Below are 130,718 nucleotides of genomic sequence, written 5' to 3'. Positions count from 1 at the left end.
AGAAGACTAAGGTGTTAACTGAAATTTCAACAAAGAAAACAGACTTGTGGCATCTTAAAGGCAAGCACTTTATGCCTTAAGCCTTCATATTGTTAAGTCCCAGGCAGCTGGGCAAAATCAAGGCAGTGAAGCCAACATAGCTTTTAGTAAATATGCTGGGGGGGAAATGAATACAGAATCTTGGAATGTGTGATAGGAATTTCCCAGCCTTATTTATAATGAGTTTCATTAAGGTGGAGTCTCTTTGAATACCTCCAAAAGCTTCTTTCCAGACTTCACTCCACCTGAGCAAACTTGCAGTTTATGAGATAAACTGTCATGTGATTTGCCCACTCTCTCTCCATTTTCTGTGGCTGTTTCCTTCCTTGCCCAGCCTCCACACAATCTCTTACACATATATGGCAGTCAGAGCCTTTGACTTACAAATCTGTGGACACGTGTAATATTACAACAACTCATGCTTAATTCTTGGTAATTATATGACTTTTTTGTGCAACAGTGGTTTGTCACTTTTTTCTGGGATTTTTACAGTTCCTCAGTCCAGCATCCAGCCTTGGAATTGTTTGATGATCACCCATTCAAGTACTTATCAGATCCCACCCTGCTTAGCTGTTTTCAAGATCAGCCAACAGTTATTAGGGGTTGCCACCTGCTGTGATATACACACACAGTCGCATATTTATAGATGAAGCACAGTTACTTGATGTAAAATGTGGAGAGCTCAGGCAGATAAAATGACTTTTTTCTACGCCTTTAACGGCTGTGTGGCAAGTACAAATTTATCAGATGCAGCTTCTGTCACACAAATACAGGGATGGATAAAATCCTTTATAGGTCAGATTTGTACTTGTCATTGACCAAGGCTAGAGGAAAAATAGGCAACCTTATCTGGTAGTGTGCTCCAACAGAATATTTTAATTGCCTTTATTGTAATATAGAATAGTCATTTGACTAAGATCTCAGATAACTTGAAAGATATCCTGTATGTTTCAGCCAAGTAAAGCAATCTGGAACAAAACAGTCCTGCTTCTTGTTGGGTGATGAATTTATCATTCATGTATACTTTTTCCATCATTCCAGTACTGCTGATTCTTGCCTCCAACTATAGAAGAAACATTCAAATCTTCCCTTCCTTTGCATGGAAATCCACTGAATATTAAGCAAATTGCTGTGCAGTGGAAAAGATAAATTATGAGAGGAAATGCCAGGCTATTTCCAAAGGGATCTGATTAAAGAACTGGCCCATCAAGAAACTCCATATAGATCAGTGGGACCACAAGCATTTTCCAGCTGAAGACTGAATAGACAATTGTGAAGGGACTAACAAGACTGATTTGCCTCAAGGTAGGAGAGACCCAAGTTTCTTTCATGCCTATTCCGAAGGAGTACAATGTGATAATTGCTAATTCAAGGGATTGTGCTGGCAAATAGTCAATAAGCACCCCAGTTAATTTCAGGGCAGCCTTGAAATTGTGCTATTGGCAAGTTACTAAGCCAGTGATACAGAGATAAATTCAGTCCACCAACATCTTATGTAGTTCCTAGATCTCTGCAAAATGGATGAAATCAAGTTTCAGTCTTCCTTCCTCCCCCCACTTTTTTGCTGGGGGGAGTTAGGGGAATTAGAGGCAAAATACATGGTTTAAATTTGCTGGTTCTGAAGCATTCCTTTGACACCTTTGAGCGCTTGAAATTTTTCCCCAAATGGATGATTCCTCCCCTGTTTTGGGAGTAAAGTTTTCAGCATGCTGCACAAATTTTGGTTTGACTCATGAACTGATGGAAGGTACGCACTCCTGAGCTAGGCTAGTGAAAGTTAATCAGCCTTGGATAATATCTCACCAAACTGTTGATGCTCTTGAACTATAAAATTTATAGCAAGTGACAAAACGTAGCCCATCTTGGATAATTTTGAAAAAGCTAGGCTGGATTGGGCCTGTTTAGTATTTGGATGGGAAACCACCAGGAAATCCCAGAGGTGTAAGCTAATGGAAACTTAAATCCAGAAAAAAGCTATGGAAAATCATTTTTGTACTGTTGGCAAGTCTGATTTCTGATACTACAGCTTTTATCAGGCAACTGCTCTGCTTTACGCATGGATTTTTGTTTGGGTGGATACACACACACATGGATCAGTAATCTGCTGTGGCAATTTTCCCCTTCCCCCATTATTTTTCTCTGTGCAGAACTGCCATTCTTTTGATCAGCTGTATGTCTGCCTTTTGCCTGCAAGCCCCTTAAAAGACACTGGTTACAAAAAGCCATGCTACTTTCAAAATCTACAGGAAGGAGCAGCTTTTATCCCACAAAACTAATGGGGCTTCCTCCCCTGATAAAAAGCAGGATTTATTGCTAAACAAAGAAATCCCTGAACAGATTTGGGTCCAGCCTTCCAGATCCTGTCATCCAGCTAAAATAGCTATAGACATAATTATGAGGCTCTGTTTCCTAGACACTTTGGGACAGATTATATGGTCGTAGGCCGTGAGCATTCTGTGGTGAAGGAATGATCAAGAGACGAACATTATATTCTAGCAAATATTCTAGGACTAAGTTCTGGAATTGAAAATTAAGCTCTTACTGACATCCAGGCCAGAATTCTCTAACGTGTTTTGGTTCTGTTTCAGGAGGAAGACAGAAAGCATATGTTCATTTTTAATTGCAGTTTTTCTGCCATTCTTAAATTAGTTGGGGGGAATGCCAAACTCTGTTCTAATAACCCTAATCTATGTATTAATCATATATCGGTAATACAGCATTTTTTTAAAACAATAATTTCTCTTTCCCTTTTCTGGCAACTTGTTACAGCTCTCCCAAGGGCTCAATGGGCAAAATCAGAAATTAATTTCTAAAGATGACAAATGACACCTTACGCAAAATCTGTGTGAAAAGATAACAGTGTGATAAACTAAAAACAGGTTGCATTATGCCTGTAGGTCAATTCTATTTACACTTACTTAAAAATCACTACTGTTGGGGTTGTCAAAATATTTACTTGGTTTGGGATTACAGCCTATGAGGTTCCATCAAAATGAACTGTATATTGACTGTTTTTAAAAAGAAAAATATTACTGCCAATTTCATCCACCTTAGTTGAAGGTTACCGTAAGGATCCATTTCCTTTTATATCACAAGCATATGAATGCCAAGCCAAGTTTCCTAATACTTTTTTCCTCTGATGATCTGTACTGTGGATGCAACCCCCTCAGCTGTGTGTAGCCCTATTCAAGCAGTACTCCTGTTTAGAAAACCTCAGAATTAGCAGAACATTTCAGGTACCCTTACACCATCCTGGCAAGTAGGGCTGAATGTGGTTTCTTGCAGACAGCTGTATAGAACACTACCAAAAATAGTGAACACACTTGGCTGAGCACCATAACTTCATGATGTTTATAAATGAAGTGAATGTAGAGTTTCATAATTCTACCTCTGAGGGATTACCCATTTTTTTTTCTTGCAATATGATCTTTCTTTTGCGATGTAAGGTTATGAAGTAGAGCCTGGCTGTAATCGTACAACATAGATTCTGTCTGCAAATAGTGCTTAGTGGCGAGATCAAACTTGCTTCAACAACTGTTCCCCTCTTGTTCTTTCCCTGCACGCAGCCTGCCATTTTCTGCAGATGCTATACAGAGAGTTTAATCAATAGCAAGCGCAGGTTTTGTTGCCTATAACAGGCTGAAAGGCAGATCTCAAAACCCATATGCAGTACCCTTCACCTTCCATTCAGGTAGCTGTGAATGTGCCATATGCATACATGCAAATGGACCAGTCACCCAAGGTTAGAATCAGATTTGTTTTTTAGTCCCATCCAAAACATTAATCATGCCTAGGTGAATCATGCCTAACATAAGACAGTTGAATTCAATAGCCTTCTAATTATGCCTCCAGATTTCCAGGCACAATTGCTGAAAATCAGTGGTGTGGTTTCTCCAACCATTTTAAGGTAAGAAACACAGAAAAAATATGGTTTTTCTAAATCAGTCTTAATGTAGTTTTAAGGGGGAGAGGAACACTTTCCCAAATTATTAGGACAGAGACTAATAAAACACTTTCAGAAAATCCTGGTCCTATTTATGAAAGTTGTAAGGTTGGAAGGGTCATCAGTTATCAACGTACTGCAGCCCTTAACTCCCCAATAAATATTGTGGACCCTTGACTCTAAAGGTTGCTCACCCCTGGACTATGCCATGACTACACCATACTTGCTTAAATCAAGTAATTAACATATCCTGGGAACCCAGAAGAGGCTGCCTGTCTGCCTTATGAGCCAGCCCTGCCACCATCCAATGAGCTTCTGTTGGCAGGTTGGTGAGAATGTTATTCTGCAGCAACAGGCATGAAAGGATCACTTGGGTACTCAAGATGAAAGAGAATCAGCCATGGGGTGGGGGGGATGAGAATGGTTCTCAGCTTGCCTTCTAGTCTTTACAGTCTCACAAAACATCAGCAATTCTACAAGAATGCAGGGAGGGGGATGCTAGGCTTCTCCTTGGGGCAGATAGGCAACTGGTTAGAAACACTTCTAAAAAACTCAGCAAGTTCATTCCCATTTGGAAAAGAGAGCTGCAAGTTCTTTCCATCTAAGTACATTGTGTAAACTGTCCACCCTCCCCTCCCCACCCCGTGACGGAACAGAATCTAACTCTCCGGATAGTTTAAATATCAAGACCATATACGATTGCAGTTACTGTTTATTTGGGTGATTTAATTTATTCTTGTTCCACATCTTCAACATGCTGTTTATCACGTAACTTCTGCTAAGCGCTTTCTTCTGATGCTGTGAGGCAGGCTAAAACGAAATATGCAGTTTCATCAATGTTCAGTCTTGTTTTACTGCTAGAGGAGCTTTTTCTGATTTGTCAAGCCATTTGACAAACAGCTGGCATGGCAATATATTCTTACAGGTGGCATTCATAACACACCTTTTCAGTTGCATCATTAGTTTATCCTGGTTTCCTGCCCCTCCTTAAACCAAGTATTAAACTTGAAAATAAAAGCAAATTATTTAACTAGTATTGTAATATTTGATAGTAAAAGCTCAGCTGAACTAATAGTACCATGCTTATTATACATTATAGAGTTTAACTGAGTTAAATAAACCATAATTTATTATTTACACATCACATTAAACTATAAAACATGATTTACACATCACAAAGGCTCAACTCACACAACGTAATATATTGAAACAAGTCACAACATGGCTTGGAATGTCCTGTGCCATAAATATTTTAACTCTGTCCACTGTTTGACCCTATGTTATGAAATTTTATATAAAATATTAATTAATATGCATTTCTGTGCCCATTTTTTCTCCATTTGTAACAGAGCAGAACTCAACTTTTTGGGAAGGGAGAAATCTCCTTGCTTGCCCCATGAATTTACTAAGCCTCCATGTTACAACTTATTCATAGCGTATTTTGTTCATTTCCAGTACTTGAAAAACAAGACCGAATGCAGAATTCCACACCCAGTTTAGCTGTAGGGTTGCTGGAAGTGATTAAGGCATTTTTATGTTTTTTAAAAAAGCTTTTAATGTTATTTCCTCAAATTGTGCCAGTTTCCTGCCCTTCCAACCCCCTGGCTGTATTTTAAATCATTATTATAAATAAGGATTACCCCCAACAACTTAGAGGTCATTTTCAATTCCCTTGTAGTTTATATACTTCCCAGCTGCTGGAACTTCTTGCCCTTTTACCACTAGGAACAACATTTATCACAGCAGAGCACAATTTACTGGCTTGGATGAGTGGGTAACTTTTCATCTGCATGCTACATGAAACTCGCATGCAGTCAGTCACGTTACTTTAGTTCTCTAGCTTCACAGACAAAAATGTTCAGAACTGCTGACATTTTTTCTTTCACATCTGGATTTATTGATCACTCATCCCTTCGTAACCTCGAAGCTAGACAATGAGAGTGCACACAAAGCTCCTCCTGATGAATGTTTGGAGTAGCAGGTTTGTTTCTTGACTATGGATGGATAATTGGGAATACAACCAGCGCTTTGGGTTTGAAACTGATTTTCCCACATAGTACTGTGCTTTCCACTTACTGTAAGTTATAGAGCACAGGCTTTGTATGTAGAATTGGTCATCTGTACTGCTCATCTGAAATTTTAAGGCAACACTGAAGAACAGGATGAGCACTGAGATACACCTAGCTAGTTCACTGTATGACCTAAGGCAGCTTCTTACCTTGGAAGAAAAGGGCACATAATGGTTTAGGGGAGAGACCATAGTATATTATTACGGCATTTGTAAAACGTTCAGATATGAAAAACTACAGGTTCACGCTGGACTTTTCAGCCATGATATACACAAGTTTTTTTTTCAATAATAGTTTTGTTAATTCTAATTGGTTTTAGGTTTTTGATATTTTACCTGGCTGAAATTATTGAAAGGCTGGTTCAGAATAGTTGTAGGAAACAGTTGGTGTAGTCTAGAAGAAAATTGGGAGGCATCTGATAGAAAGATGAGTGGGAAAAAGTTTGGCAAGAGTATCCTGGTTAACACTGTCCTGGTTCCATACTTGGGAACTGTTTTGCTATCCCTGCGCATGGTTACATCTTTCAATTTAGTAAATTGAATATCAATTAACATAGAAACAGAATGTTTTGCAGAGTACAGGAAAGTAAACAAAAAAGACATCTGTTCCAAAACAGTAAACCCCTGAAGTTGGAAAATATATTCTGAAACCAGGGAACCAGAACAATCAGCAACAGGCATCTGTACAATTGTTAAAACCCAGTTATCATATTGACTAGCTGCCCAACCCCTCCAATCTGCTGTCCTCCACAATGGTTGGGCTACAGCACCCCTCACCTGAGCAACAGCAGATGGAAAGAGAAAGGGCTTTTGAGCTATGATCTTAGGGCCGTTCATTTCTCAATGAGCCACTCCAAAAACTAGTTGATATCCCTGCCTGTTTCAGGATGGAAGGTGAGTTCATGGCTTCTGTGCTTAAGGGAAGAAAAGTTCTATGAGACAAGCTGTCACCACATAATTTAATGATACACAGAAGGAATAGGTAATTAAGTACCTTATTAATGCTATTATCCATTACCGCGGATCTGTATGTTGCCCACAAATCTTATAATTATTCTCAGAAAGCAGTTCCCCCTAATTTGAACTATGATTATCTTAAGCTCCTGAGCAACCAGATTTTCTTTTCATAAAAATTCCCCATGGCAGAATAACTTTTAATTAACCCTTGCTTGCATTCATATCAACTTTTAATTACCTGAACGTTTTTAGCAGGGCTTTAGGTCACTCAGATCAATGAGACTAGACTGTATATGATTCTTAAAAGAGCATATATTCACATAAACATAATTTCTGCAGTTTTGCTCTATGAATAATCATGGTGCAGGTTTTTGATAGCAAAAGCAAAAGAAACAAACACAAAAGAACCTTCAATAAAAATTGAATGGCAACCATAATTTGTCTTTCTAAAAATATATATTCAGATTCGACCAGTAGTTAGGTGAAAATGAAAGGCAAAATCTACTAATCTTGATTCAATTGGGTCAAATTTTATGACTCTTTTTAGCAAAAGCTTATAAAAAAATCCAAGGGGAGCCTCTGCATTGTCACCAGCCTTGCTATCTGCCAGATTTCATTTTCATTGCCCCTTTCCTCAACATGTAACGTGAATTCAGATGGAGAAAGGTATAAAATGGTATGTAAGTTGATTTGCAGAACTGAAAGCTCTCTCTAGTTTAATCTTTCTGCATCCTCTAATACAAATCCAAGGAATATTATAAAGTTTTGCTGCTGACTAAGAACAAGTGCGCTTCCAAACATCAGAACTGCAAAACAGACATTTAGTGTGCTCAGAAGCCCAACTGTGTTCATACGATGCAATGGGCATCCACCGAGGGGAAGGGATGTCATCTGCATCATAACATCACAGAAGAAATGATGTGAATTGTATCATTTCTATCATCATGGCTTCTTATGGACACCTATGCACAAGATACTAACGATTAATTATGGTGAAAGCACTCAGCCACCGGATGTGACTCAGACAACCTATGAAATAATCCCCCACTTTTAAGGTATTACTGCAACAATATTTGTGTTAGTCAATATTTGTTGGTTTTTTCCTGTTAAATTGCAAATAACACAAAAATTCTTGGAGTGACCTTATTTCCACACAGGGCCACAGGTAAAGAAAACTTACAAGAAGCCATGATTGTATGCTGTGGTTAAATTACATCCCATTGATTTCCCAAATGCGCACTAGCAGGGAAGTGAAAAACAAGAAGCAGCAGAGATGTATGTCTGAAATAGTTCCATTCGCAGCTGCTCCAGCTTCCTACCTGTGTGTAGAGCCAGAAAGCAAAATTAACCTCAGATTAACCCTCCCATTTAAGTCCAGACAAAATGAGAATTAATGTAAATAAGATCAGTGTGAGTAAACCTTACCTTTTACAAACCTTGGTTCCAACTGCAATTAAATTACTCCATGGTAACCATTATTTGGCCTATAGGCCAAGTTCAGATGATGTGGGCATAATAAGTTGATTTAGGGTGTCATGTGAATATGGTCATCTTGATGCTGTTTTATCTCATCCACTTGGTAGTACAATGTAGTAAGTTTGTGGAAGTGTAGTAAAGATGATGCGACATGGAGAAAAAGAAGCTGGTAGATAAGAGGACTAACATTGAGCCATTAAAAGCCTGGCTCATGGTAGCTCAGAAAGCTCTCTTCCTTCTGTACAAATTTGTGAACTAGGTAGCCTTGTACAAGATATTCACAGAGCAGTCAGTCTTAGCGGATTAAACATAATTTTTCCTAGTGTGCGCGCACAGAATTCAGCCTTAAACATACTGTGGTCTGAGCCTCCCACTTGTAACGTAAGGATAATGCTTTATGCAATTATTTTTTTTCCTTAGAATAATAGAGTTAAAATGGACGAAACATTAGATTATGTATGAACACTGCAAGAATATTAAGTATTATTCATATCCACTATCAATGATATTATGAGATTAGGAGTGGATTGTGCTTTTTTAAAAAAGTTATTATAGTGGCTCCTGGCCATGCCTCAAAGGCCAGAATGTTTTCTGTTTCTCATAACTAAACATTAATTAATGATCCAGCTAGTATATGCTATGATGATAAATTGTTGCAGTATTTTTTCCATTGTGTTAATCAGGATCGCAACTCCATATGCCACTCCCCACCTGAATCTCAATGACCGCCATTTGCAGGCTCTCAGAATCCAGGTCATTAAAATGTATTTTCTGTTTGCAGTTAGAATGGGCCCATAATATCCTAGAAAAATAAATTAAAAATAAATCAAGCTGTTCAAAAATATCCCCCCAAAACTGACATAGGAACAAAAAGTGAATAGTGCACACTTATCACTGTGCAGTGTCAAGCCTCAAATTTTAAAAGCTTGCCAAGGTAGTGTCTGCCACGTTGTAAGGTTCATTTCAGAGATTTCCAAAGGCAGAAGGTGCAACTCTAATTGTTTAACCAGAAACTCTACTTCTGTCCAGTTACTCTAGGACTGAAACAGATTCACACAGATATTTTTCCACAGCTCTGGGGCTATGATTCTGCTTGCATATGTATAACTCATTACATGTTTCTGAGGAATGTTAACATCTAAAAGGCACCAGTGACAGCTGTTTTTGTACAGATTGGCAACATAATGTGTGAACCAACTCCACTGAGAAACACGCATAACAGACAATATGAAAATTCTGCATGTGACTTAAATTTGTGATGGTCCGTTGATAAACCAACCACCTCTTGATGCTGCAGTCTTTGAGCAATAGATATGACCATTCACTAGGTGAATGGGACCTAAAGCGTAAATCAGCAGGTTCACATATTAAGAAAACTATGAACTGCTTTATTAATTATATCAAATAAATATTAATATTTTAAAAGAAAACTCATGGACCACAGGCTGATCCATTAAAAAATCTCTGGGATTTGTTTATTTGAAGTGAAAAATTAACAAGCTTCACCAACAGTTTTCTTAATCTACTCTCTCCCTAGTGACAATGTCCCTATCTACGTATATCACTGGAAAAGGTCAATCAAATGCAGGTATGCTTGGTTATTTCTCAGTCTTTCTGTGGATCATTTGAATAAACTTCATCAATCACCAGAGATACAGACACCATAGTTTGAGCATCTCTTACTTAAATTGTCCCAGATACATCATGGATGCACTAGTACAATTTAGTGGGAACAAACCAGCCCTATTGAATACCATTATGTAAGAGCTAGTGAAATTATGTTATTAAAGATGAAAACTGCATGCATACCTATGTGTGTGTGTATGCATACACACATATACATCAGCTGAAATTGCTTCAGTTTTTATACTAGAGAGTCAGTTTAAGGAGAAAATAGGAGTAAATTTCTAAATCAGAAATTAAAACATATGCAGTACCATTGACTTGCAAAGGGGCTTATAACAATAGCTGCTATGTTAAATGAACAATGAATTAATATCCATGCAGTAGTGTTGATGATGCCTAACACAAAGGCAGATTAAGATGGTGCCTCTGGACACTCAGCTGCCAGCAGATATTTCCTCTGGTGCCAACCAGGCTTCTGGCTCCATCTTCTTCCCCCTCCCCATTATTTCAATTTTTTAAAAAAAGGGAAGAGCCAGCCCCTGGCATCATTTTGACATGCAGCTTAAATGCACAATTAGTGGTTGCCCCAACAACACTTTTTCAACTCCATATTTGTTGGGTTTAGTATCCCACCAACACCCCACCACCACCCCACCACCCTTTTTTTCCCCAGAGAATTAACCTTAAGCATCAGCAAGGCTTATTGTACTTGTTCCACTCCATTAACCCACTGGGTTTAAGGTTAAGCCACCTTCTAACCCAAAAAATAAAACATACATCATGTTTGTTTGGCCCTGCCTATTCCAGTTACATCACGAATTCTCCATGGCTTTGGAAAGCCAAAGAATTGTTTTAAAATAACATTTTGGCATCAGCCACTAGATTTACAAGTATGCTTCTTAGCCTGGTAGAGACCTCACAATCTTCTCATAAGATTCAAATGGTTGGTTGCTGTAGTTCGTTGCCATAGCTGTAGAGTCCCAGAAAATCTGGGGAGCTTTAGAGAATCCTAGGAGACAGGCAAGAAGAGATAGTAGGAAGTCATCTAAACCTTCAGCTTTCTGATAAATAGGGTTTAGCTCCTCCCAAGTCATGCATTTTGTGAAAGGAGCTACAAACTTCCAAACCAAAACCAGTATCTAGCTCTGGCCTAATTAGTTAAGGATTCATTTCCTGCAACTTTCCAAAATGGTTTGAGGTGGCAGAGGAAATGGTTCATCAGCAGTAACTGAGATATAGACATTGTTACTTGTCCAACTGCTTTAACCCAAGCATTAATCAATTCAAGGTCAGGCTTCAATTATAATATTGGTAAAATGACCAGAGAATTAATTTTCTCTCTTAAGACAAACATCTAATAAAATTTGAAAGTTAAGCGGCTTGCAGTAATAACAGATTTAGAGCATATTTCCTTGGAATGTATTACATCCTTAAGTTATACAAAGAAGATGACTGATCTGCATTATTGGAGGTATAAGTACAGTAAAAGGGACGCGGTGGCGCTGCGGGTTAAACCGCTGAGCTGTCGATCGGAAGGTCGGCGGTTCGAAACCGCGCGGCGGGGTGAGCTCCCGTTGCTCGTCCCAGCTCCTGCTCACCTAGCAGTTCGAAAACATGCAAATGTGAGTAGATCAATAGGTACCACTTCGGCAGGAAGGTAACAGCGTTCCGTTTAGTCATGCTGGCCACATGACCCGGAAGTGTCCTATGGACAACGCCGGCTCTAAAGGCTTAGAAACAGAGATGAGCACCGCCCCCTAGAGTCGGACACGACTGGACTTTACGTCAAGGGAAACCTTTACCTTTTAAGTACAGTAAAAATATTGACTATTGTTAACTGTTTGCTTTTTAATGGGGCCTCAGCTCCAATTACTGATAGGTAACATTGTTGGAATCTATATCAGAGCCTCTACTTCCCAGAGGCATCTGTGAGAGGCTTTTCTCCAAGTCCTGTACATCCAGAACATGGTTCACATGTAATGGTAAGCCATCATGTAGCTTAGTTGTTCTTTGGGTGACATACAGCCCTGTTCCAAGAAACAATCCATGATGTTTGTTTTGACCACAAACTTCAATTTGAAATCATAGTTTTAAATCAGTTTGTGAATCCTGGCATATATTACCATGACACAGCTGTATCTAAATCCATAACCCTACCTTATTCTGGGTTTGTTATTCTCTGCTCATTTCTTCTGGGTATTGATGAAAGAAACGGAGAAAACAAAGTAGGAATTGACTGAACAAGCCACAGTTACTTTCTTCCTCTGCAACATTGACCCCGACTTGTACTTACTTTGTTCAAATCATGGTTAGAACAAATCCTAGCTTAGGTGCCAATGCAGCCTCAGTGCAAAATAAGAGAGAGAACCTTGCTAGCTGTGGAATCACAGCTATTAAAAAATCTCCCTGGAAGTTTGAGTGGTGCCAATATTTTATCAGCTTTAAACCTTAAAATACAAGCATTTTAATTAGCTGATCTTAATTGTACTAAAATATTAGATAATTTTGTTTTTATGATAACAGATTTATAGTATTTTCATTAAATAGTATATAATGCTGATTACACCTATATATTGCCTTGATTTTTGTTATTTAAAGTTATATAATATTTTAATTAAAACAATTACACAGGATTGTATTATTAACAATGGAGATATTTGGTGATGTTGATAACGATTTTAATAATTTTTTAAAAATGTTTACTGAGAGTAACCAAATGCAACATGAACATTTTCTATTTTCTTAATGCCCCCAAGATATTACAAACCAATCCATCATGACAGAACAGGAGCAATTTCAATGGAGTTTATCCGGAGAACAGTTTGTGGCTGAATGAAAACTGAAAAAGAAATGTGACAATTCAACTCAGGATGTGGCTTAATAAGTGAATTACTTTATAAGTTGCCACAAAGAGCTAAAAATACCATGATTGATCACAGAAAATCATTCATTCTACAGCATATACATCTTAAAAGTTGCTTGTCTTTGGCATTGAGAAACAAACCATCACTTCAGAACGAATTGCTTTATTAGAATGTTATCAAAGTTTGTTGAAATATATTGTTTCACCTTGTTAACCTGTATGGATTCACATGCAAGATTTGGAGCTGCTGGAAAGGAACTGCCTCGCTTTCATGCAGTAAAATCTAAATCAGATATAATTAATGGGCAATGTGCTAAAAGCCCAACAAGCTAATAGCACCTATGCAACCTTGGCTGATCTCAGATATCTAAGCAGGGTTAAACTTAATTTTTGGATAGGAGACCACTAGGAAATCAAAGGACTACAGCCTCAATGAAAAAAAATCCTGGAAGGGGGCAACAGCAAACTAAATTTGCATTGTTGCTAAAACAACATAGACTCAAGTGACATTTTACCTTTTTAAAATGACAAAAAGAAAGGTTGCAGGTCTTCAAATTCAATTCCCATTATTTTTTTCCTCCACACATACAAGTTCTTCAATTATTAAAGCAAATATTCTGCATAGTGGGGTTTTACATGAAAAATTTTATGTATGTTTTTCATCTTACTTCTTCTCTTCTCGTAATTCTTTCTTCGACGGAACTTCACATTAATTCTTGGCCAAGATTCGGTCTTTTCTATAACAGTGGCCTCCACACGGACTAGGTCCATTCTTTATAACAAATTGAGAGATTAAAAAAAACCTGCTCACATTCTCTCTTAATAGATAGATATTTTGAAAAATTAAGCAAAGCAATAGAAGAGATTATGCGTAGCTCAGGGTTGAACTGTGGAGTCCCTGGTGTTCTCTGAGCTTGGTTGTTTTCTTGCAGGTGTTTCATTACCTGACTAGTAATATCTTCAGTGCTGGAAGGGAGTGGGGTTGCTCTGTTTATATACAGCAGCTTGTTCACGGATGCACTCTGCTAATCTTCTGTCTGTCCTATATAGTGGCTGTTACAGTCCTTACACTACATGTATGAACACATGCGCATCCACGAACACCAGCTAGCAGTCAGAAGACACAATGAAAACTCCTTAATCTCACAAGACATGGACAGACTCGACCATACTTTCAGTTGGGAAACTGTCAGCATCCTAGACCAAGCGAAATCCAAAAACACTAGGGAATTCCTGGAAGCTTGGCACTCAGGCACATAATGGTAAACAATATTTACACACCATTCAAAAGACAATAGAAAAGCTAAAAAGGAAACAAAAAGACCAGAACACCTCCTTGCCACAATCAACACCCAGACAAGCAGGGATTAACACCAGGATTAACACCAGACAAACAGTCAAGCTGAAAACAATACCCTAATCAAGGAACTTCCAAGGAAGAACCACACCCCCACCAACACGGGCAGGGCAAGCTACTGCATATAACCAGGGAGCAAGGCCACCTCCCTTCTAGCACTGAAGATAAAACCACCAAGCTCAGGGAACACCAAGGACTCCACAATGACAATAGAAACATTCCTAAAGCAATTGCAGTTTACTTATTTACTGCATACCCCGTTTTCTCAGATAACTCTCTCAAGGTAGCTTACAAAACAAACAACATAAAGCATATCTAGAAATAATATCAAAGAAATAATTATACTAGAAACAGCAGGCTACAATCCTCTTCAACATTTTGAGACATACATTTATGGTTTTAGAAGGGAACTGATTTCTCCAGGAAATTAAAACAAAATGGACTATCGCTGATCTATGAAGAAATGTTTCAGAATAAGCAGGAAATGTGATGAATTAGATTGTGTTCAGTATACCAAGGAAGCAGACACCACATATTTTTAATGAGCGTTTTAAAGCAAAATCCAAAAATGAAGATTCCTCCTCCTTTTGTTTCCTATCCACAAAACTGAAACGATGTGTGTGTGTGTGTGTGTGTGTGTGTGTGTGTGTGTGTATCACTCGATAATGGATTTTGCTTTCAACAGTTCTTTTAACTCAGATTTACATCAGAGTTTAAAAGAAACAGAAAAATAAGAAATGTGAGATTTAATTCTTCTTGGTGATGAGAATTTGTAGCCTTTTACAGACAGTTTGTTTTGATAAGAAATCCCCAGATCCTTGAACACCTAACTTCAGATAGTTCCTTCTTTTCTCTCCCTCTTGGCTTCTAATTGCAACTCTCCATTATTTCAATTTGTTTTTCTTAGGATGGTCTAAATACAATGGAGTTACTACGGCAATTCCCTTCTTTTCTGCATACATCCTTCCCTCAGCTGTTTTTGAGTGGTTGGTAGACATCCTTTCCTAAAGCCCTTTGGACTCTTTTTCAGCCCAGTGCACATGACTCTGAAAAGATTCAGCATGACTGAATGACCCCAAAGCATGCCTTACCCCAGGAGCGGCTTTCCCAGCAATGTGAAGTTATCAGCCCCCACCAACAGTACCTGGGGCAAGAGTAAATAATGTATATTAATCATCGTATTATAGAACACGTCAGAACGTTACCAAGGTATTTGTGGAAAATGCACCTTAAATCTGCACTTTGGTTTTCTCGCCCTGATAGCTGAATAAGCCAGGATGAAATAGGGGATTGCCCAATAAATATCCCCTTTGGCAAAAACTGTTATTTTCCCCACATCTCTGGAGCATCCAAGTGTCCTGATTACCAGGAAACACACTGAGGCGAGGACTTGGTCTCTAATATTTATTAGTAGTACTTAACAAGAATCCTAACAAACTGAGAAAGCGTGGGAAAACCCAGCCATATAAACCCCAAAGGTTAAGGCGGTCCCGATCTGTGTCTCTTTGAATGGCTGAACAGTTCCTCAGTGCTACGCATGCGCTTGACAGTCTGGGTGAGAGCCCCCTGCTCGCCATCCTTACTCATGACACCAAGAGAAGACAATGAGAGATGGCAGACTTCATTGTTCTTATGCATGATGTGATTTCTTTCAGTGCTGTAGCGATCACCGCACATTTTGAAAAGAAGAAAATCACCCCACTGGACACCTGTTTGTTCCTGGGGTTCTGAGCAGCTCAGAATCAATCTCCAGGAAACAGTACAGCTAGCACCACGATGAAATCAGCATGGGTATCATGTATTTTCTGCTCTCCAGATGAACTGGGGCTTGGCACTTCCAGAATTCCTAGCCACTTGCCGTGCTGTCTGAGAATTCTGGGAATTATAATCCCAACACATCAGGAGGGTGCCAAGTTGTGAAATGCTGGTGCAAGGCCTTTTTGTTCATTTCACTACATAGCCAGCAAAATTCCACTCTCTCAGGTGTTACTTTCTCGCAAGACTTCCTTCTATTTCACACCAAGTTATGGCACTGAGTTAAATAAAGCATAAATATCCAGGGATGCCTTTTCCAAGTAAAAATTAAAGGAATAAAGGAAAACTTATTTCCATTGCTAAATTATTCCAAATTGTAGTATTTCACCAGAATACATAAGCAATACTGTTCAACTCAGTGGCATCTGATATTATTTTATGTCAATCTTTAATTATCCAGGCTGTTTGATTGTTAAGTGGATTAGTTTGGGCACTCAGCCATGCAACAGAATTATGTTTACAAATCAGAGCAGATGTATATGGCAATGTATAATTAAAACATGTCTGGATAGCAGCAGAATAAATCACTTTAAAAAGATCTTGGCATACTCCATCTTGCTGGAATGCTTGGAAGTCCTGTCTGAGAGACTGACAGTGACTAGTTTGGTTTGAATTAGGCAAATAATGAGATTTTAGCCTCTCCAAAACATGGCTGGGGTTGATGTGAGGTGTTCTCCAAAGTATATGGAGGGCACCAGGTTTGAGTAGCCTACCCAAATCAAAGTTGGTATGTCTTTTTTAGTGGCACAGGGACATGGAAAAATCAATTGAAAAAGTAAAATGCCCATATAAGCTACAAGGAAGTGACTTATTCAAAGTATATTTTCCTCCACGCCCAGGAATATAATTTGATGGAGGAAGCCAGAATTATTTGTGTGAATACAGTCAAGCATTCATTTTTTAGAAGGAAAGTGTCAAGAGTTCTCAAGTTGAAGACAATGCTTTATCTACTGTGATGAGAGCTGTTACAGCCTCCTTTGTGTCCTGAGTGTTCAGACTGTCCAGAGGAAAACACTAGAACCAGGATAGAATAATTTGAAACTGTTTATATATTAAAAGTTCTTTGCTATCAATATGTGCTATTCAATTGTCTTATGAGGCTGTTAATCTGTTTTAATAAAGCTTTGTTCTGCGATTCCTTGAGAAAGCTAAAACTCAGGTCCTAATCCACAGGGTCTGACAGTGTGGGTCACCCTAATGAGGCAAAGTGGATGGGGCTGAAAACTGTGTGCCAAGTACTACAGGTAGTCCTTATTTAATGACTGCCTTATTTAGCAACCATTCAGAGTTATGACAGTGATAAAAAAATAACTTCACCACCAATCCTCACATTTATGAATTTCACAGGTCTGTAAAGCAAAGGAAAGCTGAAGTAAGATGATAAGCACAGTCAGGGTTTCATTTAGCAACTGCTTCACTTAACAACCAAGTTGCCAGTCCCAATGGTGGTTGCTAAACAAGGACTACCTGTACTGGTAAAGGGAGAAGAGTTAGAGGATCTAAAACCTTGAGAACAGCACCTGGAGTTGGTGGTAGCATGAAAGTCAGGGCAAAAGAAGGCTAAGAGAGGATCTAAACATTGCCCATAGAGATCTCTCATAGAGAGCACTAGGAGGTGGGTGTAGAGTTTCACAGGGCTAGCACCCTTTCACCAAAGGATCAGGACACTGACACTGGTTGATTGGGAGCAGAGGCATCAGCTAGAGGATTCTCAGGAACTTGCATTAGTTAGAAAAGAAGAGAAAGTGCTTCAAAGTGAAAGTGCAAATTGGATCAGGAGAATAAGAGGCACAGAAATTCTAACCTTGGGGAAATTGAGGTACTATATGCATTATTTAGCTTTAGAATAAGGAAGTGAAAGCATAGAGAAAAGCCTGAATTAGTGGAAGTAAGATGGCTATTAATGCTTCTCTACTGTCTTGCCTTTGCACACCCACATGTTCATCAGCAACCTTTCTTCCACAGCTCATCACTTACCACTTAATTCTCTTTCCCCTTGGAATGCTGTCTGAAGTGTTTCTATGGGTTTTGTGATTTCTGGTCATCTTTTCCTCTCTAGCCATCAGCAGAAAACCATTCTGATGCTCTCACAGCTTCCAACAGTCATTCTTTTATGTTCTCAGCTCCATCTTCCCCCTTCTACAACAGTCCTTATCCCCCTGCCACAGGACATGGACTCTTGTGGGAGATGCTAACAGGTAGCTAATGACATGGTGAGAGGGAGGCAGACCTGTATGTCTTACACTAATTTAATAATACAATCATGGCACAGTAATCTTTCTGACTAACATACAGAGAAAAAGCGGTTGCTAACACAAAGCTTACCTTTTCCATTCTGATTCTGTCTCCACATTCAGCAGGTATGTGGTTTTCAATTAAAATCAAGTCTTCACTGGTTACTTTCCACTGTCTGCTGGCAAAGTGAACAACAGCAAACAGTCTTCCATAATGTCCAGTGGCAATTAACTCGTTCACTTTTTGTACAACCTCTGGATGAAAGTTGATAAGTGAGTAATTAAACTTATTTGTTAGATTTATATCCCACATTTTGTTCAGGAGCTCAAGGTGATGTCTAGACTGTTCCCTCCTCTAATTTTTTTTCCCTGCAGCAACACTTGAGATAGGCTGGGCTGAGTGGGAGTGATTGGCCAAGGTCACCCAATGAGCTTTTGTGACTAAAGATGGAGTAGAACCTGGGTCTCCCCGCCTAGTCTGGGAGCATTTTAAATAGTATACCATCACAGCTCTCTAAATGCAAGATGTGGTATGCATTGAGATGAGTGTGGGAGAATAGTTGCTTTGGATGAATAACTCTGTCACAGCATCCACAGGGCTACATTTCTTAGGACCTAAAATAACTGATTCTAAGGCAAACTTTGGGATCAGTGGGAACGCACAGTGCTTCAGGTCCAAAGCCAAAAAGGTGCTGCAGAGTGGGCAGGGCCACAGACACCTCAACTTGTGAGCATCTCCTCACAAAAGCTGCACCTTTTCTTGGGCTTGCATAGTCCTGAAAAATACACATTTGGGTTCAGGAGCATGCAGGTGTAGCATGGTACTTTGCCCCCTGAACTCAAAACCTGTAATTTCCTGGGGTTGCCTGGCCACTGTTCACGTCCGGAAAAAGACAGAGCTTCCTTCACATGTTCTTGGATGGGGCACAGTTAGCACCAGTCAAAGTGAGGCCTTTCTCCCTGGTAGTGTGAAACACAGGAGGCAGAGTTGGGTCTCTAAGGAGGCAACCCTGAGTACATAATGGCCTGCTATGGTGATTGCACTGGCTAAGAGGGCACACTGTGGCTGACACATATGTCAATCTCCAGAGGACAAATCTAGCCACCTTCTGTATGAAGCACCCGACAACAACTTCACTAACACTGCTGTTGCTTATTATGTTTCTTGTTCTATTATTCTAGACAAATGATTATGTGTGTCTTTATTAAATCAAAAGCAGAAACGAATGGGAGGCAGTGATAATATTAAAACAAAACAAACGAACAGCAGAATCATACCCTTAGTTTTTTTGAGTGGGTACAGATTATTTACCTCTGTGGTGTTCTGCCTCTTCTGCTGGATCAGGGAGCTTGATTTCAGGCCACGGAGGTGATGACAAGGATGTTTTTGGAATCAGCCTGTGAAATAAGAATCTGCTGTTATAAATGTTAGTCAAGCATCCCAGTGGATAATAAGGGGTTTACTTATTACAGTACTGTTCTTCAACAAAGGCGGAGCCAAAACATTTTGCCCCACCTCCTGGATGCTTGATTGCAACTCAAGTCTCAATTTTTTTTTAAGTATGGCCCTCAAGCCAAGAAAAGTTTCACACCTCCCAGCTAATTCAACAAGCCCCACATACAGAAGCATGAATCGTAAAGCATGATTATGGGAAAAGCAGAACCAGAGGAATGAATTACGGAACCAATTCTGGAATACATTAGGTTTTTGCACTGGCAGGGAATTCAACATCCAGCTCCTCAATTATACCGTAGAAGGCACCCAACTCTGTGATGAAGAACTTGAACTTTCCAAGCAGGATATCTCAGTTTCCTGGAATATCTGGAAACTTCACTGAAAAAGATTTCAGGTTCTGTGGGTGAGGGGCCTTGGGAAGTTGCAAAGGACTTTCTGCATAGTCCAGGCAAAATAAGGCTTGACAGAAAACAAGTTCAAAACAAGCAATGAATTGAACATATTTAAAATATAATTAGGAAACCACTTCCAACAGTTGGGAAGGTCATTCGGAGAACGTATTGACATGTTTACCATGATGACCCCAGATACTGTGCAGCCTGGCTTCTATACTCCTCCTCAAAAGCCTTCAATTATGAAGGAGCACCACAAAGTAAAGGAAAGGTTTGGGAATAGCTGGTATATATCTAACTATGAATGATGGTTTATCTTTGAGTAAGCCAACCTAACAGTGGTTTGTTCACTTAACCACAGTAGATGAAACCATATTTTCTGTCCATGGATGACCAACGTGGTTTCAATAATGACAGCCTTCTGAAAGTACTTTCAATATTTCTTTATCACATATTTTGATTCCTCCTTCCCTTTTATAGCATATAAAATTGGAGGAAGAAAAAAAAAGGTTGCCAGACCACAGGTTGCAAATATACACACATTCACACCCATGTGTGCTATGCACATCATCCTCTAGACATTTCATCCAACCAAGCATTCAACCACCTCAGGGTGGTACCATTCTGTTGCAGCAGGGAGATGGTGATGATTGCTCAAACGCTATTCACACAGTGGGCAAAGACACACTTGAAATTGCCAGCCTTCCTTCTGGCATAGCAATCAGGCTTTCAAAAAGCCCCAACCAGCTTCTGAAAAATTGTTTGTAGCCCAAGGAGCTGCTGGCTGAAGATTTTTCCCTTTGGTCTGAGGAAGAAGCTGGTCAGCTGAATGGGGAACTAACAGATGGGATTTCTGTCTTTCTCTGCACCCATTGTAAAAAAAGCTACTATTTTGCTGAGCTGCTGAAATCTCAGTCCCTCAGAAAGGACTCCTAGACCCATGTCTCTCTCGCTCTAATTTTTATTAAGCATTTTTGTTGTAATCATAAATCTAATACAAACTAAACTTAAAGAAAAGAGAATAGAAAGGAGTAAAAAGTGCAAGGAAAAATAAAATAAAATAAAAAGAAATAAAGAAGTGACTTCTAACCTTCATCACAACACATATAAACAAATTTGGTGACTCTTCACCCCCTCTAAGGTTACAAACATTTGTCTCTTCATCCCATATCCCATTCGTATCTATAAACAAATCCATAAAAGATCATCTTTTCAATCCTGGTGCCAGCAGAAAGTCCATAAAGGGTAGCTGGAAGTAACAACATACCTTGTTTTAACCTTGATCAAATAAACCAACTTTATATTCCTTCCTTTTACTTCTAACAGTCTTATTCTTTAGTTCATTTAAATATTGTCATAGGATTTGATTTCTGTTCATTTCTTCTTTGTCCCATTGCTCAGTTCTTCAAGACTTTTAACGAGGCAAAAATGATCCAGGTCACTCTCTTGGTTTGTCATTTGTATTTCCCTTTTAAATTTTAAAACCTCAACGAGTTTCTTTTGTAGATCCACTTAAACATCCTTTTTCTAAGTCAGTCTCTTATCCACTTTCAATACCATCTTTACCTTGTCAGGTAAAATTTGTTCTGCAGCTGATGTTTCTTCAATAACATCTTTTGACATAGTCTATCCATAGAAGCAGACATCATTACTGACATTGTTGATATGGAGCTATTTTCTGATTCCATTCTTCGGAATGAATGGAATCAGAAAATAGTAGCCCCATACTATTTTCTCCTTCAGTATTTTTATTGTTATAATGTTTTGCATCATTTTATAGGCTTGTATATCTTTCCTCTACCTAAAATATTTAGTCCCCTCTAGTATCCAGGTTTTGAAATCATAAAATTGCTTTGTTATGTCTTGTAAAAACCAAAACAGAATCTATTTCCCACAAGAAACTGTTCTTTATAATTAATTCCAAAAACTTATTGTAAAAGTTTCAATATACCAATTTTATCTGGACTCTAAGTGCATTTATAACTTTCTAAGATCAAAATCTTATTTAGCTTTTTGCTGTTTATTTCAGATTCTTTAAATTCTTAAGCATATGATTAATTTTGTTGTTCAGGATTGAAGGCAGACTCACCAGGTGTTTTCAAACTTGTCATTCCGAAGGTCTCTAATAATTTAGAAGTAAATGAGCAATTTTCAAAAGTGATTAGAAAGTGAGGTTTGTGAACTCAGTGTGCTTTAAAAATCTCCGCTGCAGTTGTGAGCAAGGTGACCAATCCTGTCGTCTCTCAGCACTGAAACCCATGGAAAATGGCTGTCCTGCAGTCTCCTCACAATGAGCACATGTGGACAATCTCCTGTCCTCTCCTTATCCGGAGAGGTTCCAAGGAACTGGTCTACTTGCTGGTTCCATGGTCTTTGCCACAATTGTCAGCTCTGCTTTCGCCGAGCCATCTTCAGTTTGCCATACCTCCTCTGGAAGCCGCTGAGTTTCTCAAACTATCTGCAATCACAGTCCCTCAAATAAACATTTGGAAAAGGGGGGGGGGCATCCAGTTGAATATCTCCTCCCCTATATTTTAGTCTTTATGAAAATGGATGTTTACATTTTTTGGCAAATAAAACAATTAGAGTTCCATTTGTGTATGCCTTCTCATCACCTTTATTTTAAAGGTCCTTTAAGAGTAAATTTTGTACCAAAAATGTAATCCCAAATTAAGTTTCTACCACTTGAATTGTTTCATGTACTCCATGTCATAATAACAACTCTTAGCACAAGAGTGCTGATCAAGAATGTTCTTTAGCAGACATTTCTAAGTATTGAGGGGCTAGAGATGAATGGATCTCTAGGTCAAAGAGATTCCATTTTTTAATATTCATCCTTTTATTTCCTATTTGCACTTTTTTGGGGGGGTATCTTGTGCAAGATCACATTTCCATTTAGCATAACACAGTTGGGCTCAGTTAGTAACTGCACTCAAGCACTGTTCGCTGTCAGTTTTCTGAATTTTAGAACTCATATTATTACTTGCATTATATCTTGTACCCTTCAGTGAACCAGTTTCCAGCCACTGATCTATTATTATGAGTTACATGACTATCGGGGCATATGCAGGATGGTGGGACTGAGGTAGTGAGTGGTTTCTGGCCCTTGAACCTTGGGTGGCTGGATGGACTGACTACCTGCTGGATCTCTGGGTTCTATACTTAACTGGCCTAGACACCTGGTAGAAAAGTTTTGTCTTGCTTCTTAACCAGCTTTGCTAACAAAGCATATATATTTTACCCCAATGTGGCAGTGGGTGTTCAGATGTTCACTGCTATTTACTATAATAAAGCACAGAGAATCCCGAAGATCAACATTGCATTTATACATGATAAATGCAAACTCTCTTTTCCCAAAGGGAGCATTCCAACCTCCATTAGAAAAACAAAAATAGTTTATCTTTTTCTTTGCATTTATCATTTAAAATGAGTAATTTTTTAACAAGCCCAGCTTTTGCCCCTAGCAAAACTACAAACAAGATGCAAACCAGTGCCCTTTGATTTCATCAACTCCTGACTGCCTGTATTATTCAAGCCTTATTTTTTATAGGTTATACATGCTCCCTGGCAACATATTTTCCTGTTACGTCCCTGTGACATTGCCTTCATCTCATTTCCAGCCATGAGTGAGACAGAATTAAGCCATCCTTAGTTAAACTGTTATTAAAGTGCTGCTTATCCCTTATTCCCAATATTGTCGAAACGCAGCTTCAGGATGGAGACAGTGTGTTAGTCTACATCGCTCATTAACCTGGAGGGAAGTCAGCTGGGGACAGTGATGTGCAATAGAGGCAGGACAGGAATCAGCAATGGGGTGGCAATTTTCATGACAATATTGTTCTGCTGTGGGTGGAATAGCTCAGCATTGGAAAAAGCCTCTAAGAGCCTAACAGATTCAGAGTTTGGGCAGAAGCCCTACTCAGGCAGCAACCAAATGCAAGGAGGGCTCAGATGAGATAACAAATAGGGCTGTTTTTACTGCTACAACTCTTTTTTTCCCAACCTCCAGACATTAGTGGGAGGTATGAAGGACAGCTGTATTTCTATGTGCATGAATGTGATTACAGTTCTGTGTGTGATCTGAGGTTTTGCTTTATTAAAATCCTGAATAAAGCTATAGCAAAACTCCAATTCACCTCTTCTTCAAGGTGTTTTCTGAATGCACTGAGGTCACAGACAGTGGGGGCTCAGGGTATGTACTATGTGCATAGCTCCATTCTCTATCACTGCCCAAAAGGCAGCAGTGGCAAACCACTTCCATACTGCTGCTAAGAAAGCTACTGGATGTGCTCAGTTCATAAAAAGTGACGGGCTCCACTTCAGACTGTCTGGGTTCATGCAGCAGCTAAGCTAAATTGTGGTCAGCTAGTATATGGCTTGATGCATTACAGGAGTCCAGCCAGAATAGTTGATTTATACTTCAGCCTGAGAAGCAAACTCACACAAGTTGGTTAATGTGGTAAACTAGGCTTCCATTAACTGTTCACAGCAACCATTGAAAAACATGGAATATCTATTTGTAACAGAGGTATCTACAAATGTACCTTCCCATATTTATCAGTAGAAAGAAAGAACCAGTACTGTACTCTGGAGAACAGAAGGTCCCTAAAAACAGACACACAGAAATAGGGCCAGCAGGTGAAGTCCTACTACACATCTGAGCTACTCTTCTTGAAAAGATAGTATGCTAGGGGTACTTTTGTACTAGCTGAATAAAAAGGTATGTTTGCAGTGCCTTTTCACCTCTATACTTAACTAGTGTTCCATTTATATCCCTGGGGCACTTGCAGAAACTGGAAAAAGGAGGGCTGCCCCCACCTCAGAAAGAAATTGAATGTGTGAAAACCAACCTTATTTTTAAGGTTTATGTGGACAATTACAAGATTTTAAGAACTAAAATACTATGTTAAATACCACACACACCTGTCTAGAAACAAATCTACCACAGAAGGAAAGCTAGAAATGGTGCACTGAGATGAATATTTATGTAATATAGGAAGGCCTCAAGTATTTTAAAATAAAAAGACAAAACCAACATGTCAGGGGACAGAGAAGACTAGAATTCTTGTGCTTAAGATATTGACTTTGCATGCCTGGGGAGCATGAAGCTACTATTGTATCATGTAACCCCAAATTGCAACTTTTTATTTTAATGGCAAATATACCAAAAAGCAGCTACCTTGACTCTGAACATATGGCTAGTGATATTGCTATTAATAACAATGCTAAGGCAGAACAGTGTTTCCTACCAAATACCTTAAGAGCTCCCTCTAAAGCCAATTTTTAATTTTTAACTAGCTCTTTTGCTTTTATTCCATTCTATTCCATTCCCTTTTATTTTATTTTTATTTCAATTAATTTTTTATTCTCGTCCTGCTAGAGATCTATATTTTTACTATTTTTGTTGGAGACCTGTATTTTTACCATTTCTACTATGGGGAAAAGGAAGAAGAGGCAGCACTCACATTCCGCTTCTCAGACTTCACTCAAGCCTACCAAACAGCTCAAAGTTGACAGCTATTGAAAAAGCAAACAGCTACTTGCCATAATGTCCAGCTGCTGCAAGGCTTATACAACAAGGGGATGAGGACTTGAAAACGAAAATGTTACTCACTTTATAACCAGACAATGCCTACTGACGGCACAAACCCATTTTTGAGTTTCTAACTACAGTTAACAACAAGCTGGACACCCTGGAAGAGTCCTTTATTAAGCTTAAACACAGTCATTCAAATACCACTGCTGAGTCAGCCAGAACAAGCATATCCAGAAAGAACTGTGTCTCAAAAGCAATTAATAGTGATCCTATTTTGGAACCTAAAAGGAGAGCAAAGTATAAATTAAGAGATCTAAACCTACATCCAGAGGCAAGTGTGAGGCAAGTACTGCTCTCCCAGGAAGTACTGGACGAAAGGCAATTAAATCATAACTGTCACTTACAACCAGATCAGATCACTCTACAAATCCAGAACAGAGGAAATAGAGAAAAATGGGGATCCAGAAATGCAGCCATTCTCTCCCTCAGTCAGCTTCTACACTGTGAAAGGCAGTTGATTGATTTGCAGGAGGTTGAATGGCTTCCATCCAGGAAAGACTTCAAATGAATCCTACTAACCTTTAAATATCCAACTATCGCCAGCATGTTGCTCAAATGAAGCCTTTTTTGAGCAAGTTTGAGATTTTCTCATTATGTGTGTTTCTCACAGAGGGAGTTAGCTCATTAATAACCCATCTTGGCAGTAAGAGTGCTTTTACTTTAAAGTTTAATTGTAGCAACATAGAAGTAGGTAACTCCAAGGATGTGTTATCAGCACTGTCCTTGAGAAGAGACAGCCTGAATAAACAATCTGTACCTCCCACAGCAAGTTAGTTTTCTGAAGAACCTTTAGAAACAAACTTAATTCTCTCAGCATCTTGCCAAAGACTGAACAAATGGGTATTATAAAAAGGCTAAACGATCTGAGGGAATTATTAGCAATAACACATAAAGCTGCTAAACCTTTAATAAAGCTGGTCACCCCAACTGCCCAAGAAAATAGTACCTATCCTGAGAAACCACCTGCGGGTTCGCTTCCTATTTTAATACAGAATATAGGCACCGAAAAGAACAACAAAAAGCCCTTGGGAGCAATTTCTACCAGACCTCCCCACTTCCTGAAAAAATACTACACCACACAGAATATGTAAGGAATAGAAACAAAATTGAGGCCGATGACAAGAGGAAGCAAGATGCAGCCCAAATCTTTGTGAGTTACTGAGGTTAGCAGTGGAGTAGGACTGAGTTACAAGGAGGACACCCTTAGCTCAACACTTCTAAAAATAGACACAAACACCAAATCATCTGTTAGGGCTACAGCTCACGAAGCAGTCCAACATGGGTTAAGGAGAGAACCTGAGGCAGGAAGATCATCATCGCCTAGGGGCAAGCCATCCCTTCTGGACATTGATACTATGCAGAGCTGCCAACCTGCAAAAGCACCCCACCCAAATTGCTGCTCACCTCAAAACCTGTCAGAGCTCATACAACAGCAAGGCAGATTAAAACCAGTGCATTTTTTTCAACACTGAAGGAATCTTGGATAATATCACTCCCGCTGAATGTCTGAAAGACTTATGTTCTTTAACCCAAAATTCCAATATTTTCCCAATCACCACTGTGGAGCGCTCTGGTCTCAATCCAGCTTGTTCCTCCACTAAGAGATTTTTTTTCCCTGACAACCCAGGCTTCTATTTTGCTCAAAATATGGTTTGCATACATCTTAGCCATAATTCCCGTAATGCTTATAGGCCTATAATGTTTTGGGACACCCTTGTCTCCTTTTTTATATGTGGAGACCATAATGGCAACTTCCCATCTGACTGGGATGCAACATGTGTTATTTATATGGCAGAACAGCCCTGCTAACAATGTGGCCCACCAATCAATGAGTGTCCTGAAGAATTCCAGGGGGAAAAAAATCTTTAGGGGGTAAAAAACCTTTATGGGGAGGTATACTCTGAGTTAGAGAACCATTTACACCTGTACACACTTTCAAGTGGGTGTTTGAGTAGAGGGTCTTAACCCTCTATATTTATTTTACATCATCTCATAACAAAACAAGGAAATAATGGCAAGAAACTGTTTACCGCCTTCATAGATCTCAGTGCAGTTTTTGATGCCATAAACAAACATTTTGTGGAAGAAATTGGCCACCTTAAACATGGAACCCAGACTCTTACTCCTGGCTAAGGCCCTCTACTCAAACACCCAATTGAAAGTGCATATGAGTGTAAATGGTTCTCCAACACAGAGTACACCTCCCCATAAACGTGTTAGACAGGGTTGTATTCTAGCCCCAGTGCTTTTTAACCTTCATGTCAACGATATTCCAGGATTCATGCATGCTTCACACACTCATATGCCAAAGATCCATGATAAATTTATTATTTTATAAGATGATTATATGGTTCTAATGGTGCATTCTCAAATAGTCCTGAGAAGAGAGTTGCAAAAGCTAAATACCTACTGCATTCTAAATTCTCTAAATGTCAATAAATCCAAATCTAAAGCGATGGTATTTAGCAAAAGAAGTGTGAAATATAACTGGCAATTGAATGGGGAGCCTACTGAACAAGTGAATTCTTTCACTTATTTAGGAGTGGCTTTTACCAACACAGGGTCGTGGGTAAATCATTTTTAAAGAAACTCGGAGAGTTGAGGCCCAGTACCAAAATATTATATAAATTATTTAATTACAATTACCCATGTACTTTAACCCCCATATTAAAAGAATTTAGGGCAAAAATAGTCCCAGTGCTGACCTATGGTGCGGAATTGTGGGGCCTTATAAAAACTACCTCACTTGAACAAGACCTGTTTTTTAAGCAGCTTACTGGGAACTGACAAGAACGTGTCAGCCTCAGCAGTCAGAGCAGAAACAGGGATCCACTCCATCTACAGCCACTCAATAATAAAAGTTTTAACCTATTGGCAGAGGATCCATTCAATGCACTCTAACAGGCTTCCCAAAACACATTTGGCTGAACAGATAAGTATGGCTCAGCCCACCTCCCGGGTAAGCCGACTTACCAAAGTGATTTTTCAGCATGGGTTTTCCACCCAATATTTACTCTCAACTGCCTCTCAGGCAAAGGAAATTTTAAAACAGTGTCCTAGATATCAGTGTCCAAAAAGACATGGAGGTATTGGTAAAAAAATAGATCCTTAAATTGGCTGGCTAAGAACAAAACCATTTTCCAAACTGAAAAATACCTGTCAATGAGTTTGATGCAACTCCTAAGGAGGGACTATTCTAGAGCCAGATTCGAGTTGTTAGATTCCATGGCCAAATATGGATGCTTTCATTGCCTGTCATATCATGAGAGGTCATGTATATGCAGAGCCCCAGCCATTGAAGATATTGCTTATGTTTTGACTGTCAACTCTATGCCCTTAGATATTCAACATCCCTACTTGAAAGAACAGCCCACTGGGGCCTGAATTGCAGATTGTCCTACTTCCTCCTGGGCTCTAACATATACATTGTGAGCAGAACTGCTAAGTTTATAGACAAGGTAGTTCAGCTAAGAACCCATTATATTGAACAGATTGGGGTGTCATGTAAAAGTGATTTATCTGAATGCTGATTCTTTGTATTTACCCCATATGTATTTTATAGTTGTACTTTTACTTATTTTATTCTGGAATTAGACCCTGTATTTTATCTTTTTTCTTTGATATGATCATAAGACTAATCAATTAATAAACTACTACTACTACCAAATACACAGGGCAGTGATGCAGTTGTATCTTTATGCTTTACTAGCCAGGAGACAAGGGCAAACAGAGAGAAGCTAAAATGCAGGAGAATGTTATTCCTCTGACTTTGTGATGGGAGTCAGATTTTTGGCAAGGGATATGAAGCTATTTGTAGGGCTAGACGAGGACACTGCAGTACCCCAGGGGTCTCATGTGATGGGCATGTTTGGTCTAGTGGTTAAGGCAACGGGGTAGAAACCAGGAGACTGAGAGTTCTAGTCCCACCTTAGGGATGAAAGCCAGCTGGGTGACCTTGGGCTAGTCACTCTCAGCCCAACTTACCTCACAGGGTAGTTATTGTGGGGAAAATAGGAGGAGGAAGGACTATCAGGTATGTTCACCGCCTTGTTATTTATAAAAAAAAATAATACAGGCGAGATAGAAAATAAATAAAATAAAGTGTTCCCTCTGTTTCCAGGAGATAAGGCAGGCATAGAGAGACTCATTCAATTCAACCCTGGGGACCAGATGGGCACATTGTGGTAACAGGGAAACATTTTGCCACTGCTTTCTTCCAGAATGACCTTTCAGCTTCCCAGTCTAGTTTACAACCCTAATTATTTCCCAGTGATCACACATCCCAAGTACTAACCACATCTGTCAGTAGCTTTTTCAAGAGTATTCAAAAATCACCTCAGTGCTGCCACCTGCTGGGCCTAAAAAAATTCATCGTTTGTTAGATATCTTCCATTTATGTTCATGCTACTTCCTTATTATTGGGGCTGTGCAGTGCTTTGGATTCAAAGGGAAAAAGGTGCTTTGCAGTCCATCAAGATACTCACACAGCACCTGTCAGCAACTCCTTAACACAGCTGTATCTTTTTCCAAGAATCATTCAGCTACCCTCTGCAGCTGCATGAAAAACATTTGGTTTAAGAAGTTGCTGGCAGAAGCTACATAGGTGCTCACATCTGCTCTAAATCATCTTTTGCCCTTCAGATCCAAAATACCATACAACCCTACTTGCTATGTTCTACACCAAATCAAGCACAATGGGCTCATGTGAAAAATTATTTACCATAATCCCCACAAAAAGAATGCTGCAACTCTATGACAATAGGGAACGTAATTAACTTTCCTTACTCGCCCCTAATAAACATTCATACAACTGCTCCAGTGAGGTGACAACTTTGACAACACATTTTCTAGAGAAGCAATGAACATAATTTTTTTATGTTGCTGAATCAAACCTGCATAGTTATTCCAGCATCTATCTTACTGTCATCAAAAACCTTTGCCCTATATTTTAAAAAGTCCCAGTTTTAAGAACACTGTTACTGTTTGGTTCTGTAATGTAAAGCTTCAGGATATAGGTTATCTGTCTGTCCACAAGCTACATTTTGTTACTGGTGTTAGAAAACACCAATTAAGAATTTAGTTAACAATAAACCTAATTCTAAAACATCATTTACTTCTCTGCCAACAAAGCACTCTGGATTTTTCAGCAATACTTTTCTATGACAAATTCTACAATACAAGAAAAAAGCCAGTACATGATTCTAAGGAAATAATATCTGAAAAAATAAAGCATGGCAATTAAATGATGCCTTTTTAATAAACCATCAAAAGTGTTTTATTTACATGTAGAGTTTAAAAAAGCAATTGCTTACACAGAATATAAATGATATATATACACACACACACTATCTGAAAGTCATTTAAAGCATTCTGCCTTACTACTGAGCCAATATTATCTGTTCTGAAAAGTATCAAAAGTGCATTTATTGTTCAGGCAGCTGTGATAATGATTTCAAGAAGCAGGAGAACTCATGAAACAATTATGTTCATAATCACATGCTTACATAAAGCTATTAAGCAGTACTCTGGAGGGAGTTGTATAACTTCATTAACTGATTTTGCAACAGTTCTATAATAAGCATGGATATGGCTTTTTAGATGCCACTGGACAGTTCTCCAATGATGGTCTTTACTACAGTATTTTACACAATTGACAGGACATGAGAAAATTCAGTTAGCACAGTTTACACAGCCAGCCCAGAACCAACTGTGGGAAGCTCATTAAGGAAAAATTTTTTTTTTTAACATTCTGCATTCAGCATTGAACCTGAAACCCAGACTATGGCCTATGCTGTACTATGTAAACATGCGACTCCATTTTTAATGATGTAAGTTCCGGCTTTCTAACTGGAAGTAAATGATTGTATAGGCACCCCATGTTTGCTAATAACCAAAGTATAGATTACATATATTTAACAAAGCCAATTAGTCCAGTTACTAAACTTCTTAAATAGATCACATTAGATTAGCACTTCAAGTCATCCAACACCCTATTACACATATTTAACAGGATCACTTTTACACTCAAAATTTGTTTCTTATATGTCCTTATTTCTTACAGGCTTGAAATTGTAATTGACTAGCATTTGTGGGAAGGAGCAGCTCTTCAGGCAATTTGGCTTGTCTAACTGCCCATTTGTGCCTGCATTAAGGACAAGAATGGTGCTAATCACATGTATAGAGCAGGATTTCTATATGAGTTCAAGCAGAGGATGCACATTCACAGTTCTCATTACAATTAAGATCCTTAATTATGAATGCAATTAAAATGAAAATTTAGACTACCAAAGAAAATTGAAACAAAGTATTTATGTACATAGTATGAGATTTGAGTTCTAGCATTTTATAAATCCTATCCATCTGGGAGTTCAGCATTTTTATTTGGGTTCTATCAACAGAAGGGAGAGTTTTTCAGTGAACAACATTTCTCCCTCAAGCATGTGGGTTTTGTTTAGTTCTAATAAACCTGTAACATTATTCACCAGCTTGCTACCTATTGCATCAATATGTTTATAACTGGCCTACAGTTAAATAAACAATAAGTTCTCTTTATTACTTGTGCAGAATTTTTATTTAGGTTTCAGTAGATGGGAATCTGTGGTCCCTGAATGAACTGAGCTGTAATACTCCTTAAAGCAAAATTAAATTTGCGTAATATAATCAGACCACAAAGTGGCCAAGTGGGGAAAATTCCCATGAGTTAATTATCACATTTAAGTAATATCTGTAACCTACATTTAGTTCAGCCAAGTTTATAATCACAAAGCTCAAATTAGATTACCAGGTGCATCTATAGCTTCATATATATATTGGATGATATTTGTGATTGAGTTTTTTCCTACACGCAGGGCAAGAGTTAGCACTTTTAAGAGAATTGTGGAGACATTGACTACAAAAGATGTGGCCACATTTTGTTGACATTATGAGTCGTCCACTGTGGACAATTTCTGCATAGCTATCCATGCAAATAGGACAACTCACAGTGCCTGAAGGTTTTGAACTTCCAAATCTCTCCTTTTCTAATTCTCTAGGCAATTTACTGGCAGCCAACAGATCACTTTCACTACATTCACTGTCATCATCATTATATACTATGCAGCTGTTGGACAACAGTCGGCTTAATGTTTGGTTTTGCTGTTGGCTACTCTCGTCCATAATTGCAATAGAATCATTGTGTGTAAGATCAACCACTGAAGAGTCACTGGTGAGATCTATTACTTCAACGTTTTCATCAAGTTTGATTGGGCCTATTTTTGATACTGCTTCTGCAGTCGAAGTTGCCATTCTACTTTGGTTAGGAATTTGCAAAGGAGTCCTCTCTCCATAGTGCTCCTTCTGAATCTCTTCCTGATCCATGTCTGTGCTATCATTCAAGGGGACAAACGCATCCAGAAAACTGGGCCCAGCTTTAGGAGAAGAGCCAACAGTGGCGGCTTCTAAAGTGGCTATGGGAGAAATGGATGGCAAGGAGAAGATCCTGATTTTAGAAGCAGCTCCTGTAACCATCTTGCCCGGGCCGTTAGAAGGTGGTGTTGGACGGAGGGTACTCTGTTTTTTGCTTTTCCTGCTCTTGGTTCCATCATGCTTCACACCGGCCGACTTCATGGTATGCAGGAAGAGGACTGGCACAAGTCGCACAGAGTATGTTTTCTCCCTTAATGCTTAGCTGCCACTCAATTCCACAATGTTGCTTATGAATGTTCTAGGGCACCTTTATACAATGGGAGAATTTTTAGAGCACTACAACTTTGGGGTGTGATCCTTTTATGGCAGGAACTGTGAAGCTGGGAGCAAGTTCAAAATCTTGTGTTGAAGGATTACTCTTTAGAACTGCATCAAAGTAGGAAGAAACATGATTAGGCTCAAAAGCCAGCACATAAGATTCATTTTCTATTTTTTTTTAGCCGATAGTTGGCTAAAACAAGCATTATGAGGTAATGAGCCAATTCAAACAATTTATTGCAGCATACTAAACCCAGACAAGAATACAGCCTCTGGCTGCAGATATTGTTCCTTCATACTTTCCTCTGCTCACATAACTGAGCAAACCAGGAAGCTTAAATTATCTATAGGTATCCATTCTGTCTGAATTGGGAAACTAGTTACCAATTTTGGGACAATCCAGGAATATTGAACCATAACTTGAAGTTGATGTAATATTCTGCCTTATTCCAAAGCCCTACTTTAAGTTTGGACAAAATTTTGCAAATTTTGTTTGCACACTCAAGCAAAGGGATGCATGTGCAGCAAAGTGATCATTATATAGAGATGATCATCTCAATGATTCCCTTGACAGTTACCTTTATAAAAGAAGTCAGGAAAGAGAAAACCAGAAAATTAATGAATGCAAGAAGCAAATGCCTCTTAGGAATAAGTGGGACATAAGGATTTCTACAGATGTTTGGAAACATTTAAAATATTACAGAACTTTTGACTTGCTTCAAGTGTCTTACAGAGTCAATATGTACTGCACTGGGCTTTCTCATACAATACTGCAAGAAAGACAACATGGCCTGCACCATGTAAGAAGGGATACCTTCATGGGCTTTCCCACACACTAATTCCTCTTTTCTTCTGTTAGCTTGTTTTGCATAAATCTAGCCTGCCTTTTGTACACAGGGGCTCTAAAGTGACCTAACAATCAAAGAATAAATACGCCATCGTTTGCAACAGAAAAACTGGTACCTTCCCACAGCCCATACAGCATAGAAAGGTTTAATATGCTTCCTAACAGAACCTCAAAGAAAGAGGAAGAAACAATTATGCATTCAGTGTTCCAAGAGCCCCTAAAGTCCCAGTAATGAGGGAAAAAATCCTAGAGGAAGGATTTGATAAACTTATTCATAATTCCAATTTAGCACTGACACAGAAGCACAATTTCCAATGAATATGATTTGATTAATATGTCTTTTTTCAGCCTGCATAAAATTTTAGTCAATTAATAGTTTACTATCCTTCACACAACACTGAGGCCAAAAGATTACATTTATTGTTTAAATATGACCAAAACTAAATCGGAATCCTAAAGGAGAAAGGAAAACATTCTGCAATGACTTGATCTTACCCCCGAACTGGTGAAGTGTTTCGTGCACTCAGACTTCGAACTGTAGACCTCAACAGAAAGGCTGAAAGAGAGTCAGGGACAAAAAGTCACTCTAATACGACTAAGATGCTCCAATTCTAGAATTAGTAAGAATAGTGTTTGATAGTGTTTAAGGAAGCGTAAAATGATTCTACTGGAATTATCCTACCCTTCAACACTTTACAATTCATCCAAAAAGATCTTTACAGTCTTTCTGATGTCAGAGAGGCAAGGGTTTGACTAACAATCTAACAGGATAGAATTTCTCACTTAATTGGGTAGACTTATTCAGTTAAACCTCTGGTCTATTATAGATAGCTTCAAATACAAAGGCAGGCTTAATGAGATACTGAGTAGACAGCCAGCATGGGTGTCAGTAAGGCAGCATACTGGAGCATAGCCAAACATTTTGAAAACACGCTACACCAGATTTTAAGTCCTAAGATACGTGCTCACTCTTCAGTATGAATTGGGTTTCTACAAACATACTGGAAAGATTGAGTAGTATTATTCCATATAGTCAAGATTAAATTTATGTCTTTTTAAATGCATTTTTCCTTCTCTTTCATTACTTTTACTTTTCCATTGTATTTCTTTTTTATTTTCTATGTGAAAGCATTCGAAGTAAAAAATATGGAGGAAGCATAAGATACTACAAACAGGTGGGGAGAATTAAGTGGGCTACCTCTGACATATACAGGAAGAAGAAGTAATAATACTCTTAAGGAGAACTTGATAGACTCTAGCACTTCCAGGTATACAGCAAATGTGTTTTAAATGGGCAGTTCACACAATCTGTGAACTGAAATAACCCATTTTTTAGTTTGGCACAATACACTGAACTATAATCTAACAAAACAGGCTAGATTCATGTAACACTGAAGGAAAAAATAAACCAAGGTTTAAACTCAAATTTCAGCATGTGTGCACACAGCTGTTAGGTCTTTAATTTAGCTGGGCATGCTATTTGAACCCAGATGAGTAGGGTTTACTGATTATTGCCAAGGGCTAAAGGAAGCTACCTACTGAGGTGAAACTTAAAGGACATCCTATGTACTTTATGTTCAGACCTTATATGATGGGGTTCCCTTAAATATATTTGCCATTTGAGGTAAAAAAATCAAGTATCAGAAAGAAGGTCTTTATTGACTGTAGCTAGACTTTTCCCCTTCTGGCAAAGATCTTTTAAAAATATTTTTAGGCTTTTTAGATATAGTTTGAGCTTCCTGCTTTACTGCTCTTGAGAATTTCAATGTCATTATATTTTGTTACATAATATACAATATTCTTGGAAATTCTATTAAATATTACCTCTTTATAAATAACAAAAGGAGTTATTTGTGAGGCAATATAGTTGGCAACAATTGCTGACTAAAGTCCCCAAGTTTAAGATTACTCCAACTTATGCAATAATACTTTTCTGGTAGACAAAAATTGCACATATTCCAACTGAAACAGCTTTTTAGAAGCATGCAGTGAAAAATATGTTACTTTGTTGGAATGCTTATTAGCCTATATGTACATGGCATTCAAACAATACTAGCCTGAAAGAGTAAGAAGGCAATACTAGGATCTCAATAATTTTGACTGCCATTGGAGCAGTCAAATGTTACTCCTTGCTATTAAATGTGGGCTGTGGATTAACACTGTTCATACCCACAAAGCAGTATATATAGCCTTGAATGAGTTTATACAATAGGGTAAAATTGTAATTTACCAAACTTGTCACATTGACTATTAGATTCCATAAAATCACCTAACAAGAATATAGTCATCACAGAATAGCCAGTTGGAATAGAGGAAAACAGCTAAAATTGGTTTTATCATATATTTAGTCCTTAAGAAATAAAGCATTTTAGGATAAATTCAGTTATGAAAAAGCATTTTAGTTATAAACTATAAAACAAAGAACCCAAAACAGAAAATGAAAAAATGTTCTTGGATTGTTAATTTAATAGGCAGTATGTAAAATAAAATGTTAACAAAATCAAGATTCAAAACAGTAAACAAGCACTTCTCACTATTAGCAACTTCAGTCTTACCAATATTATGTTAGTTTGGTTTAAATCAAACATTTTATTTTCAAAAGTAGGTAGCTTAAAGGTTTCTGACAGTTTTTTATAATAATATAAAAAATGAAATATGCAAACATAATACAGAGGTTACAATCACTCAGGCTATATTGAGGTTTAGAAAAAATGCAGCAAGCATTTGAGCTCCTGTGGTTCAAAACCTGACTAAACATACTTTGCTCCTCAAAGCCTGAGTTCCCCATAATACAGTGATTACCTAATCGCTTCCAGCAGTGAAGTCACAATGAACCAGGCAAAACGACAAAGATATAATCCATGCTTTGAAGCACCCTCCCTCACCTAGTTCTCACCACATGCTCCGGATTACAAATCAGAGTATTCTCAATGATTTGGCCGGTTAGGATGAAGTCCAACATAAATGGGGAGCACAAGGGATGGGAGAACACTATCTAAAGAAAAGTGTCAGAGTCAACAAGGACTAAGTGCAGGAGAAAAGGAGGATTTAGGGTTTAAAATCAGCAGCAAAGAGAACACAAAGGATAACTATAACGCAGGTGCAAAGTACACAATAATGCCAAGCCACGTTAAGAAGACAGAAAAAGAACACCAAAAGGTAACCAACCCCAGGAACCACTAACCCCAAACTCTTGTCTTAAAAGATCATAGTTCCTAAATGAGAGCTTAAAACAGTGGCATTGAGGAAAATCATCCCCTCACCTGTTCGAGTCAGAAGCCGCCCATAACCAAACGCCGCCGCTGCGGCCATTACTATCAGACCAGGTTTTCCCCCACTTGCGAGCCCAACGGAACCGGAAGTTCAGCCCTGGAAGACCTGGGTCGCGATTTATGGGAACCGTCGAGCAACGAGAGCCCGGTTTTAAGGGGCCGCTGTCAACACGTCATTACCTACTTTTCCGGAACGGGAGTTCTTGGGGCATCTGCTGAAGCCGGCAGCGATGGCGACGTTGGTAGAGGAGTTTGTGTCCCGGCAAGTGGAGTTGCTAAGGGAGGAAAAAGAGGCTGAGATTTCGGAAGCAAGGTATCGCCCTCGGCTAGGGGTAGTTGATTCCTCGGTCCCTATAGCAAAAATATGAATGCACGAATTTAAGAAGTGACTTAAGTCGAGTTATATATTTTGTTCGTAAGCATGCTTATTCAACGCATCTGCTTCTTAATTGCAAACTGTTGCTAGCCAATACTGGTTTACAACCTGGCTTAAAGACATTTATTAGGGCAAGAGTAGGTAAACTGAGGTGTCATTCTGTGGCCCCTGACCATTGGCCATTAAGTAGAGTTGATGGATGCTATAATCTAAAACATCTGAAGGGCAGCATGTTGCCCGTACCTTTGCCACGGCTATATTCAATTAAAGACGGTTTAATTTTGAGTATTTAGGTCACCTGCCTTATAACTGAAGGCTTGATACCACGAAGCAAATCTGCCATTTGCAGAATTGGGTCTAGTTAAAAACAAAGGACTTTTTTTTTAATACACCTGCAACGATAATAAACATAGCTACTTATGTGAGGGCTAAATTCTATAAACCTGTGCAGTATTTTCTTCAGAATAACTATAGGGTACTGCTGGTCAGTTTACCAGAATGATAGAGCAAAAGTAGTGGCTGTGTTTACATGTCATGCTAAACCACAGACTGGATTGCCAGCCATAATGACTGGATTTACAAAGCATGCTAATCGAAAATGAAACAATCATAGCATAGATTTTTATGAGTGTGAACCTGGTCAGTATCGTTCTAGATAGCAGAGTTGAAAGCACTTATGAATAATTACTCAAATTATTCAAACTAATAAATTGAAAATACTCATTAACACATTATAAAACCCAGATATTTGAAGGACTTAAAATATGATTTTGGTGTCACCTATGGGCTGCTTAAAAGTCGCTGATTAATATGCTCCCTAAATCATAATTGTAACAGCTGCAGGCAATTAGAATAGCGTATTGGCTAGGAGACTTAAGAGGCTAAAGTCCTGACCTTACAGTAATCCACTGAATATAGTGGCACTTCCTTTAGATTGGACATGTTCTTTTTTTTTTTCAAGGCCCAGAGAATAAAACAATTTTTCCAAAAGTTCCTACTTCTTTCCCCTGAATTTCAGATTTTTTCAAGTGATGTTTCACTTAATAACTGCTTTGCTTAGCGATGGAGTTGCTGATCCCAATTAGGGTTGTTAAGTGAGGGCTACCTGTATATAGATACACACTCACATCTATAAATAGGAATAGGTGCCACTAAAGTTTTTAGAGTTGAGCTTGTTGGTTTAGATTCAAAATATTGATTTATTAGTTATTGTGGACATGCTGGTTTTCTTCCTCAAATCTGAATGTCAAGTATTTATTGAACTGTTATTTAAGCAAGCAAACTTCAGAGACTGATTTTTTAAATTACCTGAATAGGAAAGGAAGCACCATAATAATAAGGCTACAGTGTACATCTAAAGAACTGTATGTCCATCTGGGAGGGATCTAAACTTGCTTTCCAAATACTGTAGTGGCCAGAAGCAAATTATTGGTTGATAGTTTCTGTTTTTTCCCCAGGCTCTCAGGCAAAGAGTGAAGAGAAACATGGTATCTTTGTTCTTGTTGTTATTTAATTTATACCTTGCCTTTCTTCTTGTGTAAACAAGCAAGGCAGCATACTGTAGAATCAAAAAAACTACAAAGTATAAAGCATTACTATAAAAGCAATATCAATTAAAATCAGTATTTATGTATCAATACGATGCCATAAAAATAATTGACAGTGAAAAGCTTAGTAACAAAGATACGATTTGCCATTTCCCAAATGGGGAGGCCAAACACATCTCCTTAAGGAGTGGATTCTATAGCCTGAGGGATACACAGAAAATTCTTTCCTGCAGACCATATAGTGTTGCTTCCGGCAGTGGGTACCTTCAAAAGGGATCCACCTGCTGATTTAAGTAACTGGGCTAGTTCATAGTGAGAGTTTCTCAGATAGTTAGGCTGTAACCCATTTAGGGCTTTAAAGATTAACACTCGAACCTTCTGTTGTACCCAGTAGGCAATTGGCAGCCAGCGCAGATCTTTCAGTACAGGCATCATGTACTTATATTGTATGTACTTGTTAGCAGCCTAGCCACTGCAAATGCAGTTTCGGACACTTTTCAAGAGTTGCCCTATATAAAGTGTGTTGGAGAAGTCAAGATGGGCTGTAATTAAGGTGTAGATAACCATCCTTACGTTTATTACCTTTTCTTGATCTGTTGTTCATTTGCAGATGTTAAGAAATAGTATGTGATTTGTTCCTTGTGTGAAGTATTGAGCTGAAAAACAAAGATAGGAGTGGGGAAGATGTGGCAAAGTGGCAACTCAATCATCTTTTGACAGGCTGCTTAGCTGGACAGTAGAGATGCACAATGCCAGGCACTGCAGCCATATGTGGTCCATAGAAGCCTTGAATGGGATCCCTAGAGACCTCTACATATTACCAAATTATAGCTTGTAATTTGACAGAAAGGGAAAATTATTAAATTTATGGCTAGGTTAAATATTTTGCTTAGCACGATCTGTGAACATTGTTACTGTGTCTGAAAAAAGCCTGATTTTTTTAAATATTGTTTTCTCTAACCTGATGTCCTTCATATGGAAATTATGAGTGTTCTAGTTCAACACATCTGGAGGTTTGAGAAGACTTGTTTAATATGTTGTGAACCACCCAGAATTGTTTAAGATGGGTGGCCATACAAATATTTTAAATAAATAAAGTAATATTATTGTCTATATGGGAGATGTTTCTTTGTTCTCCACCAATATTCTCTCTGGATGGAGGCAAAGAGGGCCAAAATATGATTTAACTTCTCAGGTGGTATCATGGCATCTTGTTATCAACAATTGTGTGGCCTTTCTTTTTGTATGATCTTTTCCAGGGCATGGCAAGAAGGCATCTCCCTGAAAGAGCTGCAACGTAGAGGAGTTTGCTTATTGAAACTTGAACTAGCGTGTCAAAAAACTGGGTTATATGGCCATCTGCTTGTAACTTTACAGCCTCAAAAACATGGCTTAGAGACAGAGTTACCCTCCAATAGTTTTGGGCCTGGTAAGTAAACAGTGTTAATTTTGAAAACAGTTTAAAAGGGTAGGCCTAGCTTTAGATATTGAAGATAGCTTTAGATTGCTGCATCTTGTAAATAGGCTTAACCTTTAAGGGTTAAATGGTTCAGTCCAAACTGACTTCTCTGGCAATACACATTTTGGTTGGCCCATAAATTATCTACTATAGATTAACTAATAATCTCTAGAGATCTGGCCCCTCGCCTTAATCATTTTGGCATAGTTCTTAGGTCTGAAAATGACCACCTTCCACTTTTTCTTGTAAATTTAGGAAAGATCCAATTAGGAACCAAATTAAGGTGGATTCAAAATGCCTGGAGGGAGGCGGCTTTTACAGGGTCAGATGGAATAACCCCCTTGAAGATAGGATAGCCCAGTGGCTTCACGCAGAGGAAGGAAGAGCATACTTTTCATCCCTCTGTAACTACTGTAATTGTCCCCATATATAAAAAGGGGGATAGAAATGACGCAGCTAATTATAGGCTAATCAGTCTACTGAATGTTATTAGCAAATTATATGCCAGGTATACCAAACTCCAAACCTGGGTAATAGATGAGGGAATAATCGACCCCGAGCAAGCAGGGTTCCGACCAGGATGATCTACTATAGACCATTGTTTGGTGCTTCAACATCTGACACAAATATACTAACCACCATGGTCTGGATCTATTTGCAGCCTTTATCAATTTCAAGGCAGCTTTTGATAATATCTCAAGGGTCAGACTTTGGGACACTCTGAGCAGTTCCTCTATAGACAAAAGACTCTTACTCCTAATCCATATGATAAAACTGGCCTTGGAGTAAGACCCAACTGGGGAGGTGATCTTTCTGATTTTATACAGACTGCTAAGGGGGTGAAAGAAGGATGCATTTTAGCACCATTGCTGTTTAACATTTATATCAACTCTCTGATTAAAACTCTTCAGAGAGTTGATATCCACTCACCTAAATTGGCCGATAGACATGTCCCAATTCTCCTATATGCAGATGATGCAGTCCTTCTCTCCTTACCTTCCATAGGCATGAAGCGGGCATTAAGAACCCTAGCATCCTATTGTAATGAGCAATTAATAATTAACTATGACAAATCCAAAGTCTTAGTTTTTTCTAATAAAAGACAAAAGCAAAACTGGACAATTGACTCCCATGAACTAGGACAAGTTAAATGCTTTAAATACCTGGGCATAGTATTTCAGCCCTCCAGGAAATTAACAGCCCAAGTAAATTGTGCCACTTCTATGGCACAGAAGAGCTCACAAGCAATAATAAAATTTTATAGGCAACAGGGGGCAAATTATATCCCAGCAGCAATTAAAACTGTTTATGTCCAAAACAGTTGCCCAACTTCTATATGGGATACAACTTGGCCCATACACAAACCTAAGGGCTTATGAATCCATTCAATCAAATTTCCTCCGGTCTCTGTTTGGTACCTCAAAATGCACCCCCAGTGCAGTCTTGTGGCTGGAAGCTAATGTGCTAAGCATTAAGGCCCAGGCCTGAATTAGGGTTTTAACCTCAGGACTCAAAATTAGGTTCGACCCTACTGGCCTGTAGCCTTTGTTGCTGTCAGATAGCTACCAATCCCACTGGCAGGGTACTTGTGCAAAAGAACTTTGCAGACTTGCCCTGTCACCTGAATATGTAGGCCAACTAACTCTGGAGAAGGCCAATTCAATAGTAAAAGAAAGAACCTGGATCGCCAAAATGGTATTACTATTGTCCCCAAATTCTATCACCAAATTCTAGATAGCCATAAACCCTCTATTGCAGGGCATTTATACAATCTCACCTTAAGTAAATATAGATGGGCCTTTTCCAGAGCCCGCTTTGATGCCCTCCCCTCAGCAGTGCTGGCAGGAAGATTTCATGGGACTCCCTATTTTCAGAGAGTGTGTCCTTGTGGACCCAGAGAGGGAGAAACTCTTGCCCATGTCCTCATACAGTATCCTTTTTATGATGCCCCAAGACGTGTTCTGATCTCTGCAGTTATTTCTAAATTTGTGAGTCACACTGGTAGATTCTACGTTTACTTCCTATTAAGGGATGTTGATTCATCACTCACACTCCTGGTGGCTAAATATTTTTATCAAGCCATACAATTACGCAAAACTTTTAATTAGATATCTTGTTTTATCATTTTCTTTTCTTCTGACAATGTACTGGTGAACTTAACCATTCTTTTGTATTATAAAGGCTGGTCAAAGACTGTAATAAAAGTAAAGTAAAGGTTCTTTCTAAACCTATAATGATTTCAGAGTCTTAGAATTATAACTAACATCAAGTAATGAGAAAACTAGATTTCTTTTTGTCAGACTCGGATTTATTAGCACAAATGTTGTAATCTTTTAAAAATATAATCACGCAAGAAAAACAGTCTACTTCTATTATCACAAACATAATACATCTGAAGGACAGGGATAAGGACTTCTCAGTATTCAAGTCACTTTGACAATTTAGAAAAATATCTTTTTCCTGCAAATAGCTACATTCACATAATCAAAATTAAAATTTGGGGTGCCCTGCTTTATACTAGGCCAACAAATATTAGGCATAGTTTAGCTGATAGCTTTGGTGGTTAGTATTTAAGATTGATGGGAATTTGACAGGAAAAGATGCTACAGAAGATGCCTAATGGTGCTTGATCCTGTGAAGCAGGCAGTGTGTGAAAACCAAAGCAGACCTCTTATTGCAGGTTGGTTGGTTAGAATCAGATGAACTAAAATCAGGATGGAGTCTTCTTGGAGATCATGGCTTTGCTCCTTTTCTGATCTGACTTATCAAATGGAAGCATTCTTGTAAAGATGATAGTTTACCAAGAGCTTTAGGTAGATTTAATGTATCGTTTTGATTCAGCATCTCCCAACTCCTGCTCACCGAGCAGTTCGAAAACATGCAAATGTGAGTAGATCAATAGGTACCGCTTCGGCGGGAAGGTAACAGCGTTCCGTGTCGTCATGCTGGCCACATGACCCGGAAGTGTCCTATGGACAACGCCGGCTCCAAGGCTTAGAAACGGAGATGAGCACCGCCCCCTAGAGTCGGACTCGACTGGACTTTACATCAAGGGAAACCTTTACCTTTACCTTTACTAAGACTTTGCTGATGCATGAACTATTGTCCTGTGGAGGGACTATTGTTCTTGAGGGTGGGGAAGGAAAAGGGGTAACAGTGAAAGGCAGAATTACTATGGATAGTGACCATAAACAACAGTTAGATGTGATATACCCTTGAATAGCTAGGTAAGACATGAAGTATAATAAGAAGCTTTATCTTTATTTAATTAATGGGAAACGGTGCTTCATCTCTACAATCTCTAAATTGTAGAGGAATAGAGATAAAATAGACAAAGGCAAGCAAGAACTATTGGCAGAATGGAGAACAGAGATCATTCCTCCTGATGTCCCCCACTCTGCTGTTGTTTAGAGGAGCTGTGAAGACCTGGTTCTTCACCCAGACCTTTGGCAAGGGAGAGTGAGACCCCTTGCTTCATTGCACTTGCCATCTTTAATCTTTAATCTTTATATTTTATGTTTTATTTATTTTGTTGTAATTTCTTTGTTTGATTGTTGTGAGCTGCCCAGAGTTGTTGAGAGTCGGGTGGCAAAGAAGTTTAATAAATTATTACTATTATAAAAAGGAAAGTAAATGAAAACTCAGTTCTGGGGAGAGAGGGTGCATGAGAAAGAGACTCAAAATAACTGTGCCTTGATTCTGTATGGTAGAAGAGGGGAAGAAGAGGAACTCTGGCTGGCTTTCAAGATTCTGTTATTCTACCCTGCAACAGTAGAGTCCCAATAGTCCTTGCCGTGTTTGCTTCCTGACCTGGCCTACCCTGAAGTGCTGACAAACTTGACTGTTTCAGGTTGAACTTGATTGTTGCCTTGTGTCATGATGGCTCTCTTGAGTACAGTGACAGAGTATCTTGGGGATACTCTTAAGGTAGTCAATGACTGTAATAAAGTTTCTGATTTGATTTAATTTGAAATACCACCCCCCCAGTTAGTCTGGTGGTATTGCCATCTCAAAAGTTAGTGTAAGAACTGACACCATTAATCCCAATATTGACCTAACTCATGCACAATTGGAATATGCAGAATTCAGGTTTATTGAGAACAAGTGTATAGAACGAAAGAAAGCTGCAATTAAAAGATTCCTGCCTGAACTCATTCATTAAAACTTTCCAATGCCCCACTCCCCCTCCTGTCTCTTTCTCACCCAACCTCTAACGGTCAGCCATACCAGCCACAGATGTCTCTGGCAGTACAACCTTGACTCCCCCTTTTCCAGCCCAAACAACAGTGATTCACAGTCCTTACAATTCCCCCCTCCCATCTTCTTTCTTGACGTGCGTTGATCCATCATTGCAGACGAACACGATCAGAAGATTCAACAATCCTTTGATTGTGGAGTCTGACAGTTAGATGCTCTTCTATGAGACCAACTGAGATGTGTGCCTCAGCCAATAGCTCATGAAAGAACACAGTGGGATTATCCCTGAATATGTATGTTTCTGCTCACCCCATATCCACTTTACTTCTTAGGAGCAAATTTTGCCATGAGCAATCTGTTTAAAATCTGTTTGCAAATACTACACATGGACTCCTATGGAGCACTGGATTTCTCAGCAGCCATTTCAAACTCAGCTGCAAAGAATTTTTGAGGCAATTCTCTTCATGTTGCTATAACTCAAGTGGGAGCATTTAGACAACTTTGGCTGATCTCAGAACAGCCAAGGGCCCATCCTGGTTAGTATTTCCATGAAAGACTACCAAGAAATCCCTAGGCTGAAGACTAGTTGAAGAAGTAACCTGGAAGAAGGCAATAGCAAATCACTACCATGAAAGCAATATAGATGTGTCCCTATAGTCCCCTGGAGTTGGGTTCATCTGAAGAGAAACTTAAATAATGTAACTCTTCATAAATTCTTCATAAATTCATAAACCTAAATAAATTCTTCATTTTCTCCTCCCCAATTCCACCTTGCCATTCAATTCAAAGGGTATTTTCATCATGTTTTTGGAAATGCTTTTTAATTTAAATATCAGCAGTTTGTATTCTAGATTATTCTCTCTCTCTCTCTCTCTCTCTCTCTCTTTTTTGCATACTGTCTTTCTTAACTGCACTTGTATTATGGGAAATCCAGATTCTTTCTTGCATTTCAAATGCATAATGGAACGATAGTGGTTGAGGTCAGGGCTACCTCTGGGATAAAGCAGAGGAATTTGGACTTTTTTCTACCAGGGCGTGGAATAAGTGCTTGTTAGATACTCTACCCCTGGTGCCAGATTAACTCCACTGGCTTTACAATTTATGCAAAATTGTGGGGGTGGGAGCTGTCACTTTCCATTTCTAGTAGCAAAATCCCTGGCCAGGTGGGAGGGGACAGTGCCTTGGTGATGACCTCTTCTGTACCATATTGAATTTTCTCCTTAAAAGCCCATCTATTGGGTCTTTTACAAGTGTTTTAAAAGCTTATTTTCTCTTAAATTTTTTAATGATATGTGCTCCTTTTTGATTCATCTTTAAGTGAAATTTAATTGGTGGTTAAGTATAACTCAGTTGTTTGTTAAAATCATAGTAGTAGTAACTACGTAGTGTACTGGAAATTAAATGCTGTTGTGTGCTGCCTTGGGAAGAGTAAAATCTTGTAGTTTTCAAATATTCATAATAAATTAGATTTGTAAAAATCAGACACTGATTCTCAAATACTTCTCTCCCTTAATGAATTCTTTCCATTACTTCCCATTTTATTTGTAACATTCTTATATTTGTTTCAACCCCCCCATCCCTAAAATCTTCTAAGTTTTTTTTAAAAAGGTTTTTTTAAAAACAGCAAACCATGTTGAGGAACAGCCCCAGAGCATCCTTTAATTGAGATCTGGCCCTTTGCCAGGAAACCAGAAAAGTATGATCTAGGTGTTTCAAAGCAAAGTGCACAAATACAGTAGCAAACAGTCTATGTTGATGGTTGTAACTGAGACTTTTTATTTAGCTTACTGTACTGTGTATCAGCCTGAGAAAATAAATGTGCTGTGGGCCTTACCTTCTAACCAGGGGTCTCATTGTTATGGGGAGCTGTTCATGTCACTATTTCATAATTCATAATTCAGTCACTATTTCACAATTAAGCAATTTACCATATTAGCAGAGGCTCATGCCTGAAGGAATCTGATTTTCACATATTTATAAAGTAATTTTGGCCACAGTCCTATATCCACTCACTTAAAAGAAAGGCTTATTAATATAGCAAGATTTACTTCTGAGTAAATATTTGAGTTATACTATTTCCCTGGCTTGTTTTTTTTTTTTAAAGAAAGAGTCTTTCATTCCTGCTTGGCTGGGCTCACATCATGTTAAAGCATGGTTTGTATTTATTGCCTAGTTCAAACATAACTTTTTAAAAAAATTAAGCCATAAATCATGGTTTACAAACCACAGTGGCTGGGTTCAGAAGCCCAAACCAAATGCTATAAGGTTTCAGTCGAAGCGAATATTTGTAGCTCAGGGTTTATAAGGTTTATTGCAGTTTATGAATCAAATGACCGTAGTCTTAAAAGTGCCATTTTCCACAAGCTCTATTAAACATCTTCCCGTTATGTTGCAGTCACTGAGAATGCTATTTAGTATGTGCACAGTGCAGCATTAATGGTGGGAGAGAGAGAAAGAAAGAGAAGCATCTTTGAGCTGCCTGTTGGCCAGTCCTGTGAAACAATGGGTTCTAGGCATATCTTTCAATCTGGATCTGTTTTGAATCTCAAGGGTATTCTGTACTGTCTTACCATTTTTTGCTTAAAAGGGAGATTTAAAATCCTCCCAGCATTGTTTTTCCTTGCCACAGGCAGTTGGACTAATGATTAATTGTGTACTTGAATTAATGCTTCAGCACTGATGACTACTGTGTCATAGTGGTAATCAGAGAGGAAGATAATTTTTTTTAAAAGTGCTATTTAGAAATAGATGTGTGCAGAATTAGACAAAGATGAGCTTTGAAAAGAACTCCGGGGACTTTGAAAAACACATTAGCTCAATACATGCTGTTTCGGAGGGGCTAGTTTTCTGAGATGTGACCCAAAAGTCAGCATGAGCTACAGATGTAGTCTGTTAGATTCAGAGTTGCTAGGGGGTGAACCTCCAACACTGGGTTCAGTAATGCAGGATTGCATTTTTCTTGTCATGAGTTTATCACATGTGGAAAGTAAAAGGAAAATGCTATATGAACTTGCACATGGCATTTCTTATGGCTTAAAGGAGAATAAATTCATTGAATCATGACAGCTTACGTTTAAATTGTTATGATGAAAGATTCCTGACAGCCTATATTTAAACAATTGAGTTAATCAGTTTCATTGATAGTTCAATTACTTTCCAGAACAGGATGTATTCTCACTGGTGAACACAATCAATACAGTTTTATATTGTTTTTTTTAACTAAATGGGAATAGCATATAAGAATGTATAAGTTTCTTACATTTCTTATACTTACATAGAGCTATAATTTGTGTATGAGTGTCTCCAAATATTTATGATGTCTGCCAAGAATGACTTCTAGCATCATTCCAGGGCTTTCTGGAAGCCATTCCTGTTTCTGGATGATGCCTTCAGAGAGCCTAAAGTAACTGATTCTGAGCTGCCCCCTAAAGGTTTGTGCTTCCATGCTAGGGCTGGAGTCCTCCTGCTTTTACTTTTTGGAATGAAAAAATTGGGGGATTGCATCTTCTATTAAGCTTTGTGTATCCAAAGAGTTCTGTTGTGTATTTGAGTTTTGACAGTGGATAAAGGGCTCTCATTAGCAAAATATGTTCTGGAGCACGTGGATGGAGCTCTTCTGAGCTCTGTGCTGGAATTTTAGGGCCCAATAGGATTTAAAACGAGGAGCCTTGGAAAGAACGAAAAGGAATATAAGGCGTCCTGGTTAACTTTAGTGGATTCTTCTGGGATGCATTGCAGTATCGCTTGATATGACTGACAGTTTTGCCTGCTTTGTGTCTTGTGATGTACAGATGTTTAATAAATTATTATTGTGTTACATATAGCTGATTTCAATAACCAATCAGGGTTTTTTTTTCCTTATGAAAGCCCGGATTCTCATTTGATGCATAATTTATGAATGCATCGGACCTGACCTACTTTCAGTCTCATCAGTACAGACTACAGTCTGCATGAGGGCTTTTGAAAAATCCTATCTGCTCTGTTATTTTTGAGTACATCAGAACATTAAGAAGATAGCAAAAGGATGGTCAGGCAGATTCAGAGTATGCCCAAGTAGTGACATACATGCCTATTTTTCTGTACATTTCATTCATTTTTAAATCTTATTTTAATCAATAACTATTGCGTTTTGATTGGCACTGTACCAGTTTGGCATCAAAATGTTCTAGTCTCCTTACACGTTGTTTTAATTTTCACATATCCTGTGAGCTGGCAGAAGACTTATCCTTTATAAAATAAATACTGTATAGTCCCTCTAGATCCTGTCAAATGATGGTTCATCATTTGTTTTTACAACTTATGAACTTTTTAATGTTATATATTAACCTAGTTCTCCCTTAGGCATGAAAGATGGCTCGGTGACTTTGGGCCAGTTACTTTCTCTCAGCCCAACCCAACTCACAGGGTGGTTGTGCGGAAAATAGGAGGCATGAGCAATAGGCAGGAGTGCTGCCTTGAGTTGGCCCCAAATAAATATGGGATAAAATTAAATAAATTTAATTTTTGTGATAGATGTTTGTTTTGCATAACTTTCTTTCAAAATGTTTGAATACCTGGGATAAATTTTGTTTTGCTGCTTGATTAAGGGTTAAGACAACTGAAAAGCCAAAAATAAGTATAAGGTATGTTATACAATTTTAACTTTAGGATCACTGGTGCCCCACAAATTGCCCCATTTCAGTTTGTTGAATCTGACTTAGAATTTAGAGGCCAATAAGGGATCAATTCTTGAGTAAAATCGATGTCTGTTTCAGTAATATGTAAATCCATTTCATTGGGGATTTATAGTTCCCAGTGTATTAATTAATCTCTGGGCCTGCATAATTTTCTGAAGCCTTTTGTATAGTGACTTTTGTCCTTTAAATGTTTGTGTATCCATTTCCCCCAAATTGTGCCTGCAATTATGTTTAAATTTCTTCCTAATAATCAAGTTCTCTATGCCAAGTCTGTTTAAACACTGAATTACTTTTTGAAGTAATATGTTTATTTTCTGAATGTATTTGACCTGCATTAGGGAAATATATTGAAGCAAATGTTAATATTTAGTTGTTCAGATTCTCTTTTATAAAAATCCCATCTCTATCCTTTTGTATTTTTTTACTATGAAATTCAAATTAGTTTTGTTTAATTTGCCATATCTCTTTGATTTATTTGTAATCCCAGCAAAATATTTTTTACAAAATAGTCATCCTTAATGCCTTCCTTTATATATGTTTCATGTAGCTTTATTATAGATGGATTTAAACATCTGAAATGTTTATTAGTTCTAATCCTTTTGATTATATCTCCTAAACTTCTACATTCAAAGAAACTTTCTTGATCACTCACAATAACAATCTTATTGAATAAGAGCCTTTTTGCCTACTTTTTCCCTCCATATGCCCTTCTTCCCTCCCTCCCCATTCCCTCCCTTCCCCCCTTCCCTGTCCCTTTATCCCTTGCTTGTCTAAATCCCCCACCCCTCTTCAAACCATATACTGTACTACAGCCTTTCTCAACTTTTTGGTCCTGGAGGAGTCCTTGAAATATTTTTCAGGCCTCAGGGAACACTGCAGATTCAGGCTCAAATATAGGCCTGAAGTTACAAAAATTATTTATTTATTATTATTTATTTATTACTCAAATTTAGCCACTGCCCATCTCCCCCAGAAGAGGGACACTGGGCAGTTTACAAGAAAATCCCACATAAAACATAAACATTAAAATCACATAAAACAATTATGATAAAACACAGTAAATAAACCAAATCCAAGAAAGATGTAAAATCCAGGCTGGTGGGAGAGACTCTAGGGTGCGAGCCATCCCCAAGAATGGTTATTCACTTTCCCTCCCAGGCGAGACGGCAGAACCAGGTCTTCAGGGCCTTCCGGAAGGTCAGGAGTGAAGGGGCCTGCCTCACCTCCGGGGGCAAGATATTCCAGAGGGCGGGGGCCACCACAGAGAAGGCCCGCTTCCTGGACCCTGCCAGATGAAATTCTCTTATGGACGGGGTCCGTAACATGCCCTCTCTGGATGATCGGGTGGGGCGGGCCGATGTAATGGGGATGAGATGGTCCCTCAGGTAACCTGGCCCCATGCCATGTAGGGCTTTAAAGGTAATAACACCTTGAATTGGACCTGGAAGCAAACTGGCACCCAGTGCAGCTTGCTGTAATGAATGCCTATTCTAAAACATTCTCAGACTCATGAGCAGGAATGCAAAGATATCTGATTTATTAAAGAATAATATGCAGGATCGCAAAGAAAGCTGAGAATGATAAAAGCACGCCAAATGCAAACTAAAAACTCTCGGTACAAATGAGATCCCTCCCCCCGTAGAATCTTCCCAAGCTCACAATCCCAGGTGCTCCTAACGGCTTCTGATGGTCTGCGGGAAAAGTCCTTGAACAGAGCACATAACCCAAACACATTCCATTGAAATGAACATAGATACAGAGCTTGGTACAAGGTTTCACAGCAGCTCCCTCCCAAACAGAAATGCGCGTCAGTGCCATGGCATGTGAAATGTTACGATGTACAGTGCACATTGAAACAGTGAACATGACACTCGCGCAGCAACGGTGTTATATGTGCTGACCTAGGCGCACCAAAAATGGCCCACGCGGCTGCATTCTGGACCAGCTGAAGCTTCCCGATACCCTTCAAGGGTAGCCCCATGTAGAGCGCATTGCAGTAGTCTATATGGGAGATAACCAGGGCGTGAGTGACTGTTCGGAGGGCTTCACGATCCAGGAATGGGCGTAACTGGCACACAACCTGAAGTTGTGCAAAGGCCCTCTTCGAGCAGGAGTCGTGAGTCCAGGAGAACCCCCAGATTACGCACTGAGTCTGTCTGGGGCAGTGCCACCCCATCCAGAACTAAAGATGACGTTTCCCGGAAGATGAAGCCCCATCAACCCACAGCCACTCTGTCTTACCTGGGTTCAGTTGAAGCCTGTTGTTCCCCATCCAGACCCCCACAGCCCCGAGGCACTGAGAAAGGGCAGTCACTGCATCACTTACCTCACCCAGGATAGAGATGTATAATTGGGTATCATCAGCATACTGATGATACCTCAACCCGTGGTGATGGATGATCTCACCCAGTGGTTTCATGTAGATGTTAAACAAGAGAGGAGAGAGAACCGAACCCTGCGGCACCCCACAATGGAGGGGTCGAGGGTCGGATCTCTCCTATCACCACCAACTGGGACCGGCCCTGGAGGAAGGAGGTGAACCAGCGCAAAACTACGCCGCCCACCCCCAACTCCCTGAGCCGTCCCAAAAGGATACCATGGTCAATGGTATCGAAAGCCGCTGAGAGGTCAAGGAGAGCAAGGATGGATGCACTGCCTCCATCCCGCTCCTGCCAGAGATCATCCATAAGTGCGACCAATGCAGTTTCTGTCCCATATCCTGGCCTGAAACCTGACTGAAGGGGGTCCAGATAATCCATTTCCTCCAGGACCCTCTGGAGTTGTAATGCCACCACCTTCTCAACCACCTTCCCTAAAAAGGGGAGGTGGGAGACTGGACGAAAATTGTCCAGCACAGTTGAGTCCAGAGATGGCTTCTTGAGGGGGCACACCAGTGCCTCCTTAAAGGCAACCGGGAACACCCCCTCACTCAAGGATGTATTTACCATCCCTTGGACCCAACCACACGTCACCTCCCAAGCTGCCTCCACCAGCCAGGAGGGGCATGGATCTAAATAACAGGTGGTGGCATTCACAATCCAGAGGATCCTATCCACTTCCTTGGGTCCAACCAGATCAAACTGCTCCCAGATAACAAGGCTAAAACGTTCCCTCGGTATCTCCACAGACCCTTCTTCACACATGGAGTCCAACTTAGACCGGATCCGAGTGATTTTATCCTGCAGATGCTCAGAAAATTCTTCCGCACGGCCCTGTAGGTGGGTCACTGGGCCCACCTTCCCCAAAAGGGTACGTGTGATCTTAAACAGGGCTGTCGGATGGCAATCTGTGAATGCAATAAGAGCAGAGAAATACTGCCGTTTCACCACTCTTACCGCTACAAGGTAGGCCTTAATAGCGGCCCTAGCTTGTGTTCAGTCAGATTCAGTCTTTGTCTTCCTCCAGCGGTGCTCTAGGCGTCTCTTAAGCCTCTTCAAAACTCTCAGCTCCTCCGTGAACCACGGGGAGTGTCGGGTTGGATGAAGCAAGAGAGGCCGCACAGGCGTGATCCTGTCCAAGGCCCCGGCCACTTCCCTGTTCCAGGCATCAGCCAGGGCCTCCGCTGGACCATGCAGCAGATCCCTGGGCACCTTCCCCAGCTCCCTCTGAAACCTCACTGGGTCCATCAGTCACCGGGGGCGGACCAATCGAATGGGTCCTGCCTCCCTGCGGAGGGGAGCGGCATAGGAGAATCTCAGGGCCACCAGGGCGTGATCTAACCATGACAATGGGGATAGATGCAGCTCTCCCCTCAGATCACGTTGTCACTGCTCCGACAAGAAGACCAAGTCCGGAGTGAGACCACTGTCTCGAGTCGGGTCCCGAATGATCTGGGACAGGCCCATGGCTGCCATGGTAGCCATGAACTCCTGAGCTGCCTCCGAGGCATGCCCCAGGAAAGGTAGATTGAAGTCCCCCAGAACCATAAGTTTGGGGAACTCCACTGCCAAACCCGAGACGGCTTCCAGCAGCTCAGGCAGGGAGGTTGCTACGCAGCAGGGGGACTGGTACAGTAGCAATACTCCCAACTGTTCTCAGGAACCCAACTTGAAGAACAGGGTCTCACACCCGGTAACTTGTGGGGCAGGGCCCCTGAAGGCCACAAGAGACTCTCGTATTACAACAGCCACCCCTCCTCCCCTACCCTGGTATCTCAGCTGGTGCCACACCAGCTGGGCACATTTCCGAGAGGGCTACCCTCCATTCTGAGCCCAGCCAGGTTTCAGTGATACATGCCAGTCTGCCCCCTCCTCGCATATGAGGGGGCCTTTGTTGTTAACTGACCTGGCGTTAAGCAGCAGCAGCCAGAGACCAGAGCCCTCAAGGATCTGCTGTCCAGGGCCCGGGTCTGAACTTGGAGGGCTGGAACACGCCACCGGTAACAAACACCGGGGGCGTCTTCCCCGAAGATGGCCCGCCCTCCGGTTCCCATCATAGCATCCCCGACCCTTCACCACCTTGATGATATACCCCGCTCTATAGCCCCCATAATTTCCAGGCCCGGTTGCCTCCACTCCCAGACCTCCAGAGACCCTGGGTGGAAATAAGGGTCTCCTCCTCCACTCACCCCTTCTCCAGAATCAATCAACGGCCGGGCAATGGCCAGCCCCACAGAGCACCAGCTCATGCTCTCGGTGCTGCGGGAGTCTAGCCAGAGCTCCGCACACCTACCCTGTGCCTCCCTCAGCCTCTCTCACTGGTCCATGTGGCGCACCCACCCATTCCTGTCCCCCCCGTCTCTCACACGGGGTAGACACTCACACTCTCATGCACAAACACACAACTCTGCCCCCCCCCCGAATCTCTCACCCTTGAAGGGGAGTACCACACCCACACAGGGGGGACCCTCTTAACTGCCCGCTGTCTCTGGGAAGGTTAGGGGATGACTCGCACCCACACCCTAAAAATTATATTTGTTTCTTGTGTAGGCCTGTATATATGCATGAATAGTGTTCTTCAACTAAACATAAAGAATGAAACTTACCTCTTTAATGTGAAGTTGCCCAAATTTGTAATAAGTTTTTAAATAAATCATGATCTCCAGGGAACCCCTAATTATTGTGCAAAATTTGAATTTGAACCATTTCAAATTAGAAATACCCTGCTTCATGTTCAGAATACTGTAGTTGCTTCAAGTGTGAAACAGGTGTGTTGTATACAAGACAAGGTATTTAGATCATTTTTGGTGGGTTTTGAACCCAAAACAGGTGTTTCACACTAAAACAGTTTGCACACATTCTTCCCTTAACAGACTTTTTAAAAGTTTTTTTTCCTGCACTCATATTAAAAAAGAATTATGAGAACTGCATAAAATAAGTACTTGAAAATACGGGTCCCTTTTGGTTTAATTGTAGTAAGCATCCTTCCACCTAGTCCATAATTTATGTAACAGTTAACCAGTGTGTGATAAAATCATTGAAATGAAATATCAAGATACTGAATTCTAAGCTCAATATCAACTTTTATCTTTTTTTTCCCGTACCCTAGTTTTAAGGAGATGTTTTCATAATGGATTAATCTGATTCTTGCTGAGTGTGCATGAATACAGAGAAGATGAGGAATCCTGTGAAAAACAGGCCATTTGTTACTTAGAATGAGATGAGTGACTTTCTTGAGGTCCCTAAAGTTGTTAATGAGAATGTGTCCTGCTAAATTATCAGGACCATAGCTCACTGGTAGGCTACATGCTTTGTGTACAGGCTATTCCTGTTTCAATCACTAGCCCCTCTTGTTAGGACTCAGGAGACCTATGATGGTTTCAATATTGGGGAGCTAAAACTAGAGTGCATAGAGTGCACACCAGACAGTCTGGTGTGGGATAAGGTGTGTTTGTTGCTTTGCATTCTAAATTTTGTTCTTTGTCATGATTTATCTTCTGCAGGTGACATAGTGGGACTTTATGAAGCAGCTGGACAAAATAATCAGATCTGCACAGGAATTGTCGCCCGGATGGCCTCCAGTTCAATTACTATTGCAATTGATGAGCCTCAGAGTAACCTTGTAAGTTTAGATCAGGAGAATTTGTACCGTCTGTTGAAACTTGCCAATGATGTTACATACAACAGACTCAAAAGGTAAACTACCAACAAAGAATGATTATGAAAGTTTTATGTCTTAAATAGAGAATAAAGATTTCTTTATTTAAGAAACTATAGTAACTTGTCAAGTATTTGAAACTAATCATAACTAGAGTGCTGAAAGGAAGTAAGGAGAGCAGTTATATGAGGTATATCAGGGAGATACCTCTCCATTTGCTTTCATTGTACTGAGATTCTGGATGATAGCCTCATCTCCTGAGGTCCTGGAGCCCATAGATGCAGTACTATTTTCCTATTTTTTATAGTACAATTTTGTTCAGTAGTTTATGGGCTGCTGCATATTTGTCAAATAGGGCACTTTATAATGTATATGTTGAAAATATGTTGATATATTTTCCTTGTGAAAACAAGGAAACACAAAGATTCCAGATGGCATGTGTCTATTGGGCTAAGTTGGCATGTGGCTGGAAGTTCACTGCTTTTTCCCTGAATGAAGGAGTTAGTGGAAGAGAAGCTAATTTAACTTCATGGACTGATATTGCTAAGTTCCTGGGAAGTTTTACTATGGTTCTGAGACTATGATATGTCATTTCAAGATGATCATACAACAGTTGTAATTATATGAGATATAATTGCTTGATGTTGTTTCCTAAGTTCTGAAGGAATTGTCTTTAAGATTCAGTTCCTTTTCTTTTCTTCTCTTTGGCAGGGCTTTAAATACACTTAATCACTATCGGTCTGGTCCAGCATCTGATCTTATTGATGTGCTGTTCTGTTCTTCTGAACCTAGTGGTGCCAGTGATACAAGTAAGAATTCTTTCTCTTTTTTTAATGCATGGGGAAAAATCAGGGAAATGAAGAAGTTGTTCAGTATGTGTGATTTAAACCACAACTGGCATCTCTAAAAAGCCTTCCAATCCTGCCCTCTGTGATGCCAGTTGAAGAAAAGATACAAACAAACCTCTTTTTCTTCTTTCAGTGCCTTTTGCACTGACATGGCATACATTACACAAATATAAATATTTATGTCATAGAGGGCAAGCATTTATATCTGAGCAAGTATTATTGTGCATTCTCTTTATAGAACTGGTTACAGCATCAGTACAAATGTGTATTCTTTTAACCAAACGATAAAGTCAAATGTTGACTAGATTCTCGCATCCTGCTGAGGCATAATGCAGGGTGATTGTTGAGGCTTAGCACAATGTTGGATCCCAACCACAGTGGTTCAGAATAGTGCATATCTTGAAAATTTTCCCTCCATTTTTCCATATTTAGTTAAACATTCTAGCAAGGAACACAAATTCGTCTATTTGTTTTAGTTTTTCACCATTCAGGTATAACTTGTAATTGTTCCCTGCATTTTCCCTGTTGAACTCAATCACCTCAGCCTTTGATACATTAATTTACAAAACCACATTCCTTGTTGCATCATTCAATGCAAATCACTTGGGTACTCAGCCAACAACATGGCATCATCATACCAAAGTATTTGCCCATTCACTTCCCCCATGCTGCTAATGTAATCACAAGATTTCGTTGAACATTATGTTAAATACATTAAAGAGCCAAGGGGGTATCATGCATCCTTGTTTTTGGCCCTGCTCAGCGTTGTATTGTTCCCTAAGCATTCCATTTATTCTCATCAGTCCCAGTATATACTCTGCTTTTACTGTATTCAGCAACAAACTTTCAACTCCATACTCAGGAAATACATTCTATAATTCAAATCTATTTACTTTATAATCCAGTTTCTTTAAATCAACAAGTGTCCAATAAACTTGACTTTTCACGTTTAGAGTATACATTTCTCAAGTCCTGCTGAAGAACAAAAATCTGATCTGCTTGTCCCCTGTCTAGTACAAAGCCTCCCTGCATTTCCAATTTTGCTCATTATCACCTCTCATACCTTTTCAATGAGAATTCTGCAAAATGCCTTCCTTCTCAGGCACACTTAAGGAACTAATTTTCCATAGTTCTTGCATTCACTCTTGCTACCTTTGTATAGGAAAACAATAACAGCATTCCCCCAGTTGTGAGACACAGTTGCCTTCTTCTCACAAGTTAAACAAGTAGAACAAACAAACCCTGACCCTACTTTCACATTTTTCTAGGTATATCATCAGTGCCTGCATCCTTACCATTTTCCAACATCTTCATAGCATTTATGACTTTTCATCAATACTTTCTTGGATAATAACATTAATAGCATTAATTTCAATCCTGTTCTTTGACATACTACTATCAGTCCCTTATAAATCTCTAAAATATTTCTTTCAGCATTCCCTCATTTCAGTTTCACCCCAAATCATTCCATAACTTTTATTTTTAGTTCCATTCACTCTTCAGAAAACTTTTTGTTTAGCCCAGTTCACCCATTTCCAAAGCATTTCTTTATTTCCAGCAAGTTAACTCTGTGCTTTGTCTGCTTTTTTTAATGTTAACTATTCCTAGCTCTCTCTGACTATATTCTTGCCAACTCTTTTTTCTTTGTATACATATTAAAGACTACCTCTCTCTCAAGCTCATTTTTTAACGATCATTTTAATAAGTTTTTTTAATTTCTTCATTCCATCAGACATCCTTTTTCATTCTTCCTATAGTGTAACTCATTATACTTATTTTCACTCAATTCCAAGCAGTGTCAACATCCATGTCTTTATGTCTACTTTGTGTTGGGTCATGATCTTCTAACACTTTTTCTTATAGGACTTATAGTTTCTCTTCCTACAATGATTTTTACTTTCATTTCTTTCACTTTTATTTTTCTTCCATGTCCATTTTCCAACTAATGGAAAACAGACAGTCAGAAGCAGTTAGCCAGGACTGTTGTATAATCCAAACCTCAGATTATGTCTATCTAGCATTTATACTGTGCTTATCAAGAAGCCAGTTGGCCAGCAGACACAATTCCTACTGAGACACAATTCCTACCGTTAAAAAGAACTGTAATATACATAATTATAATAAGTTAAGTTACATTGAAATCTGTAGAGAGATTTTTTTCCCCCTTGATGTGAGTGAAACAACTTAGTGTCCTCAAAAAATATAGCTGGCTATGTAAGTCTTTTAAAATAAATAAGCAAGCAAGCAAGCAAGCGGTCAATTCCTGTCACAACTCAGGATCAAATGGATCCTGAAAAAGCAGACCCTGCACCTGCGGGAGAAACACTAGGAAGAAGGAAAAAAAAAAAATCTGTGAGGAAGAGGTCATGGTCGTATAATGATTCTTTTCTGGTGGATAATAATGGCACATAATGGTTTGCTTAGTGTTGTGTGAATGCAAACACTGCGCTCTGTGAAACCATAGACTGTGGTTTATATTGTGTGAGTCAAACTGCTTTAGCTTATACATTAATACAAATTAAAATTGTGTGTGTGTGTAATGTGTGTGTAAAGGCCAATGAATAAAAAGGCCAACCAATGGATATAAGGGCTGGTCACTATGTATGTATGTATGTATGTATGTATGTATGTATTTATGTATGTATGTATGTATTTATTTATTTATTTATTTTCTACCCTGCCTTTATTATTTTTATAAATAACTCAAGGTGGTGAACATACCTAATACTCCCTCCTTCCTCCACAACAGCAACCCTGTGAGGTGGGTTGGGCTGAGAGAGAGTGACTGGCCCAAGGTCATCCAGCCGGTTTTCAGGCCTAAGGCGGGACTAGAACCCTCAGTCTCCTGGTTTCTGAACAGAGGAGACAGAATGCTTTTAGAAACTCCCCTACGTTAAAAACAAGCAAACCTACCTGCACTCAGAAGGCTCAGCCTGGAGAAAGCTGAGGCAATCATATAGAAAGAGAGTAACCACCAGAGGTCAGCATTTTCCTATGAGCAGCACAAACACAACAGTGCTACTGCCACTTTTCCCAAAATGTGCTTATTCTGCAGGAAAAAAAAATACTTCAGCATCTGTATAAAGGCAGAAAAATTCTTATAATATCAAAGAAGGCTGTTCTGTTTAACCTGCTGTACACTTCAGAGCAATCTCTACTTTTGTCAGATTCTCTTTTGTGTTGAACCGTCTCTTCTTCCCACTTGTCCTTATGATCTACTATCAGAAGAAAAGTCAGAGAACGCTGGCTTTAGGGATCAAGGACAGCAGGTGACTCCAGATTGCCTCTCTTCCCTTCATCATTTCCTGGACTTTTCACTCGAATTTTTTCCAAGACTTTGACTCAAGTTACTTTGCTCCAGTCCAATTTCCTCAGCTATCTTTTTATTAGTAGTAATAATTTATTAAACTTGTATACCACCCAACTCTCAATGTCTCTGGGTGCTAGTGTAGTATATGATTTATGATAGAGTATAAGATTATACTGTTTGCTTGCTCTAAAGCACTCTACCATATAAACTGACTAGAAAACTCTGGGGGGAAAAATACTTTTCTCAGATCTTGCTCTCTTGCTTTATGGTGTTTGTTGGTTTTATGAATCACTTCTTCTGGCTAAGAGCAGAAATGACAATTCCTTGAGCTCTGGGGTGCCATATTCCTTATCCAGAGCAGTCATTTGATCACATTGAATTCCAACCAGCTAGAAAATCAGATCAATTTTATATGAGTTTTTATCTATGGTAAAGGCTAATGTAAGTGGACAATACTTACTAGTGCTGGACTACTTTTATTGGTTCAGTGTTTTTTCTTCTGTGTTTAAAGTAGTTCCAGCTGGATTTTGGGAATCATTCTGTCCTGATGCATGGAAGAAGAAGTTTAAAATGTGGTGCCTTGATTAAGTTAGCTGGGAAACAGAAGCAAGAGAATACTATTGTACTCCTGTCCTGCTTTAACCTTGCCATAGATATTTGGGTCACCACAGTAGAGGCAGATGCTGGACTAAGTAGCCCTTTGGTCCTGTATAGCTGTTCTTACATTCTTAACAGGGATGGATCATAAAAGAAACAGCTAATCTTCTGAACTGCTGCCTGCACAGGGTTTTCTGAAGCTTATGCACAAATGAACGTGCACATACATTACTTTCTTCAGCATTATGTTTCTGATAGCTGTGTGCAGCTACATTTGGTGTCACTCAGAAGTGACAGAATGTCAGCCCCGTAGCCGAAAGCAGAACTACTTCCTTTAGTAGTAGTAGCACTCAAGTAGTAAAGTCCAAAAGAAGGTCTGCACAAAAAGCCCAAACCAACTTACTATAAATCATGATAGGTCTTTGGGGTTGATACCAAAGTAAATACTGCATCTGTTTCTGTTTTCCTGAACATTTGCAGCCTTTTCTTGAGAAAACGTAAAAGTGTGAGTTTACAAATTGTTCATATCTTTACTGAATTCTGAACAATAAGAAAAAGGGTCTTCTAAATACCAGGGCAAAATAATTGCTGTGAATGAATGCGGAATTTGTTCCATGAATTGATCTCTGAGTTAATTTTATATGATTAAAAAAAAAGCTTCTGTCGTTTTACTAAAACTGTCATATCTCTCACGTCATAGATGTACTGTCTTGTTCTTGAATCTGTTCTGCAGAAAAATCCCAAGTGCATTATAATTTTCTCTAGTGATTATTTATGAACTCATGCAATTTGGCAAATATGCACCTTATATGCTTGCCTTGCATGCCTTCTCCCGTTCTGCATTTGTGGGCTGCTAAATGAATCTGATCTTGTAAATAACTTAGAATGCAGTCTAAAATGCCAAGTGGAGCCAAAAGCTTCTTTATCATTCATGAAGTACAGGACTTCCAGCTTTTGAAGGTATAGCTTAGCCATGGCACCAGAGCTTGTTTATCATGCTGTCATAAGAGCTAGAATCTTTCATTTATACTATTTTGCTAAGGGCTATAACATTGAATTGCTGATCAACAGGAAATGGAACATAAGTATGGTAAATGGTAAATGCACTAGAAGTATGTTTTTTAAAAAAACAAAACCTACAGCTACTATTAAAATTATGGAAATTTTAATGTGTTCAAGTGTTCACAACAGTTTTTAAAGGTTGATGTTATATGCAGGAGGGGATTTACTTAAAAATTCTTAAATTTTAAAATTTTAAAAGAAAATTTCTAACTTTTTAAAAATAAAAACGTTATCAAACATAGCAAAAAAAAGGATAAAAACAGAATGTTGCTTGGATAATCTATAGTTAAAATCATCTATAGTTAAAAATACAGGGTGATGTTAATTTTCTATCATATTCTTTACCTTTTCTGATAAAACTTGCTGTTACTATGATTTTACAAACATCTGTAATTTGCTTTTTGTATTTTAAACAAACCTGCTACTTGCATTGTTTTACTAGTTCAGGGAGATTGTCACTTTTAATAAAGTCTGCCTGAGAAACCTCTCTGCTGCTTGTAGAAGAGCCACAGAACAGACCAGATTCCAATCAGGCTTCTTAGCAGAAGTAAAATTGGAGGGAGAGAGGTCTTTTCTTGCTGTTTAGAATGCAAAACCTTTTGGCATCCTGGTCCAGCAAAGTGGCTGTGCCGCCCCTTTCGATGTGCCAGCTTCTGTAGCCAGAGAGGAATTAAATTGTCCATTTAGTGTCTTTTGCCAGCCTGAAATTAAAAATGCCTGTTCCAACAGCATTTGCCAAGCTAACGATGACAACAACTCCTACTTACCAACTGCTCCCCCTATATATAAAACTGCTGTTTATGTTTTAGCTGATTTCCTCCGGACTTTGGAGACCAAATGTTCTGCTTCTTCCTGCAACACTGGCATCAAACAAGCTAAAAGCCTTATCTTTGCAGTTGAAAAGTTGGTGGGATGATGAGGAGGAGGAGGAGGATAATGATAATGGCATAATAATAATGATAATGGCAACAATAATATCCACATCGGCGTAATATCAATTCCTGAAATACACCCAAAGATGAAATGGCATATAATATTTTTAGAAAAGTGAGGTTGCTCTGAAAGTTCCCTCTCCCTGTTCCAGTTGGTGCTGCATACTAGAAGGAGAAGTGAAATGTTACACAAGATGTTAATTGACAGCTCCCCTCCCTCCCCCACAGCTGTCATCAAGAAACCTCTGCACCCGTGCCTAGATATATTTTTCACTGAAAAATGTTTTTTTGGGGGGAACAAAAGGAATAGTCCTGAATTAAGAAATAAGGCTATAGATATTTATGCAGTTCTTTTGAAGTTGTGTACAGGGCACTCAAAACATGAGGTTGGAGGAAAACAAGACAGCTGTTGACATGCATACCTGTCAGCTTCATTGTTCTAGCTGGGACCTGTTACTAGCACCTTCTCTCTCTCTCTCTTTGTCACACACACACAGACGGGTGTATGCACACATAGTGGGGCACTGTCATGCGCTGCCTACCTCTGAATAACGTTCAGACACTGGGTTGCAAAGCAGGCTCTGGTTTATTTCAGGATAGGTACAACGTTGTTAGAAAAAGCTGAGAGTGACAGGAGCGCGCCGGTGCGGGGTTTAAATACCCCGCGCCGGTCAGCGCCCCCTCGCTCTCGGTCACGTCACCCCCCTTTGTCCCATGCGTTGCCCTGCCATTGGTTGAGGGTTTCTAGGATCGCCCATCCTCAGGTTTTCATTCTTCTGCTGATTGCTTTCAGCTGGGCGATCCCCGTGGTATTGCTGCTGATGGCTTGGGTGGCTCCGTGATCCGTTTATCTATTGTTTGTTAGCCGTTAGTCGTTGTGGGTTGATGGCTACTTAACTTGTACCCCTTCACCTATTTCCTTGTCATTGTCATGAGTGCCATTGCGCTGATTACTTTAGCTCAACGGCACTCATGACATACTGCCCCCTTTCCGAATAGTGTTCTCCCCCGGGTTTCTGGGTTTCCCCCATGGAGCTGTCAAAACGCCATTTTTTTTTTTTTTTTTTTTTTTTTTTTTTTCAAAGTTCCCGCCGGAGTAGTTGTCGCCCCTCCCTTTGCTCCTCCCTCTACCACGTGCCTTCCCAGGGTGTGTCCATGGTGCGCATGCTCGGGTTCTGACCTGGCGTGCGCATGCTCCAACCACACCCTGTTTGTTTGGCTCAGTTCGGCGAGGCGAGAGGCGTGGCTGGTCGGGTGCTGCTCAGCTCCAGGTAGGGCCCTTTTTTGCTTATTTGGAGTGCGTCGCCTTTGTTGTGTCTCCTGGGCGTTGCCCCCAGGTTGCCCTGTTGACTTGCTTGCCACTCCCCCGCGGCCAGGGGGCGGGGGGAGGGTGCTGGCGATCGTTTGTCACCACCCCGTGGGCCCGGGGCGGGGGGAGTGAGTCCCGGGGGGGGGAAGGTCCACCCAAGTCGCGGGCTTGGGGGGGGCCCCTTCCCTTGGGGCACGGGAGGCGGGGGGAGGCCTGCGGGGGGGGGGGTTGGTTTTGCTGACCTTGATTGCGGTTTGTCGGGGTATGCCCGGTGGAATGCTCTGGTCAGGTCAGGCGCTTTAACGTTGTGCGCCGCCACCCATTCCGGGTGGGGGAAGTGTTTCCACCTGACCAGATAGTGTAGGGTTCCTCGTTGCTTGCGTGAGTCGAGGATGTCCCTTATCTCGAAGTGGTGTTGCCCGTCGATCATAAGCGGTGCGGGCTGAGGCGTGCTTGGGTGCCATCGGGAGGTGGTTGCCGGTTTTAGGAGGCTGGTGTGGAACACCGGGTGGAGGCTCCGGAGGTTGTGTGGCAGGTCCAGGCGTATTGCTACCGGGTTCACTATTTGCGTGACTCGGAACGGCCCGATGTACTTAGGCCCCAGTTTTTTCGAGGGTTGGGTTGACTTTAGGAACTTGGTGGAGAGATAGGCCATGTCCCCCGCCTGGAACGTCGGTTGTTGGCGCCGGTGCTTGTCGGCCTGCTCTTTGTAAGCAGCCTGTGCCTCCTTCAGCGCCGCCGTGATTACTGGCCATGCTTCCGCGATCTTCCGTCCCCAGTCGCTGGCGTCCACCTGGGGTTCCGGGGGTTGAGGTAGCTCCGGTATGGGGACGAAGTCGCGCCCCGAGACTACTTCGAACGGGGTTTTTCCCGTGCTCGTGTGGACGGCGTTGTTGTATGCGACTTCGGCGAACGGGAGCAGTTCAGCCCAGTCGTCCTGGTGGTAGTTCGTATAGGATCGTATAAATTGCTCTAAGGTGGCATTAAGAACCTCAGTGGCTCCGTCCGTCTGCGGATGCCAAGCCGTAGACAGGGCCTGTTGGGTCCCCGTCAGCTTCAAGAAGGCCCGCCAGAATTTGGAGGTGAACTGTGTGCCCCTGTCGGTCACCACACGTGCGGGACATCCGTGTAGCCTGTACACGTGGATGAGGAAGAGTTTGGCTAGTTGTTGTGAGGATGGGACTGACGTGCAGGGGATGAAGTGGGCCTGCTTTGAGAAGTAGTCCTTCACCACCCAAATGGCCGTTTTCTTCTGGCTGGGTGGGAGGTCCACTATAAAATCCATAGAGATTTCCTCCCATGGGCGGGAGGGTTCTGCCACCCGTTGCAATAGCCCCGCGGGTTTGCCTGGTGCCCGTTTGGCCCGAGCGCACGTTGGGCAGGACGCCACGTAGGTTTTTACGTCTCGCCTGAGCGCGGGCCACCAGAATTGCCGCCGTGTTAGGTGTAGGGTCTTGAGGAACCCAAAGTGTCCCGCTTGCTTGGCGTCGTGTGACCTATGCAAGATCGCCTGGCGTTGCGAGTCCGGGACGTAGATTCTGCCTTCCCCCCATGCTAGGTCTTGCGCCATCGTTACCTTGTCGGGGTTTGCCAGGAACCAGGGGTCGGTTTTGAGGGCGGCGGCGAGGTCCGTGCGCATTCCCCCTGGTAGTTGCGGTTGCCTTCTTTCCGTCGCCGGTTGTCCCGCCGTCGGCTGCGCCGTAGCGTCGAGCTGCCTCCGTGCGCCGCTTCGGGTGGTCACGGCCATCCCCAGTTGCGAGGCGGATAGGACCGTCCCAATGGTGTCTGGGGCGGGCTCTTCGTCTTGGGGCAGCCGGGAGAGGGCGTCGGCCAGGAAGTTCTTCTTGCCCGGCATGAACTTCAACTGGAAATCAAAGCGGCTGAAGAATTGTGCCCATCGGACCTGTTTTGGGCTAAGGCGTCTAGGCGTTCGTAGGGCCTCGAGGTTCCGGTGGTCCGTCCAGACCTCGAATGGTTGGGTGGCTCCCTCGAGTAGGTGACGCCATGTTTCTAGTGCCGATTTCACCGCAAAGGCTTCTTTCTCCCAGACGTGCCATCGCCTCTCTGTCTCGGAGAACTTCCTTGACAGGTAGGCGCATGGTTTCAGGAGCCCCGTGGAGTCTTTTTGTAGGAGGATGGCTCCCAGGGAGAAGTCTGAGGCGTCGGCTTGGACCACGAACGGCCGTTCTGGGTCCGGGTGCGCGAGGATTGGCTCCGTCGTGAACAGCGCTTTCAGCTTGTCGAATGCGGTCTGGCACGCGGGAGTCCAATTCAGCACTGTGCCTGGGTTCTTGGCGCGTCTGGTGTCCCCCACCCCTTTGGTTTTGAGGAGGTCCGTTAAGGGTAGGGCTATCTCAGCGAACCCCCGGGCGAAGGACCTGTAGAAATTCGCGAATCCCAGGAAGCTCTGTAGTTGCCGTCTGTTGCGGGGCCGCTCCCAGTTTAGTACCGCTTCGACTTTTGCGGGGTCCATCTCGATGCCGTCCCCGGAGATTCGATACCCCAAATAGTCTAGGCGGTCTTTGTGAAACTCGCACTTTGTGGGCTTTGCATAGAGCTGCGCCCTTCTGAGCTTGTCGAGGACTTGCCTGACTAAGGTTACGTGTTCCTCGTATGTTTTTGTGTAAATAAGGACGTCGTCGATGTAGACCAGGACCCCTTTAAACAGATGTTCATGCAGTACCTCATTGATGAGCTGCATGAACACCCCAGGGGCCCCCGCGAGTCCGAAGGGCAGTACCTTGTACTGGAAAGCGCCTAGGGGGCAGTTGAACGCCGTCTTCCATTCGTCCCCCTCCCTGATTCGGATGCGATAGTACGCCTCGCGCAGGTCCAATTTGGAAAAGACTTTGCCCGTGGACAGGTGGGCGAGCATGTCCTTCACCAGGGGTAAGGGGTATTTGTTGGACAGGGAAGCCGCGTTTAGGCCCCGGTAGTCGGTACAGAGCCGTAGGGTCCCGTCTTTCTTCTCCCGGAATAGGACGGGGGCTCCGACCGGTGAGCATGCTGGCTCTATAAATCCCCTGTCTAGGTTTTTATCGATGAACTCCCGGAGGGTTGCCATCTCCTTCGGGGTCATCGAATAGATCTTTGGTCTAGGTAGGGGGACGTCGGGCAGTAGGTCGATTCGGCAATCCGTCTTGCGGTGGGGGGGTAGTTGGTCTGCCTCTGCTTCTCCGAAGACCTCGGAGAAGTCGGCGTATTGTTCCGGTAGGTCTGCAGTGGTAGCGGCGTTGTCTTGTGTGGTCGCCTCCGCTCGTCCTACCGTGGGGTTGCTTTTGCCAGCTGGTACTGGTGCTCGATACTCGCCGTCGCCGAATGTGAAGGTGCGGGTCGCCCAGTTGATCCGCGGGTTGTTTTTCGCGAGCCATGGCATCCCCAGGACTGCAATGGGCCGTCCGATGGGCGTGACTACGAACGATGTGCGCTCGGTGTGAGTGCCCATTTGCAGGGTGACCGGCTCGGTTTGTAGCGTGGCTGGTTTCCCCCCCGCTGTGGAGCCGTCCAGCTGGTGGAATGCCAGCGGCGTGGGGAGGGGGAAGCAGCGGAGTTCGAGTTTGGCGACTAGGTCGGGGTGGATAAGGTTTTTTGAGCACCCCGAGTCCACTAGTGCCGCGGCCGTGGTGGCTCCGTTGCCGGCAGAGAGTTGAATTGCTGCCAATATTACGGAGCTTTTGTCGTTTCGTTGAGGTGGTTCGCGTTGCTGTCCCGCCGCCTGCCTCGCCACGCGTTTCAGGGCAAGCGGGGAGCATTTCCCGCCGGCTGGTCGGGGTCGGTATTGTCCTCTTCTCCCCAGTAAGCGTCCCAGCCCTCTTCCGGTGTCGCTGTGGCCACGGTCATTCGGCGGTGAGGGGGCGGCCCCGGGTTGGGTGGTTTGGGGCTAATTTTCGGGGCGGGCTTGGGCGCGCTGGTCGGCGGTCGGTTGGCGAAGCAGTCCGCCGTCTTGTGCCCTAATTTGCCACACCTCCCGCAGGGCTCCCGGTTGAACTTCTTTTTAGGGTATATGGGGCCGGCCATCCCCCCGTGTGGTGCGGGTACCTTTTTCCCGACGTAGTTTGTGTCTTCCGTGGTTGTCATAAGGAAGGTGCGGTGCGCGTGTTCGGCTTTCCCCGCGAGGTGGATCCACCCGTGTAACGTTTCTGGGTCGTCGCGGTAGAGGGCCCATTGGAGAACGTCGCGGTTGAGCCCCTTTTTGAAGATTTCCAGCAGGGTGGTCTCAGACCAGTCGCAGACCTTTCCCGCGAGGGCTTTGAACTCCAGGGCGTAGTCAGGGACCGTGCGTGCGCCCTGTTTAAGTCTCTGGAGTGCGCTTTTCGCCCGTACTTTGGCTAGGGGGTCTTCGAAATAGTTTTTCATCTCGTTGATGAAAGCAGGGAAGGTGGCGAGGGCGGGGGAGCTGGACTCGTACAGTTGGACGTACCAGTCCGCCGCCCTGTCTTGGAGTTTGATCGCCACGGCGCCGATCTTGTCGGCCTCGGAGTCATAGGAGTGTCCGTGCCTCCCCATGAACTCCCTAGCGTTGGTGACGAAAAACGAGAGTTTTGAGGGGGTCCCATCGAAGAAGATGGGGAAGTCCTTTGGGGCCCGGGCGTTTTGCGCGGCCCCGCCTCTCGCTTCCCGGGATGTGGTGTCGGCCGCCTGTGCCGTCTGCTGGCTTTCCGCTGGCTCGTGTGGGTTCGGTGCTTCGCTCGGGGTGTGGGCTTGTGCGGGGACGTCATTGGGTGGCGCGGGGGGCATAAGCGCCTGGAGCATGGTCCGGAGTTCCGTCAGCTGAGCCCGCATGGCCGCGAGTTCAGCTCGTGCCTCCTCGTCCACAGCCCGCACCGCCGCTGGGGCCGGTTCCGTTGGCGCGTCCTCGGGGGGGGGGGGTTCATCGTCCCTCCGCCGCGGGTCCGCTTCCTCCTCCGTCTGATGGGTGTCTCCGTCGTCCTCCTCCGTGTCGAGCACCGTGGGGCTGTCGCTCCACGCCCGTTGCTGGGGTGCGATGTGGGGCGCGGGGTCCTCCGCTGGTTTCGGAAGTCGTGCTGCTCCCTCCCGCGGTCGGGTTGCCTCCGTCGCCATCTCCCCTTGGGGTTGGAGCTGAGGCTCGGGTCGGGTGGGGCGGGCGTCCATGGCTCCGGGAGTCCGCGGTGCCTCTGGCCTCGGTCGGTCCTCCTCTGTCTCTTGCCGCGCGGCTCGCCCTCCTTGCCCGCGCCGTTCCGGCCTCATCTTGCTGGTCTTCTCGCCGTCTACTCCTCCCGCGGCTCGTTGTCGTCCGGTGGGGCTCGGCGAGGCTGAGTTTATGACTCTCAGCTTTATGTCATGCGCTGCCTACCTCTGAATAACGTTCAGACACTGGGTTGCAAAGCAGGCTCTGGTTTATTTCAGGATAGGTACAACGTTGTTAGAAAAAGCTGAGAGTGACAGGAGCGCGCCGGTGCGGGGTTTAAATACCCCGCGCCGGTCAGCGCCCCCTCGCTCTCGGTTACGTCACCCCCCTTTGTCCCATGCGTTGCCCTGCCATTGGTTGAGGGTTTCTAGGATCGCCCATCCTCAGGTTTTCATTCTTCTGCTGATTGCTTTCAGCTGGGCGATCCCCGTGGTATTGCTGCTGATGGCTTGGGTGGCTCCGTGATCCGTTTATCTATTGTTTGTTAGCCGTTAGTCGTTGTGGGTTGATGGCTACTTAACTTGTACCCCTTCACCTATTTCCTTGTCATTGTCATGAGTGCCATTGCGCTGATTACTTTAGCTCAACGGCACTCATGACAGGCACCTTCCTACTGATGAAATGGTACTTTCCCTGCATCCTTTCTGCAGCCAACATTGTTCTGCTGGCCATTTCGTGGTAGAGCTTCTTGTTCTTCCCTCTACTCTGCTTAATGAATTGTTAGCAGTTCTGTGAAGATCTGACACTCATCGAGTCACACATTAGTATACAAAGCCATAAGAGGGTTTTGGCTTGGCGTATAATGTTCGCACTTCTAGCAAAGAAAGGTGTGTGTTTTTTCAAGGAAGTTCCTAGTAAGAATGTGGGAATACTGTATGGTGGAACAGTTAAAGGCAGTGGGCTGTTAAAGTACATTAATCTTCTGTTTGAAATGCACTTTTAGGTAATGATACTGAATTCTTCCAAAAACTGAAAATATTTGCAGTTGAACAAATATTTGTGAGAAGCCAGGCCACAGTAGGGACTTATAAGGGAGATCCTGATTCCTCTTAGTAATTATCAGGATGCTTCCTTTGCTGAGAATCTGGGCAGTGTCCAAAACTAGCTTCTTCTTATTTGTATTGTTGTACTTACTTTCTTCTGCGAATGTTCTTGATGGGACTGAGATATGAACAAATGCTCCTGCTGCTTACAGAGCTTTTGAAGTTCTACAATGAATCACTGGATGCCTCTCAGAAGGAGGCTGTTTGCTTTTCACTGGCACAGAAGGAACTTGCTATCATCCATGGACCACCTGGAACTGGCAAGACGACAACTGTGGTGGAGATAATACTCCAAGCTGTGGAGCAAGGCTTGAAAGTGAGTGAATGAATACAATTTCTGAGGAGCTGCCCACTGCCAGTTCAGGATGATGACTGATTTAGCCTGGGATGATGTGGCAGCAGGTCTCTGAGGTTCTCCTGTCATTCTAGGGCAGGAGTGGAAGTTGAACTTTGGCATTCAGAATGATGCCTGTATCACTTTGATTAAAACAGGAGTGGGAAATGGCTGGCTGAGGGAGGGTTATTGCCTACAAGGCTTCTTAACAGGCCTGCAGCCTCCTTCACATTTGCGGCACTTTCTCAGTGTTTTAAGTCCAGTATGGCAGGTGAATTGGGAAGGGTCACAATACTTGCAGATGGTTATCACACTTCTTTCAATTAGAGTATTAGAAATGGCACAGTTGTAAAACTAGCAGAATAGATTAATGTGTATGAGAGAGAGAGAAGGAGGGAGAGAGAGAGATGGATGGGGTTTGGAATCGTGAAGAGCTGGCAAGATGCCTCATACTTATGTCTAGGCACCTAATTGTACTGTCCATTACTAATTGCAGTAATGCTTGAAAAAAATAGTGTTGGAACCAGTGAAAGGCTTGCACATATAATTGTGTGGAATTGCATGTGAATGTTCGAAAGAGCCTTATGTGCAAGAATGATGTACTTATTACTGTGTGTAAAAATATGAGGATGCTTGGTAACTCCACCCTTCATTTTAAAAAGGGTGTATGTAAAAGGACAGTAGTTTGATACTCAAATTATATTAAAGGTTAACTGGCCTCTTTTTAATGAGGAAGGTGGCCAAAAGGTTAAAGGGGGGGGCGGTCAAGGGAGAGGGGAGGGATAATTTTACAAAGAAAAGAAAGGAAAAGGAGGTAAACTGTAAATATAAAACAAACAAAAAAGAGACATTGGTAGCCCTTGTGACAAAATAAACTATGGTGATATTATTAAGCTCAGAGGAAGAGTTTTGTTTGTGTTTAACTACAATTTCCAATGCTCTCAGTTCACAAAATGTTATTGTTAATAAAGTTTTAATTGTTTATAATCAACTGGACCTCTGGGTAAAAACCTGAAGAAAATAATCCCCTCTCCTATATCTAAGATACTACACTACTAGGAAAAGGAACAATGGAGGATAGGACAACATCAGTATAAAATCAAACCTTAACAAAGAAACAAATAATTTGGGTTGGTGGCAGTGGTACTTTAAAATCTATGCATCTGTCCTCAAAATACATTTAGAACAAATTATGTCATGAGAATGGGAATGGGGATATAATGTAAACCTTGGAAGATTCCACAGAATGGTCTTCATTTGGCAATATCAAATTTGGATATGGGGTCATAAGAGGCCTGAGTCTCCCTCTTTACAGAAGTCGGTCGTCAAAATCTCAGCAGAAAGTTAACATAATTTTATTTCACAAATACAAGTTTTTTAAGAGTCACTGGTGTCACCCCTTACATAATCTTATTCCAGCCTTATTTTTTTTTTAGTGGGTCTAAATACCATAGGATTAATAGCTGGATGAACAACAACCATTTTTCTGAACCTGAGTATTGGCACAATATAAGAATTTAACCATGTTTAACTCAGACTGTTCTTTGTGCTGGATGGTATTCTTATTTCCACTTAGAAACTAGGGAAAAGCTTTGGAAGTTTTATTACATTCATCCAGGTTATCTGTGCTTCTAGAAAACCAAAATTCTTTGTTTTCCCTGCTAATCTCATATTTATATTCTTGGCTGAAGCACAACTGTTTTGCACAGAGGAGTTCCTGGATCTTTTGAGGTTCAGTGAGATGTAGGAACAAAGCCTTGGAATTAAAGGGTATTACCAGGCACATAAAGGGAAGAGACAAAGCTAAGAGACCCCTGGCAGGTTAAAGCTTGGCTATGGCTAGCATCTCAAGGTAACTTTTGTCCTTGATCCTGGCTTAATCCTTTGAAATTGTACTGTTGTTTTTAGCTCAGAGGTCTGAGATAAATAAAGTCCTAGAAATTCCAAGTCAAACTCTGATCCAACTCTGACTTGAGAATAATCTTTTCCTGGCAGTTATAAAATAACCTCCTTTCTGTTCCTTCTGGCATCGATGCTTATGGTGTTTCTGTAAACTATAAATCTGAATCTGTGTAAGACTGTAGCTATTTCAGTGAAGTGAATTAATACCTTTTTAAAAACATATTTTTCCTCCTAGGTTCTCTGTTGTGCTCCCTCTAACATTGCAGTTGATAACTTGGTGGAAAGACTGTCTGACCATAAGGTGCGGATCCTTCGTCTTGGTCGCCCGGCTCGTCTCCTGGAGTCTGTACAGCACCATTCACTTGATGCTGTCTTGTCGCGTGGGGATAATGCCCAGATTGTATCAGATATCAGGAAGGATATTGATCAAGCATTTGTAAGGATTGTATTCCATTTTTACAGCCATTTTAAAAAAATAATCTATAGAATAAATTGTGGATTTACTGTGTTCCGTGTAACATTGTATTCTTGTAATAAGTACTATGCAGAATTGATTATGTAAAATACTAGTAAGTGTCTTGTCTTGAAATGGAGAAAAAACTCCCCAGGTATATAAGCAGTGTTGGGTTGAGTGGATAAAACTAAAAATATCTGTACCTTTATAACTGACTCTTACACAGTGGGATGTTCTGTAGAATGTTCAGGATTCTTCAGGATCCAGTCTTCTTTCCATTGTCTTTTTCCTAAGTTTTCCACCGCTGTTAAGAGCAAATCAAGATTTCTCACTCGGTTTTCCCTATCCTTCTGAGTACTTTTGCTTTGTTTTTCTCCCCCTATTTTTGCAAGCTTGGGATTCCCCTGTACTTGGTAATAACTCTGTTTCCATAGGTGATGGTCAGTTTACCTCCTGAAGGAGCCATACTTAGGCAATAAGTCCAGAATTAAAATACCATCAAGGTTGACAGTGCAGTGCTCTCAAACAGCTTCCAGCACATGCATGAGATTACCTGGTCTTTGAAATGTTTATTTAACTTAATTTTTAAAATGTTGGCTGGTGGGAAAGCCATTCTCCAGACTCTTCCCATTTCTGAGGATGTCCTGTGGACTTCATGAACATACTTCAGAAAGCGAAGATGGGCTGCTGGGGGAGAGCTCTCTACTATCTGATAAGTTTAACTTGCTAGTAAACTTTTTATTTAAAAAAAAAGGAAAGAAAGAACAGATACTGCTTAATAAAAGTTAAGGATTGTGCAGGGAGCAGCTTGGAGGGTTGGGAAGGAGCAGAAAGGAACTGACATTATAGGTATTTTCTGAAATCTGTGGAGCTCCTAAGAACCAAGGAGGGATTGAACAGCATAAGCTCTTCCTTACTAGAACCTCTTGTGGTCTGTGGCAACACTGCCTTTTAAGTTTACTTCTACAATTATTTCCAGGTCAAGGCTGAATCACTTAGCTGACAGAATAAATAAGATAAAATAAATAAGGAAAACAAATAAGCCTACTTCATGAAAGGCCCATTGACATGAATTGGTCTCCCCATTTCTCTATTTCTTTGAGACTCTCCAAACAGAGATTGCAATTTTAAGTTGTATTGATAACATTACAACTGAAAACTGATAGAAAGAAATCCAGAAAATAAAAAGGGTTCCACCTTTTCCCCTTTCCACCCCATTTGCCTTGTAAAATTGGTAAACAGAATCTTAGAGCTGCATCACATCCTCTTTATTTAATTTTCTATTTTACATTTAATTTTAAATGTGGCACTATTTGAGTTATATTTTAATTCAAATTATTGTCTTTCCTTCCTGGCCATCTTGTAGAAGATAGCTTAATAACTGCATTATAATCTCTGTGCTTGGGAGTTATCCTCTGTCACACAGAGGGATGCCTGTGATGGCTGGCAGGCCATAGCATCCCGTTAGGCTTTGCTGTTTGCTTGGAGCCTCTTCAAACTGTGAGCAAATTATTTCTCTTGGGCGGGGCTTAAGCTCTTTATTCATTTAGCATCACCAGTTGCGTTTTTATTATTTGTCACTTTATATAATGTTTTATTTATAAACGTCTTTACTGAATTGTCTTTCATATGCAGCTTGCCATAACACAGAAAGAGATAGCAGGAGCAGATGGGTGTCCTTCCAATTTTATGAGAAGCCAGCTGCAATCCAAATCATCCAACGCAGCAATACTGACACTGGAACCATCTCCTAACCTTAGTAGCTCTGAGACATATGAGAAACAATCCTTTTTGAAATGATAAAAACAAAACCATCAAGCAGGGGTGGGGTGGAAGGTGAGGAATACAAGGCATTTAGCACGGATAAAACCAGAAATATTCTTCAAACATCAGTCTCCCACAGAATGCTATGGGGAAACTGAACACCGACCCAGATGGGCAGGAACTGAAGTTCAGATAGCTTCGATGGAACCAAACATATTAAGAATGGCATTTGCACGAAGACAATATGCAGCAGAGTAGCATGCCTTTAAAAAGGAGTCTGAACAGAAGTCCTGGCCTACAACTTTTTTTTTACCTCGAGAGGTATCAGGAGGTATCACTTCTTCAGCTAGCTGGTCCAGATTAATTTCTAACTCCCAAAGATTACAACCTTCAGTCAAAGCTTTAGGAGCACTTCCTCTTAGCTCCTGCTGGTTTCCTAAACATTTCTCTCTCAGGATTTGGAGCCTTATCTCTCCTTCAGCCCAGAATCACTTAGCTCTGCTCATACCAAGGACTTTGTCCACCTCAAGTCTCTGATTCCTCCCTGCCCAAGCAGCACTTTTCTTTGCTCTCTGAGAATCTTTGGGTGCCAGTTCATGTCCCCATCTCACCGCTGGTCCCAGAAACACCCAGCTTCTCTCCTACCACAGTTCCTACTCACTCAAGCGTTGCTCAGCTTTCTTCTTTTCCTGAATTCTAACCCAACATGTGGCTGCTTTCAGTCTCCATCTTGCTTACATCTTTCCAGTAATCTCTCTCTCCCCCTCCCCCTCCCCCTCCCCCAGGTTTCTTTCTCCTTGGTTCCCTTCCATATGATCTGCTTTGATTCACTCACCCAGGTATCCCCCTTCTCTTTGTCTCAAGACAAAGCTTTTTAAACAGAAGAGAAGGGTCTAGGAACCTCCTTCTGGTTTTACTGGGACAAATTCCACACACACATACCCATCATCCTCTGGGGGACAGGTTTCCAAAAATGCCAGAGCTTTTGGACTCTGTAACCAAAAGGGAGGGCTGCGGTCCATCCCAAGTGTACATGCTTGCATCTTAAGTCATGATGGATTCTCTTGCCTGTTTGTTCAGGCATCTGGGATATGTGCATTGGCCATATGATTGAATGGGGAGGAAGGAATGGCCAGTGTGAATTTGGGGGGTTTGCCCATTCAACACAAGCTGCTGACCTATTGAGGTTTTTGATTACTCCTTTTTGTACATAATTCAAGATAAAGCAGGCAGAAGGGAGAAGCATTTACTGTATGTGAAGGTTGAAAGGAGAAAATGTTAAGAGGCTTATTTGATATTTTTAAAATTCTGCTGCATTCAGTACTATGAGAGTTCTGCGTTTTCAGTAGCACTGTTTAATACAATTCAACTTAAGATTTTCTGTAAATTTTAATGTTATTTTTATTGTTTGCTTTGTCCTTTTCAGGGTGAGAAAATTGATTTTAATAAAAGATGAGGTTCGGGCAATTTTGACGGTAATCTCTTCACCAAGGATAGCTCAGCTGCAAATTGTATATTGTACACTTCTGTAGCAAGCATACAACAGATTACTAGTTGTACAATATCCCTAGAGAACTTGAAAGGATGAAGAAAAAAGGGCATAGGTCAAGGATTGATTGGCTTTCACTAAATGGAAAGTCAGATGCATTTGTATTGCACTCACCATTCCCAGGATCCTTGAAGTCATTTTCAGTAACTTCTTGATTGGGCCAAAATTAATTATTCAGATTGAGTATAAGGGACTTGTAATTTATACACAGAGACCATAAGGAGTTCTTCACTGTTTCTCCTACTGGGCAACAAGGATCAGATGGGACAGTGGTCTCCAGTCCTCCCATAGTTCTCCTGGTAATGATGATACATCATAGTGTAGCATATTTCATTTGTGCTATTTTGTAAGAAACCAGAACATCACTTTAAACTAAACAGAAAAAGTGCAAGGCACCCTTTAGCAGCTTTCTCTTTAAATAACAAGTCCTTAGTATTCTAAAAATTAGTCTTTTCATTTTCCACCCTGCCTCTGAAAACTGTATTTTTTCCTCCAGCCCATTTTGCTTAGCCCCATCCTTGAAATGATCAGAGAAGAAACTGGTACAAGGTATAGGGACCACTGTGTAGCAAAAGATCTATAGTGGCTACCAGTTTGCCCACTGGACATAATTTAAGGCACTGGTGTGGAACTTCGAAGCCCTATATGACTCTGGGCTTGACTATTTGAGGGACTGCCGATACCACTATGAACTTGCCCACTTAGGTAGGTGGCAGAAGAGGCTCTTTTGAAGAGGCTCCCACTGCCAGAAGTGTGGCAGTTTGGTTTCCAGGAGAGGGCCTTCTGAGGGCTCCAGGCTGTAGAATGTTTACTCCACTGCAGGATTTTTGTAATCTCAGCAGCTTTAAGATGTGTGGGATTCAATGCACCAGCAAGCTGGCTGGGAAATTCTGGAAGTCCACGCTTTTTAAAGTTGCTGAGATTCAGAAACACTGCTCCGATGAGACATATTTGGCTCCTGTTCTCCCATTATTTAGGGAAATGGCAAAAAGATCTCTCTTTCAGTTTTGACTTTTGACTGTTAATTGATTTTAATGATACTGATTTTCATTTTGATTTTTACCTATGCAGTATGGATTTTCCTGTTTTATATTTTGGGGTTTTTCACTACAAAGCTGCTTTGAATGTTTATATGAACAGAAAAGCAGGTATACCTTTAAAAATATCAAGTATTTGATGAATACTGTTGTCAACCCCTTTAATTGCCATATGTTCATATTGAACTACAACTCCCATTGTCCCCAGCCAGGATAGCCAGTTGATGGGATCAGATTGGAGAATACTGATCCAAGAAGCATTTGTGATGTTCTGATGGCATTTTTATCAGAGAGATTCTGCTGCTGTAACAATTACCTTGGCTACTAAATATGTCCTGTGCTGAGACCTCTGTCTCTTTTCTGCAGATGAAAGCCAGGAAGACCCAAGACAAAGGAGAGAGAAAACACTTTTTAAATGAAATTAAGATACTGAGAAAGGAACTGAAGGAGCGAGAAGAAATGGCTATGTCTGAAACCGTGCAGCAAGCTCATGTTGTTCTTGCAACAAACACAGGTTAGGAGAATGTTTCAGGATTTGCCTGTAAGGTTTAGTGAAATGATTGCTTGTTACCGATCTAGCTGTTCTACTTTTAACTGTGCTGTACTTAAACTGGAACTCCCAAACTGCATAGTATATCTTTGAACTATTTCTTGTCCCGGTATCTGTAATTGTATACAGTAAGCAATGCACTGTATTACCTCTTGCGATCTAATTTACCTTTTCCTTTTGATCATCATTTTACTCTGTGATTGGGTGGCTTATATAACTAATCAATACTATGTGAATTTGAACAGCAGACACAATTCTGCTGTTCACATTTTACAAAGCATTGCTTACAGATTCCTTGTTCCATTTAATGAAGGAAAAGAATTTATGCATTATTTATGGGAATAATTAAGCCCTTGAATCAGCAAAGCAGTGGATTTACTTCTGTTTCTATGTTCATACTCATGTGTATGGCCTCCTGGAGAGGGCTCAACCAGACTGCACTTACTTAGGTTTGGGGAGCTGTTTCTGATCCCATAAGGAGAATTCTCAGGAAACCCTGCAGATAATTTTGTGTAAAGAATACACATTAAAATGTCTCACATACAGAGATGATTTATGAACACAATACCAGTTCCAATTTCTACTATATTCCCCTTCTGTTTGGAAAGGCTCTGAAATTTCTCATACCAGAGAATTCTGGGCAAGCTCTGGATGTTACTTAAAAGAAATACTTAGTGAACAATCTGTAGAAGGCATAAAATTATACACCTTTGTCAATTTAATTTACTTCTCCTGGGAAGGTGCCAAGGCCTGATGACTATTATGCTCAGTACTGTCATGAGTAAGGATGGCGAGCAGGGGGCTCCCTTCCAGACTGTTAAGCGCATGCGTAGCACTGAGGAATTGGTGAGCCATTCCAAGAGGCAGAGATTGGGACCGCCTTAACCTGCGGGGTTTATATGGCTGGGTTTTTCCCACGCTTGTTCAGTTTGTTAGGATTACTGTTATGTATTAGCAAATAAACATTAGAGAACAGTTCCCTGTCTCAGAGTGTTTCCTGGGAGTCAGGACAAGTACTATTCTGCTCATCCCACCTTTAGTGATGTCCTTAAGAAAGCCATATTCATTTGCAGGAAGCCAGGACATTTCCTACGAAGTGGTATGTGCTGCTACAGATGCAGACACCATCTCTGCATTTACAGCCAGCCCATTGGATTGTCCTTAAGTGACAGGGCTCCGACCCTGTCCACAGTTTTGTTTGGATTTGATTGCTGTGGATACCCATTCAGATGACTTGCAAATAACCTTTTCTCCCTACCAGTATTGAAATAACTTTAATAACTATAGGTAGTTGTCTTGATCTAGATGAATAATTGCTTTGAAGTGTTTGGTCTAATTACTGCGTCCACCATCAAGGTTTTTAAATAATAATACGAATCCTTATCCCCTTTAACTTTTTCATAGAAACCTGGTTTGCACTGGTTGCTGGGAAGCAAAATTTCAAACATTGTGGTTTTAGAGGCAAAATGCAATTGTGTATTATCTGTTATAAGGCAATTAGGAATTGATAGATGACTCAGCATCTTTCCATTTGTTTATGTACAATGCTTACATGTATATATGTGTACATGTATCTGTAATCAGTTTTTTATTCCCTATAAATATATAAATATAAATATAAATATATATAAACAAACTCAGCATATGTGTCCAGGCTACAGTTACATATTTGCTACAGATGAGTTGGTGTGAAATCAATGGAATGGACATCAGGCAAGAATGGAGATTTATAATGTTGAAACATAAATTTCTCTGCAGTAGATTCTTTCTCCACCCCCACCCCTTTTTTTTTTAGAAGCATGTTCTCCTTGCAGCAATTACCCAGTTTTTATAACAGAAGGTAGAAATCATTGTTGCCTTCTCTCTTCTACAAGGTTAGTTGGTGCAACCCAATCCTACCTCTGTCACTTTATTGCTATGCTCAGCAGGCAAACTTAATTGCTTTTACTCGAGGAATAGAACTGGCTTTTAATTAACTGAGTTCAATACACTAGGATTTTCCCAGAATAGCTAGAATGGAATAGACCAGGACTTGTGTAATTTTATATGCAACTCAAAACTCAGATCAAAATAGTGTGTAATTGGTAATCATAGGTCTGGCTAACCTTTAAACTGACAGTATTCTTTAAAATATTTTTCTTACATTTCAAACTGAGCTGTGTGTCTCATGGGTCACCCTGAGGGTTGTGAAGAGAATCTTATGACGTCTCAGGTACTACTTGTTCTTCTTCATCCAAAAACTCAGGTACATAGGCACAAAGCAGACTTGTAACTTTTACTGTTTACTTTCTGCACTCATTGGCACATCCACTCATTCACACATCCATACATTCTTACCTCACTCAAGCCTAGCTAGTCAGATGAAGAGAAGAAACAAGATGGGGCACCTGTATAACCAAGGCTGATCAGTGCCAATCGAAGTGAATATTTGTTGCTCAGGGTTGAACTGTGGAGTCCTTGGTGCTCTCTGAGCCTTGTTGTTTTCTTGCAGACGTTTCATTGCCAGACTAGGCAACATCTTCAGGCGAGGAGGGAGTGGGCCTTGCTCTCAGTTTATATACTGTGGCTTGCCCTGCTGGTGTTGGTGGGGGGGGGTGTTCTCTCCTTGGGAGTTCTTTGATTGGGCTGTTGTTTGCTGCTTGGTTGATTGCCAGAGTTAATAGTTCCTTGACTAGGGTGTATTGTGCCGATCAGTCCCAGATCCACCTGGGCACTTTTCTCTTACCTCCTGCTCTTTTTCCACTAGATTGCAAGTGCCTCATTCATTGGGAATAATTTTTTTTGAGAACTGTAATCTTTTATCTTATTCAAAGTCTTTATTTTTGTACTTTTCCACATGCTACATAAGTTGAAATCATCTTCAACAAACCTTTGTGCCTTTTCAGTGAGCTCTGAGTGTTTCAATTTCAATTCCCTTTACAGAGTCTTCCAGAACCAGCACCAAGTCATCTGCAAAAGCCCTTAGCTTATACTTTTCTTTTCTTAATCTCTACTCCCACAGTCCTCTCATCTTGTCTTATATCTCTATTCAGTATTTCCAGAACCAGAATAAACAAGAGAGGAGACAGTGGGCATCCCTGTCTTGTTCCGTTTTGTATCTCACAGAGTTTTGTTAGATCTCCATTAACAATTATCTGTGCTTTTTGTGAACTGTAAATTGATCTCACCCATTTTATAAAGTTTTCTCCAAAATCCATATCTTCCAAAACCTTGAACAAGAAAGCCCAGTTCAAATTGTCAAAGGCTTTCTCTGCATCTAAGAAGATCAATGTGGCTGGTTTTTCATTATGTTGCTCCAAATATTCCAAAACGTCCAACACATTTCTAAGATTGTCCTTTAACTGTCTTTTAGGTAAAAACGCACATAGATCCTCATGAATAAATTCTTGCAAAATTATTTTCAGTCTATCAGCTAGAAATTGTTGTGAATAACTTGAGTCATTATTCAGTAATGATATTGGCCTATAGTTTCTTGTTAAAGTCAAATCTTGTCCCTCTTTAGGTATTAGTGCTATATTTCCAACTCTCTAGCATCTTTCCTCCCTGTAAGATAGAGTTCATTGTGTTTTGTAAAGGTTGTAAAAGTTCATCCTCAACACATTTATAAGACCCTGATAATCCATCTGGTCCACGAACCTTTCCTAGTTTAATCTTTTTTATAGCTTCAGAAACTTCCCTTATGGTTATAGGTTTTTGTTAAAAGCTTCTATTCTTAGGACTATGCCACTTTCAATTGAAGGCAAAGAACCTCATGATCATATTCTTTGCTATGGTGGGAATAGAATTCTGCATAGCTAAAACATATCAAAAAGAAAGCTAAGCTATAGTACAGAAACATTTTTTTCTTTGTTTACAAATGAATGAACATTGAATCATTGCTCATTGAGTCAAGTGACTGTCTAATCTGGTAGCCTCCAGCTGTGCTGAGATTACATCATGGCCATGCTGGCTCATGTTCTGTCCTGGATCTCATACAACAGTGCAAGATATCCTGGATCAAAAATCAGTCCTAGGCCTTTACAGCAGAGACAGTAGGCAAGACCAAGTCAAGGTCTGCTGCAGGGTTCAGGGCAAAGGGTTTCTGTAATACAGTTCAGAGAGTTAGGCAGCAGGTATAAACAAAGTCCTGGTGGAAATCAAGTAATCAGAGCAAGTCTTGTTTTCAAGGCATAGAGCAGTTTAGTGAGGCTCTCATGGACGTCTTCCAAGGTTTGAATAAGGACAAGCAAAAGCACATACTTAGTAGTTAGGTACTCAGGCTTTGGAATGTCAGTAGCAAGGTATTGATCAAGCTTTTTACAGACATTTTGCCCCACATCCCACAGGCAAAAAGCTTCTATCCGAGAAACTCCTGGTATCAGTCCAAGCACAACTGGTGTTCTGGAGGTTGGATTGTGATTGCCAGTCTATCAGGAAGCAAAAGACTAAGAATAAACACTACTCCCAAGATGTTCTTCTCAGTAATCCAGTACTTAATTTTCCCTGGTGTAAATTATGGTTTTAGCTATTACATGGCCATGCGGCCCTGTATTTTATGGTGATTTTATTGTTAGGAAATTTCATTGATGCATCCTTGTTGTGAGCCATGATACAAGTGATGTAAAATCAGTCAGTTTAAAGGGCAGACTGCTTCCATACCATTGCCAAGAAAACTATACAGAAGCAGTATATTTCTGGACACCAGTTGGTAGGAAAAAGAGCCGGAGGATGTGGTTACACTCAAGTTCTACTTGTGGGCTTCCCATTGGTATCTATTGGCCTATTATGGAACTGGAATAGTAAACTAGGTTGGCTGCCGTTGGGTCCAGAGGATGTTCTGCCAAGCTTAACGAAAGGGTAACAGTCCCAGGCACCCTGCAGCCCAAAGTCCTACTACAGGCTCATATTTCCATAGATATAAACTCAGCAACTGTTTCATTAGAGGCTTACAAATCAATTTCTTTGTTTCATTTCCCACATAAATCTGCCAGATATTACTTCTGTCCCTTCTTCAGACAGATGGATTTCTTATAGCAAATAACCAGTTGTGAATAAAAAGGTAGAATTTCCAAGGAGAGTACGGCTCCAGGTTAGGCACGACCATGTCTGTGTTGTTTTCTGGCAATCTATAAAAGAGGTTTGCCATAGCTGCCTTCTGAGATTTTTATGACTTCCTGGTCCAGTCTGCAGCTCTGGGATTTGCTGGTGGTCTCTCATCCACCTGTTAACCAGATCCAACCTTGCTTAGCTTTTGGAATCAGTTGATTTCAGTTGGGTAACACATCCACTCTAACTTAGTTTGTAGCTATTATTGTTCAGTAGAAGAATGTTCAGATGGAAAGGAAAATTGACGATATAATTGGAATCTGTATTGTTTGTTGTAGCACACCATTGAAGATCATGTAACCTGAAGAATGGCAACAAAGACACAATCTTTTAAGACAACAAGTCCTTTCCCATAATTACAATGCTGAAAGACTCAGTGTTATTGTTTTTAATCTTATTTTTAATTAGGTGCCTCTTCTGATGGTCCGCTGAAGCTACTGCCTGAGAACCACTTTGATCTCGTGGTGATTGACGAATGTGCTCAAGCTCTTGAAGCAAGCTGTTGGATCCCACTGCTGAAGGTCAGGAAGTGTATCCTGGCTGGTGATCACAAACAGCTGCCTCCCACAATCATTTCTCACAAGTAAGGAAATGTTCTTAACTACCTATTAATTATGTTAAAGGTGCTGGGAAAAAGCTTATCTGGAAAATGGCATGTCAGTTAGAATACCCATCTTTGCATTTAATTGCACAGCAGGTAAAGATAACCTTCCTTGTTTTATAATGAGATTTGGCAGTCTGCATTAGCTGCTTATCATAAAGCAGAAGAACTTAAAGCAGCTGACTTAAGGAAGTAGAGAAGTAATTATTCTTCAAATTATAAATTATTGACATAGCTCATTCTTGAACTGAAGAGCTGTATACTTCTTGTGAAAGGATAAGAATTAATGGCCTGGGTGTATTTTCAGATTAGAAGAAAGCAAATGTTTTGGCATGGATAATTTTATATTGCAATCCAGTCATTTGAGAGATGAATCAGAATTCCACTCTTCGGGGGTCTTCTGCTAAGGAAGCTTGAATTGAATTTATATTTCCATGTATACAGTTTGGGAATTTCCATTGTACAAGAACAGTGATGAAAAATGAAAGGAAATGATAGGCTCTTTTTTTTCCCTGCTATACCCATACACTGAGTGGGCCCAGTATAATCTCCAAAATTGGTGTGCAGCTGTATGTCTTCAACAGAAGCTTGTAGGCTTCCAGAAATTGAGGAACTACAATTGTCAACATTCCTCCTAATTGAGTAGGCTGGATAACACTACAGCCATAGATGTTTCCAAAGTGCCACAGATCCCCCATCCGTGACCTATTGAAAGAAACCCCTACTATTCATTTGCCTATTGTAGCAAAGTTATTGCTGCCTTGTCCACTATTGATAAATTTTTCAGCTGACTCTAACGATTCTTATATCCTATGCCTTAATGAATTACTTCCACTTTCAATGAAACCATAGTTTTCAATTATATCCCAAGCCAGTTAATTATATTTAACCGGAATGGTTTGATCCTGGTTTTGAATGATTTGTGTGAATTACACATTATTGGTTTATGTGTAACAGTAAAGTAAGATTTCTGCCAAAATGAAACAATTTATTAAAGAGGACCACCCCACAGAGCTCATTTGTTATCAGGCAATACATGTGAACCAAGCCTCTGTTTGATTCTGAAATATATTGTAACAGTCAAACTGAAATGATTGATTGAATTATATAACTGTTCTGGAAGGAAGGACCAGGCCCAGGAAGCAATGAGGGGAATAAATTAAGTCATTTAGCAATGCAAGAGAGTTTGGCTGAAGTGAACATGCTGGAGATAGAAAAAGCATCATTCAGAGGAGAAGGGATAAAGAGAAGTTAACACAATGGAACCAACTCCTCTGGAAAGAGCTTTGCAATTCTAGACAATGAACTTCTGTTGGCTGCAGAATGTTTCTTGGGTGATAAACCATGTAGGTATTTGAGGGACATTTTCATAGTCCAGTCAATGAAAAAAAGAAACTTCTTTGGCAGAGAATGTCCGGATCAGGCAAGGGAGGGTTGGAAAGGATAGCTGCAGTAGTTAAAGATTCATAAGGATGTAGTCAGAGAAGAATTCATTCAGCACTTTATCCCAGAACGTATGATCTGGAAGCAACTGTTGCTGAAATACAGCCTGCCTAAAACCTGCTTAAATTAGCTTCCACTTACAACAGTAGGTGAAAAGAGATCAGTATGGAAATGGCAATAGCAGCCATCCCTTTCACAAGTCTTTGTGGAGAGCTACTTGCAGCTCATGGTTTTATCTTGACCAACATTCCAAATGAAGTTCATACTAGATCTCCAAATGTCCATGTTCTATAAAACATCTGTTAACATTTTCCTATCAACACACAGTTACTGAGATCCTATTCACATTTCAGTAGTTAATGATTTATTTCTCTAAGTTTTCATGTAAGGGGGGTTGTTTGTGCATGTGTATGTTGCTTGAATTTTTCTGTTTTATATTTGCTGTGCTAGAATAAATTGCACGTAATTTATTAATCTGCACCCTGGAAGATGTTAAACCAGAAACAGGAATGTAATTCTCTACTTTCCCAGTAGAAAATTAGCATGCAAGAAACTATAAATCGTGCATTTTTGTATGTGCTGCTCTTGCTGTGAAAATCTTCAGTCATTATTGCTTATGCACAAATGTTTTATGGATCTCTCTCATACTTATAATATATGACAACTTGTCAGGAATAAGTTTAGTTCAGGAAACCTGCACATATTGCTAATGGTAAAGCATTCTTTGTGCTGATGGCAGTGAATAGAAGTTTCAACTGAAAATTGCATTGCTTTCTTGAAGGCCAGTCTGCACAAAACAGCCCTGTAGCACAAATTTGTTCTCTGACAGATTATATATTGTTGCTTTGTAGACAAGATGATCTCAGTGCCAATAAACTAATACCAAAGGGACAGAACTGTAAAATAGTTTCTACCAGGACATCACTTTAAGTCCTCTCTTAAGTTTCTCCCTAACACTTCTACTTTGATGCCCTTGTAAATGCAATATTGGAATAATAATAGATGCAATATTGACCAAAACCATCTTCTGAAATGTAAAGAAATGTTTAGAGAGATGAATACTGGTAGTTGTTGGGCTGTTTCACTGATTATAACCACAAAACCATGTTTAAGAAGGCAGACTGTGAATTGCAAGAAAATAATTATATATGGAGTGAAAGCCAAGTTGTCAGTTATGGAAATATTAGCTTCTTGCTGTACAGATTACTACTACAATTGCTGTCCAGCTCTGAGGTTTTTGTAGGAGGACAATAATAATGCAGCAGCTGTTCATGGTTCTCTTCTTTCCTCAGCCCTCCCAGCATTGCCTGGATTATCTCCAGATGATTCCCTCCTTGTCCTGTTTCTCATGTTGCTTTTTGGCAAGTCACATGCTTATCCTTGTTCTATGAAGATGTATTCAAAGGAAATGTATACCAGCACAAGATATGACAACAGAATTTATAGACAGTAGAGTGATCAAGATACCAGGAAATGTTTAACCAAGAGATCATAGAGTTGGAAAGGGCCATTTAGGCATTTATATTTAATCTCTTGCTCAGTACAAAAATAAAAATTCTTGCTTGTGTCAATAGGGTATCGTTCCTTTAACTGAACATTTAAATTATCCAAGACCTTTCTCCTTAATTAAATGTTAGTGGGAACTGTTTAAAGGGAAGAATGCTGGGGTTTGGGGTTGATGTGCAGCATCTGGTATCTCAGCTACAGGCTAGAAACTGGGAGTCTGTGAGTTCTAGTCCTGCCTTAGGCACAAAGCCAGCTGGGTGACCTTGGGCCCATCATCCTCTCTCAGCCGTAGGAAGTAGGCAATGGCAAACCACTTCTGAAAAACCTTGCCAAAAATAGTTCAGGGACTTGTCCAGGGAGTCACCAAGAGTCAAGACTGACTTGAAGGGACATCCCCCACAAAAGAGAGAGAGAGAGATCTTTAGCTCTTTGGTGTGGCATGGAATGTCAGGTCCTTGATTGAATGAAAGCCATTATCTTTGGATCAAAATGAGGCATCACCATTTCTTTGAAATAGTAACTGTTGGCTATTTTGTTGCTGCTGCTGCAGCTATTGAGATCCTTGCCAGTCTACTGCATGTTACCCATAGATCCTAATAACTTTCTGTGACATCTTGGTCTATTTGTTCTGATTGTGATCCTTCTGGTAGGAACTGGTTGTGATGACAAGCAAATTGTTGAATTAAGAGAACCTTTGGTCAGATCCAGCAGGGTTCCTATTCTCTTTTCTTCCTCTTCAATTACAATTAAGGTTAGTATTACACAGAAATTGTTAACAGCAGGGTTCTTGGGTTTTAATGTTGCCTCCGGAGCAACAATCACATGGGCAAAAGGAGAAACGTATAAATGAAATTGCTCTCAAGATTACTAAACTTAGTTGTAATAAGCTCTGGTAGAACATAGTGGATTATTGTCATGCGCTGCCTACTTCTGAATAACGTTCAGACACTGGGTTGCAAAGCAGGCTCTGGTTTATTTCAGGATAGGTACAACGTTGTTAGAAAAAGCTGAGAGTGACAGGAGCGCGCCGGTGCGGGGTTTAAATACCCCGCGCCGGTCAGCGCCCCCTCGCTCTCGGTCACGTCACCCCCCTTTGTCCCATGCGGTGCCCTGCCATTGGTTGAGGGTTTCTAGGATCGCCCATCCTCAGGTTTTCATTCTTCTGCTGATTGCTTTCAGCTGGGCGATCCCCGTGGTATTGCTGCTGATGGCTTGGGTGGCTCCGTGATCCGTTTATCTATTGTTTGTTAGCCGTTAGTCGTTGTGGGTTGATGGCTACTTAACTTGTACCCCTTCACCTATTTCCTTGTCATTGTCATGAGTGCCATTGCGCTGATTACTTTAGCTCAACGGCACTCATGACATACTGCCCCCTTTCCGAATAGTGTTCTCCCCCGGGTTTCTGGGTTTCCCCCATGGAGCTGTCAAAACGCCTTTTTTTTTTTTTTTTTTTCAAAGTTCCCGCCGGAGTAGTTGTCGCCCCTCCCTTTGCTCCTCCCTCTACCACGTGCCTTCCCAGGGTGTGTCCATGGTGCGCATGCTCGGGTTCTGACCTGGCGTGCGCATGCTCCAACCACACCCTGTTTGTTTGGCTCAGTTCGGCGAGGCGAGAGGCGTGGCTGGTCGGGTGCTGCTCAGCTCCAGGTAGGGCCCTTTTTTGCTTATTTGGAGTGCGTCGCCTTTGTTGTGTCTCCTGGGCGTTGCCCCCAGGTTGCCCTGTTGACTTGCTTGCCACTCCCCCGCGGCCAGGGGGCGGGGGGAGGGTGCTGGCGATCGTTAGTCACCACCCCGTGGGCCCGGGGCGGGGGGAGTGAGTCCCGGGGGGGGGAAGGTCCACCCAAGTCGCGGGCTTGGGGGGGGCCCCTTCCCTTGGGGCACGGGAGGCGGGGGGAGGCCTGCGGGGGGGGGGGTTGGTTTTGCTGACCTTGATTGCGGTTTGTCGGGGTATGCCCGGTGGAATGCTCTGGTCAGGTCAGGCGCTTTAACGTTGTGCGCCGCCACCCATTCCGGGTGGGGGAAGTGTTTCCACCTGACCAGATAGTGTAGGGTTCCTCGTTGCTTGCGTGAGTCGAGGATGTCCCTTATCTCGAAGTGGTGTTGCCCGTCGATCATAATCGGTGCGGGCTGAGGCGTGCTTGGGTGCCATCGGGAGGTGGTTGCCGGTTTTAGGAGGCTGGTGTGGAACACCGGGTGGAGCCTCCGGAGGTTGTGTGGCAGGTCCAGGCGTATTGCTACCGGGTTCACTATTTGCGTGACTCGGAACGGCCCGATGTACTTAGGCCCCAGTTTTTTCGAGGGTTGGGTTGACTTTAGGAACTTGGTGGAGAGATAGGCCATGTCCCCCGCCTGGAACGTCGGTTGTTGGCGCCGGTGCTTGTCGGCCTGCTCTTTGTAAGCAGCCTGTGCCTCCTTCAGCGCCGCCGTGATTACTGGCCATGCTTCCGCGATCTTCCGTCCCCAGTCGCTGGCGTCCACCTGGGGTTCCGGGGGTTGAGGTAGCTCCGGTATGGGGACGAAGTCGCGCCCCGAGACTACTTCGAACGGGGTTTTTCCCGTGCTCGTGTGGACGGCGTTGTTGTATGCGACTTCGGCGAACGGGAGCAGTTCAGCCCAGTCGTCCTGGTGGTAGTTCGTATAGGATCGTATAAATTGCTCTAAGGTGGCATTAAGAACCTCAGTGGCTCCGTCCGTCTGCGGATGCCAAGCCGTAGACAGGGCCTGTTGGGTCCCCGTCAGCTTCAAGAAGGCCCGCCAGAATTTGGAGGTGAACTGTGTGCCCCTGTCGGTCACCACACGTGCGGGACATCCGTGTAGCCTGTACACGTGGATGAGGAAGAGTTTGGCTAGTTGTTGTGAGGATGGGACTGACGTGCAGGGGATGAAGTGGGCCTGCTTTGAGAAGTAGTCCTTCACCACCCAAATGGCCGTTTTCTTCTGGCTGGGTGGGAGGTCCACTATAAAATCCATAGAGATTTCCTCCCATGGGCGGGAGGGTTCTGCCACCCGTTGCAATAGCCCCGCGGGTTTGCCTGGTGCCCGTTTGGCCCGAGCGCACGTTGGGCAGGACGCCACGTAGGTTTTTACGTCTCGCCTGAGCGCGGGCCACCAGAATTGCCGCCGTGTTAGGTGTAGGGTCTTGAGGAACCCAAAGTGTCCCGCTTGCTTGGCGTCGTGTGACCTATGCAAGATCGCCTGGCGTTGCGAGTCCGGGACGTAGATTCTGCCTTCCCCCCATGCTAGGTCTTGCGCCATCGTTACCTTGTCGGGGTTTGCCAGGAACCAGGGGTCGGTTTTGAGGGCGGCGGCGAGGTCCGTGCGCATTCCCCCTGGTAGTTGCGGTTGCCTTCTTTCCGTCGCCGGTTGTCCCGCCGTCGGCTGCGCCGTAGCGTCGAGCTGCCTCCGTGCGCCGCTTCGGGTGGTCACGGCCATCCCCAGTTGCGAGGCGGATAGGACCGTCCCAATGGTGTCTGGGGCGGGCTCTTCGTCTTGGGGCAGCCGGGAGAGGGCGTCGGCCAGGAAGTTCTTCTTGCCCGGCATGAACTTCAACTGGAAATCAAAGCGGCTGAAGAATTGTGCCCATCGGACCTGTTTTGGGCTAAGGCGTCTAGGCGTTCGTAGGGCCTCGAGGTTCCGGTGGTCCGTCCAGACCTCGAATGGTTGGGTGGCTCCCTCGAGTAGGTGACGCCATGTTTCTAGTGCCGATTTCACCGCAAAGGCTTCTTTCTCCCAGACGTGCCATCGCCTCTCTGTCTCGGAGAACTTCCTTGACAGGTAGGCGCATGGTTTCAGGAGCCCCGTGGAGTCTTTTTGTAGGAGGATGGCTCCCAGGGAGAAGTCTGAGGCGTCGGCTTGGACCACGAACGGCCGTTCTGGGTCCGGGTGCGCGAGGATTGGCTCCGTCGTGAACAGCGCTTTCAGCTTGTCGAATGCGGTCTGGCACGCGGGAGTCCAATTCAGCACTGTGCCTGGGTTCTTGGCGCGTCTGGTGTCCCCCACCCCTTTGGTTTTGAGGAGGTCCGTTAAGGGTAGGGCTATCTCAGCGAACCCCCGGGCGAAGGACCTGTAGAAATTCGCGAATCCCAGGAAGCTCTGTAGTTGCCGTCTGTTGCGGGGCCGCTCCCAGTTTAGTACCGCTTCGACTTTTGCGGGGTCCATCTCGATGCCGTCCCCGGAGATTCGATACCCCAAATAGTCTAGGCGGTCTTTGTGAAACTCGCACTTTGTGGGCTTTGCATAGAGCTGCGCCCTTCTGAGCTTGTCGAGGACTTGCCTGACTAAGGTTACGTGTTCCTCGTATGTTTTTGTGTAAATAAGGACGTCGTCGATGTAGACCAGGACCCCTTTAAACAGATGTTCATGCAGTACCTCATTGATGAGCTGCATGAACACCCCAGGGGCCCCCGCGAGTCCGAAGGGCAGTACCTTGTACTGGAAAGCGCCTAGGGGGCAGTTGAACGCCGTCTTCCATTCGTCCCCCTCCCTGATTCGGATGCGATAGTACGCCTCGCGCAGGTCCAATTTGGAAAAGACTTTGCCCGTGGACAGGTGGGCGAGCATGTCCTTCACCAGGGGTAAGGGGTATTTGTTGGACAGGGAAGCCGCGTTTAGGCCCCGGTAGTCGGTACAGAGCCGTAGGGTCCCGTCTTTCTTCTCCCGGAATAGGACGGGGGCTCCGACCGGTGAGCATGCTGGCTCTATAAATCCCCTGTCTAGGTTTTTATCGATGAACTCCCGGAGGGTTGCCATCTCCTTCGGGGTCATCGAATAGATCTTTGGTCTAGGTAGGGGGACGTCGGGCAGTAGGTCGATTCGGCAATCCGTCTTGCGGTGGGGGGGTAGTTGGTCTGCCTCTGCTTCTCCGAAGACCTCGGAGAAGTCGGCGTATTGTTCCGGTAGGTCTGCAGTGGTAGCGGCGTTGTCTTGTGTGGTCGCCTCCGCTCGTCCTACCGTGGGGTTGCTTTTGCCAGCTGGTACTGGTGCTCGATACTCGCCGTCGCCGAATGTGAAGGTGCGGGTCGCCCAGTTGATCCGCGGGTTGTTTTTCGCGAGCCATGGCATCCCCAGGACTGCAATGGGCCGTCCGATGGGCGTGACTACGAACGATGTGCGCTCGGTGTGAGTGCCCATTTGCAGGGTGACCGGCTCGGTTTGTAGCGTGGCTGGTTTCCCCCCCGCTGTGGAGCCGTCCAGCTGGTGGAATGCCAGCGGCGTGGGGAGGGGGAAGCAGCGGAGTTCGAGTTTGGCGACTAGGTCGGGGTGGATAAGGTTTTTTGAGCACCCCGAGTCCACTAGTGCCGCGGCCGTGGTGGCTCCGTTGCCGGCAGAGAGTTGAATTGCTGCCAATATTACGGAGCTTTTGTCGTTTCGTTGAGGTGGTTCGCGTTGCTGTCCCGCCGCCTGCCTCGCCACGCGTTTCAGGGCAAGCGGGGAGCATTTCCCGCCGGCTGGTCGGGGTCGGTATTGTCCTCTTCTCCCCAGTAAGCGTCCCAGCCCTCTTCCGGTGTCGCTGTGGCCACGGTCATTCGGCGGTGAGGGGGCGGCCCCGGGTTGGGTGGTTTGGGGCTAATTTTCGGGGCGGGCTTGGGCGCGCTGGTCGGCGGTCGGTTGGCGAAGCAGTCCGCCGTCTTGTGCCCTAATTTGCCACACCTCCCGCAGGGCTCCCGGTTGAACTTCTTTTTAGGGTATATGGGGCCGGCCATCCCCCCGTGTGGTGCGGGTACCTTTTTCCCGACGTAGTTTGTGTCTTCCGTGGTTGTCATAAGGAAGGTGCGGTGCGCGTGTTCGGCTTTCCCCGCGAGGTGGATCCACCCGTGTAACGTTTCTGGGTCGTCGCGGTAGAGGGCCCATTGGAGAACGTCGCGGTTGAGCCCCTTTTTGAAGATTTCCAGCAGGGTGGTCTCAGACCAGTCGCAGACCTTTCCCGCGAGGGCTTTGAACTCCAGGGCGTAGTCAGGGACCGTGCGTGCGCCCTGTTTAAGTCTCTGGAGTGCGCTTTTCGCCCGTACTTTGGCTAGGGGGTCTTCGAAATAGTTTTTCATCTCGTTGATGAAAGCAGGGAAGGTGGCGAGGGCGGGGGAGCTGGACTCGTACAGTTGGACGTACCAGTCCGCCGCCCTGTCTTGGAGTTTGATTGCCACGGCGCCGATCTTGTCGGCCTCGGAGTCATAGGAGTGTCCGTGCCTCCCCATGAACTCCCTAGCGTTGGTGACGAAAAACGAGAGTTTTGAGGGGGTCCCATCGAAGAAGATGGGGAAGTCCTTTGGGGCCCGGGCGTTTTGCGCGGCCCCGCCTCTCGCTTCCCGGGATGTGGTGTCGGCCGCCTGTGCCGTCTGCTGGCTTTCCGCTGGCTCGTGTGGGTTCGGTGCTTCGCTCGGGGTGTGGGCTTGTGCGGGGACGTCATTGGGTGGCGCGGGGGGCATAAGCGCCTGGAGCATGGTCCGGAGTTCCGTCAGCTGAGCCCGCATGGCCGCGAGTTCAGCTCGTGCCTCCTCGTCCACAGCCCGCACCGCCGCTGGGGCCGGTTCCGTTGGCGCGTCCTCGGGGGGGGGGGGTTCATCGTCCCTCCGCCGCGGGTCCGCTTCCTCCTCCGTCTGATGGGTGTCTCCGTCGTCCTCCTCCGTGTCGAGCACCGTGGGGCTGTCGCTCCACGCCCGTTGCTGGGGTGCGATGTGGGGCGCGGGGTCCTCCGCTGGTTTCGGAAGTCGTGCTGCTCCCTCCCGCGGTCGGGTTGCCTCCGTCGCCATCTCCCCTTGGGGTTGGAGCTGAGGCTCGGGTCGGGTGGGGCGGGCGTCCATGGCTCCGGGAGTCCGCGGTGCCTCTGGCCTCGGTCGGTCCTCCTCTGTCTCTTGCCGCGCGGCTCGCCCTCCTTGCCCGCGCCGTTCCGGCCTCATCTTGCTGGTCTTCTCGCCGTCTACTCCTCCCGCGGCTCGTTGTCGTCCGGTGGGGCTCGGCGAGGCTGAGTTTATGACTCTCAGCTTTATGTCATGCGCTGCCTACTTCTGAATAACGTTCAGACACTGGGTTGCAAAGCAGGCTCTGGTTTATTTCAGGATAGGTACAACGTTGTTAGAAAAAGCTGAGAGTGACAGGAGCGCGCCGGTGCGGGGTTTAAATACCCCGCGCCGGTCAGCGCCCCCTCGCTCTCGGTCACGTCACCCCCCTTTGTCCCATGCGGTGCCCTGCCATTGGTTGAGGGTTTCTAGGATCGCCCATCCTCAGGTTTTCATTCTTCTGCTGATTGCTTTCAGCTGGGCGATCCCCGTGGTATTGCTGCTGATGGCTTGGGTGGCTCCGTGATCCGTTTATCTATTGTTTGTTAGCCGTTAGTCGTTGTGGGTTGATGGCTACTTAACTTGTACCCCTTCACCTATTTCCTTGTCATTGTCATGAGTGCCATTGCGCTGATTACTTTAGCTCAACGGCACTCATGACAATTATAAGGACTTTCCTTAACTGTAAGGGCTTATCCATATATCTTTCTTGAGCTATGCCAAGGCCTACTTATAATTTATAATTTATTCATATAACTTCTCTGTGATGGCCACCACACTTTGGAACTCCTTACTTCCCAGAGGTCTGTATAACTCTCCCCCTTGTCATTTTTAGGAGATCTTTAAATACAATTTTATTTCATGAGGCTTTCAACCATAGCTACTGTAAGTTTCATTGGTGTCTATCTTAGGAAAAGATTGATTTGTTATAGTTGATTTATTGTTAATGTTATTTTTATAATTTTGATTTATTTTATTGTTGAGTTTCTCATTTTAACTTGTCATAACTTGCTCAGTGTCTTCTGAGTTGGGCGGGCTATAAAAGGTGCAAAATCAAGCAAGCAAGTAAGCAAACTGCCGAGGTGATCTGGTTGGTTGGTTGGTAGGTAAGTAGATAGATAGACAGACAGATCGATCTGGCTTCAGTCTGCTCTGCCGCAGGATTTAAGTGATCTGGCAGGAGAGTGGTGTTTTCCATGGAAAACTGGAACAAGCTGTCAAGTGCAAATATTCTGATTTTCATGGAGGATGAGCTTGAGAGAGGACAATGACCTGTAGGACTCCAATTGGCCAGCTATAGGACTGCCCCCTTCCATCTAGCCCCAGGCTTTTTTTGTTGTTAATAAATTTTATTAAGTTTCAAGAGAAGGATAAAAACTACAAAAAAACCAAAAAAAACTACAAAGAAGGAAAAAACTAAAAAAGTGTGAAAACACAAGAGAATTTTTTTTTCAGATTTACAAAAAGATGTCAGAAATTCTCCTTACTGTTTCTGTAGTGGTTATAGGTTTTACAGGGATGGGTTGCTAGCCCGTCGCCTAACCCTCCTCCTTTCTCATCCGGGCTTGGGACTGGCAAGGGCATCAGCAAATATTAACAAGAGGCTTGACGTCTTCCAACAGAGATGCCTCCGCCGAATTCTAAAGATCCGATATTTTGATCACATCACTAACGAGGTGCTTCGAAGCTCATGTAAACTTCATAACATCATCACACGTAGAAGACTTCAACTGGCTGGTCACATCTTCCACATGGAGAACAACCGGATCCCTAAAGTGGCAATGAGTTGGACTCCTCCTGATGATAAATGACAACAAGGACTCCCTCGAATAACATGGTGAAGAACACTGAACAAGACCTGAAGGCATTGCATATCACATGGAAGGACGCCGAAATACTCGCCCAAGACCAAAAGAGCTGGAGAACCCTTACTGCCCGATATGCCACGTAGCGTAGACCAGGGGGGAAAGAGAGAGAGAGATTACAAAAAGATGTGGCTTCTGACTTTTAACAGCAAGGGTATACAAAAATTTCCATTATCAATCTCTTACTCTATATTAAACCGAAACACCAAATTATTTCTATAAGTCATTCCACATTGCCACATAATAAAAATCACTCAGTACAGTTACTCCTCCCCCTTATATTAAAATAAAGGAAAAAAATCATATAAACCTCTTAAACATCTTTCTCCCCTCCAAAAGATAACACCTATTTAATTATTCCCTTCCTACCACTATTCTGTACATTTTGGTCTACTATAATAATCAAATTAAAAAGCACATAGGTTGTCTGCTATTATACTTGATAATACAACAGTTTTAGTAATTTTAATCTTAATAAACTCAAAAAACAAGAACAATTCAAAACAGTAACCAAATCTTTAAAAGCAAATAACATCAATCAAATCCTTAAAGCAAACCAGATAAATATTCTTTAACCCTAATACAACAGTTTTAATAATCTTAATCTTAATAAACCCAAAAAAACAGAGACAGTTCAAAGCAATAAATCCAAATCTTTAAAAGCAAATAGCATCAATCAAATCCTTAAAGCAAACCAGATGAACATTCTTCAACCCTTATCCCACTTCAAAATAAACCAGAGCATTTACATATCCCCACAATGTGCACAGAGCTTTTCTCTTGAAAGAATCAAACAGCCCAACTGATCCCCTCAAAGATTCCAGCTTCTTTACATGGCATTCCACCAGGAGATCAATTTCACTTGTGGCTTGCAGATCTCCCTCTCCCTTAAATTTCTCCAACTCCACTATCCAATCTTGATCCAGCATCTCAATAAAAATCCCAATGTCACTCTTAAAGGAAACATTTATCTCACTGTTGAATTCCTCAGTTTTATCCACCACGTTCCCAACCTGATGGCACATTTCAGATCTGATACTTTCCACAATATTCTGAATATCTTGCATAAGAGCTTGACAGAAGTCAGAAGAAATCTGTTTAAAATCTTTATGGAAGTCAGAAAGAATCTGTTTAAAATCCTTGATGTCTCACGCAGTAGATTATGGCGCCCCCTAGGAGCTTAACCAGCAAAAGTCAAAGCTATGGAAAAGTTCCCAAGTGTGGTTTACACAAAGTGAAAGTGAGATAGGTAGACAGTTCCCAAGGGAAAACGAAAACAGAAAGCTGAAGGTTCAAATCAGCCGATTCAACACGTAGGAAAATGTTAATATCTTCAAATTTAATACAAAAATAATAACAGAAAGACAATTGTTTACTCTCAGTCTTCTTTTATGTTTGGAAGGGAAATGGAATCCAAAACTATAAAAAAAAAAATTTTTAAAGTAATCCCAAAAATAACGATAAGCACCAAGAGAACCAGCTTTTCCTCGCTGTAGAAAGGCTCTCTTGGGGTACATATACTTTATAGATAGATATAGATATAGATATATAATATATATATATATATATACACACACACACACATACTTAAAAATAATTGGTGATTTAGAAATGGGGTGGCTGGTCTTAGTCTCTCTTTAAGGCTACAGCACGACTTGGAAAGTGATGAAGTCTCCACCTCCCAGCTAGCTCTTACCAGTCGAACACAAATGCTGTTTGTGATCTTCTGGCTACAAGCAACCGTCCAAAGGACAGATGGGATGATTCCAGGTGTTCTCCTTGATCTGGAGAACATTTTGGGGCTTTAGGAGAACCTGCCTGAGCCCAAAAAAAGTTACCATGTTGTCAGCTCAGCCCACTGAGCTTGCAGGCACAGCCGTTCAGTCTGCTATTCCCCACCGGAAGCCCCATCCAGCCTCAGGCTTCTGTGCCTTCTGTGGTTGCTAGAGAGAACAGATCCTCACCCAGCAGTCAAAGTACAAAGCAAGCACTGTGTGGAGAACCTACCCTGCCTTTCTTTGTCCCTTTAAACTGAAGGCTCTGCTGCCAGAACTAAGGTCAAAGACATAAGGAGAGCCCCAAGCCTTTCCTTCACCCCTTGAAATTCAGCATTTACATCAGGGGCACCGAGTTTAAAGGGAGATTCCCAGAAAATTGCTTCTTCTGGGATGAAAAAAAGCAAGATGCAAGTCCTCCAAGCACTGCTTCTTTTCAGCCCACGAAACACAGTAGCTGCACAGAAAACAGTGCACGTTACTTTCTGTCCAGGCCACAACTTTACTGGTCTCCCTGTAGAGGCATGGTAAAAGGACAGCAGTTTGGAAAGGGGCATCCTGTCAAGCCTCTTTACTGATTTCCATTTCTGAATTTGAGGTATCAGTAAGTTATGTTCCAAGGAGCTTTCTATATATACTGGTTAAAGGTATCCAGAATCTTTGAGACAGGATGACTTTTAGCTGGTTATAACTAGGACTAATCTATTTCAAATGTCTACACCAAACTTGAGTCCAGCTTTCCATAAGTTGCTAGATGAAAATTCCCTGTGTCATGTAGCACCTCTACATGAGGAGCAATGTGTCATCGGCATGCCTACTTTAGAATCAAGGCTCATCTTGGCTCGATTTAGAGCCCTTTAACATTTATTATTTTTATTTTTATTTATTATTTAAATTTATATCACCGCCCATCTCCCCCAACAGGGGATTTATTCCAGCTAATTTCATGTAATGTCATCCTAGCATATTGGATCTTGATGCCATATGCATCCAATTATGCAACTCCATAGTTACTACTGTGTCATAACTTTCTCTCCAATAAATACTGAATAAATACCGAATAAAGAATAAATACTGCTGCAAAACCCTAGTTCAAGATTTCGACTGCAGATCATAATTTTTTTTAAATTTGCTCTCTGCTTCCTAAGAGACCTATGAGTTCCAGTGCAGTTTTAAAATAGAACAAGTTTCTCCCAAAACAGGGGAAAATCTACTTTTGCTTTGCACTTACGTTAACAACTGCTGAGTTGAATAATTACTATACTGCGCTATTCCTGATCTCTCTCAAATTTGTTTAATGATCTACCTGTTGAAGATTTTGTGAAGAATTGTGACATTTTACTAGGTTTTAAGAAAAATAATAGTATTGACGTCCTGTAAGTTTTGTACTATGGATTAAAATTTCACCTATAAGTATTTGAATGGGCATACATTTGTTTATTTATTACATTTAGCTTGACTGCTCAGAAAAATACTCTTGGGTAGAGCAGTCTGGTCCTTTTGGGCTTCTAGGTCTTTAAACCATTGTTTAAACACACTAAGTGCATGCTGATAACCCATCATTAGGAACACCTCCCTGGAAAAGCTGCAATGTTGGAGTTTCTGTGAAATTGTCCTGGTCTGTACTGATACTTACCTGTCCTCAATGAGAAAAGAACTCTAGCTGTGGGGGGAAAAAAGCCATAACTTCAACCAGTAGGTCCATGCACCCATTTCAACTTCAGTCAGCTCTGCTTCCTTCCTAATATTATGTTTGGAACGCAAGGGGCTACCTGGAATATAGCCCTTAGAAATTTAGATTGGACTCTTTTCAATAAAGGAAGTGTAAAGTCCAGCTGGGCACCAAACAGCAGTTGCACACAAGCCTTAGCTGAATGTAGCTTCTGTGCTGCTGGGATATATTGTGCTCCTCTGCTAAAATGAAAGGACTGAATTGCAGCCACTGTGTTTTCGGCATTTTCCTTAATTTTGGTATGCCCTGCGTTTGGTAGAACTGTGGAAAACCATGCCCAGATATTTGAAGGAATTCACTTGTTCTGCCATTTAACCTCCAGGCACATAATTTGGGTCTCTTTGCAAAGATCTGGATCTTAGTTTTGGTATAGTTGATCTCCTCTGAGCAATAATCAGCTAGGGCATTCAGAGTTGTTGAAGTCCAATTAAAGTTTGTGAAAGAAGTACAACATCAGCTGCATACAACAAGGTTGCAATATGTCTGATAGCTAGATTTGGGGGATGATGTTCTAGTTGATTTATTTTGGCCACAACCAGATTTATGTACAAATTAAACAGCAGGGGAGCTGAAGTGCATTCCTGTCTCACTCTTCTGTAAGTTGGAATCTCATTAGTGTGGTGGCCTTGCATCGAACTTTGATTCTTATAGAGATTATGCATTAACAATGTCTGGAAGTTTATCAGGCTTTAGCTGATTTATAAGGGTCTTTATTTCAGCACTTGAGACTGGGATTCAGTTGGGTGACAAGTTAACACTGAGATTTAAATCAAGTTTAGGAGAATCTTCCTGTGCATGTAATGCTCTAAAGTGGTCCTCCCACAAAGATGTCAGTAAAATGGGGAAAGTGAAAAGGGCCTAACAAGTGGGTGGCACCAGAATAAAATAGGATGTCTGCTATCAAGTGCTGCCAGGAAGCCCTAGTAATTTCTCTTTGTTTTGTAATACGTATTTGTATTGTTTTTTCTGCAACATAAAGTCCTGGGTAGAGTGCTGAGCTGGGTTCTCTTTATTTAATTTGAATTTCCTATCAGTTTACTCTTGGCCACGAAACATCCCATGTCAAACCAGGGATGAGAAGGATGAGGCCTTCTCTCTTCCCCAGTATCTGAGTGGAGAGTTCTGGCTGGAGTAGCTGAATCAATCTGGTACTAAATGTCTGTAGGAGGAAGTTCCCAAACCTCTCTTTGACCATAGTAGAATGAAAGAAGCAGCTAAGATATTCACTTACTGAGCTGCTGAGTCCATTTGGCATCCTTTATTGATATATGCAGGGATAATAAAATGTGGAAAAATGCGGCAGGTTCTGGATCTCTTGCCTAGGCCAGCTGTGAGTTACTTGAAGGGTGGCCTGCCAGCAGGGGACAGAACCAGGGCACACAGGTATCTGAGAGTTAGAGAGGGAGCCCCAGGAATGTGGCCATGCAGGGTCTTGGGCAGTTGGATGTCAATTTGTGTGGACCTCTTGTGATACCAGTGTTCTGTGTGCAAGAGCTTGGCTACATCCTCCAGCTGCAGGGTGTGTGTGTGTTGGACTAACACAGTGCCTGGGTTTGGGCAGCTCCTTGAGCGAAATGTAGGGGAAATAAGGATGGTCTGGTCCATGATGAGCGTGTAGGCTGGGGAGGGGCAGGGGTGGAGATAGTTCCAGGGGCTGGTAAGAGAAGTTTCAGGTACTACTCCCACCATCTTTATTAATTTATTTGGCTGCCCATCTCACACAGGTGACTCTAGGTGGCATACAAAGATTAAAAGTACAAACATCTCAACATAGAACCCCTGGCACCCAAGGTAAAACAATTACTCTACTCATACACACACACACACACACACACACACACACACACAAACCATCAAGAGCAGCATTGCTCAGCTAACCTTCTGGCCCAAATGTTTGAGGAAACTGCCAGGTCTTCAGTGCCTTATCAAAAGGCCAACTGGGTCAGGGTTATCTGAATCTTCAGGGAGAGGCTGTTCCATAGGGCAGGCACTGCCACTGAGAAAGGATGATTCCTGGGTCCAACAAGGTGATGTTGTTTGATAGAAGGGACCAAGAGCATGCCCTCTTTGCTAGATCTGGTGCTGTGAGCAGAAACAGTGGGAGAAAGACAGCCCTGCAAATAGCCTTGAATCACACCTGGAAGTCTACTGGGATCCAGTGCAGCTCACAGAGCAGTGGTGTTACATGGGCATAAAGAGAAACACCACAAACTGCCTGCACTGCTGGACATGGCTGTAACTTCTGAGTGCTCTGCAAGGACAGTCCTAGGTAGAGCATGTTACAGTAATCCAAACAGGAGGTGACTAAGGCCTGAGTACCATGAGCAATGCCTCCCAGTTCAGAAATAGGCACAATTGGTACCCAAGACCAACCTGTGCAAAGGCCTCCCGGCCATGGCCGCCACCTACTCTTCAAGCAGGAACCATAAGTCCAGAAAGACCCCCAAATTATACATCAACTCTGATTGGGAAGTACACCCCATGCAGAGCTGAAGACGGAATTGGGGGGCCTTAAAACCTACAGCCACTAGGTTTTGCTAGGATTGAGCCAAAGCCTCTTCTTCCTTATCCAGACCCTCACAGCCTCCAGGCACTGGGAAAAGACTTGATAGCATCACGTGGTTGGCTTAGAGCAGAGGTGTACAATACTGCACCATACTGAGTTGGAGGTGCCAGAGGGTGATAGATAACACTGAGAATTTGACTGTGATGTGCGGTATGTGGGCTGTAGCTGAGAGAGAATAACAGAGAAAGGTAGGGAGCTCAGTCTTATGTGCCAGAAGAGGTCTAGTTATGTGCTCAGCTCTTCAATTTCAGCCCAGCCAAATATTGGAGACAGACCGAAATATATATAGATTGCTATGACACTAGCACGATCTAGTGTTTTACAATTGCTGTCTTGAACGAAAGGGAAGCATGGGAAAACGTCTCATACTGTAATGAACAGGAAATATTGAAACTGTGGTTCATTTTTTTCCGTACTGCCCATTTGTAGGGATATAGAGGCTTACCCTGTAGGTTCTTCAGCTCCAAGATTGCTGCATCAATCTTATGAGACCAAGGGAGAATTTTGATTGGGTGACAGGATTATATGACCCTTTCAGCCAAACTGGGCTGATTTCATTGCAGCAACAGTGGAGGCAAGAGGTTTTTGGTGGGGAAAATATTTGGTTGTTTTTTTTTGTGGTATATTGTGCCAAGTTTAGTAGTTGCTTTGATATCCTGATTCACGGCATGATCCTAACTTGTGCTAGAATTGCTTCACCCAGTGCACTTTAGCACACAGAAAATGTGCTTACCAAATCATCTGAAGCATAAAAAGTTGTAGTTTTAGTTTGGATTTTTTTTTCTTTGCAATCTGTACTGCTCTCATAATGGGGATCATATATCATATTTATCTGAAACAAAGATGCCCCTGAATTTAAGATAACGTTCCCTCAAGTATTAAAGGAATACTTGAATAAACAGAAGGAGGTCTTTGAATAAACTGGGAAGTGATTTCAGTGAGATAGAAGGAAGCATCAATGCAAAACATTTGTATACTGATAGCGAAGTATGTTTGTAGTTACTTACGTTACATCAAATGCTAACAGAAGTAATATTCTAAGATGTTTATTGTCATCAATTACTCTGATACTCTTTGAACATTGGGACCCTTCCTGTCCCCTTTGCCTTTCCCCTCCAATTGTGATGGTTGGAAATTGGTAGTAAATAGCAAGGGCTCTTCAGTATCCTTGGGTTGATAACAGTTTCTGAATCCATTGGGGTTTACTATCCATTTAATTAACTGAGCACAATAACAAATGTGAAGTTGGTTGTAAGGTTTGAAAACACAGATACGTGTTTACTTGCATGATGGGTTGACATTACACAATAAATGACAGTTGCCTAGTATGTTCAGCCCAGTGCTTATCCAGCACTGATCTCCCAATGAGATCCCTACACAAAGGATGTCCTCCAGTCTTTTAAAAGCCTCTAAATGGTCAGATGATCCTTTAGGAAGACTCTGGGCAATGGGTTAGGGAGCTGCAGGGAGAAGAGAGAAAGGGATATGAAATGCCTCTGCCCAGTTTTCCCCATATTTTCACCCCGTTGAAAGTCCTTATCCTGTACAGCAGGATTTTCTTGGGGACTTCAGGGTGGCGGGGGGAGACCAGGGGATTCCCCTTCTGAACATCTGTGCACTTGCAAAGTGCTGAATGCAGGGCTTAAGGGGGAGAGGATATACTATTGTGTCTCAGGCTATCAACTCTATTTGGTAGAAGAAAAGAAACGGAGGCTGATTTATAAATCATGCAGTGAGAATTATCCAGCAGGTTTCATTATAGCCAATTATGTGTAAGCTTATGCAATAAACCAGCGCATGTTGTTTCAGAGACAGAAGGCGTATGGAGTTCCAGGCCTGCTGACAGGAAAGCTAAATTTGGGAAGGGTATATAACCCCACCCCTCACAAGCTTGCATCAAATGTTCCTGTCTTGTCAGTCCCAACTTTCCCATTTTGAGTGAGAAAACCTGACGGAAGCTTCTGCTGCTTTCATTTGAACATCAGATGCTTCCCATCTCTCAGAAACAACCCATCTGTTTTTTTCTGCATATGTTTCCTAGCTGTGATGAGTATATGAGAAATCAACTCCCTCTCACTACAACATCTTATCAGTATAAATCAAAAGACGTAGCAAGGGTTTTAATTGGATGCTATGTATCCCCAAGCTCCTTTCTTAAACATTTTCTCTCATGAGGCTTTTCTTTTTCTTGTTTAGCTGATCTAACACCAATCTGTTAAGCCTAATTCGGGGGAAAAGGTGGTTCTTAACAGTTAATTTTATGTTCTTTATGTGTAAAATGTTAATATTATGAACGTATTATGATCATCCGCAACAATGTTGCAGCCATGAAGCTTTCAAACGAGCTGCAAAATCTCCTTTGGGGGATTAGCAGAGCCCTGATGGTGTAGAAGTTTAGTATTTGAATCACGACTTTCACATACCAGCAAGGAAGTTTTCTCATCATAATGCCATTGAAATAGTGCTTCTTCTGGGCTTTTGTTCTTAGCTGCAGTACTACTTGGGAGCCAAGAGACACATTTGTTTCCAAAGCACTCATACATCCATTGCTTCAGCGGTGCTGAAAATTGAGAATTGATCTTACCAGTTGAACTGGCTAATTAATATTGAAGGACATCTGTCTTACCCTTTTATTCCTCTTTCTTGCCCCAATTCCTTACATGTGGTTTTAGCATTAATAACACTTAGTGCTAATGCTTATCAATAATTCAAAACCATCCCAATAGAAATGTCAAGGTAAGTTCAATTATCCTAGATTTTTAACCCCTGCTCTTCTTCCCCCATCCCCCAAGATGATTGACTTTTAGTACTACTTTTTGTTCCAATCTTGGTATTTTCAAAAGCTGCAGGCACTTTTAGATTAAAGGATAGTATAGAAATTTGTGAATATCAAATATTGTATATAACAAAGTCTGACAGTTTTAGATGCCACACCTTGAACCACAGTTCTCATAGTCTTCAGTAAGGTTGTACAATGTTTCATGTTGTCAGAAGAGACTTCAAACATCTGTTATCTGTTAGGGAGATAGAGAATATCTTGATTTGTTCTAGTTACCAGCTTTAGACCTTCTTTTGCTGTCAATAACTACCTTCAAGTACTCCAAAGGGGCAAAAAGCTAGAAGCTAAAAGGTTGTAGCCCAAATGACATTTTTTAGGTTAAAGCATCACATTATAGCCTACTATAATGGTAAAAGTTACTTAATTTTGGCTCAATATGTCATGCAAACCCAGTCATTGTAAACCATGTTTTATGGCTTAGTACTTGAGTGGGTTTCCCATGGACCCTGTGGCTTCTGTTTCACTAAGTTTGGCTCAAGGCTTTTTTTTTTCAAGCTGATGAAAAAATGTGCTTATGCATGTTGGTAAAATACCACTGATAAAGAATCAAGAGGCAATTGCCTGTATGGTTGATTCAAGATTTATTTATTTTTACATATTTAGTCAATACCTAGTGCTGTTTTTATCATCTAAAGGCAATGGAAGATAGTTTAACAAAAAAACTGTTCTGGTGGACAGTGCTCTGTATAAAATTTGGAAATAATTATAAAAAGCTTTAGAAAGCTCCCACAAATCTCAGGTCTACTTGAGAAAGAAAACTAGACGTTCTGAATTCAAAATGCATATTATTAAACAACCATCCCTAAGACATGCATCTCTGTGCATATACATAACTCACGGTAAGAGTTCATATTCTTGCAAATGCTGGGCATTCAAAGAGAAGAAAGAATAAATCAGTGGAATATTTTCTTCTCCCCAGCTTTTTAACATCAACAGGTCTTGACTAGGACCAAGGGTAAAATAATACCAAATTTAATTAAAAGGTGAAAAATCTCTTCCTAATGAATTCACCTTATCAGATGTTATATGTCCTCACTGTGTATTGCACAATGCCTTGGGCACAGTTGGACAGTCTTATTGTATACAAAAGTTATATTTCAGATCCATGGTGAGTTTTATAGGTTATCCCTTCTCTTTTATGAGGTTCCATTAAAAGGAATACTTTAGACCATTTATTATCTAGCATTAAAGCAAAAGGTTTTTAACTCTGTGAGACAACTCTGGACTTTATTCTTATTTCATTTAACAGTTTTGTGAGCAGTACTGAACATACCGGCATGGCACAGGCATCAGCAGTTTTCTTTTCTCTTTCACATTCTCTCTCTCTGCATTATTTTTGTGGCCTGATTACAAAAACCTTAGCAGAATTAAAAAGGGGTTGCTGTGCTTAAAATGACCAGCTAACTTCATGGTGATTGGGTTACAGCTGTAGAGGGCCCTGAAGGAAACAGATCATCTAGACCTTTTTGGAGACAGCAATGATCACACTTGTGAAGAGGCAGAAACAGAGTGGGGCAAGTGAAACCATTCTGGTTCTTCTTGATCTCTCAGAAAATTGCAGTATCATTTAACATGCTATCCTTCTGACCTGACTGCAGAAAGTGAGAGGCACAGTATTACGGTAGTTCTCCTCTTTTCTCTGGCTGGTTCCAGTTGGTGTTGATAGGGGAAGAATAGTTGAACCCAGTGCCCCTGATCTTTGAGGTGTCTTAGGACTTAATACTCTAACCCCCCACCCCACCCAACATATACAGTACATGAGACTGCTGGGTCAGGTCATCCATCAGTGTGCTAATGATGTTTAGTTATATATGTCCCCAGGCTGGCCAAGCAATGCCATTGAAGTCATGTCCCAGTAGCTAAAAGCTATGAAGGTTTGGATAGGGAGGAATAAACTCAGACTCAGACCTAGGAAGACTGAGTGACTGTGGGTGTTTCAGCCTCTTAGTGATGGTAACCTTTCATCTTTGGCCCTGAAGGGGGTTACATTACCCTGTTTGGATCTAGTGTGCAATCTGGGGGTCCTCCTGGACTCACAGCACCTGCTCAAACAGCAAGTGGCAGCTGTGGTCAGGCAAGCTTTTTGAACAAGTTCATTTTGTACACCAGTTGTGCCCTTTCCTGGACTTCGAGGCCCTTCTTATGGTCACTCATCCCCCTAGTCACTTTGCAAATTGACTATTTCAGTGCACTGTACATGGAGTTGCCTTTAAAAACCATCCAGAAGCTACTTGAGAATGCAGTAGCATGACCAGAATGCAGTAGCATGACCAGCAATAAAGGACTATGCCATGTTCATGTAACACCCAGACTCTGTGAGTTGCACTGGTTACCATTTGGCTTCTAGGTGAATTCAAGGTGCTGACGTCACCTTTAAAGCCCTACATGGCACAGCGCCTAGTTATTTGGGAATGACCTGTCTCCCATGATTTCTGTTTGTCTGGTAAGATTCAGCAGAATTGACTCTCTCCTTGTTCAGTCGATCCAGCAACGTAATCCAATAGGACCCAGGAGGCAGTCCTTCTGTGTCGCAGCACTTGCCCTCTGGAACAGCATCCCTGCAGAGATTTTTTTATCCCACCTTTATTATTTTTACAAATAACTCAAGGCGGCAAACATACCTGGTACTCCTTCCTCCTCCTGTTTTCCCCACAACAACAACCCGGTGAGGTGAGTTGGGCTGAGAGAGAGTGACTGGCCCAAAGTCACCCAGCCGGCTTTCATGCCTCAGGCGGGACTAGAACTCTCAGTCTTCTGGTTTCTAGCCCATTGCCTTAGCCACCATACTGGCCTTTAAAAGAGCATTAAAAACATGGCTCTTTCGCCAGGCCTAGGGTTAGGTGACTGGGAGACCCTTTTGTCTGTTTTATCTGTATGGGTAGAGGAGAGTTGGTTGTTATTCCCTCCACATGACACTATCTTTGGGGTTTTATTTTGGTTTTTACTGTTTTATGTGTTAAGCCATTCAGAATAATTGTTGAGCAGCCTAGAAATTTGAGAAATGAATGAATGAATGAATAAATTTTATACAGAGATGGAATTTCCTTTAGGTATAGTCTGACATCTCTAGCTAATGAGAAGTCCACCCAGGAATTCCAGGGCTCTTGGCTAGACTGAAACGTTGAAACATCCTCACAGAAGAAAGCAACAGTGAACTAATTCCATAATATGCCAGGAGTCAAGCTCAGCTTCATGGCTTTTTTATGTTTATGTGTTTCTCCTACATCTGGGCTGATTCAGTGTCTCTTATTCCCCATTTTCTGTTACATCATAAAGCCACAGATACCCAATTTTTAACTAACTTGGTTTCTCTGAGCACTGTATCTGTTGTTCTTTTTCCACTAACAGTTGCTGACATTTTCCCCATCCAGATGCTGTCAGGGCCAGAACTGCTTTAGAGATGAAACTTCACTTGACACTTTCCAGTCATTTATTGGGTTTTCTGTTTAATGTTTATATATTACCAAGAGTGCAGTTGCTATGTGATACAATCTCTATCTAGAAGTCTGTAGTATGATGTAACATTTGGTGTGTTTAGGTTGCATTGACATACTGTTTGGTGAATTATGCAGTTGGATCCCTTGCCCATTATGGAAGGAGAGAAATGAAACCCAATATTCAGAAATCTCTGTATATTGTGCATCAAATATTCAGTTACACATTGCAAGCATCCTTTAAAAAAACCCCTTGAAATCTGACAGATAGACATGGAGGTAAAGCAACCAGTGGCCTTTGTTGCAGTCTTTGAAAGGCTTTTTCTTTTCACGTTGTTTTAATTCCTCTCTTGGTGCAGGGCTGCCACAGAAGGTCTTTCTCTTAGCTTAATGGAACGGCTGATTCAGAAATACGGGGACCGTGTTGTGAAGATGCTCACTGTGCAATACCGAATGCACCAAGCCATAATGCAGTGGGCTTCAACTGAGATGTACAATGGTCGCCTCTCAGCTCACTGCTCTGTCGCACAACATTTATTGAAGTAAGTGATCCGTGGCTTACTTGCCTTTTTTTCTCCCAGATGGTAGATTGATGCTGTCTTTTAATATTTATAGCTAATGCAGATTTCCCTTCTCCCGACTGCAGTAAATCTTTTCTTCTAGCTCCGTTCTAGCAAATAGCCTTTTGCCCCCTTTCAACTAGCAAAGGCTACAGTATGCAAGTTTTGTTAAACAGCTGGATACATGTTGTAGGCTTGAAAATGTTGTCACTGTTGGCCCAGCAGCTATCATGCTGTTAGTAGACTTACTAATGCTAATCATTTTCCCAGCAAATTCCAACTTTAATCGGAGGTTGGAAGAGAACGTTAGCTCCCTGTTTCTCTGCCTCAGCTTGACTCTTGCTTCTCTCCTTCTCTGGAGATTTCCTTGGGGTCTCTCAAAATAAACGAAATGTCTTCTACCTAGAAAGGGAAGGGAGTGGAATATCTCCCTGCTTATATGAGAAGTGGCTGTTGGGTGACTTTCAGTAAACACAGGGGAGTTTGCCTGCCTATTCATTACCGTCATATTCCTGACTTTTTAAAAAAAATTTAATGTCAGGAGGATGTTGTGCATACTCTGCTTTTAGTGAAAAATGTTTTTATGTGAACTGCCACTCCACTTCTTTTCATAGGTTCTGTTTGTTCGTTCTTTTAACCTATGTCATCAATTTAAGAGGCTTGCTTATTTTACGTGTACTCTGTATTTCATTCGTTCGTTTGTTCATTCATTCAAGTCAAAGCATCACCCAGAGCACAAGAGGAAAAGCAACAGAGGCAGCAGGGTTCAGGTCTCTAGGGGTTGGGCCCTGGGCACATCGTGAAGGACAGGTCCCCGCCTTGGGACATCGCTTAGCTTCTAAAATTTAAGCATTCAGAGTTTATTTATGGTCCCAGACCAAACGCACAAAAAAAGAACAGCTATACAATTCATATAATAAAAAAAATTAAAAAGATTGCAAGAAAATCCTGAGACAGTTAACAGCCAGTGATTAAGAGCAGGAGAGAGGAACCAGGCAGCTTCCAAGAGTTACCACTATTGATAGAATTTTGCAACCTTCCTAGAGGTTTCTGAAGAGTGGTCACCCAAAGAAGGGTACTGGCCTCCTGATCACAATGGCAACGTGACCAGAAATGTTAAGTTCAGTCACCATTGGGTGTATAGTGGACATTTTACTAGCAAATATGAAACAGATTCTACCTCTCTGTCTGAAAACAGTTATGGCCTGAGTAGATAATGCCCAAATCAGGCTGGTGTAAATAGTCTCCTATGAGGGACATACAGAATATTGAAAAAATATCTAGGGACAGTCCAGAGAGGAGAGGCAAGTGTGCTATAAAAGAGGTGGGAAATATTGGCTCTGTCATTTTGTGTATCTAAATCCCAAGTCCTCTGCTGGTTAATTTTGGTTTAACCAAAATTTTCTCAAGGCCGAAAGCAGATAATGCTGGCAAAGGAGGACTGCGGTATACCAAATCATCATTAATTTGTCTTCTTAGGGTGAAGGAGAACCTATCTAGCAAGATGAGATGGACCAAGGAAGTTTTCCCCTAGGCTTGCTTCAGCCAAAACCTAAGACAACGAAATTGGGCAGCCGAGTTCCAGTCATATTGCAGTGTTAGAAATTGAACAAGGGACTTGTAATAAGATTTTTTTTTCAATTGATCAAATTGCTTTTAAGCTAAAGGACCCCTTATAGATACACAGCTGAGCACCACATAGCATCATACCCAGAATTTTAGTTTTAAATAGTTTAATAGCTGCCGGGATATCATTATTTCCTGACTGACCTGCAAATTTAGCAATTGCAAGGGATGCTTTTGGGGCTCTTGCTAGTAGCTCTCTTGCTTGAATAGACTTGCAAGTAGAAGATTGATAACAGACATCTAGATACTTAAAGATTTTAACCTGCTTGGTAAGTTTGCTGTTAATCTAATTAGGGCCTTAAAGTGTTTCCTAGAGAATACCAATACTTTTGTTTTAGAAGAATTTATTTTGAGGCATTCTCTGGAGCAGTAAAGGAATAGAGCTTTAAGGCATCTTTGAAGGCCTAATTGGGTTAGACAGTAGCACTTCACCTTCAGCATAAAGAATAGAGATGGCGTGATGGGCAAGGGAGGGAGAATGGAATTCTGGCTCAGCAAACATCTTAACAATATTGTTAATGTAAAAATTGAACAGTAATGGGGCAAGGATACAGTCTTGTTTAACACCTTTGCAGGTAGAGACAGGCTCAGTTAAGTTACCAGCAATATTGCCCTTAACTTGAGTAGTAATGCCATGATGCAATAGCACTGTCAGTTTAAGAGACAGTGTTGTAGGACCTACTTTCCTCCAGAGCTGTTCTTGTGGTATAAAGTCAAAGGCCTTCCTCAAGTCTATGAAGGCTACATAGAAGGCATCCTTAAGCTGGTGATAGTCTTTCTCAGCTAAGTGAAGTCATTTGATACATTGGTTCATGGTTGAGTGTCCACACCTGAAGCCAGTTTGCTTTAGGGCCAAATATTTTCAGAGGACATCCAGTCCAAGAGTTTCCAAAATTTAAAAATTGGAAACTGAATAAGAGAATGGAAGAGCTAGGAAACAGAGATAAACTGTGAAGCCATCTTGAGGTTTTTTTTTCAGTTATGAATTTAGCTATAATCCAAAACATGTAGCTTGTGCATGTGCGTTTTTGCTAAGAAAACCATAAAGTATATCCAATATTTAGAAAGACCAAGATTGAAAAAATTTGAGAATATGGCACTTCATTTTGTGTTGTGTTGATGTAGATAATAATCTGTTTCCTCAGTAACGGAGAGAAAATTGTGTAAATGGGGACTGGGATACAGCTCCTAAAGTACAAAAACAGGTCACAAAAGGAAGGCTTTGTTTTTTAAACAAAAATAGATAATTCATATTCAGGGAACATTTCCATCAAGATAGTGTGGAAAGGAAATTGTATCATAGATTTAAATCACCGAGAAAATAATTTCAGTACATAATATTGATGGCCATTGAAGTGAAATACTTTCTAAAGACTGTGAAAGAAATTGTCAACTATAAAAATGAATTATTGCTTTAAGAGGAGGAAGATGTTTGTAGCACAGTTAGGTCTGATGCAGCTGGTAAAAGACAGCTGCATAAATTTTTGCTGCCTTCACTGAGCTGTATGATAGTCTCTTAACCTGCAATATTTTCTCATTCCTGCTTTCTAATTACCAGGTTATAAGAAAACACAAGATGGGAGATCAAGAGACTTTGGAAACCACTCAAATCAAATTGTAAAGATGGGATTCCAAGCTGTGTTATTAAATCACACTCTGGCCCCCCCAACAGTGTGCTTGGTTTTTGCCCTAGTGTGTTCAAAGAAGCATGCACAATTGTACTTTTAATATCTACTTACTTCTTGGTATAGAGTCAAAGGCCTCCCTCAAGTCTATGAAGGCTACATAGAGGGCATCCTTAGGTTGGTTATCGTATTTCTCAGCTAAGTGAAGTAGGAAATGTATAAATAATTCCTACTGGATTCAGCAGGATGTTATGTACGTTATTCTGAAATATGTACCATCACATTCCATAGGCATATTCCCAGTGAAATTACATACAAAACTTAAAACTGGCTCAATTGCATCTTTTGTTTTTAGCTTTCCGAATAAATGGGGAAATGCATTATTTGATTTTGTTATCATTTTAGTCTTGGTGACCACAGAGTTGCTACTCAGTGAAAAATGAAAAGACCTAATCTTGTTACAAAGATTTTTACAATTGTTGTATCCCTTTCATGCTGCTTTTTGTGAGCTGCCATACCTACTTTTAATAAATCCATTTAACACAGCACTAATATAAAAATGCTACCCATTATTAAAAAGAATACTAGCCATAATAACTGTTGGCTTAATGTCCACATTTAGTTTGTGTTTCCCTTTGGGTAAAGTCACATCTTTTAGTGTAAAAAGCCCATAGGAGCCCTTGATAGTAACAGGGAGGCCAGTATCTATGTGTATTCTCCACTGATTAAATTTGAAAAGTTGTCCCTATGAAAACACCAGAAGCCTGCAAGTCACATACTAACCAAAGAGATGGTGAATGTAGGTATTCAGAGCTTTGGTGGGAAAACATATTCCAATTCAAAAGCCTTCTGATTCAAAATTAGATTAGCAGATTAAAAGCACCCCATGAGATGCCTTTTTGTTCTCTAAAGCTGTTTCCCATAACTTCCTGTTTTGTGGCACTATTTTTATTACTTTCAAAAAAATGAAATACAGAACTACTTAGGAGATTATATAAAATTAGATAAGGAACTGCACCTTAGGACAGATCATGCATCAGTTAATTGCAACAGCCTAACCTTGAGTTGCTAACACAAATTCTGATTTATATTAAATCTACCGTTAATGCAAAGGAAAAAAGTCTGTCAGAACTTGAAAAATGTCGCTGCTCTTTGTTGTAGAATGCTAATGCAATGAGCTGCCATACCTTCCTTCTTTTGGAAGCTACTGTAGCCTTCTAATTTTTGAAAGTAATCTGCCATTAACCAGCCCAATCTTTGGAATATTTTAATGCTTTGTTTTGGTGATTCTTTATTGCTGCCTCTGGGTACCAAGATATGAAAGCTCAGATTACTTTAAAAAGTTCAAGTCTCAGTAAATTTGAGATGTGCAGGGAATTCAATTTTTTGCCAGACGTATGCAGAAACACATTCATAAGTGAAAAATAAATGATTCCACACTGTCAGGAGCTGGTAATTTCTGTGAATCTGGAGTGGAGGGAACTTCATTATAAAAAAAAATCGTATTAAGTTGTTTCTTTGGAGGATATTGAACTCCAGTATCAAGAGAACGCAAAAAAGGAATAAAACCTTCCCTTACTGATAGGTAACTAATTCACAACCGAGCACTGTTTGGATGAATAGACCAAACTCCTGATCATGCAGTGTGTACTGTTTTTTTTTTAATAGCATTTTTTAACCAATTCTCCTTTGCATCCCTTAATAACTACTGATGGTGCAGTAAGAATTGGTTTGCTCTCACAGTAGCTTTAATCTCTTAAAGATTGTATCTGAATTTGCTTACAGAGGGAGAGTTGTTTGATATAGGATGCTTTTGGCATGATTTTCTCTGCAGATGAAACTATTTTAAAAGAATAAAATGGAATTGAAAATAGGTTATAATTGGAGAAGATTAAAAGCCTCAGTAGCCTGCTGGCATTATATTGACCATAGCATGTGAGAGACCAGTTCTGCATCTGAGGCCTTGCAGCAGAATAATGGAAGTCAGATGATGCTGAAATATTGGTTTTGAAAAAAAAACAGTAATTGCTTGCTTCTCCATCCAGAACAAAGAATTGGTCATTTGGGAACGTGCTACTAGAAACAACTTGCAAATGCAGTTTTGAACAAATGATGTCCATTAAAGTTAGCATTGTAGTCAGAGGAAGAATGCTTCAGCTCATATTCATCCTGACAAACCTCCATCATTTTCTATTGGTGGGCAGACTGGATGTTATCATTTCTACTTTTAGTTTACAACTTTTTCTTTTATTATCTAGACCAACAAACTGTGCTGAATAGTAACTATAGTTTAAAATATGTTGAATTTAAGCTATGATTTCTTAAACTACTTTGTTTGAACTTGCACCCATTCCTGGATTGGCAGGCCCTGCTTCCAGTCACTCACGGCCTAGTCACCTCCACATTGGGCTACTGCAATGCCCTTTACATGGGGCTGCCCTTGAAAAGTAACTGGAAGCTTCAGCTGGTACAGAATGCAGTGGCACAGGCAGTTATGTCTGCTCCGAGAACAGCGGATGTTACACTCTGCTCCACAAGCTGCATCAGTTGCCAGTTTGCTTCCGGGTCCAATTCTTGGTGTTGGTTTTAACCTTTAAAGCCCTTCATGGCATGGGACTGGGCTATCTGAGGGACCACCTCTACCTGGTTATATCAGCCCGCCCCATCAGATCAGGCAGAGAAGGCATGCTGTGGGTACATCGACTAGGGACCTGCATTTGGTGACTCCCAGGAGACGTGCCTTCTCCGCTGTGGTACCCACCTTATGAAATATCCTTCCTCCTGAGATTAGATTACTGCCATCCCTTTTTATATTCTGAAAGACCATCAAGACCTGGTTATGTGATCAGGGAACAGGAGACCTGCTTAGATGGCTCCATTGTTGAGGGGGCCATTTTTATCCTCCCTTCGCCTATGGTTTATATCTTTGGTTTTTATGATATTTATTAATGTGGGTTTTCTTATTTTTATCTGTTGTTTGTATATTTGTCATTTTATCTGATTGTTGTATGCTGCCCAGAGTCGCTTTTGATGAGATGGGCAGCTATATAAATTTTCTTAATAAATAAATAAACTAATAAAAATTAATATTCATCACAATTCTTGGTAAATCCAAAATTACAACTTGGTTATTTAATACTTAAAAACTTAATACATTTAATACTTAAAAACAGGAGCAACAACTTCTTAATTTGGAGACGGGATTTGATACAACTCTAGTCCTTCATGTCCCTATGGAGAATTTCTTCAAGGCTGTGACAGGGCAAGCCATATTTATATTACTCCTGTTTATCTGTCTATATACTGGCAAGTATCAATATACTGGCAAGTATTGGGAACGTTGACAGTATGGGACAAACTAAACATAATGCCAAGGGATAGATAATGATGCCATTGGGAGCTGAAATTCCTAGCTTGCATGTCTGGTGAGGATTGGGTCCCCTGGAGTCACTGCTGGGAGGGAAGGATAAACCTCTCTTTTATATCTTTGCACTCCCACTTTGCACTCCCCGCAGCTGTATCCTGGTCTTGTGGTGTTATGACCCTATATTCTGGGTCCTTTCTTATCAATAGCTTCTGTATATGACCAAGATTTTAAAACTTCTCATACTTCAAATCCTATCCATCCTTGGATCCCTTAAAATTGTTTTCATGTATTTGTTCAGGAGTTACATATACAGGGAACAACTCCAGTTCTGTAAGGTTGATGATTAATATGGCTCTTTTAAGTACAAAACAACATCTTGTTTAAGATTATTAGGACTACAGAATGTATCTTTTCCTAATATCACAGCTGTCACATTACTGTCTCCAGTAATAAATCAAAGCACACTTCCCTTGCCTCTGAGCAAAGGAAGCAGTTGTACTCTGTGGAAGCTTATGTCTATAATTTTATTCTTTGCCATCACCAAAAACAATTTTTAGCTGCCCTATTCTGTAATTTGCTTGATATATATGTTACTAGAAGCAATGCTACTGTTCAACTTCAAGAGGAGCACCATACGTGCTAATTTGTGTTCCCATCAGGCTGCGTGTATTGTTTGTTTTCACATTATAACTAAGAATAAGTTCTAAGGTCTCATAGTTGCAGAGAGAGAATAAAATCAGCTTACTGCTTCTTGCAAAAAGCAATTCATGTAATTCTTTCTAATAACTTGGCAGAGACTTGCCAGGAGTGGCTCCCACAGAAGAGACCAGTGTCCCATTGCTGCTTATAGATACAGCTGGCTGTGGCTTATTTGAGCTTGATGTGGAAGAAGAACAGTCTAAAGGAAATCCAGGTACCATCACTTTCTGTGCTGTATGATTTTCGTTTCCAGCATGACACCTTTCAAAGACCACCTCTTCAATTTATGTTAACTCTACGGTGGTTTTGCAATGTGTGCTGTTGCTAGGTAAAAAAGTTTCCTTGTGCAAAAAAAAACTATTGTAAAATTTGAGTTATTGACTGTAATATTACATCCTTGATCACAGGCACAACTCTTGTGGAAAAATTAGAATATGTCATGAAATTTCTTGCATGTCACGCTTGAAATACACATGTTATACCCTTAAGATAGATGAATACCCTGTTTAAATTATCCATGGATTCCAAGGCTGTTTTCAGACTTTTGCTTCTGGGGATTTTTTTGCATCTAAATACAAGTGGTAACTGTAAAAGAAACAGACTATATCAATAGTTCCATGCGGGCATTGATACTTAAGTGTGTGTCAAATGATCTGCAGTATTACTTTTTTAAACAGCAGAAGCTCTGAAAAGTTACAGTAATCTAGTCAGTATCTGTCTCACTAGACACATTCAAGGATACTTTTGATTATGCAGGAACATTTGATACTCTGAACTTGAATAAGGCTGCTTATGTAAATTTGAAATAATGTCAGCTTTTTGAGAGATTCTCTAAAATGGATTAGTCTGCTAGAACTTTTATAATGTACAGCAGGTCCTTGAATTACAACCACAATAGGGACTGGAAAATTCGTTGTTAAGGAGTGCAGTCATTAAGCAAGGTATCACGTGACCGCACCTGATTTTGTGACATTTTTTGTGGTGGTCGTTAAGTGAATCACGGGGTTCCCTATTGATTTTGCTTGTTGGAAGCTGGCTGGGAAAGTCACAAATGGTGCTCACATGATCCCTGGACCCAGCAACTGTTGTAAATACATGCCAGTTGCCAAGCGCCCAAATTTTGATCATGTGACCATGGAGACTCTGTGACAGTCGTAAGCATGAGGACCAGTTTTAAGTCACTTTTTTCAGCACCATCATAACTTCAAATGGTCGCTAAATGAATTGTCATAAGTTGAGGACTACCTGTATTGGTGTTTTGCCTATTTAAAACACAAAGGGACGGAACCTTCTTTATGAAAATAAGTGTTGATCCCAAACTGTGTGCAAGTGGCAATATATCATGAAACTGAATAATAAACATGAACGATGTTGAAAAGTGTTTTTTATTGTTCTTGTAACTAGAGGAAAATAGCTGGTGGTTGGGGATGAAAAATTCCATGTATTAGTCTTATTATACAAAAAAACTGTTGTGGGGGAGATGGGGAATCTCAAATTCTCCAGATGCTGCTGAATTCCAATTTGCTTCAACAGGGATCAGGGATAATGGGAGTTGTAGTCCATTATCTTCTGGATGAGCACAGATTTCTTACCTGTACCCTAAGCTCAAATACGAAGTTGTGATGACATTCCAGTAATAGGCAGGAGTAGAGATTGCCACTGCCAGGTTGAAAGTCTAGACCAATCGCCTGGTCTCCAGCAAGACATCTTATACGCTGTGCAAGCTGTAGCAGACAGGTACCAGTGATGCTTGTCAGATCTTGCGACTGAAGTTTAAATATCTGTCCTGATATGCAGTTGGCTCTGAAGCAACAGGAAAGACTATCAGCTCTCAGCCAGAAATGTTGAATTTGCTTCACATCCATATTGTTTGTGGCACAGCAGTCAAGAGAGCTTTCACTTTTAATTGTCTTGGCACATCACGCTTTGTCCAATCTTTGAACAAACAAGGCACAAACCTCTGCAGTTAATGGATTAGCAAATGCCTGATTGTGCTGATGGCACATGAAGCACAATCTCTTGCAGAAAGGCAGGCCAGAGTTATAAAGTAGCTTAGCAACTCTCATGAAGTTTTGTCGATATTCAGGCAGAACAGGAAGTTTTCCAGGAGAAATATCCTCTTAGGAATACTGGATTGTACTTGGGTAAATAAATAAGAAAGAGTATAGGTGCATCTCAGGGGAATAGTTCTGTTATTTCAAGAACCAAAGAGGCCTTGGGAAGTCTCTGCAGGTGCTTGGGGCAAAAGGGTTAGGGCATAACAGCAACATTAATAAAGGACAGGAGAATCTTAGTTTGTATAGAAGGGATTAACAGAAGGTGATTGGTGATTTCTGATGGAAGACTCCCAACACAATCAATCAAAAAAGATTGTGTAGCTATCCTGTCTTTCCCTCCTTAACAAAAGCTGTCTTGATCCCTGTGAACATCTGTTAGAGGAAGTACAAAAGTCTTGTCTGGAAGTATCCTATGTATTCTTAGCATGGATAGATTCAAGATTGGAGGTTGTTTCACCCAAGAATGAATATTAATTGCTATGATAGTCCTACATGCAGGTTTTTACTACATGAATGTGCACTACATAGTCATTGCTCCATAGGTACATGAGCCTTACATTCTGTATATTCTGTATATGAAGGGAAGGTAGCAGTACCCATGTAAAAGTTGTACAACTTCTGAAATGATACGTTTCAGTACCCCTAAGCCTGATTTAGAGACCTAGAAGAATGAACAGATAAGGATACTAGCTTTAAAGTGTGTTGAAAAGCTAATAGATTACATGTGGAAATTCTAACTTGTGTTAAATTTGCTTCTAGGCAGGTTTTAGTTTTCTGAATTATATTTGTATATTAGGGATTTCAAGATTGATCTGGAAAAGCCATTTTGCTACCCTTATGACTACTGTCCATGATGTAATGCTTGTATCTATGCTTGTTCTGTGGGCCTCTCCTGGATCTGGCATTTCAAATTAGAAATACTGTTTCAAAGCCATAAGCCCTAGAGCCTGTGTGTCTAAACCATCTTCAGTGACATTTTCCAAAACAGCAGTATGGCTATGTAGTTTGATTATACTCAGAAGGAGGATAAGTCAATACTCAAACTTTGAGTAAGACCTTCTCAGTAGGCTCTTGCTTTATGGAACACACTTCTTCCTTACCCTCTTTGGGTTTTGGAAAGGCGGTCAGAATGATTTTACATCAGCAGGCCTTTGGGCTCTAGAGTTTCTGGCACACATCTATTTTAACTGGCTTTATGATGATTTCTTATCATAGTTTCAGTTTGGTTTCCTAAGTGGGTAATATTCTGTATTGGTTTGCTAAGATACACTTCCCAGAGTCATGTATATTGGGGCAGTTTATAAGCACTACAAATAAATAAAATAAAATAGCTGTTTTTTAAAAAAGGTTTTCTGGTTTAAAATATACAGTACATGACACATGTGAATGAGGAGTATTTTATGTTTTGTTGTGTGCATCCACCCTTCCTAAATTTGCCAAGGAAAAGTTGGGGACAGCCCTTTCTCATGTGATGAGATGTGGGCCAGCAAGAGTCTGGTGAATGAATAAATTGAACCAAGGCAGGTACCTTGGTTTGCCATGTGCCCAACTCACAGATCTACCATCCAGATCCAATTTTTCAAGAACACATGAATCCTTAGCAAGGGGTATAGCTACATAAGGAAAATGACAACTCTTGAGCTGTGAAAAACCCACACAACAAGGAAATCTTTGTTTTCTTTTGGCTTCCTGTAATCTTTGAATTACTAGCAAATAAATCTCTGCTCGTATGCTGGATAATTATACACACACTACTATTTTTTTATTTAGAGTGTGGGGTGTCATTTATAGGTCTGTTTGGTTTTCTAATTGAACCTGCCTGCCTGCTTCTTCAACCATAAAGTTGCTTGTTCCTTGTTCCCAGGTGAGGTACATCTTATCGGCTTGCATATAGATGCTTTGGTAGAAGCTGGTGTGAAGGCCAAAGATATAGCCGTCATTGCTCCGTACAATCTTCAGGTTAGTGCATCCACTGCCGTACACTAAGAAGCATGTCATCTTGAAAAAGAAAATGGAAAACTAAGTACAAAACAAAATGAAACTGATTTGAATCTTAGAGGGGCCTAAATTAACCTCACAAATAATACATTCACTGAGGTAGTGGCAGAATGTTACTGAGTTTTATTGATCTGTGTGGACTTAGGTGCTCTGTGTGCTGTTTTGTGTGGGACTACCAACCTCTTCCACCATCTGCTGGCCTCCAGTAAGTTAGGAAGATCCCCATTCCTCCTTCAGGCTGCAGATTGTATTTCAGCAGTTCAGAGATAGTATGCTAGACAAGATGCGCATCAGATGTAGTTTTTTGTTCCTCTTTCTAGGCAGCAGTCTTTTCATATATTACCTGCTTAATTTCTAATGGTTTACTTGTAGAAGGAGAGGACCTTTTCAGTAAGATGGCATTTACTTTCCCCCCAGCTTCTGTGCCATATTTTCTGTGTCATAAGGGCTTTGTTTTTCAGGTGGACATGCTAAGAAAACATCTGTGTCATAAGCATCCAGAGCTGGAGATTAAATCAGTGGATGGCTTCCAAGGAAGAGAAAAGGAGGCTGTTGTTCTTTCTTTTGTGAGATCCAATAGAAAAGGTAAATAGATTATAATCTGGGGCCATGCAGAATGAAAGCAAGTAATTTGTAAGAAGCATTGATGCTACTGCATGTTGCTGTAGTTGTGACTGATTCATGATTCTGGCTGGTCAGTTAAAAAGAACACTATAATATCCTATAATACTTTTCAAAAAGAGATCAGAACAACTAATAGTAAGAAAATAATAAAATAATTGAGTCAACCATATGGTAATTATGGTGACTGTCATTGTTCAGTCTAAAATTCTATCTTGCAGCCACATGAATCACAACTATGTCTGAAGACTGTGAATGTAACTCAAAAGATGTTTCTAAAGTATGTTCGTATTCGGGACATTGCAAATATTTTGCTTCCACTGGCAGTATCGCTCCCATTATAATAGTGGGGCGTGATGAGGAGAGGGCTTTTCTCTCTGCTTCATATGGTTACTGCAGGGAAAAATTGCCTACCTGTTTATGGACTAAAACAGATAAGCAAGTTGCGGTTCATTGTTGGTCTATGTATTATGTCTTCTGATACGGTTTTGACACTTGGTAATTACTTCCCAGGATAGGCTTATCAAGCACAAATTGGTGACTCATGTACTTTAATGTGCCCTTTAATGTTTGTTTTCCCATTTGTCTTTTGCCTAGCTCCTCATAGGAGACTCAACCACCATCGGTTAACTAGCTGAGTTGACTCATCTTGGCATTTGCCATCTGTTATTATAAAGTCTAAAAAAAAACAAAACTGGAGATCAGAAATAACTTCTAGAAAAGGCTTTGTCATTTCTAACCATTTATTCAATCCTGGGTGTTGCTTTCTTTTTTTAAGCCTATGCTAAATATTTTTCTGACCTTTATCAGATTTGTTAATAATTAGGAACAAGAAAAACACATTTGCAGTGCTCCAAGAAAGCTTTCTCATGTTAATTTCTGCTTGAGTTGTACAGCTCCAGCCTCAGAGCAGTTCCACTGTGGACAGAAACCCGTTAGTAAAGCTTAGTTAATCAACATGGGCAGTCCATATGAATAGCCTGCTTTTCCTCCTGATTGTGAAACAAAATGAACATCCGTGGTTTCTGAAGTCATATCAAGTGCTAAAAATTCTTATTTTTCTAGCTCCTGGCCACATACTGAATTTGTTTTCCTTATTTAAAAATAAAATGGAATGAAACTGGATTTTTCAGAAACATACATAAAAACAGCATTGCACCCTATCCAGAGCCTCAGTATACCTTGGGCCTTCCACACTAGATTATTGACTAAGCATCTCCCTTTTTGGAAATCATTGACTTTATAAGTAAAATTGAAGCAGATTGATAAACTGTATTCACCTGAAATGAAGACAGCCCTGAATTTAAGCACTTCTCCCTTCCCTTACTTTTACTTTCCAGAAAAGTTCTGAGATGCTTCCCATACCTCTTTTCCTTCTGTGGGTTGAGATACCTTTTGCATGAGGGTTGTCTAGGCTGAGGCTTTTCCTCCTGTCTCCCAAGGTCATTCCCATATACCATTACTCTACAAGACAAGTTATCACTCTGTCAAAATGGTGTCCATAAACACTGTCAATGCACCTGATCTTTGCCAAACACAGGATTGGGTGTGGTGATATGTGATGATGAGGTTTGGCTACATATGTTTTGGTACTTTGAAATCTGTCACCACGTGCATACAGTTCAAAATTAGGTGTAGGCAATGACACTCCTATCTTGGATTTCATAGAGTTTTACAATAATGATAATAAAGAAGCATGCGACTTACTTAGTGTGACTGTTGAAATCTTCATGGGATTTGCTTATGAAGGCCCTTGTTGCTGAAAACATGTTTGGATTTGTTTGCAAATAAATAAATGTGTACCTGCACTCTGTTCATGCACTGAATCCATTTTGGAAACTTCATTCTTGGGTGGTAGTTTAGATAAGTATAGTGAGAAGCAATCTACTTCACTGAATCTCATGGAGTTTAGTCTAACTTGCTTCTGAAGAAACATGCTTAGAAAGAACTGTCTGTATTATTAGTACTTTATATGGCCTGTAAAGCTCTGCATCCTGACTTACTGTTTTTATGATGTGTAGGTGAAGTGGGATTCCTTGCTGAAGACAGGAGAATCAATGTTGCGGTTACCCGGGCCCGGCGTCATGTGGCTGTAATCTGTGACTCTCGCACTATTAGCAACCATAGTTTTCTTAAACGGCTGGTAGACTATATGAGCACCCACGGCGAAGTGCGCACTGCCTTTGAATACCTGGATGACATTGTACCAGGAAACTATACTCCCAAGAACCCTCTGGGTCCCCGTGACCAGGAAAAGAGACTTAAAGACAGCACTGCCCCAGTCCCAAAGGCTCTTGGAGAGAAACCAAGAGGAAGACCAGCCCAAAAGCCCAGGGTGAGGCCAGCAGAATGTTCCTTGAAAAACACAGGCGAAGTCACAACATCAGGAACCAAAGAGAATGAAAACTCATGTAAACATAAAGCAAGAATATTGGAGTTTCTGGACAGTAATGAGACCCAGCTGGATTTCCCTTCCTCCTTAAACGCTCACGATAGAATGCTTATCCATCAGTTGGCCGAAGAATACGGGCTGCAGCACGTAAGCACAGGAGAAGGCAGCGCACGATACATAAGTATTCGTAGGAGAGCTTCTACCACAAAATTATCCTTGGGAGATGCTGTGGTTTGTAAACATGAGTTAACTCAGAGCCCTCCAAAAGAAATGCACGCCCACAGTGAAGAGGGGGGAAGCAGCCCTGGCACAGGGGCCACAGATCTGAAAACGTTGCACATGGAACGGATTCAAAGAGAGCGAGCCAAGAAGGATGAGAGAGCAAAACAAAGCCAAGAATCAAATGCAAACCTTCAGGAAATAATTGGGAAGAAAGACAAAAATGTTGGAGGTAAAGAGGCCATTTCTCCTCCATTTGCAGTTTAAAAGATAGCCCTTTCACTCTTCTTTAATCTGCTGCTTACCTGTTTTTCTTTGTAATCCCTATGGAAATTCTCTCCTGGCAAAGGGAGTGTATTCTTTGAGGAGCTTTGGCGAAATTTTAACCAAAACACAGGAAACAGAATCTCTGCTTTTAGAGTGACTTTAAATATTGAGTCTCCTGCTTTTATACCATGATTACAGAAGGTGTTTCTGGACACAAGCTTTACTTCTAAAAAGCAGCTACTTTTGAGAGCAACCAAGAATTTCAGTTCTAGGGAGCACAGTGCATTTTCAACAAATAGGCTTCCTTTGAAAATGTCTGCCAAATATTTGTCCTTGCTTTTGGAAATACATGGATTTTTCCCAAAATCAGTAACTATGAAATTATCAGATCAGGTGACCTACAGCACAACATTGGCTTGCTTTGTGGAGCTGAACTATTACTTAGAACATATTAAGGAGATAAAGTACAGATCCTTAGCTGACATCTGAGCCAGACTATACAGATATCTGTAACATACTCTAGTTCTCTTTGTCAGATCTTCACATTCACATAGAGGCTATACATGAGCTTGTCAGCACAAAAGAAAAAAAGGTGTCAATAGAAAAAAAATCTCCCTTTGCCTTGCTAGGAAGGTGGGTATGTACAGGTATCTGAATATATGCACATATATGTACCCATTTTCTGTGATTGCTAACTTAAAGGAAAATGAAACCACTGAATACATGCATAGATACCTTCTGAAATTCCCAGGCTCCCGGATTTCAAAAGAAGAAAATCCCCTCTCATGCATTGATAATACTGATGTGAAAATACAGAGACAATAGGATTTCTTGGGCATGGGACTAAACTTACACCCAGGCATTGCCTTTGATTTAAAAATTAGGGTTTTGGCCCCTAATTTTTGAATCAGTAACATTTTCTGTGGCAGCCTTCTCAAACCATGGCACCCTCCAGGTGTGTGGCTTTCCACCATCCGCAACCTAACCCTAATCCCCTTTTCCTTCTTTAAAATGAAATGTTCTTTAAAGAGAGTTTCTGATTCAGTGGGGCAGCTTCAAAGGTAGTTCAGCTGGTCTCAGGCAGCTTCATGGTTTGTGTTCATATACATAAGTGAATGGTGTGTCTCCTCTATGAGCACCAGATATTGCTCATACTGTGAGGATGTTTGGTCTGGTACCTGAGGGGAAGGTACCTTTGTTTTTAACTATGTTTTATGGCATGTTGTGAGCCACCTAGAGTCATTGTATGAAATAGGCAGCCATGTAAGTCCTATAAATAAACAAACAAATGTCATTATTGCCCCTCCCTTATTATGCATTGTCTGCTCTTGTTTTGGCTACTTTATCTTGCTGATTCCTTTCCAGTGAGGAGTTAGTGCTATCTGTTAGCCCTCTGTTCACATAAGGCAGTGTTTCTCAACCTTAGCAACTTTTAGATGGGTGGACTTTCTGGCTGGGGAATTCTGGAAGTTGAAGTCCACCCATCTTAAAGTTGAAGTTAAAACTCAAGTCTTAAACATCTCAAAGTTGAAGTCCACCCAACTTAAAGTTGCTAAGGTTGAGAAACACTGACATAAGGCCAGCATCCTGCCACTTGATACGTTGCTGATCCTAGCCATGGAGATCAAACTCTTGATCCAGACAGCTGTGCCTCTTTATGTGCCATCATAAAGTGTTGTGTGCAATATTTCTGTTACTGTTCTCTATTACTTTATGCCCTTACCTTATTTAGGAAAGGCTACTGGTAAATCAAAAAAGGAAACTGCAACCGAAGAAGACTTTGATGCCATGATCTCAGCTGTAATTAAGGCTGACAGCACGTGCAGTCTCTTCAAGTGCAAAGCCAGCGTAACAACCCTGGGCCAGCTCTGCCTGCACTGCAACAGACGCTACTGTCTCAGCCACCATATCCCAGAGGTATGCTTGGGTCACTCCTAGGTCAGGCAGACAAAGCACGTCCATCTGCTCGCCTCTCCACCCCAGGTTTTCAGGGCCAGCATCACTTTCAGGGGAAATTAAGATGTCATTTTAAAGCATTCAGTGTAGTTGACTTTGCAAGGAAGCTTGTAGTAAGGCTGTTCAATATATGCAAATCCAGTGGAGGGTAGCCTCCCCCCATTGACCTTAACTTGCTTTTTAACATGCAGGTGTGCATACACATGCAGACACACACACACTGGAGCAAAAATCTTCATTTAGAAAGGTGGAGAGGGGAGTTAAGCATTAAGAACGTAATACAGCGTAATAAACACACAGGGTAGAATTTGCAAATGAACTGAAGATACATTTGCCTCCAGTTCAGTCTCCCAATGACTGTGGAAATGTCTGCCCTACTGTGCTGCAAGGTGGGAAAAAGTTGCTTGGCGGTGCTGCTTTTGGTCATAGTCTTTAGCTTTTAAAAATGAAGCACTTTTTTTGTTCTCATGGTATTTTTAATGGAGTTATTTTTTATGGGCGCTGCGGGTTAAACCGCTGAGCTGTCGATCGGAAGGTCGGCGGTTCGAAACCGCGCGGCGGGGTGAGCTCCCGTTGCTCGTCCCAGCTTCTGCACACCAAGCAGTTCGAAAACATGCAAATGTGAGTAGATTAATTGGTACCGCTTCGGCGGGAAGGTAACGGCGTTCCGTGAGTCATGCTGGCCACATGACCCGGAAGTGTCCTATGGACAACGCCGGCTCCAAGGCTTTGAAACGGAGATGAGCACCGCCCCCTAGAGTCGGACACGACTGGACTTTACGTCAAGGGAAACCTTTACCTTTACAGTACTTCTGAAACATCCTTTTATCTCTTTCTAATATAAAGAATGGTTTTATTTCCTGTTAAAGTTCACAACAACGGTCTTTTAAAAATATTCTCTCTCTCTCTCTCTCTCTCTCTCACACACACACACACACACACACACATACACACACAAGCACATAAGCCTCTCCCTGGATTCTTCAGAATGAATCAGATGAAGAGAATGTGTGTCCTTGAATGGAATGACTATTCTAGGCCATTAAAAGGCACTTAGCCTTGTGGAGCAAGAGATCTGTTTTTAATGCTGAAATAATGGGATTTTTCTGTGTCCTTTCCCTTCCATCAGGCTTCTGAGTCATTCTCTCTTTACCTCAAATCACCTCTTTATTTTAAACTCCCATTCACTTCATTCCCCATAGCCTATTTAGATGCTTGAAGGAGTCTTGTGCTCTAGAAAGCATAGATGCTTTGCATCTACTCAGAAGTGGATCTGAATGTTCTTTGCATCTGTTCAAGCGGCAGCCACGAGCCTTGCATAATGTGGAAATGTTTCTGTCTACTTGTCCAACTCCGTCAGGTCTGTGCACGTGTTCTATCAATGTAGCATTTTAAATCCTGTCTGACAGAAATAATTATATCTTCCATGTGGCCCTGATTTATTTGAAGTAATTGATCATAGGTTCTTTTACTTTCATGGGGAAAATGTTGTATCTAGCTACTAGAACATTTTGATCCAAAATAGATATAAATACAGCAAAAGGTATGCATATTTTGGGTCCTCACCAAAACCGAAAAATAGGCCAAGAAGGGTTATTTTTATATAACTATATTTATTTACGCTGTAACAACTAGGTGCCTTAAAGCAAGCTTCAGTCAAGAGCAAATTGAACTGCACAATGCATGATTAAAAATACTGGTCTGTAGAGAAACATCCCAAATGTTTGGATGGACAGAAATTTGGATTAAAAGGTGCACTGTTTATTTAGGTCTCTGTTGATAGGCAGCTAAATGAAAGACATTGCTGTAAGCTAAAAAGAAAAACCCAACAACCCTGCATAATGGATAGTTTACCACCTTCCTACATGGGAATAGTTTCATTGTTTCCCTTCATCTCCTGTAGTCACATCAAGGCACAGTGTCACATAACGTAGCCTTCCCTTCTTGGTTCCCTCCAGATGTGGTGGACCAACTTCATAATCACTTTCATGTGCCTTAAATGCTACCAGTTTAACAGTTGGTGTTTTAGTGTCATTTTGTGGTGGGTGTGTGGGAGGGTATTTCAAGATTTTGTTAGCTGCCCCACATATGCAACTGATCAGAAAGATGAAATAAAATTCATATTACTCAATCCAGCTGGTACCATGGAGATAATTGACATAGTATTTACAGTATGTCTCTTCACTGATACTCCCACAGCTCTTCTCATGGTTCCAGTGACTAGAAAAAGCCCGCATTCATATGCAGAAAAAGATATCAAATCTTTTCTCTTTTGATCACAGTGTTGTAGTTGCTTTCATATAAAGAAATTTGATAGGATGGCCACTTACAATAAAGTTAGATTCACGTTGTTGCTGAATGTTAAATGGATCTGACATTAAAAAAAAAAATGTTTTGTTTATTTTAAAAATTTAGTAACAGTAACAATATATTTTGATTGGCACTTTACCGGTTTAGTATCAACATTTTCCAGTCTCATTAGAGATCATATTATACTTTCTATACATCTTTTAAGTTGACAGAAGACTTAGTATCATTTATAAAACAAATATAATTCCTCCAGATTCTGAAGAATGATGGTTTGCCATCCTATTTCTTCACCATATGAACTTTTATCTTATACTTTTTTGAGTAGAGCTACTGACCAGGTCTGACTTGAAGAAGAAAACATGTTGGCTCTTTGAAATATGCAGCCACAAAAAGAGTAATTCCTTTTTTTACTATAATTTCATTGGTAATTTTAAATGCATTAGAACAGAACCCTTGATGAAAGCTAGTTTTTCAAAACATACTGGCATTCATATTGCTTACTTCAATAATTTTTTGCACCTCTTGCATCACACCCTGAATTTGAATAGGTTTCATTTGAGGAAAAGGGAAGATTTTATCCTTATAGAATTTAAGTCATGAAACAATTCATTTGGGCCAGCACAAATGTTTGTTCAATTAAGTCAGAACTAATAAATGTGAACGTTTTAGTGATATGCTTGGATTTGATCCAAGGCAATCCCAGTTTAATTTCTGCATCTACTTCAAATCACTTGCCATATATGTTGTTTGAGAGTGTTTTATACTTTCTTGTAGCCTTGGATAAAATCTAGATGTAATATTCTTATTAAAATAAAGCTTTCTGACCTGATATAATTATCTGAGTTGATCCACTTTATAATCTTATTTTCCAGAAATTCTGCCTGATTCTATCATCACTTACTAGTAATGAAACAGGCTCTCATCAAAGCCATTTTCAGTCTATATAATAACTTTAATAAAATAAAAGTACTTAACTTTTCCCTCTAGGTATTTTCTGCCCATATATTCTCATAATTTAAGAATTGCTATGTGCTTAGTCTGTCCCTAGATATACATGATTGTTCTTGGCACTTTGTTTCAAACATACGTTTATTTTATTCGTTTATTCATTCATTCAATTTATATTGGCTGCCCAACTCACAGTTTGTGACTCTGGGTGGCTAACATAAAATTAAAAGAGAAAAAATCCAACAGAAATTAAAACAACAGAGAATGTAGTGCATCTGAAGCCAACCATTGTCATTTTCTTAACCATTACAAAACGGGCTCAACCAACACACTGGCCCAATACCGGGGGAAAGACCCGGGTTTTCAAGGTCTGCCAAATTGGGCCATCTGAATCTCAGGGGGCTTGCTGTTCCAGAGGCCAGGCCCCATGCCAAAGAAGGCATGTTTCTGGTGTCCCACAAGAGAGCCACAGAGGGGACCTGGAGCATACCCATCCTGGTTGGATCTTGTGGGATGGCCAGAAACAGTTGCACCCAGAAGCCTACTGGGAGCCAGTACAGCTTGCAAAGTACTGGAATTGGCGTACCCTGTAACTTTTCTGGGCTTCCCCAAGCGATGTTCTCTCTGGATGTTGACAAGGGTGAAGCCTGCCCGCTTTAATTATGTAAGTAGCATTTTGTACCCTCTAGCTGCTCATTAGGTTTTGCCAATTTGGTGCTAACTCTAGAAATATTTGTTGTTGTATTTATCCAGCTATGTTGCTTTTGACTTTTTTCCAGTACTCTTCAGAAGCATCTGTACAATGTTGAACTTTAGAGAACGATGAGAGTATTTTTTCACACCAAGAAACAAAGTTGCCCAGAAGATGGAATAGACATTCTCCTTCCACTTGTAGAGATTGTAAAGAAAATACTTAAGCTGTCTGAAAAGATGATTTAATTTCACTTTAGCTTCTACTGGGGAAAAATGATCTTCACATTTTGTTTTGTTTTGTTTTTGGAGTTAAAAGAACTGCCAACAAACAAGTGAGCTATTTGTACAGTTCTGTGAAGTTTAGGGCAGATGTATGAGGCAGGACCCTACCCCTCTCATTTTTCTGGGTGCTTGGTGTCCTCCACTGATCTTATGTCTGTTTTTCCCACAGATTCACGGGTGTGGGGAGAAAGCCAAAGCACATGCCCGGCAGAGAGTCAGCAAGGAAGGAATTCTCTATCCTGGGAGTGGGTTGAAAGACAAGTCCTTGGATCCTGCCAAGAGGGTGCACCTCCAGAGACGCCTGGATAAGAAACTCAGTGAACTGACCAACCAGCGAAAGAGCAAAAAGAAAGACAAAGAGAAATAAGATGATCCGTGACTTTGGAAAGAAATTAACCCCAACAAGCTGTCCTTTAAAGCAGCATATTCAAATTTTGCAGGAAAAAGCCAATAAAGTTTTTGAACATTTGGGCTCATTTTTTTTTCTTTCTTATAACCATAGTTTGTTTATTTATTTATTACTCACATTTCTATCACCACCCATCTCCCCCCACAAAAGGGGGACTCTGAGCGGTTTACAATAAAAATCTCCTTAAAACCTCAACATCATAAAATCACTGAATCAACACTTACAATACTAAAATAATAAATAAATATAAATATGGGATCCAAGTGGGATTCCATATTTATGGGATATTCCATATTTATATTATAATGTGCTTTTGAGCGTCACAGTTCTCAAACGGCACAGCACTGATGAAAGTTGCCCACTGAAAAGCCTTACCTGCAGCTTTTGAGCAATGCTCATGGTGCACCTTGTGCTATAAAATGTGTTTGTACCTGTCACATCAACTTTATAAAACCCTGTTGATTAGGGAAGAAAAGCGGGCTGCTTTGGCTTTCAATAATTAATTTTACTGGCAGTGTAATAAAATACACAGTGAATGGCTAAATAGGTAGCTATACAATAAAGAGGGATGTCTAGTTAAGAGCAGGAATAAATGAATGAAATAAACATAGGTATGTAATATTTATCTGTCTATCAAATTTATCACCGTCCATCTCCCCCACAAGGAGGGACTTTGGGCAGTTCACAATAAAAACACAGTATAATATAAATAATATACAATAATATCAATAACATAAAAATATAAATATGTTAAAATATAATAAAATCCAGATGGCTAAGATAGTCTCTCTGTCCGCAAGCAAAACAGGGCAATTCTATGGAGCTAACCATCCCCAAGAGGAACTATACTCTTTCCCACCCAGGCATGTTGACAAAGCCAGGTTTTTAATTTTTTTTGGAAGTCCAGGAGCGAGGAGACCTGCCTCAACTCCAGGGGGAGAACATTCCAAAGGGCAGGCACTATTGCAGAGAAGGCACGCTTCCACAATCCCACCGAAACTCTTTTACAGATGGTATCCATAGCATACCCTCTCTGCATGCCCAGGTGGGACGGGTCGATGTACTGGGGACAAGATAGTCCCTCAGGTAGCCTGGCCTTATGCCATGTAGGGCTTTAAAGGTCATAACCAACACCTTGAATTGGACCTGGAAGCAAACTGGCACCCAGTGCAGCTTGCGCAGTAAAGGTGTTACATGTGCTGCCCTAGGGGCACCTAAAATTACCCGCGTGGCTGCATTCTGGACCAGCTGTAGCTGCCGGATACTTTTCAAGGGTAGC

General features: G+C 41.4%; 3 protein-coding genes across 3 annotated transcripts; 1 reads left to right on the top strand and 2 right to left on the bottom strand.

Annotated features, from left to right (window-relative positions):
• Positions 1-12,765: 12,765 nt before the first annotated feature.
• Positions 12,766-37,769, bottom strand: MRPL21 (mitochondrial ribosomal protein L21). Its single transcript, XM_063289249.1, has 7 exons — positions 37,655-37,769; positions 34,887-34,947; positions 19,691-19,776; positions 18,470-18,633; positions 15,421-15,473; positions 13,641-13,744; positions 12,766-12,948 (listed from the first exon to the last, which is right to left on the bottom strand). Exons 1-7 carry the CDS (start codon positions 37,701-37,703, stop codon positions 12,884-12,886), a joined length of 582 nt encoding a protein of 193 aa, XP_063145319.1. The 5' UTR covers positions 37,704-37,769; the 3' UTR covers positions 12,766-12,883.
• Positions 31,166-33,527, bottom strand: LOC134487446 (E3 ubiquitin-protein ligase RNF4-like). Its single transcript, XM_063289248.1, has one exon. The coding sequence runs from the start codon at positions 33,425-33,427 to the stop codon at positions 32,621-32,623; it is 807 nt and encodes a 268-aa protein (XP_063145318.1). The 5' UTR covers positions 33,428-33,527; the 3' UTR covers positions 31,166-32,620.
• Positions 37,770-37,857: 88 nt separating the features above from the next.
• On the top strand, positions 37,858-129,500 carry IGHMBP2 (immunoglobulin mu DNA binding protein 2). The gene is made up of 15 exons (XM_063289247.1): positions 37,858-37,976; positions 40,846-41,015; positions 55,800-55,992; positions 56,666-56,763; positions 70,357-70,520; positions 72,676-72,876; positions 77,611-77,758; positions 83,288-83,462; positions 107,770-107,952; positions 115,383-115,501; positions 119,209-119,303; positions 119,804-119,927; positions 121,985-122,806; positions 124,574-124,758; positions 129,200-129,500. The coding sequence occupies exons 1-15, from the start codon at positions 37,894-37,896 to the stop codon at positions 129,395-129,397; spliced, it is 2,958 nt and encodes a 985-aa protein (XP_063145317.1). The 5' UTR covers positions 37,858-37,893; the 3' UTR covers positions 129,398-129,500.
• The last annotated feature ends 1,218 nt before the right edge of the window (positions 129,501-130,718 follow it).

This window comes from Candoia aspera, chromosome 1 (genome assembly GCF_035149785.1).
Source record: "Candoia aspera isolate rCanAsp1 chromosome 1, rCanAsp1.hap2, whole genome shotgun sequence".
In the NCBI taxonomy this organism is placed as follows: Eukaryota; Metazoa; Chordata; class Lepidosauria; order Squamata; family Boidae; genus Candoia; species Candoia aspera.
Note: the sequence above shows the minus strand (reverse complement) of the source record. Positions and strands in the feature narration are given on the sequence as shown.

Coding starts and splice junctions, on each gene's coding strand:
- IGHMBP2 (XM_063289247.1), top strand. CDS start 37,894: ATGGCGACGTTGGTAGAGGAGTTTGTGTCCCGGCAAGTGGAGTTGCTA. Junction 115,502..119,208: donor ACAGTCTAAAGGAAATCCAG/GTACCATCACTT, acceptor CCTTGTTCCCAG/GTGAGGTACATCTTATCGGC. Junction 119,928..121,984: donor TGTGAGATCCAATAGAAAAG/GTAAATAGATTA, acceptor TATGATGTGTAG/GTGAAGTGGGATTCCTTGCT.
- LOC134487446 (XM_063289248.1), bottom strand. CDS start 33,427: ATGAAGTCGGCCGGTGTGAAGCATGATGGAACCAAGAGCAGGAAAAGC.
- MRPL21 (XM_063289249.1), bottom strand. CDS start 37,703: ATGGCCGCAGCGGCGGCGTTTGGTTATGGGCGGCTTCTGACTCGAACA. Junction 18,634..19,690: donor AGAGGCAGAACACCACAGAG/GTAAATAATCTG, acceptor ACTTTCATCCAG/AGGTTGTACAAAAAGTGAAC. Junction 15,474..18,469: donor ACAGAATCAGAATGGAAAAG/GTAAGCTTTGTG, acceptor CTCTTGCCCCAG/GTACTGTTGGTGGGGGCTGA.